The 137,373-nt window shown below is 57.8% G+C and overlaps 1 protein-coding gene across 1 annotated transcript; it reads left to right on the top strand.

The window, feature by feature from the left end:
* The first annotated feature begins 52,734 nt into the window (after positions 1–52,734).
* ZNF618 (zinc finger protein 618) lies at positions 52,735–136,730 on the top strand. Its single transcript, XM_068164196.1, is given in 15 exon segments — positions 52,735–52,764; positions 65,709–65,937; positions 65,939–65,966; positions 71,962–72,039; positions 81,127–81,165; positions 101,953–102,042; positions 104,341–104,376; positions 105,131–105,208; positions 106,159–106,248; positions 111,145–111,333; positions 116,934–117,017; positions 118,176–118,232; positions 126,199–126,276; positions 133,077–133,175; positions 134,739–136,730. Coding segments are annotated over 15 exon segments (2,700 nt in total). The 5' UTR covers positions 52,735–52,753; the 3' UTR covers positions 136,253–136,730.
* The last annotated feature ends 643 nt before the right edge of the window (positions 136,731–137,373 follow it).

The following is a 137,373-nucleotide window of genomic DNA, read 5'->3' as shown; positions in this document are numbered from 1 at the left end:
AGTGAATGAGTAACCAAACATCTCCTGGGCTCTGGAATTCAGCAGGCTCTGCCCTTTGCCCAGCTGGGGCAGTGCAGGAATTCACAAGGTACTGAATTAAAGAGGAGGAGAGGAGGAAAGAAGAGCAAGTGGCTGACTCTGGATTGGATTGGACACAGCCTCATGGAATGGTTTGGGTTGGAAGGGACCTCCAGAGCTCACCCAGTCCAACTCCCCTGCAGTCAGCAGGGACATCCTCCATCAGATCAAGCTGTGCAGAGCTTTGTTGAGCCTGACCTTAATTATCTCCAGGGCTGGGTCCCCAGCCACCTCCCTGGGCAACCTGCTGCAGTGTTCCAGCAGCCTCCTGGGGCAGAACTTGTTCCTCACCTCCAATCTCAATCTGCTCTGCTCTCACTCCAAACCATTGCCCCTGGGCCTGTCCCTGCAGGCCTTCAGGAGCAGTCCCTCTACAGCCTTCCTGTAGCTCCTTCAGGTACTGGAAGGTTGCTTTGAGGCCTTCCTGGAGCCCTCTCTTCTCCAGGCTGAACAGCCCCAACTCTTCCAGCCTGTCCCCATGGCAGAGGTGGTTCAGCTCCCTGATCATCATCGTGGCCTCCCCAGGACCTGCTCCTTTTCTGGCAGTATTTCAGCATTTCTGCTGGTTTCTGGCATTGCTCTCATGTCTGCAGCTGTGTGCTGGCTGCAGCCAGAGCAGGGTGGGCAGCAGGGCAGCAGAGGGGATTCTGCCCCTGGGCTCTGCTCTGCTCAGACCTCACCTCCAGCCCTGCCTCCAGCTCTGCTGTCCCCAGCAGCAGAAGGACACAGAGCTGCTGGAGTGAGGCCAGAGGAGGCCACAAGGATGCTGCCAGGGCTGGAGCAGCTCTGCTGGGAGCACAGGCTGAGGGAGCTGGGGCTGTGCAGCCTGCAGAGGAGAAGGCTCCAGGGGCACCTCAGAGCTGCTGCCAGGAGCTGAAGGGATCCTGCAGGAAGGCTGCAGAGAGACTTCTCCTGAGGGGGTCTGGAGCCAGGCCCAGGGGGAATGGTTTGAAGCTGAGGCAGAGCAGGGTTAGATGGAGCTGAGGAAGAAGTTCTTCAGTGTGAGGCTGGGGAGACTCTGGCACAGGCTGCCCAGGGAGGCTGTGGCTGCCTCCTGCCTGGGGGTGTTCCACGCCAGGCTGGATGAGGCCTGGAGCAGCTGAGTCTAGTTGAGAGCTGTCCCTGGGCATGGCAGGAGGTTGGAGTAGATGCTGCCCAGGGAGGTGGTGGAGTCCCCATCCGTGGAGATGTTCCAGAGGGGATTGGATGTGGCACTTGGAGCCAGGGTTTAGCTGTCAGGAGGTGCTGGGTGCCAGCTTGGACTCGATGAGCTCTGAGGTCTTTTCCAACCTGCTTGATTCTATGATGCTGTGATCTCTCAGATCCCTTCCAGACCAAACCATTCTGTGTTTCTGTGTTTAAGGAGTTAAGCAGCCCAGCTCTGCTGCCAGGACAGAGGTGTGCAGGCTGGGCAGAGCATTCCAGGGCAGTCGAGATTGGCTGCCAAGGCTTCTGTTCAGGTGCAGAGCAGCTGTGCAAGGAATGATTCCTCTCCTGCTCCCTGAGCTGCTGGTGATTGGTCACCTCCAGCCAAACACTGCAGCTGTGCTTTCCTTGGCTTGCCCCCAGCTGCTCCTCCAGGTGTGGTGGTGCTGGATATGTGCAGGCATGGGCACAGCCTGCCCGGGGAGGTGGTGCAGGCATCGTCCCCACAGGTGTGCAGGAAACTTGTGGGCATGGCACCTGGGGACAGGGCTTAGTGGCCAGGGTGCTCCTGGGCTGGTGGCTGGACTGGGGATCTGAGAGGGAGATCTGAGAGCCTGCTCTCAGAGGGTGATCCCAGAGGGTGATCTGCAAGAGTGGTCTCAGAGGGTGATCTGAGAGGGTGGTCTCAGGGGGTGGTCTCAGAGGGTGGTCTCAGTGGGGGTCTCAGAGGGTGGTATCAGTGGGTGATCCCAGAGAGTGGTCTCAGGGTGGTCTCAGAGGGTGATCCCGGAGGATGATCCCAGAGGGTGATCCCAGAGGGTGATCCCAGAGGGTAGTCTCAGAGGGTGATCTGAGAGGGTGATCCCAGAGGGTGGTCTCAGAGGGTGGTCTGAGAGGGGGGTCTCAGAGGGTGGTCTCAGAGGGTGATCCCAGAGGGTGATCTCAGAGGGTGGTCTCAGTGGGGGTCTCAGAGGGTGATCCCAGAGGGTGTTCCCAGAGGGTGGTCTCAGTGGGGGTCTCAGTGGGGGTCTCAGAGGGTGATCCCAGAGGGTGATCTCAGAGGGTGGTCTCAGTGGGCGTCTCAGTGGGGGTCTCAGAGGATGATCCCAGAGGGTGATCCCAGAGGGTGTTCCCAGAAGGCTTTTCCAATGGACACAACTGTGTGATTCTGTGAGAGGTTTGGTGTGCAGAGGTGAGAGCTGGAGCAGAAGATTCCCCCTGGAGAGAGGCTTTCCTTAGGCTCTCTTGCTTGGAGAAGCAAACCCTGCCAGGGGAGTGTGGATCAGAGGGAGGGAGAAGCAGCAGGGCAGGGAGCTCAGCCAGGCCCTGCTCCCATGGGAGGGTTGGGGCAGCCAGAGCCACCTGCACCTGCTGAGCCTCAGCTCATCCCTGCAGCTCTCAGCAGCCTGGCTGTGGGAAGGAGAAAGGAATCAGTGAGGCTCCCATTGAAGCAGGGCTGAGGGCAGCAGTGCTGGGGGCTGCTTTAGGCCAGCTGAGGGGTTGGCTTTGGCTGTAGCCTTATTCCTACACTGGGAGCCATCCCCTGGCCAGGAGGGGAGCTGGGCTGCTGCCTGGGTGCTGGGGCTGCTCTCTCTGTGCTGCTCTGCATGAGCACCAGGAGGCCTGCTGATGAGGAGCTGCCCAAGCACAGCATCCTTGGGAGGGGCAGGAGGAGCTGCCAGGTGCTGGCAGGGATCCTGCAGGTGCTGGAAGTGCCCCCAGGGGACTCAGTTCCCAAGGGCAGGGCTTGGAAAGCTCAGCCACACTGCTGCTGCCTTTGGGATCTGGGGAGAGATGGCTTCAACTTTGTTGTCTCCTTGCTCCCATGTGGCCACAGCAGGTGGCCAGGCTTTGTGTTTGGGCTGTCACTGTGGCTCCTGGAGCTCCAGCAGTGCCTTTTGGGGCTGGCTCTTGGTTTGCAGCTTGGCAATATTTTCCATGGTGTGGGAGCCACCTCCCACCTTTCTCCTGATGGCTTTTGAGTCAGTTCTGAAACATGCCTTCCTCTGCTCCAGCTGCTCAAGGAGATGACTTCCATGCTGCCTCCTCCTTTGTCCTTGCTCTCACCCTCCTCTCTCATGTTTTTAAGCTCTGAATGGAGGATGTCCAGGAGCTGAGCTGGCAGCAGTGCTGCTGATGCTGGTGCTCAGTGCCAGTGTGGCTTGAGGACTTTGTATCTGCCATGGGAGGTGATCCAGCCCCCAAATTCAGCTCATCTCTGTTTCATGGAGCAAAGGCAGTTGATGTTAGGCTACACCTGGAGTCCTGTGTCCAGTTCTGGGCTCCTCAGGTTAGGAAGGAGGTTGAGCTGCTGGAAGGTGTCCAGAGAAGGGCAAGAAAGCTGGGGAGGGGTCTGGAGCACAGCCCTGTGAGGAGAGGCTGAGGGAGCTGGGGTTGCTTAGCCTGGAGAAGAGGAGGCTCAGGGGAGACCTTCTTGCTCTCTGCAACTCCCTGCAGGGAGGTTGTAGCCAGGTGGGGGTTGGTCTCTTCTCCCAGGCAGCCAGCACCAGAACGAGGACACAGTCTCAAGCTGTGCCAGGGGAGGTTTAGGCTGGAGGGGAGGAGAAAGTTCTTCCTAGAGAGAGTTGTTGGTCACTGGAATGTGCTGCCCAGGGAGGTGGTGGAGTCCCCATCCCTGGAGGTGTTCCAGAGGGGATTGGATGTGGCACTTGGTGCCATGGTTTAGCCATGAGATCTGTGGTGCCAGGTTGGACTTGATGATCTTTGAGGTCTCTTCCAACCTTGGTGATTCTGTGACAACCTTACTGATTCTCTGATTCAGTGCTTCAGTGTGTATCAAGCAGAGCCTTGCAGCCCAGGCTCTGCTGAGTGGAGGTGCAGTGTGGTGTGTGCCCATGGGCAGCCAGCCCCAGCTTGGGTGGCTTTGGCTGTTGGCTTCCCCAGCCTTGCCTTTGGCTTTGGGAGTGTTTTGCATTCCAAGTGCTGAAGGCAGCTAGAGACCTGAAGTGACCTTAATGTCTGCCAGGCAGATGCCTGCTGCCCAGCTGAGAGCCTCAGAGTTAAAATTCATTGCAGAGTTGTGAATCAGTAGCCTGACCTTCTGGTGCACTGGGCAGCAAGGGCAGGTTCCCTTTCCCTGCCCCCCCCTGTAATCAGCCCTCTGCAATGAATCAATTACTCCTGAATTTCAGCTTGGAGCTCCAGAGGCCACTGGGATGGCTGAAGGCTCCCAGAGGGCTGAGCTTTTGCTACTCTCTGATGGAGATCTAAGATTTTCCCCCCCCCAGATCTAGGAGCCTCTAATGGGCTGCAGGAGAGGCTGCTGTGCCTTGCAGGAGGGCACAAGGGCAAGGAGGCTGGGGAGAGGCCTTGAGCACAGCCCTGTGAGGAGAGGCTGAGGGAGCTGGGGTTGCTTAGCCTGGAGAAGAGGAGGCTCAGGGGAGACCTTCTTGCTCTCTCCAACTCCCTCCAGGGAGGTTGTAGCCAGGTGGGGGTTGGGCTCCTCTCCCAGGCAGGCAGCACCAGAACAAGAGGACACAGTCTCAGGCTGTGCCAGGGGAGGTTTAGGCTGGAGGTGAGGAGAAAGTTCTTCCCAGAGAGAGTTGTTAGCCATTGGGATGTGCTGCCCAGGGAGGTGGTGGAGTCCCCATCCCTGGAGGTGTTCCAGAGGGGATTGGATGTGGCACTTGGTGCCATGATTTAGTCATGAGGTCTGTGGTGACAGCTTGGACTTGATGATCATTGAGGTCTCTTCCAACCTTGGTAATGCTGTGAGACTGTGATAGGAGCAGGTCCCTGTTTCTCCTCATGGTTGTGGTAGCACCATAGGACCCCCCAGGGCACCCTGACAGTCTTGTAGGAGCAGCCAGGGTGTAGTGAAGATTGGGTGCCAAGGCTTCTCTCCAGCTACAAAGCAGCTGGGAAAGAAATGGTTCCCCTCCTGCTCCATGGGAGCTGATTATTGGTGGTCTCCAGCTTGCAACCTGACAGCTCTGCTGTCCCTCCCTTGCTCCCAGAGGCTCCTCCAGGCTTGGTGGTGCTGGGGGTAAGCAGGAGGGTTCCTCTGCCTCCTCTTGCTTGAGACAAGAGGACTTTGAGGCCTACAAGGAACAGGCTGTGTTTCCTGCAAGGTGTCACAGACACATGGCATCCCAGCATGGTGAGGCTGGAAGGGACCCAGCTCCTGGGGTGTGCTGAGGTGACTGCAGTGTTTCTGCTTGCTGTGTGGCAGTGCTGGGTTGTGTCTCCATGGGAACACTTCAGGAAACCTCCATGGCTTTCCTGAGAGAAAGCTCTCAGCAGATCCCAGAGAGCAGAGGAGAGTTGGGGCTGTTCGGCCTGAAGGAGAGAAGGCTGCAGGGAGCCCTCAGAGCAGCCTTCCAGTACCTGAAGGGGCTCCAGGGGGGCTGGGGAGGGACTCTGGACAAGGGCTTTGAAATTGGGGACCCTCCCCTGTGGGGCCAGGCTGGGAGAGTTGGGGCTGTGCAGCCTGGAGAAGAGAAGGCTCCAGGCAGACCTCAGAGCAGCCTTCCAGGACCTGAAGGAGGATATGGGAGAGCTGGGGAGGGACTCTGGCCAAGGGCTGGGAGTGCCAGGATGAGGAACAATGGCTTTGAGCTGGGAGAGGAGAGACTGAGAGTGGAGAGGAGGAAGAAATTGTTGAGAGTGAGGCTGGGGAGACTCTGGCACAGGTTGCCCAGGGAGGCTGTGGCTGCCTCCTGCCTGGAGGTGTTTCAGGGCCAGGCTGGATGAGGCCTTGAGCAAGCTGTGCTGGGGGGAGGTGTCCCTGCCCATGGCTGGGGGTTGGAGCTGGATGAGCTTGAAGGTCCCTTCCAACCCAACCTGTTCTGTGGTTCTGTGAATCTCTGAAGCAGTTCCTGGATGATTCCCAGGTCAGAGCTGAGGCTCTCCAGCAGTCACCTCCCAGCACCTTCACTATGCTCTGCTCAGGCTGTGGGCAAACTCCTTCAGTGCTGTCACTGCTCTCTTCACTGGCTCTGGGTTTTCTTCCCAAGCAGCAATAAATCATCATACTAGAGAAGGAGAGAGGTTGCCTCTGTGCTGGCTGTGCTGCTCTGGCAGCAGCCTCTGGAGGAGTGGAGCTTTCCCCTGCCAGAAGGTCTCCATGGCTACTGTCTGTGCCCTGCTGGCTAATGCAGCCCAGCTTTGGCTTCTCCTCTGCCTTTGGCCTCTCCTCTGGCAGGCAGTGAATGGCCAACTGCTGTGTGGGCATCAGCAGAGGCAGCTTGCAGAGGGGAAGTGTTTCAGGGCTGGAGCTGCCAGCCAGGGCACTCAGCTGCAAGAGCCTGGGCAGCCCAGGAGGGAAGAGGGGGTTGTGAGAGAGAGAGGGGGAAGGAAGTAATTCACAGCTCCTTGCTGCTTCCTCTCTCTGGGTTCTGTGAGTGGCAGGCAGGATCCCCCAGAGCAGGCTCTGCAGATCTGTGGTAGGGGGATCAGATCTGCCTGGGCTTGGGCAGGAGCCCTGCTGACCAATTCAGCAAAACCAAACAGGCTCTTGGGCTGCAGTCAGCCAGGCCAGGAAGGGTGAAAGCCATGGGGCAGGCTTCAGTGTCTGTGGGGCAGTACTGTGGCTCCAGAGGATGCTCTGGCCACCTCCTGTGCACCATGGCTGGAAAGGTTTGTGGTCATCCAGCCACAGCCTCCTTCACTGCCCAAGGCAGCACCTCTGGAGTGAAACCCATGGGTCTTGTTGGGCCCAAGGTTTAGCTTCAGAGCATCACAGCAGCACAGAATGGCAGAGCTTGGAAGGGAGCTCTGGAGATCATCCACTCCTACCCCCTGCCAGAGCAGGGTCACCCAGGCACACAGCCAGGTGGGATTTGAGTGTCTCCAGAGCAGACTCCACAGCCTCTCTGGGCAGCCTGCTCCAGGCTCCAGCAGCCTCACAGGGACAAAGTTTCCCCTCCTGTTCCCCTGGCAGCTGCTCTGCTCCAGCTGCCCCCAGTGCCCCTTGTGCTGTGCTTGGCCAGCCTTGAGCAGAGCCTGGCTCCAGCCCTGCACATCTTTAGCCCCAGCACTGAGGGCAGCCCTCAGGCTGCTCTGCTCCCAGCCCCAAGCCCCAGCTGCCTCAGGCTGTGCTCACAGGGAGATGTTCCCTCCCAAGAGGTCTGTGGCCCTGGCTCAGGGCTGTGGATGTGGCAGTGGTCTGTGCCAGGTCCAGCTGTCCCTGTCCATAGGCAGCAGGGAGTGATGAGAGGCCTGCTGTGGGCTGTGTGCTGGACCTGCCTCTTTCCCATCTTGGTTGTGACTGTTCCATGCAACAAGTCCAAGTGCCAGGGGTTGCACTTTGGCCACAGCAACCCCAGGCAGAGCTACAGGCTGGGGTCAGAGTGGCTGAGAGCAGCCAGGCAGAGAGGGACCTGGGGGTGCTGAGTGACAGCTGCCTGAACATGAGCCAGCAGTGTGCCCAGGGGGCCAAGAAGGCCAAGGGCATCCTGGCCTGCAGCAGGAGCAGTGTTGTAGCCCAGCTCAGAGTGCTGCTGTCCAAGCCATTACCTGCAAGTGCTCCTTAGCTTCTCTGGCTCTGCAGGCAGGGCTGGCAAGGATTTGCTGGCTGCTGTTGGATCCCCTCAGGGCTCTCTCTCTCCTTCAAGGGCTCAGCCTGCCCTCATTGCACTCAGGTTGCAGAAGGTGTCCAGCAGGCATTTTTCAGCCCACCCAGTGCCCCTTGCCCTGACTGCTGCTCTGGGGCTGCTTCTGCTTTTGGATCAGCATCTGGTGCAGCACTGAGCCCCACAGCATCCCAAGGCTCAGCCTCAGCTACATCTCTTTCTCAACCAAAGGCAGAAGGCTTACCAGGGACTGGTGCCAGGGCAGGCTGGCAGAGCTGGGCAGGATGGCAGGGCTGGCTGGCAGGGCAGGGTGGCAGGGCTGGGCAGGCTGGCAGGGCAGGCTGGCAGGGCAGGGTGGCAGGGCTGGCAGGGCAGGGCAGGCTGGCAGGGCAGGCTGGCAGGGCTGGCAGGGCAGAGCAGGCTGGCAGGGCTGGCAGGGCAGGGCAGGCTGGCAGGGCTGGCTGGCTGGCAGGGCAGGCTGGCAGGGCTGGCAGGGCAGAGCAGGCTGGCAGGGCTGGCAGGGCAGGGCAGGCTGGCAGGGCTGGCAGGGCAGAGCAGGCTGGCAGGGCTGGCTGGCAGGGCAGGATGGCAGGGCTGGCTGGCAGGGCTGGCTGGCAGGGCTGGCTGGCAGGGCTGGTTTTCCTGCTTCCCCTGAGCAGCCTGCAGAGGCTGAACCCTTGTCAGGCCTGGGCAGAGGCTGTTCACCCCCTGCATTAGGGTTAGCTGAATCCTTTCCCCACCTTGCCCTGGCTGAGTGTTCCTGTGCCTGCCATGGGGAGAGCAGGCTCTGGGCTGGCAGCATCAGGCAGGTGCTGCCTTCTCTCATCTGTTCCAGGGCTCTTGTTGGGGAGGGCAATGTTCCCTGGGGCTCACAGACTCCCCTGGGAGCTCCTTGCAAGCTCCATCTGGGCTCAGACCTTTTGTTGTTGTCAGAGAATGGTTGTGTTGGAAGGGACCTTCAGGATCACCCAGTGCCAGCCCCCTGCCATAGGCAGGGACACCTCCCCCCAGCCCAGCTTGCTCAAGGCCTCATCCAGCCTGGCCCTCAACACCTCCAGGCAGGAGGCAGCCACAGCCTCCCTGGGCAGCCTGTGCCAGAGTCTCCCCAGCCTCACTCTCAACAATCTCTTCCTCCTCTCCACTCTCAGTCTCTCCTCTCCCAGCTCAAAGCCATTGTTCCTCATCCTGGCACTCCCAGCCCTTGGCCAGAGTCCCTCCCCAGCTCTCCTGCAGGATCCCTTCAGCTCCTGGCAGCAGCTCTGAGCTCCCCCTGGAGCCTTCTCCTCTGCAGGCTGCACAGCCCCAGCTCCCTCAGCCTGTGCTCCCAGCAGAGCTGCCCCAGCCCTTGGAGCATCCTCCTCTGGCCTCTCTCCAGCAGCTCTGTGTCCTGCTGGGGACAGCAGAGCTGGAGGCAGGATTGGAGTTGGGGTTTCAGCAGGGCAGAGCCCAGGGGCAGAATCCCCTCCTGCCCTGCTGCCTGCACTCTTGATGCAGCCCAGGCCATGGTTGCCTGCTGGGCTGCATGGGATGGTGATGTGAGGCTTCCTGCTCCAGGTGATCAGTGGTGAGAGTGGGAGAGGTCTGAAACCTCTGTCTGTGGATGCTGAAGGCCTCCCTGGTTAGTGCAGCTTGGGTGTCAAGGTTTTTGTGAGAGAGGAACCCCTGTGGTTCAGGGTGGAAGGCAAGCAAGGCCTGGCTGGGCTGCTGCAGAGCTGTTCAGCTCAGAACTCTGCCTCCTCTCTCTGCCTGTCAGCTGCTGCAGGCTCTGTCACAGGCAGGGCATCACTGCTGCTGCTGCTGCCATTCATCCCCATGCTGGCTTTCTTCTGAGGAGACACAGTCCCCAGCAGGGGACTCTGGTGATGCTTTAAAGGAGAGGGCTGGAGGGACACAACAGGAGAGGAGCCTTTGGGTCTGTGCAGGCCAAAGCAGGGCCTGCCTTGAGGAGGGACACTGTGGGCAGCCTGGGGCAGGCAGCACAGAATCCTCACTGGCAACACTTCTGTGTGGCTGTCAAGAAGGGCCAGAGGACAGATCTGTGGAGAGCAGCCTGCTGTCCCTGGAGCAGCTCTTGGCATGCTCCCTGGGACACAGCCAGGGGGATGGGCTGGATGCTGGGAGAAGAGCTTGGAGGATGCTTTACAACCAGCCTGTGAGCGTTTGCTGGGTGAGTCAGGAGGGGAAGTGCAAAAGTGGTTAGGAAAAGGGAGGCTCCAAGGGAGGGTGGTGTGGTGGGAGGCAGCAGAGGGACAGAGGCCTCTCCTGCAAAGTGCTCCAGGGGCTGCTGAGGCTCAGTGGTTCCCTGACTTGCAGATGGCATCAGCAATGGCAGAGCCTGGCAGCCTCCTGAGGGGACAGCCTGGGAGAGTTGGGGCTGTGCAGCCTGGAGGAGACAAGGCTCCAGGGAGACCTTCTGGTGGCCTGCCTGTACTTGAAGGGGGTTACAAGAAAGCTGGGGAGGGTCTTTATCAGGGTGTGTAGTGACAGGGGCAGTGGCTTTGAGCTGGGAGAGGGCAGATTGAGGCTGGAGAGGAGGAAGAAATTCTTTGCAGTGAGGCTGGGGAGACTCTGGCACAGGCTGCCCAGGGAGGCTGTGGCTGTTCCCTCCCTGGAGGTGTTTCAGGCCAGGCTGGATGAGGCCTTGAGCAAGCTGGGCTGGTGGGAGGGGTCCCTGCCCATGGCAGGGGGTTGGAGCTGGATGATCTTGAAGGTGCCTTCCAACCCAACCTGTTGTAGGATTGGATGAAACTGGGGGGCTTATCCCCTGGCAGGGGCTTGGAGCTGGGTGGCTTTGGGAGGTTCCTCCCAGCCCAAACCATTCTGTGGCTCTGTGGCCTCCTCCCCAGTGGTGGTTGAGGTCCATGCAGGTGCCAGCAGCCATGAGCAATGCTTCCCCCTGTTCAGTCTGCTTGACTCAAATGAATGTCAGAGGCTTCTTAACAGTCAGGGGAGCATAAAGCCCTCAGTGTGTCACAATTCATCATCCTGGAGAAATTGCATTGCTGTGGAGCTGTGCCCTGCTGCTGCAGTGCTGAGGGAAAGCTCTTAGTATGCAGCACCACAAATCCTGGGCTGTGGAGGGGGAGCTGCTGCCTGCAGGCTGGATGCTGCTCTTGGCTACTGCCACAGCAAACAGCCCTAGGGATTGCTTCAGAGCTGTGGGCCCAGAGCTGCTGTTGGAAGCAGCAGGGCTTCCCCCTGCTCCTGAGATGTCTCTGAGCAGGCAGCAGGGGGTTGGTCACTTTGATCCTTCAGGCCTGGGAGAAAGAGCCAGCAAAGAAACCCCCAAAAGCAATGAAATAAACCCCTGTTGGGTGCTTGCTTTCTCCTTCACATCATCAGTAAATATGCTGACGACACCAAGCTGGGGACAGGAGTTGATCTGCTAGAGGGCAGAGAGGCTCTGCAGAGGGACCTGGACAGATGGGCAGAGTCCAAGGGCAGGAGACTGAACACATCCAAGTGCCAGGAGCTGCACTTTGGCCACAACAACCCCAGGCAGAGCTACAGGCTGGGGGCAGAGTGGCTGAGAGCAGCCAGGCAGAGAGGGACCTGGGGGTACTGGTCGATGGCAGGCTGAACATGAGCCTGCAGTGTGCCCAGGCAGCCAAGAGGGCCAATGGCATCCTGGCCTGCATCAGGAACAGTGTGGCCAGCAGGAGCAGGGAGGTCATTCTGCCCCTGTACACTGCACTGGTTAGGCCACACCTTGAGTCCTGTGTCCAGTTCTGGGCCCCTCAGGTTAGGAAGGAGGTTGAGCTGCTGGAATGAGTCTAGAGAAGGGCAACAAAGTTGGTGAGGGGTCTGGAGCACAGCCCTGTGAGGAGAGGCTGAGGGAGCTGGGGTTGCTTAGCCTGGAGAAGAGGAGACTCAGGGGTGACCTTATTGCTCTCTACAACTTCCTGAAGCAAGGTTGTAGCCAGGTGGGGGTTGGTCTCTTCTCCCAGGCAAGCAGCACCAGAACAAGAGGACACAGTCTCAGGCTGCACCAGGGGAGGTTCAGGTTGGATGTTAGGAAGAAGTTCTACACAGAGAGAGTGATTGCCCTTTGGAATGTGCTGCCCAGGGAGGTGGTAGAGTCACCATCATTGGAGGTGTTCAGGAGGAGACTTGCTGGGGTGCTTGGTGCCATGGGTTAGCTGTTTGGGTGGGTTGGATTGGTTGATGGGTTGGATGTGATGATCTTGAAGGTCTCTTCCAACCTGGTTTGGTTTATTCTAAATAAATGGGTGTTTATTTATTCTCCCTTGGCTGGCAGCTTGGGCAGGACAGGGCTTGGGCTCAGCAGCAGCTGGGAGGCAGTGCTGGGGTTTGTGATAGCAGAGAGCCAGTCCTGTGGGCTGAAGGACAAGGAGGAAGCACTGGAGAATGAGATCACAGGTCACAGGCTGCTAAGGGTTGGAAGGGACCTCTGGAGATCTTGAAGACCAAGCCCCTGCCAGAGCAGGAGCAGAGAATCCAGCACAGGGCACACAAAACACATCCAGATGGGGCTGGAAAGGCTCCAGAGAAGGAGACTCCACAACCTCTCTGGGCAGCCTGCTCCAGGGCTCTGGGAGCCTCACAGTGCAGGAGTTCCTCCTCATGGTGAGGTGGAACCTCCTGTGCTGCAGTTTGTATCCATTGCCTCTTGTCCAGGGCACAAGTGAGCAGAGGTGAGGAGAAAGTTATTCCCATAAAGAGTAATTGGCCACTGGGATGTGCTGCCCAGGGAGGTGGTGGAGTCCCCATCCCTGGAGGTGTTCATAACAGGCTTGGATGTGGCACTTGGAGCCAGGGTTTAGTTGTCAGGAGGGGTTAGGTATTAGGTCATAAGTTGGACTTGATGATCCCTGAGGTCTTTTCCAACCTGCTTGGTTCTGTGATTCTGTCACCCAGATCTTAATCTTCATCAGGGAAGAGAAGTAATTGGCTCTTAATGAAAGAGGTTTTCCAGAGGGGATTGGATGTGGCACTTGGAGCCATGGTCTAGTCATGAGGTCTGTGGTGCCAGGTTGGACTTGATGATCTTTGAGGTCTCTTCCATCCTTAGTGATGCTGTGAGACTGTGATGACCATAGGAGGAAGGGCTGAGAGCTGGGTTTGTTCAGCCTGGCTTAGGAGAGACCTTACTGTCAAGGAGTCCCATGGAGAAGCCAAGGGGAGATGGGGACAAGCTCCTGCTGGGGAGAGTCCCAGTGGGCTCCAGTGGAAAATGTTTCCCCATGAGCACAGCTGGAGACTGGAATCATCTCCCAAGGGAGTCCTCTCCACTGGGCAGTTTAAGGCTCATTTAGCCAAAGTGCTGGGCCAGCTCATTTCAGCTCTGCTGTGAGCTACAAAGGTTGGAGCAGAGGACCCCTGGGGCATTCTGTGAGCCTCTGATCCTTGGTGGGCATTTCCACCTCCTCCCAGCTGACCATCTGAGGAGACACTGGCCCAAGCTTGGCATTGCTGATGGGGACAGACCTGGCTGGGCAGAAGTTTGCTTGGATTGGCATTTTGTGGATCTCTTTTGTGAGCCCTGGAGCAGGCTGCCCAGAGAGGTTGTGGAGTCTCCTGTGGAGGCTTTCAGACCCTGCCTGGATGCATTCCTGTGTGGACTACCCTGGGGGATTCTGCTCTGGCAGGGAGCTTGGGCTCACTGATCTCTGGAGGTTGTGATTGGTGATTCTGTTTTGGGCCTGAAATGGGAACAAGTCCCCCAAAGGATGAGAAGCAATGGTTTGAAATGAGAGCAGAGCAGATTGGGATTGGATGTGAGGAACAAGTTCTGCCCCAGGAGGCTGCTGGAACTCTGCAGCAGGTTGCCCAGGAGGGTGGTTGAGGCTCCAGCCCTGGAGAAACTCAGGGTCAGGCTCCACAGGGCTCTGAGCAACCTGACCTGGTGGAGATGTCCCTGCTGAGTGCAGGGGCTTGGACTGGATCAGCTGTGGAGCTCCCTTCTGGCCCAAACCCTGCTGGGGTTCCATGAGTAACATTGCTGAGGGCAGGGGACTCAGGGCACAAAGGCAGAGAAATCCACCCTGGAGGTGTCTGGAAGGGGGAGGAAAGGAAATGCTGCTTGTGTTGTGAATCAGAGAGGAAGGAGAGAGAAGGTTTGGCTGCTGGGGACCATTGCTGGTGCTGGGAGCAGCAGCAGGGCAGTGTTTGTGCTATGGAGGCCTGAGCTACCTGCCAGTGGATCAGGAGAAGCTCCCAGGCTGCTCTGTGCTTGCTGAGGAGCACTTGGGAGAGGATTTCTGAAGCACTGCTTTAACTCAGAGATGTTTCTGAGCCCAGGTGAGGAGAGAACTCCTGCCTGGATTCAAGGTGAGGCTGGAGAGGGCTCTGAGCAACCTGACCTGGTGGAGGATGTCCCTGCTGAGTGCAGAGGGCTTGGAGTAGATGACCTTTGGAGGTCCCTTCCAACCCAGCCCACTCTGAGATTTGGATGCTGGGCTGGGCACAGTTGGAGGCCTTCCCACAGCCAGGGAAGTGAGGAGGCTCTGCCAGGAAGCCCTGGCCAGGTGGAAAGCAGTTTTGAGAGCCTGCTGGGGGCAGCTTGCTCTCGGGGGACAAGGTGGGAGAGGATCTGATTGGATCTGGAGGGGGGAGTTGTTTGGGAGTGTTTGTAATCAGAGCTTTACAGCTGGCAGGGGCAGGCTCACTGCTGGGTGGTGGCCATCCCAGCCTGGAGATGTCTGCAGCTGTCTTTGCTTTGGGATCCCTTTGCTCAGAATAGAATCATAGAATCAAGCAGGTTGGAAAAGACCTCAGAGATCACCAGGTCCAACCTATCACCTAAGACCTCCTGACAGCTAAACCCTGGCTCCAAGTGCCACATCCAGTCCCCTCTTGAACACCTCCAGGGACAGGGACTCCACCACCTCCCTGGGCATCATCTATTCCAACCTCCTGCCATGCCCAGGGACAGCTCTCAACCAGACTCAGCTGACCAAGGCCTCATCCAGCCTGGCCTGGAACACCCCCAGGCAGTAGGCAGCCACAGCCTCCCTGGGCAGCCTGTGCCAGAGTCTCCCCAGCCTCACTCTGAAGAACTTCTTCCTCAGCTCCACTCTAACCCTGCTCTGCCTCAGCTCCAAACCATTCCCCCTGGCCTAGCTCCAGACCCCCTCAGGAGAAGTCTCTCTGCAGCCTTCCTGCAGGATCCCTTCAGCTCCTGGCAGCAGCTCTGAGGTGCCCCTGGAGCCTTCTCCTCTGCAGGCTGCACAGCCCCAGCTCCCTCAGCCTGTGCTCCCAGCAGAGCTGCTCCAGCCCTGGCAGCATCCTTGTGGCCTCCTCTGGCCTCACTCCAGCAGCTCAATATAGAGCCTGGCCCTCCCAGCAGTGAGGCAGTGGCATGGCTCCCTTCTGACTCAGTTTGGACATTTCAGTTATTTTGGTTGCAAAATAACTCTGCTGAATTTAGTTTTATTATTTTTGTCTTTGTTAAAACCAAGAAATAGAAAAAAAGTAATAATAAACCCCAAACCAAGGCCTTGGGAACTGAAACTCTGCATTTGGGCAAGGGCAGAGCCTCCACTTTGGGCTTTCTTCCACTGGAAGCAAAGCAGCAGGGTTGGGGATGTTGTGGTGGTTGTTACTGTTCTGATGTATGTCAAAATGTGAGAGCAGCCTGCAAAAGAAGGCCTTGGGGGTGTCAGCTGGTGACAACCTGCCCAGGAGCCAGCAGTGGTCCCTGGCAGCCCAGAGCCAGCTGAGTGCTGAGCTGCAGCCAGAGCAGGGAGAGCAGCAGCACAGGGAGGGGATTCTGCCCCTCTGCTCTGCTCTGCTCAGCCCCCACCTGCAGCACTGCCTCCAGCTCTGGGGCCCCCAGCACAAGAAGGACCTGGAGCTGCTGGAGAGGCTCCAGAGGAGGCCACAGAGATGATCAGAGGCTGCAGAACCTCCCCTGTGGGGCCAGGCTGGGAGAGTTGGGGCTGTGCAGCCTGGAGAAGAGAAGGCTCCAGGCAGACCTCAGAGCAGCCTTGCAGGACCTGAAGGGCTCCAGGAGAGCTGGGGAGGGACTCTGGCCAAGGGCTGGGAGTGCCAGGCTGAGGAACAATGGCTTTGAGCTGGGAGAGGAGAGATTGAGAGTGGAGAGGAGGAAGAAATTGTTGAGAGTGAGGCTGGGGAGACTCTGGCACAGGCTGCCCAGGGAGGCTGTGGCTGTCTCCTGCCTGGAGGTGTTGAGGGCCAGGCTGGATGAGGCCTTGGGCAGCTGAGTAGACAGGCGGATGATGGTCTCTTCTCCCAGGCAGCCAGTACCAGAACAAGAGGACACAGTCTCAAGCTGTGCCAGGGGAGGTTCAGGTTGGATATTAGGAAGAAGTTCTATACAGAAAGAGTGATTGCCCATTGGAATGGGCTGCTTTGGGAGGTGGTGGAGTCGCTGTCATTGGAGGTGTTCAGGAGGAGACTTGCTGGGGTGCTTGGTGCCATGGGTTAGCTGTTTGGGTGGGTTGGTTTGGTTGATGGGTTGGATGTGATGATCTTGAAGGTCTCTTCCAACCTGGTTTGGTTTATTCTAATTTGGATGAGGCCTTGAGCAAGCTGGGCTGGTGAGAGGTGTCCCTGCCCATGGCTGGGGGTTGGAGCTGGATGAGCTTTGAGGTCCCTTCCAATCCATTCTGTGATTCTATGAATTACTTCTCCAGAGGAGGCCACAGAGATGATCAGAGGCTGCAGACCCTCCCCTGTGGGGCCAGGCTGGGAGAGTTGGGGTTGTGCAGCCTGGAGAAGAGAAGGCTCCAGAGAGACCTCCTGGTGTCCTTGCAGTGCTTCAAGGACTGATCAGAAAGCTGGGGACAAACTTGTGACAGGACAAGGGCTGAGGGTTTGAACTCAAAGAGGGAGATTCAGACTGGAGAGAAGGGAGAAATGTTTGCCCCTGAGGGTGGTGAGAGCCTGGCCCAGGCTGCCCAGAGAGGTGAGAGCTGCCCCAGCCCTGGAGCCACTGCAGGTGAGGTGTGGAGCTGTGAGCAGCCTGCTCCAGCTGCAGCTCTCCCTGCTAACTGCAGGGATTGGCCTGGATGTCCTTTAAAGGTCTCTCCCAGCCCACCCCATTCCCTGATTCCATGAGATGCCACATTGCAGAGTCCCCCAGCATCCAGCCCAACCCAGGCCATGAGTCTGTCTGTGTGTCTCAAGGCACTGGTTGGGTTTATCCCATGGGAATAGGCTCTTGTCACTCATTTGGAGCCTCTCTGGATGCCCAGAGCTGCTGCTCTTGCTCACATGACTCTGCCCTGGGAGGCAGGTGCCTGGCACAGGTGCCCCTCAGCCTCCCTGGTTAATGATTGCCCTGAGGCTGCTCAGCAGTGGAGCTGGTGCATGCCTGCAGTGAGCACAGACCCAAACCTGAGCAGGGGACCATGTCCTGGTGCTCCTTCTGCCTCCCAGCACGGTGAGCAGTGCTTGGGCAGCAGCAGGGGGCAGGACCAGGCCATTGGAGTCTTCTCCATCTCAGTCCTAGTTGCTGTGGTGGTCCCAGTGCTCTGCTCAGATCCAGAGGCTGGGTGTGAAAAGAGTCAGGGAAATGTTCCTGCTTTCCAGAGCTGAGCCTTGGGGTGGTGGCACCTTGGATGCCACCTTGGTCCTGGGTGCTTCAGCCCTGGGCTGGAGGCAGACTCATGTGTGCCTTGACCTGTGGTGGTCAAATTCAGACAGACTTCACTCCCTGCAGGTTGTCTTCTGCAGCAGAGAGGAACTGCAGCCCAGGGGGCCAGACTGAGTCTTTTGGTTAGACAGGGTTCACAGCTTCACAGACTGCCTTGGCTTGGAAGGGACCCCCCAGGGGCATCCTGTCCAGCCCCCTGCAGGCAGCAGGGGCATCTCCAGCTAGAGCAGGCTGCCCAGGGCCACAGCAAGGTTGAGCTTGAATAGCTCAAAGAATGGGCATCAACCACCCCCTGGGCAGCCTGTGCCAGGCTCTCCCCAGCCTCGCTGTGCAGAACTTCCTCCTGATGGCCAGCCTAGCTCTGCCCTGCTCCAGTTCCAAACCATTGCCTCTCCTCCTATCACCACAGACAGTCTCTCCCCAGCCTTCCTGTGGGTCCCCTCCAGACAGTGAAGAGCAGCAGTGACTGCAGCTGCAGAGGCACTCAGCTCTGTGTCTCTTAGGAGGCTGTGCTGGGGCTCTGGGAGGTTGCAGGGGGAGCAGTGGGCCCCCAGCAGAGCTCAGCCCCTGTCCCCTGCCCAGCCCCCAGCTGTGTTGCAGAGCTGAGCCCAGCCCCACAGAGCACCCAGTGCCACCTTCAGCTGAGAGCCCCCCAAGGCCATTTGATGTGTGGTGATTTCCCACCCCCCAGGTGTCTGAGCAAGGCCTGGCTGGCACTGCTGGGCACTGCTGGCTCACAGCCTGGCTGCATGTGGCAGGGACTGGTGATTGCAGGCTGGCTGCTGGTTAAAGAGTGCCCAGCACAGGCAAGAGCCACACAGGGAGTAGCTGAGAAAAGAGGCTCTGAGGCACTGGCTGCTGGGAGCAAAACCTCTTGGCTGGGTCTGCTGCTGCACCTCGGCTTGGAAACAACCCAGCCTGGAGCAGTTGCAGCCCTGGTTTGCTCAGCAGCTGGGGGCTCCATCACCCCTCCAGAGGGGGAGAGCATCCCTTGGCCACACCCTGACCAGGGAACAGAGAAAGGGTTGGGCTGGGAGGGTCCTGCAAGGTCATCCAGTTCCAGACCCTGTCAAGGCCTCATCCAGCCTGGCCCTGAGCACCTCCAGGCAGGAGGCAGCCACAGCCTCCCTGGGCAGCCTGTGCCAGAGTCTCCCCAGCCTCACTCTCAACAATTTCTTCCTCCTCTCCACTCTCACTCTCCCCTCTCCCAGCTCAAAGCCATTGTTCCTCATCCTGGCACTCCCAGCCCTTGGCCAGAGTCCCTCCCCAGCTCTCCTGGAGCCCTTCAGGTCCTGGAAGGCTGCTCTGAGGTCTGCCTGGAGCCTTCTCTTCTCCAGGCTGCACAGCCCCAGCTCTCCCAGCCTGGCCCCACAGGGGAGGCTCTGCAGCCTCTGCTCATCTCTGTGGCCTCCTCTGGAGCCTCTCCAGCAGCTCCAGGTCCTTCTTGTGCTGGGGGCCCCAGAGCTGGAGGCAGTGCTGCAGGTGGGGGCTGAGCAGAGCAGAGCAGAGGGGCAGAATCCCCTCCCTGTGCTGCTGCTCTCCCTGCTCTGGCTGCAGCTCAGCACTCAGCTGGCTCTGGGCTGCCAGGGACCACTGCTGGCTCCTGGGCAGGTTGTCACCAGCTGACACCCCCAGGTCCTTCCCCACCCACCAGAATGAAGCCAACATAAACCCTTAAGTGATCTTTTAATCTCATTTTCTTTGCTTTTTGACTTTATGAGCTTCAGCTCTCACAGGCTCTCCCCAGCCTCAGCTGTGCTTTTGTGGGTTGGGATTTGCAGGGCCCCTGGCTGGCACTGGGATGGGCACCTCCTGGGGCAGGGGCTGGCAGTGGGGCTCTGGGCTTGCATTTCCCTCTCTTTCCTCCTTCCCCAGCCTGCCTCTCTGTGTTCTGCTGGCAGCAGCAGTGAGGAGGCCGTGGGCCAGCCTTGCTTTGCTGTCTGTTCCCTGGTTGTGGTTGGAGCAGAATTGAGCAGGAGCTGGGGGTGCCCCTGCCCGGCAGCGGGGTCTGACCTGCTCCTGCCTCACCGGCCCTGGGGTCTGCTCACTCCATCAGAAGAGGAGAAAGAAACTCTGCCAGCAGCCCTCAGAAAGCCTCCTGACCTCAGCTTGCCCAGGCAGTGCCACCTTGTGCCACTGGCTGCTTCATCCTCACACCCTCCTTCTGCCCTTTCTCCTGCAAAGGGTTGAAGTGGTTTGAAGGCAGCTCCCAGGCCTGCAGCCCCCTTTGGCTTCAGCTTCCTTTGCCCAGCTGCAGGTCAGGGCAGGAGAAGGCCTGGGCCAGGTGTGTGCAGGCTCTGGGCTGCTGCTGGCTGCCTGCTCAGGAGCTGGGAGATTGCATTGGCACTGGCTGCCTGCTGGGGCTCTGGATGCCCTTTTGGCACTGGGTGCTGCTCTGGGGGCACTGTGGTCCTGGCTGGGTGCTGGGTGCTGCTCTGGGGGCACTGTGATCCTGGCTGGGTGCTGGGTGCTGCTCTGGTGGCACTGTGATCCTGGCTGGGTGCTGGGTGCTGCTCTGGTGGCACTGTGATCCTGGCTGGGTGCTGGGTGCTGCTCTGGGGGCACTGTGATCCTGGCTGGGTGCTGGGTGCTGCTCTGGGGGCACTGTGATCCTGGCTGGGTGCTGCTCTGGGGGCACTGTGATCCTGGCTGGGTGCTGGGTGCTGCTCTGAGGGCACTGTGATCCTGGCTGGGTGCTGCTCTGGGGGCACTGTGATCCTGGCTGGGTGCTGCTCTGGTGGCACTGTGATCCTGGCTGGGTGCTGGGTGCTGCTCTGAGGGCACTGTGATCCTGGCTGGGTGCTGGGTGCTGCTCTGGGGGCACTGTGATCCTGGCTGGGTGCTGGGTGCTGCTCTGGGGGCACTGTGATCCTGGCTGGGTGCTGGGTGCTGCTCTGGGGGCACTGTGGTCCTGGCTGGGTGCTGGGTGCTGCTCTGGGGGCACTGTGGTCCTGGCTGGGTGCTGGGTGCTGCTCTGGCACCTGTCTCAGTTCTGGGTGCCTGCTGGGTCACTGCTGCAGTGCCAGCTGCCTGCTTGGGCACTGCCCTGGCATTGGGTCACTGCTGCAGTGCCAGCTGCCTGCTTGGGCACTGCCCTGGCATTGGGTCACTGCTGCAGTGCCAGCTGCCTGCTTGGGCATTGCCCTGGCCCCGGGTCGCTGCTGCAGTGCCAGCTGCCTGCTTGGGCATTGCCCTGGCACTGGATCACTGCTGCAGTGCCAGCTGCCTGCTTGGGCACTGCCCTGGCATTGGGTCACTGCTGCAGTGCCAGCTGCCTGCTTGGGCACTGCCCTGGCATTGGGTCACTGCTGCAGTGCCAGCTGCCTGCTCGGGCACTGCCCTGGCATTGGGTCACTGCTGCAGTGCCAGCTGCCTGCTTGGGCACTGCCCTGGCATTGGGTCACTGCTGCAGTGCCAGCTGCCTGCTTGGGCATTGCCCTGGCCCCGGGTCGCTGCTGCAGTGCCAGCTGCCTGCTTGGGCATTGCCCTGGCCCCGGGTCACTGCTGCAGTGCCAGCTGCCTGCTTGGGCATTGCCCTGGCATTGGGTCACTGCTGCAGTGCCAGCTGCCTGCTGGGGCATTGCCCTGGCATTGGGTCACTGCTGCAGTGCCAGCTGCCTGCTCGGGCACTGCCCTGGCATTGGGTCGCTGCTGCAGTGCCAGCTGCCTGCGTGGGCACTGCCCTGGCATTGGGTCGCTGCTGCAGTGCCAGCTGCCTGCTTGGGCACTGCCCTGGCATTGGGTCACTGCTGCAGTGCCAGCTGCCTGCTTGGGCACTGCCCTGGCATTGGGTCACTGCTGCAGTGCCAGCTGCCTGCTTGGGCACTGCCCTGGCATTGGGTCACTGCTGCAGTGCCAGCTGCCTGCTTGGGCATTGCCCTGGCCCCGGCTCACTGCTGCAGTGCCAGCTGCCTGCGTGGGCAGTGCCCTGGCCCCGGCTCGCTGCCTGCTGCCCGTTGCCCGCCCTGCCCCGGGCTGGCTGCGGGCGCTGGGTGTGCCTGGCTGTGTGAGTGTGCAATGGAAGCAGCACTTTGCTCCTCCCCAGGGGAGCCAGGCCGTGGCTGTCAGCCCTCCTGCTCCTGGTTAACAGCTGCCCTTGCTCTCCCCTGCCAGCCCTTCCCTGCCAGCCCTTCCCTGCCAGCCCTCTGCCAAACAGAGCCAACAAACCACCGCTCACCTGCAGCCCCTGCAGCGCCCCCCCGGCCCCTCCTCTGCTCCAAGGAGTCATTCATTCAGCTCAGTCATTGCTGTGTAACCTGGGGTTTAGTTTGCATCTTGCCCTTTGCCCCCCCCGGGTGTCAGTGCCACAGGCAGGGCTGGCAGCAGTGCTGCTGGGGGGCACTGCCCGGTGCCAGGGAGCCTCTGCCGGTGGGAGGTGCTGCTGCAAGCCAGGGGAATGGCCTTGGAGAGGCTGCAGCAAGCACAGCCTGGCTGATGGCTGGGGGGCAGAGGAGGAGGGGGTTACCCCTGGTGTGCCCAAGAAGTTGCCATGGGTGTGGGGGAGAGCCTTGTGCTGGACCTGGGCAAGGCTGGGGATCTGCTCCTCAGGGGTCTGCTGTCTTTGGGTGATCTTCAGGAGTCCCCTGGGCTCAGCACTGCTGAGTTCACCCCTGGAGTACTGGGGTCAGTTCAGCTCAGTTTCAGGTCACTCACTCCAAGAAGGACATTGAGGTGCTCTGGAGGTCCAGAGAAGGGCAACAAGGGGAAGGGTCTGGAGAAGAGGGCTGGGGAGGAGCAGCTGAGGGAGCTGGGGGCGTTCAGCCTGGAGAAGAGGAGGCTGAGGGAGACCTCATTGCTCTCTGCAGCTCCCTGAGAGAAGGCTGCAGCCAGGTGGGGGTTGGGCTCTGCTCCCAAGGAAGGAGGGACAGGACAAGGGCATCAAGTTGCCCCAGGGGAGGCTGAGGTTGGACATTAGAAGAAACTTCACTGAAAGGGTTCTGGAAGCCTGGCACAGGCTGCCCAGGGAGGAGGCTGAGTCCCCAGCCCTGGAGGTGTAGATGTGGTGCTGAGGGCCATGGTTGAGCACCAGGCTTGGGAGAGTTGGAGCATGGTGACACTGGGTGATCCTAAGAGGCTTCTCCTGCCAGAGGGATTCTGTGGTTCTCAGGCATTTCATGGGCTCTGAGGCCTTCCCTCCTGAGCATGGCTCAGGGGCCTGCTGGGGCAGGGCTGCTGCACTCCCTCTGAGCTGGGCTCTGGCACAGGGGGCAAAGCCTGCTGGGGAGCTGGGAGTGGAAAATGGGGAGAAATCTTTGGATGGGAGGAATGTGGCACTGGGGAAAACCAGCCTTGATCCAGCTGAATGATTAACCTGGGCAAGCACTTGAGCTGCAGATCCTGAGCCAAGTCCCACACGGTGGGGCTGAGCAGAGCATCTCTCCAGCGGCCTCTTGTCCTCACCTAGTCCAGAGAGAGCACAGCTGGGGGAGGGAAACACAAACCAAACCCCAAAGAGTTTGGAATTAGGTCTACAAAGTATGCCAAAACTTGTAACTGCAGATAGAGGAAGTCCTTGCCCTGCACCTGCAGGAGCAGGCAGCAGCTGCCCCAGCAGCACAGAGCCTGCAGGCAGCTCTCTTCCTGTGCCCTTCATTGGTGTTTTGTTCCATATCAGACTCTGTGCTGCAGGAGCTCACAGATGTGTAGAATGGCTTGGCTTGGAAGGGACCTTGAAGATCATCCAGTGCCAGCCTCCTGCCATGGGCAGGGACACCTCCCCCCAGCCCAGCTTGCTCAAGGCCTCATCCAGCCTGGCCCTCAACACCTCCAGGCAGGAGGCAGCCACAGCCTCCCTGGGCAGCCTGTGCCAGAGTCTCCCCAGCCTCACTCTCAACAACTTCTTCCTCCTCTCCACTCTCAGTCTCTCCTCTCCCAGCTCAAAGCCATTGTTCCTCATCCTGGCACTCCCAGCCCTTGGCCAGAGTCCCTCCCCAGCTCTCCTGGAGCCCTTCAGGTACTGGAAGGCTGCTCTGAGGTCTGCCTGGAGCCTTCTCTTCTCCAGGCTGCACAGCCCCAACTCTCCCAGCCTGGCCCCACAGGGGAGGGTCTGCAGCCTCTGATCATCTCTGTGGCCTCCTCTGGACCCTCTCCAGCAGCTCCAGGTCCTTCTTGTGCTGGGGCCCCAGAGCTGGAGGCAGTGCTGCAGGTTCCAGTGTGGGCTTTGAAACTGGGCTGTTTTGATGGTGCTGTTGGTTGCTCTTGGTGGTGCTGCTTGGCTGGACCCCAGTGGCTCCTCAGGAGCCTGGGGGTTGGTGCATCCCTGTTTACTTTATCTGCTAATTTCCAGTTTCTTCCACATTTCTCCTGTCAGCCTCACATCTTAATTCTGGTGCTTTATTAATCTCTCTAATTACGTGGAGTTCAAGTTGTTTGAAATCCACTTGTGTCAGTGTAGGAAGTACTTAGTGCATTAATCAAGGTGGCTGCTCCTCTGGAGTCCTTCATTTGTGCCATCCACATTTCTTCTCCTCCTTGGAATCACAGAGTCACAGAACCAAGCAGGTTGGAAAAGACCTCAGAGATCATCAAGTCCAACCTCTGACCTAACACCTAACCCCTCCTGACAGCTAAACCCTGGCTCCAAGTGCCACATCCAAGCCTTTTTTGAACACTTCCACCCCCTCCCTGGGCAGCACATCCCCAGGGCCAATTTCTCTCTCTCTGGGAAGAACTTTCTCCTCACCTCCAGCCTGAACCTCCCCTGGCACAGCTTGAGACTGTGTCCTCTTGTTCTGGTGCTGCTTGCCTGGGAGAAGAGGTTACATCAGTCTCTGGAACAGTGCAGGTAGCCTCAGGACACTGAGCTGGAGCCATTGGCAGATCTCTTCTCAGCACACACACAGCTCCTGCAGGGGTCTGATGTTCCCATGGGTGGCCACCTCAAACACCACCAGCCTGCAGAGTCCCAGCAGCAGGAGGGGTGGCTGACACCCATCAGGCTGTGCTGATGTTCAGCCAGACCTGGACAGGTGGAGACTTGGGTGGAGGGAACCTCATGAAGTGCAGCAAGGGCAAGATGAGAGTCCTGTCCCCAGGGAGGAGCAGCCTCCTGCAGCAGGGCAGGTGAGGGGGGAAGCAGCTCCATGGAGAAGACCCTGGGAGTGTTGGTGGACAGCAAATCCCCCAAGCTCCAGCAGTGTGCCCTTAGGGCCTGGAAGGCCAATGGTCCCCTGGGGGGCATTAAGAGGAGTGTGAGCAGCAGGTCCAGGGAAGCTCTCCTCCTGCTTTGCTCTGCCCTGGCAAGGCCACATCTGGAGTACCTTGTCCAGCTCTGGGCTCCCCAGTTCAGGAGGGACAGGGACCTGCTGGAGAGAGTCCAGGGGAGGCTGCAAAGCTGCTGAGGGGCCTGGAGCAGCTCTGTGAGCAAAGGCTGAGAGCCCTGGGGCTGAGGGCCTGGGGGAGAGCAGCCCCAGAGGGGAACTGAGCAATGCTCAGCAAGAGCTAAAGGGTTGGGGCCAGGAGGCTGGGGCCAGACTCTGCTCAGTGGTGCCCAGGGACAGGCCAAGGGGCACTGGGCACAAATGAGAACCCAGGAGGTTCCATCTGAGCAGGAGGAGAAACTTCTGTGGTGTGAGGCTGCTGGAGGCCTGGAGCAGGCTGCCCAGAGAGGTTGTGGAGTCTCTGTGTGTGGAGAGCTTCCACACACCCCTGGCCACTGTGCTCCTGGGCAAGCTGCTGTGGGTGCCCTGCTTTAGCAGGGCTTGGACTGGGGGAGCTCCAGAGCTCCCTTCCAGCCCCCACCCTGCTGGGATTCTGTGTTCTCTACAGGGTCTGCAAGAGGCTGAAGGGAAAGCTGCTTAGAACTTCAAGCAGTTATCTGCAGGTGTCAGAGATAACATCTGAGGAAGTCCCTGGGCAGGGAATATCTGAAAAATGGAATAGCACAAAAAGGTTTCCTAAAGGTGTGAGAATGTAGTCCAGGAAGCTGTTGGGAAGGGCAGCCAAGGAGGGGGAGCAGCCCCTGGGGGGGCTCTTGCATCTCTTTTCTGAGTGCTGCTGTGTTTCTGGGAAGACAGGAAGGGTTAGGGCTTAGACTTGATAGAATCAGAGAATGGATTGGGTTGGAAAGGACCTCCAGAGGTCTCCTAGGCCAACCCCTGCAGTCAGCAGGGTTATCCTTCAACAAATCAAACTGCTCAGAGCCCTGTCCAGCCTCACCTTGAGTATCTTCCTCAACCACCTCCCTGGGCAGCCTGCTAGAGTGTTCCAGCAGCATCCTGGTGCAGAACTTGTTCCTCACCTCCAATCTCAATCTGCTCTGCTCTAATCTCAAACCATTGTCCCTCATCCTGTTCCTGCAGGCCTTTGGGAACAGTTCCTCTGCAGCCTTCATAGTATCATAGAATCAGTCAGGGTTGGAAGGGACCACAAGGATCAGCCAGTTCCAACCCCCCTGCCATGGGCAGGGACACCCCACACTACATCAGCCTGGCCACAGCCTCATCCAGCCTGGCCTTAAACACCTCCAGGGACAGGGCCCCAACCACCTCCCTGCACAACCCATTCCAGGGCTTCACCACTCTCATGGGGAAGAACTTCCTCCTCCCCTCCAGCCTCAATCTCCCCACCTCCAGCTTCATTCCATTCCCCCTAGTCCTATCACTGCCTGAGATCCTGAGCAGTCCCTCCCCAGCCTTCCTGTAGCCCCCTTCAGATCCTGGAAGGCCACAATGAGGTCACCTGGGAGCCTTCTCTTCTCCAGACTGAACAGCCCCAACTCCTTCAGTGTGTCCTCACAGCAGAGCAGCTCCAGCCCTCTGCTCATCCTCCTGGCCCTTCTCTGGACACCTTCCAGCACCTCCAGATCCCTCTTGTCATAGGGGCTCCAGAACTGGAGGCAGGACTCCAGGTGGGGTCTCCCCAGAGCTGAGCAGAGGGGGAGAATCACCTCCCTTGCCCTGCTGGCCACACTTCTCCTGCTGCAGCCCAGGCTCTGGTTGGCTTTCTGGGCTGCAAGTGCACACTGAGAGCTCCTGGTGAGCTTCTCCTCCCCCAGCACCCCCAAGGCTCTCTCCTCAGGGCTGCTTTCCAGCCAGTCCCTGCCCAGCCTGCATTTGTGCCTGGGATTGCCTCGACCCAGCTACAGGACCCTGCCCTTGGTCTTGTTGAAGCTCCTGAGGTTGGCTTGTGCCCACCTCTCCAGCCTGTCCAGCTCCCTCTGGATGGCCTCCCTTGCTCTGAGGTCTGCCTGGAGCCTTCTCTTCTTCAGGCTGCACAGCCCCAGCTCTCCCAGCCTGGCCCCACAGGGGAGGTTCTGCAGCCCTCTGCTCATCTCTGTGGCCTTCTCTGGAGCCTCTCCAGCAGCTCCAGGTCCTTCTTGTGCTGGGGGCCCCAGAGCTGGAGGCAGTGCTGCAGGTGGGGGCTGAGCAGAGCAGAGCAGAGGGGCAGAATCCCCTCCCTGTGCTGCTGCTCTCCCTGCTCTGGCTGCAGCTCAGCACTCAGCTGGCTCTGGGCTGCCAGGGACCACTGCTGGCTCCTGGGCAGGTTGTCACCAGCTGACACCCCCAGGTCCTTCTTGGTGATATGTTTTAAGGCAGCACCTACCAGAACAAGGACCAGGCACTTAGTTTTCCCATCCCCTTGCCCTGGCTGTGCTCTGTGTGTGCTGGTGGTTTGCCTGCTGGGTGATTTGGGAGCTGGTCCTGGCAGCACTGGGCACACAGCAGGTCCCAGCTCCTCTCCTGAGCCAAAGTGTGTCACACCAATAATAGCATTAAAGTTTCCAGCTGGGGGAAAGACACTTGTGTGTGTGTGTGTGTGTGTGTGGTGCTTAATGATTAATTAGGTCAAATTCTCCAGAATTAGGCTGCTGGAGAGGGAAAAGGCCAACTCTGCAGTTGGACCAAGCCCTGTGACAGCAACTGGTGGGGGCCAGTTCCACCTCCTCCCCCCCAGCATGCTCCATCCCGTGCCTCAAACCGGTTTCTCCCCAGCAGAGCTTGGTGTTTAGAAGCTCCATGAATATCCCCATTTCCTCTCCTCCTCCCCCCCCCCCAACCTTTTCAAGTCTTGCATTAAACCCCTGTAGATTCTGCTTTAAGTAGGCAATTAAGCTAACAACATAATTATATCCCTTAATGCTCATTTTAAGGGGTTTAGAGAAGAAACAAAAGGGGAAAGCAGCCTCAGCTGGCTGGGAAGAAAAGCTGCCTTGTAAAGCTATTTCTGATGGGGAGGATCATTTGTGGGCGTCCAGGCTCTGCCCTGTAGTGGCTGCAGGGCAGCCCAGAGGTCAGGGTGGGAGCCTCCCAGGCACAGGGAGCTCTTACCCTCTGAGGGCCTTTCCTCTGAAGCCTCTTCTGGCTGTGGATTGTGAGGGATCCCAGGAGGCTCAGGACCATGTCCTCTCCATACTGCCCCAGAGTGGCTGCAGAGCTGGGGCCTGGGAGGTCTGCCCTCAGTCACCAGAGACCAGCAGCTGCAGGCTGCTGCCTCACATGGTTGGAACTACCCCAACATAAAACTGCCAGATTAGCTCAGCTGGAAAGCAAAAGGAGCTCCATGGACAAGCAAAGCTACAATCTAAATATGAAATGCAGTGAATGTGTACAGAACACACAACATTTGCATAGGTTTACCATGCAACAGGCAGCACTGTTCAGTCTGGAGGAGAGAAGGCTCTGAGGTGACCTCATTGTGGCCTTCCAGGATCTGAAGGGGGCTCCAAGAAAGCTGGGGAGGGACTGCTCAGGATCTCAGGCAGTGATAGGACTAGGGGGAATGGAATGAAGCTGGAGGTGGGGAGATTGAGGCTGGAGGGGAGGAGGAAGTTCTTCCCCATGAGAGTGGTGAAGCCCTGGAATGGGTTGTGCAGGGAGGTGGTTGGGGCCCTGTCCCTGGAGGTGTTTAAGGCCAGGCTGGATGAGGCTCTGGGCAGCCTGATCTAGTGTGGGGTGTCCCTGCCCATGGCAGGGGGGTTGGGGCTGGCTGATCCTTGTGGTCCCTTCCAACCCTGACTGATTCTATGATATCTGATTGGCAGAGGCTGCCCAGGGAGGTGGTGGAGTCCCCATGCCTGGAGGGGTTGAAGAAAGCTGTGGCTGTGGCACTTGGGGCCATGGTTTAGTGGCCATGGTGGGGTTGGGTTGATGTTGGACTGGGTAATCTTAGAGGCCTTTTCCAACCCAACCACTTCTGCCTGGAGGGGTTCAGGAAATGTGTGGCTTTGGTGCTTCAGGATCTAGTGGAGTGGTGGTGGCAGCTGAGGTGCAGTTGGACTCAGTGATCCTGAAGGCCTTTTCCCACCCTCGGTGATTCTGTGATTTACAGCCCGGTGGATGGCTCAGGGATGGTGGTTTGGGAGTGAGCAAATGGTGCATGGTGCTGGGTGCCTTCCATGCTCTTAGCAGTGCCCTGCCTGCTCTGAGGACTTGGGGCTGAGGGTGCTCAGCCTCCCCTCTGCCTTGGCCCACCTTTGGCTTGTCTCAAGCAGAGAAGCTGCTGCAGCCTTGCCATGCACCCAGGACAAGTCGTTTCACCTCCTTCCCTTATTCTCAGCTTCCTTTGTCCTCAGGATGCCGTCAGCCCCTTGCCCCCAGCCCCTGTGGGCAGCAGTTGGGCTGTTGGGGACTTTTGGTCCTTTTTCATGCAGATTCCATTGGTGGCTTTCTCTTTTTTTCACTCTTGGAGCTCTGTTTGCTTCCTCATTGATTTATTTCTGCTCTGGGAGTCGATCTGGTGATATTTATAGGCTCTGTGGTTGCCTGATGGGAATCGTTTTGCAGGCAGAGTTTGGAAGTGTTCTACTTGAGGCCTGCTTTTGTTCTCCACCTTCCTTCATTTGCCTCCTGCCTTCTTTTGGTTTTTTCTTTCTATTTTATTTGTTTTTCCTCATTTTCATTTTTCCCTTGCCTTTTCCTTTTGTTGTTGTTGCAGTTTCCTTCTGTGTGTGTTTTGTTGCTCAGTTTTGTGTTGGCTTGTTGCTGGAGGAGCCAGGCAGGCTAAACTCCTTCTGAATGTCCCCCTGTGATGTCTGCCCTTTGTTTAAGTGTGCCAATCTGAGCCAGCTCGGTGCCTTCCCCCATCCTGACTTTGGAATTGAGGTGGTTTGAGGGTTTTTTTTGGTGTTTTTTTTTCCCTGCCCTCCCTTTCCCAAGTGAAACTCCACTCCCACCCCTTCACCCCATTAAAACAGCCAAAGCTGGCAGAGGTGCTGCTGTCCTGTACTTAACCTCCCAATGGCTGAGCTTTGTTTAGCTTCATAACATCACAGCATGGCTCAGGTTGGAAGGGACCTCAGAAATCACCTGTTTCAACCTCCCTGCCAGGCCCAGGGACACCTCCCACCAGCCCAGCTGGCTCAAGGCCTCATCCAGCCTGGCCTTCAACACCCCCAGGCAGGAGGCAGCCACAGCCTCCCTGGGCAGCCTGTGCCAGAGTTTCTCCACCCTCACACTGAAGAACTTCTTCCTCAGCTCCAAACCATTCCCCCTTGGCCTGGCTCCAAACCCCCTCAGGAGAAGTCTCTCTGCAGCCTTCCTGCAGGATCCCTTCAGCTCCTGGCAGCAGCTCTGAGGTGCCCCTGGAGCCTTCTCCTCTGCAGGCTGCACAGCCCCAGCTCCCTCAGCCTGTGCTCCCAGCAGAGCTGCTCCAGCCCTGGCAGCATCCTTGTGGCCTCCTCTGGCCTCACTCCAGCAGCTCTGTGTCCTTCTGCTGCTGGGGACAGCAGAACTTCAGCCTCAGCCCTTCTCTGAGTGCCACAAGGGATTGGATTTGTAAGGATAAACTGGGCATTCTGCACATGATCAGCCTTCCACACTAACCCCAGGAAGGGATCATGGATACCAGCCTGGCAGGGGACTCTTGACCAGCACAGCACCTCCTCATGGTCCTGTTCCTGACACCTTCTCACTGCCCTGTGAGCACATTGGGTATGTTTGAATTCTAGATAGGAATTTGCTGCCTGAGTCTATCCTGGGATTGATAAATGCCCAGCACAGGAGGGATGTGCTCAGAAGAGGCAGCAGAAACAAACTGGAACCCAGCAGATTCCATCTGAATAGGGAGAAGAACATCTTTGGTGTGAGGCTGCTGGAGGCCTGGAGCAGGCTGCCCAGAGAGGTTGTGGAGTCTGCTTCTGTGCAGAGATTCAAACCCCACCTGGCTGTGTTCCTGTGTGCCCTGCCCTGGGTGCCCCTGCTCTGGCAGGGGGGTTGGACTGGATGAGCTCTGGAGGTCTCTGCCAGCCCCTGGCACTCTGTGGTGGCTCTGGGTTGCTAAAATTCTGTGATGGTAAAATCCAAACATTTGGGGCTGAGAGCCTGGGGAAGAGCAGCCCCAGAGGGGAGCTGAGCAATGCTCAGCAAGAGACAAAGGTCCATGGGGGGCAAGAGGCTGGGGCCAGACTCTGCTCAGTGGTGCCCAGGGACAGCACAAGGGGCAGTGGGCACAAAGTGGAGCCCAGGAAGTTCCACCTGAAGAGGAGGAGAAAGTTGTTTGGTGTGAGGCTGCTGGAGGCCTGGAGCAGGCTGCCCAGAGAGGTTGTGGAGTCTCCTTCTCTGGAGAGCTTCCAACCCCCCCTGGGCATTGTTCTCCTGGGCAGGCTGCTGTGGGTGCCCTGCTGGAGCAGGGGGCTGGACTGGGTGAGCTCCAGAGCTCCCTTCCAGCCCTTTCCATGCTGCATTCTGTGACCTGCAGTGGGGAAGGGCTGGACCTCTGCAGGTGGAAGGCTCCTGGTGCTCCTTGCTGGAGTATTCCATGGCTTGGGAAGCTCTCACAGCATTTCAAAGAGAGCAGCCCAGGCAGAGCCAGGAGCTGTGCCTGCTGCCCAGCCCCTGGGCAGAATGGGCTCTGTGCTCAGCCGTGGGGGATTCCCTGTCTGTTCTAACTGTTCCTCCCCTGTGCACTCCTGGCCTGTCACTCCTGTTTGTTTCATCAGCCTGGAGGGCTGCCTGGACAGGGAATTCTTTGTTTGTTTGTTTGTTTGTTTGCAAACCTGATTCCCTGTGAAATGAGAAGCCTGGAGAGAAGGGGAAGGAGGGAGGGCCCTGAAGTGCCTCCTTCTCCCTCTTTTGGGCTTTTTCCCCCCTCTCACAAGTAAAAGACAATAATCCCCTCCTCCTTCCCCCCCCAAAGCTTTCATTCCGTTGGCATTTAGTCTTTTCCAGCTGTTCCTTTGAGCTGGGGAGGCTCAGCCCAGCTGTGCACAGTGGCTGCATGCAGATGATGCTGTTTGGTTTGCCCTGGTCACTCTTATTTCCCAGCTTCTATAACAGCAGAGTGCAGGCACAATCAGCCTTGCCTCTGCTCCTCCTCACCCTCTCTGATTGGTTTTGCTTGCTAAAGCAGGCAGGAAGGAGAGTGCTGAGCACCAGGAGGTGGGAGGGGGGTGGAAATAACCTTGTGATTACTTTTGGGTTGCTTATAATCAAGGAGTAGCTCTTTAAATCCAGCATTGATTTAATTCAGCATTTTCATTTCATGACTGTGAGGGGAAAGGAGAAGAAGGAAAGGTTTGTCAGGGTGGTGGTGGCTGAAGGGAGCCACAAGCAAGCTGCAGAGGGACTTCCTACAAAGGTTTGAAGTGAGGAGGCCACAGAGATGAGCACAGGCTGCAGACCCTCCCCTGTGGGGCCAGGCTGGGAGAGTTGGGGCTGTGCAGCCTGGAGAAGAGAAGGCTCCAGGCAGACCTCAGAGCAGCTTTCCAGTACCTGAAGGGCTCCAGGAGAGCTGGGGAGGGACTCTGGCCAAGGGCTGGGAGTGCCAGGATGGGGAACAATGGCTTTGAGCTGGGAGAGGGGAGACTGAGAGTGGAGATGGGGAAGAAACTCTTTAGAGTGAGGCTGGGGAGACTCTGGCACAGGCTGCCCAGGGAGGCTGTGGCTGCCTCCTGCCTGGAGGTGTTTCAGGCCAGGCTGGATGAGGCCTTGAGCAAGCTGGGCTGGGGGGAGCTGTCCCTGCCCAGGGCAGGGTCTTGGAGCTGGATGATCCTGAAGGTCCCTTCCAACCCAATCCATTCTGTGACTGAACTCCACTCTTACCTAGCAGGGTGGGCCCAGCTGATCCTTGGGGTCCCTTCCAACTTCACATTCTGAGTTTCAGCTCCTGGCTGTGCTCTGTCACACAGCCCCTGGCAGCTCAGGGCCAAGGTTCAGCAGAGGCTCCTCCTGGCCCCTCCAGGGCACCTAGGGCCACTTGCAGCAGGGTTTCACCCCCTGAGAGATTTCCTGGGCAAGCAGCACAGAGCTCTCTCAGTGGCACAGAGGAATCCTTCATCTGTTCATCTGTTGAGAGTGAGGCTGGGGAGACTCTGGCACAGGCTGCCCAGGGAGGCTGTGGCTGCCTCCTGCCTGGAGGTGCTCAGGACCAGGCTGGATGAGGCCTTGAGCACCCTGTGCTGGTGGGAGGTGTCCCTGCCCATGGCAGGGGCTTGGAGCTGGATGAGCTTTGAGGTCCCTTCCAGCCCAACCCACTTAATGAATCTGAGTTTTCAGCACATTTGTAGTTGCAGGTTGAGTTTGTTGACTGTTGCCTTTCTTCTGCCTGCTTCTGCCACTTGATTTTCCCTGAGCTGCCAGGGGAGGAGAATTGAAATTCCAGGCACAGATTCTGCCAGCACTTTCAGCAAGTTCATAAAATTCCTCCTCTGAATATTCCCCTGACCCCATGGCCGCTGCTCACAGCCCTGAAACTCGTCTGGGAGCAGCTGATGGAGCAGGAGCCAAAGCCAGGGGCTGGTGACACAGCCTGGGACCTTCCAGGGCAGCGGGGAAGGGCTCCAGGTGGCTTCTTCAGAGGGTTTTTCACTGTCCCAATGCTCCACTCCTGGGCAGCAGAACCCAGAGTGAGCCTTTTCCAGGGGGAATTCAACCTTTGGAGTCTGAGAGTTTTCAGCAGTTTGTAATTTGGAGTTCAGGAGGCAGCTGGGGCTGGGGTGGGTGCCTGCATCACTCCCAGGTCATGAGTTTGAGTTAATAAACCAGGAAGAGAGTAAACAGCAGGTGAGGAGTGAATGCAGTGAGAGACTGAGCAGGTTGGCCCGAGGCAACCTCCTGGAGTTCAACAAGGCCAAGGGCAAGGTCCTGCACCTGGGGCAGGGCAATCCCAAGCACAGATCCAGGCTGGGTGGGGAGTGGCTGAGAGCAACCTGGGGGAGAAGGCCTTGGGGGTGTCACAGTCTCACAGTATCACCAAGGTTGGAAGAGACCTCAGAGATCATCAAGTCCAAGCTGGCACCACAGACCTCATGACTAAACCATGGCACCAAGTGCCACATCCAATCCCCTCTGGAACACCTTCAGGGATGGGGACTCCACCACCTCCCCAGGCAGCACATTCCAGTGGCTAACAACTCTCTCTGGGAAGAACTTTCTCCTCACCTCCAGCCTAAACCTCCCCTGGCACAGCTTGAGACTGTGTCCTCTTGTTCTGGGGCTGGCTGCCTGGGAGAAGAGACCAACCCCCACCTGGCTACAACCTCCCTGCAGGGAGTTGGAGAGAGCAAGAAGGTCTCCCCTGAGCCTCTTCTTCTCCAGGCTAAGCAACCCCAGCTCCCTCAGCCTCTCCTCACAGGGCTGTGCTCCAGACCCCTCCCCAGCTTTCTTGCCCTTCTCTGGACACCTTCCAGCATCTCAACATCTTTCCTAACCTGATGAGCCCAGAACTGGACACAGGATTTGAGGTGCAGCCTAACCAGTGCAGTGTACAGGGGCAGAATGACCTCCCTGCTGCTGCTGTGATGTGAGGGAGCAGCCAGGCAGGCACTGCAGCCCCTTCCCAGGGCTCGGTCGCCCCCGGGATGCTTTCTCTTGCTTCCTGTGTGCACCCTGCAGCCACTGCTCACAGGCTGGGGGCTTTCCCCATCTCGCAGAGCCCTTTCCATAAGCATGGATTTCTCAGGTCAGTTCTCCATCTGCTGGGGTTCCTCCTTTTTGACACTTGGGAGATGTTGGCTGAGGGACTTTTTGGCTGCTATTTATCTCATGAGTGAGTTTCTGCTTCCAGCTGGAGGCGCGCAGCATATGGCCGGCAGCCGCCCCCCGCTCGCCTGCCTCTGCCTGGTAGAGCTCAGGCTCAGCTTAGCCAACCTGCCTTCAGCGGCCCCAGCCTGCAGGGAAGCAGCTTTAGGGCCTCAGCTTTTGCATTGTAAATGATGGGAGGTGCCAGACTCGGGGACTAATTACCCAGCGGCTGACTGCCGGCAGGGTGCAGCGCTGCTGCTGCTGTTGCTGCTGCTGCTGCTGCTGCTGCTGCTGCTCCTCCTGCGCTGCTGCTGCTGCTGCTGCTGCTCCTGCGCTGCTGCTGCTGCTGCTGCTGCGCTGCTCCTGCTCTGCTGCTGCTCTGCTGCTGCTCTGCTGCCTTTAAATGCAGAAGTCACTGAGATAATTCCTCAATAAAGTGAGGGGTGGGCTGCAGAGATGCTCAGGGCACTGCAACAGAAGGAGAGGAGGCTCAGGGGAGACCTTCTTGCTCTCTTCAACTCCCTGAAGGGAGGCTGTAGCCAGGTGGGGGTTGGTCTCTTCTCCCAGGCACCCAGCACCAGAACAAGAGGACATAGTCTCAAGCTGTGCCAGGGGAGGTTTAGGCTGGATGCTAAAGAGTAGTTGGCCACTGGAATGTGCTGCCCAGGGAGGTGGTGGAGTCTCCACCCCTGGAGGTGTTCATGAAAGGCTTGGATGTGGCACTTGGAGCCATGGTTTAGTTGTCAGCAGGTGTTGGGTATTAGGTCATAAGTTGGACTTGATGATCTCTGAGGTCTTTTCCAACCTGCTTGATTCTATGATTCTGTGATCTCTTTGATGAGCAGGGACTGAGAGAATTGGGGGGTTTTAGTCTGGGTAAGAGGAGGCTGAGGGGGGCATCTCAGCAATGCTGGTCAGTACTTCAAGGGTGGGGGTCAAAAGCATGGGGCCAGGCTTTGTTCAGTGGTGCCAATGACAGGACAAGGGACCAAGGGGATAAACTTGACCATAAGAAGTTCTGTCTGAACATGAGGAAGAACTTCTTTAATATAAGGATGGTGGAGCCCTGGAGCAGGCTGCCCAGAGAGGCTGTGGAGTGTCCGAAACCTGCCTGGATGGGTTCCTGTGTGACCCTCTCAAGGTGACCCTCTCTGGGTGTGGGGGCTGGACTCAGTGATCTCCAGTGGTCACTTCCAACAACTACCACTCTGTGATTCGTAGATTCATGCAATCACAGAATGGTTTATGTTGGCAGGGACCTTGGCGATCACCTAGTTGAAATCTCCCTGCCAGAGCAGACTCACCCAGGGCAGGTCACACAGGACACATCCAGGCAGGTTTTGGACACTCCACAGCCTCTCTGAGCAGCCTGCTCCAGGGCTCTGTCACCCTCACAGTGACAGAGTTTCCCCTTCTGTTCCCATGGCACCTCCTCTGCTCCAGCTGCCCCCAGTGCCCCTTGTGCTGTGCTTGGCCATCCCTGAGCAGAGCCTGGCTCCAGCCCTGCACATCTTTATCCCCAGCACTGAGGGCAGCCCTCAGGCTGCTCTGCTCCAAGCTCCAAGCCCCAGCTCCCTCAGGCTGTGCTCACAGGGAGATGTTCCACTCTAGAGGTGGAAGTTGCCCAAGGTGTGATGGGTTCTTTGGGCAGCACAATGGGGGCTGGCACTGAGCTCTGCACCAAAGACACATCCACCAACTCCAGCCTGTGAGACTTGGGTGTCAAGGTTCTTTCTGAGATTTGCTTTGGGATGTGATGTGTCTGAGGAGAACTTAGAGCAGCCTTCCAGTACCTGAAGGGGCTCCAAGAGAGCTGGGGAGGGTCTTCAGATAAGGGCTGGGAGTGCCAGGATAAGGAACAATGGCTTTGAGCTGGGAGAGGAGAGACTGAGAGTGGAGAGGAGGAAGGAATTGTTGAGAGTGAGGCTGGGGAGACTCTGGCACAGGCTGCCCAGGGAGGCTGTGGCTGCCTCCTGCCTGGAGGTGTTGAAGGCCAGGCTGGATGAGGCCTTGAGCAAGCTGGGCTGGTGGAAGGTGTCCCTGCCCATGGCAGGGGGCTGGTGCTGGATGATCCTGAAGGTCTTTTCCAAGCCAGCCCATTCTGTTGGGTTGTGAGCATCGTCCTGTGGTGGCCCTGCCTGCTGAGGGACTCACACAGGTCAGCTTAGACATTGCTGGGCCATGGTGTTCATTGTGCCAGTGTGAGGGGAGCATCATGGCACTGCTCTGTGAGCACTTCCACGTGCTGTGTGTGATGGGAGGAAGTCATCCTCCTGTGCTTTGGCTGGACATGCCCTGCTCCTGGGTGGTGCAGAAGCCACTCAGCTCTGCTAACCTCCTTGCAGCCTTGGGAGAGGCTGGGGTTGGCCATGCTTGGCCCTGCACAGGTGCTCAGCCCAACAGAGCTGTTCCTGAAGGGTCTGGGACCAAGACAAATTGGTGGCACAGGGCCTTTGGCTGTTAACTGCATGCTTGGGAAGGGGAGCAGTGTGTGAAGCTGTCCTCTGGTGGCACCCCAGGTGAGGATGAGCATCCAGAAGCCTTCAGGACAGCCAGAACTGATTTCCTTCAGGCTCAGCTTGCTGTTGAGGTCTGATCCAAACTAAGGAGGCAGCCTTGGCCTTGAGGCAGCCCAGACCCAACTGTCCTGCCCATGGCCATAGGTGGTTTGGAGTTTGCCCAGCAGAGATGGCTCTTCCCCAAAAGCATCTTGGCTGGTGTGAAGCCATCCAGGCTGAGAGCTCTGAGCTCTTACAGTCCCTTTCTTCTTGTGAAATGAGGCAGCTCCCTAACCCTGGGGAGGTCATGCTCTGACACCTCCTTTGGCCTGCTCCTCCTGCATGTCTTGGCCTTTGGGCCAGGCTGCGTTCTTAGACAGAAGAGTTCAGGAACTGCTCACGGAAGGAGGTCAGAAAGCAAAACTGAAGGCAGAAAGGGGAAATCAGGCAGGAGAGTGACCCAGAATGGGGAAGGGAAGGAAGGAATGCAGCTGTGGGAAGGGGCAAGGGGTGGAGAACACTCAGGACCATGAATGAGCAGCTGGGCTGGTTGGCTGGTTGGTTGGCTGGTTGGTTGTCTGGTTGGCTGGCTGGTTGGTTGGCTGGCTGGTTGGTTGGCTGGTTGGTTGGTTGTCTGGTTGGTTGTCTGGTTGGTTGGCTGGTTGGTTGGCTGGTTGGTTGGCTGGTTGGCTGGCTGGTTGGCTGGTTGGTTGGCTGGTTGGCTGGTTGGCTGGTTGGCTGGTTGGTTGGCTGGCTGGCTGGTTGGTTGGCTGGTTGGTTGGCTGGTTGGTTGGCTGGTTGGTTGTCTGGTTGGCTGGCTGGTTGGTTGGCTGGCTGGTTGGTTGGCTGGTTGGTTGTCTGGTTGGTTGTCTGGTTGGCTGGCTGGTTGGTTGGCTGGTTGGTTGGCTGGTTGGTTGGCTGGTTGGTTGGTTGTCTGGTTGGTTGGCTGGTTGGTTGGCTGGTTGGTTGGCTGGTTGGCTGGTTGGCTGGTTGGCTGGTTGGTTGGCTGGTTGGCTGGTTGGTTGGCTGGTTGGCTGGCTGGTTGGCTGGTTGGCTGGTTGGCTGGTTGGCTGGTTGGTTGGCTGGTTGGTTGGCTGGTTGGTTGGCTGGCTGGTTGGCTGGCTGGTTGGTTGGCTGGTTGGCTGGCTGGTTGGCTGGTTGGCTGGTTGGCTGGCTGGTTGGTTGGCTGGCTGGTTGGTTGGCTGGTTGGCTGGCTGGTTGGTTGGTTGGCTGGTTGGTTGGCTGGTTGGCTGGTTGGTTGACTGGTTGGTTGGTTGGTTGGCTGGTTGGTTGGTTGGCTGGCTGGTTGGTTGGCTGGCTGGTTGGCTGGCTGGTTGGCTGGTTGGCTGGTTGGTTGGCTGGTTGGTTGGTTGGCTGGTTGGTTGGCTGGTTGGTTGGTTGGCTGGTTGGTTGGCTGGTTGGTTGGCTGGTTGGTTGGTTGGCTGGTTGGTTGGTTGGCTGGTTGGTTGGCTGGTTGGTTGGCTGGTTGGTTGGTTGGTTGGCTGGTTGGTTGGCTGGTTGGTTGGCTGGTTGGCTGGCTGGTTGGTTGGCTGGTTGGTTGGTTGGTTGGCTGGTTGGTTGGTTGGCTGGTTGGTTGGTTGGCTGGCTGGTTGGTTGGCTGGTTGGTTGGCTGGTTGGTTGGCTGGCTGGTTGGCTGGTTGGCTGGTTGGTTGGCTGGTTGGTTGGTTGGCTGGTTGGTTGGCTGGTTGGTTGGTTGGCTGGCTGGTTGGTTGGCTGGTTGGTTGGTTGTCTGGTTGGTCGTCTGGTTGGTCGTCTGGTTGTCTGGCTGGTTGGTTGGCTGGTTGGCTGGTTGGCTGGCTGGTTGGCTGGTTGGTTGGCTGGTTGGTTGGCTGGCTGGTTGGTTGGTTGGCTGGTTGGCTGGTTGGCTGGTTGGTTGGCTGGTTGGTTGGTTGGCTGGTTGGTTGGTTGGTTGGCTGGTTGGCTGGTTGGTTGGCTGGTTGGTTGGTTGGCTGGTTGGTTGGTTGGCTGGTTGGCTGGTTGGTTGGTTGGCTGGTTGGTTGGCTGGTTGGTTGGTTGGAAATCCCAGCAGGTGCAGCAGCTCACAGCTGTGTGTGACTAGGAATCAAACTGGGCAGCAGGACAGCCAAGGGCTTTGTGGTGGCAGCAGGACAACCAAGTGCTGTGGCAGCAGGACAGCCGAGTGCTTCATGGTGGCAGCAGCAGCCCTGCACAACCTCTTCCCAAAAGGATTTTCACAGATGGCATTGAGCTGGAAGGGAGCCTCAGGGGCATCTTATCCAACCCTCCTGCAGGCAGCAGGGACACCTCCAGCTGGATCAGCTGCCCAGGGACACAGCAAGTCAGCAAGTCAGGGCTTGAATGTCTCCTGCACCATCTCCCTGGGCAACCTGTTCCAGTCTCTCACCCTCACTGTGCAGAACTTCCTCTTGATATCCAACCTAACTCTGCCCTGCTCCAGTTCCAAACCATTGCCTCTCAGCCTATCCCCACAGCCCCTCCTGAACAGTCCCTCCCCAGCCTGCCCGGAGGTCCCCTGCAGATACTGCAATGCAACTCTGAGGTCTCCCTGGAGCCTTCTCTTCTCCAGGCTGAACTCTCTCAGCCTGTCCCCAGAGCAGAGGCTCTCCAGCCCTCTGATCATCTCTGTGGCCTCCTCTGGCCCTGCTCTGCAAGAGCAGAGGGGAGCTGCAGCTCAGGCTCCACATCCAGGCTCCTTTTCTCCTCTTTTTTGCTGCTCCTTTTTGTTTTGCTAACCCAGATCCAATCATCCAGAAAACTCCCTGAAGCTTTGAGCAGTCTCCCAGTTGCAGGAGCCATAAAGTTTGGGCTTCTCTTGCCTCTGTTGTGGGTTTGTGGGGGGGGTTGGGGTTTTCTTTTGGGGTCCCATTGTATAAGGATGAGAAGTCATTCATTTGTGATTGATTGCTGTGAATTGTGGCTGCTCTGACATCCTTTCTGGAGCTGAGCAGCTGTCTAACAAATGAACATATCAGTGCTCACAAAAGGCTGGAGAGCTAACAGAGGCAATTACCTTGGCAGCTCCTCCTCCCTCCTGGCTTTCCCCAGCCCAGGCAGGGAGCAAAATCTTCTTCAGAGCAATTCCTCAAGAGGCTCAGAATAATAATAATCAATAATAAATAATGTGTAAAAACACCTAATGCTCACAGGGACATTGCACAGAAGAATAAGCTTCTGCTAAAGGAATTATCATAGAATCACAGCGGGGCTCAGGCTGGAAGGGGTCTCAGAGGTCCTCTATTCCAACTCCTCTGCCATGGGCAGGGACACCTCCCACCAGCCCAGGTTGTCAAAGGTCTCATCCAGCCTGGCCTGGAACACCTCCAGGCAGGAGGCAGCCACAGCCTCCCTGGGCAGCCTGTGCCAGAGTCTCCCCAGCCTCACTCTCAACAATTTCTTCCTCATCCCCTCCCTGGGCAGCCTGTGCCAGAGTCTCACCACCCTCCCTCTAAAGAGCTTCTTCCTTAGCTCCAGTCTGACCCTGCTCACCCTCAGCTTCAAACCATTCCTCCTTCTCCTGTCTCCAGACCCTCTCAGGAGAAGTCTCTCTGCAGCCTTCCTGCAGGAGCCCTTCAGGTACTGGAAGGCTGCTCCAAGATCCCGCTTGGAGCCTGCACAGCCCCAGCTCTCTCAGCCTGTGCTCACAGCAGAGCTGCTCCAGCCCTGGCAGCATCCTTGTGGCCTCCTCTGGCCTCACTCCAGCAGCTCTGTGTCCTTCTGCTGCTGGGGACAGCAGAGCTGGAGGCAGGGTTGGAGGTGAGGTCTGAGCAGAGCAGAGCCCAGGGGCAGAATCCCCTCTGCTGCCCTGCTGCCCACCCTGCTCTGGCTGCAGCCAGCACACAGCTGCCTGAGGGCTGCAGGAGGCACTGCTGGCTCCTGGGGAGCTGCTCAGCACCCTGCACCCGCAAGGCTTTTTCTCCAGGGCTGCTCTCAGCCCCCTCTGCACCCAGCCTGGATTTGTGCCTGGGGCACCAGAACTGGGCCAGTATTGCAGGTGGGGTCTCAGCAGGGCGTAATTAGATCCTTACCTCTTCCCTTCCAGTGGATTTCTTAAACCTCCAGAAGCCAGGATGTGTTTCTGCTTTGGAGGGAATGCCTTGAAACAAAATTTCACACCAGGAAGAGAAAGAAAGAAGGACAGAAAGGGAAAAAAAAACCAACCCCAAACACCCACCCTGAACTGAAATTGGGATTTTTGGCATTCAACAACTCCAAGTGCTGAGTGCTGCACTTTGGCCATGGCAGCCACATGCAGAGCTACAGGCTGGGGTCAGAGTGGCTGAGAGCAGCCAGGCAGAGAGGAACCTGGGGGTGCTGGGTGACAGCAGCTGAACAGGAGCCAGCAGTGTGCCCAGGCAACCAAGAAGGCCAAGGGCATCTTGGCCTGCATCAGGAAGAGTGTGGCCAGCAGGAGCAGGGAAGTCCTTGTGCCCTGTGCTCAGCACTGCTGAGGCCACCCCTTGAGTCCTGTGTCCAGTTCTGGGCTCCTCAGGTCAGGAAAGAGGTTGAGCTGCTGGAAGGTGTCCAGAGAAGGGCAAGAAAGCTGGGGAGGGGTCTGGAGCACAGCCCTGTGAGGAGAGGCTGAGGGAGCTGGGGTTGCTTAGCCTGCAGAAGAGGAGGCTCAGGGGAGACCTTCTTGCTCTCTCCAACTCCCTGCAGGGAGGTTGTAGCCAGGTGGGGGTTGGTCTCTTCTCCCAGGCAACCAGCACCAGAACAAGAGGCCACAGTCTCAAGCTGTGCCAGGGGAGGTTTAGGCTGGAGGGGAGGAGTAAGTTCTTCCCAGAGAGAGTTGTTAGCCATGGGGATGTGCTGCCCAGGGAGGTGGTGGAGTCCCCATCCCTGGAGGTGTTGAAGAGGGGATTGGATGTGGCACTTGGTGCCATGGTTTAGTCATGAGGTCTGTGGTGCCAGCTTGGCCTGGATGATCTTTGAGGTCTCTTCCAACCTTGGTGATCCTGTGATCCTGTGATCCTGTGAGGCTGTGGTGCTGTGTGTGATTTTTGCAGTGGGGCAGTCGCTATTCCTTTAAGCCTGCCGAGCTGCCCCCCCTGTGACCCTCCATAACTTTTAAATGAAGCATTTATGCTGCCTGGAAATTTATGAAAGATTTTTCAGCCTGCAAGGATGGGAAAAAAAAAAAAAGAAAAAAAAGCCAAAGCCCTTTTCTCTATTTTCTTTTTTTTTTTTTATTCCCCCCTGGAGGAAAAAAAAATTGAGCAATAAATCACAGCCCTCTCCATTTACTGCCCTCCAGCCAGCCACAGAGAGAAGGGATTTTGACTTTCCTCTTTATTTCTTTTATTTTAGAGATAATTCTGGTTTTTTTCTCCTTTCCTTCAGCTTAGGAGGAAAAAAATAAAAAATATTAGAAAATATTCAATAAAAAATGAAAAAAAAGGGAAAAAAAAAAAGAGAGAGGGGGGAGAGGTGGGGGGGGAAAAAAAATGCAATCATCTAAGAGAGCTTAGCTGCCATCCTCCCACTGCCTAGAATTTTTAATTTCAGCTGTTTCTGCTTGGATTTATTTCCAATATTCCTGCCTGGCTTTTCAATTTCCTCAGTTATTAAATTTTAATTCAGTGCATTAGCATTTAAATTAAAAAAAGGGAAAAAAAAAAAAAAAGAAGGGTTTATGGTTGGTTTGGTTTTTTTTTTCTTTTGCTCCAAATCGTTGGCTGGCCCCCATCCTGCTGCGGAGGAGCTGCCTCTCCTCTCCCCTCCCCTCGTTTCTCTTCCTTCCCTCCCTCCCCAGCCCAGCCCTGCCCTGCCCAGCCCTGCCTGCCGCTCAGCAGTGCAGCTGATGCCTCTCTGCCCCCGGGGCCTCGGGGAGGCCTCTGGGCGCGGCTCAGGGGGTGAAGAAGGAGGACACCCCAGGTCCTCCCTGCTCTGCTCAGCCCCTTCCCACCGCCTGCTCCCCGGGGCGGTCAGGGGCTGATGAAGAGGGGCGCAGGACCTTCGCCTGCCTCAGCGGGAGTGCGGCGCTCAGCCCAGCTCCTCCTCAGCCTGATTGCTCCCCCCCGCCCCCCGGCAGAGCCCAGCATGGTGAGGGCTGGAAGGGACCTCTGGAGCTCACCCACTCCAAGCCCCTCCTCAGCCTGGTTGCTCTCCCCCCCCCCGCCCCGGCAGAGCCCAGCATGGTGAGGGCTGGAAGGGACCTCTGGAGCTCACCCACTCCAAGCCCCTCCTCAGCCTGGTTGCTCTCCCCCCCACCCCCCGGCAGAGCCCAGCATGGTGAGGGCTGGAAGGGACCTCTGGAGCTCACCCACTCCAAGCCCCTCCTCAGCCTGCTTGCTCTCCCCCCCGCCCCCCGGCAGAGCCCAGCATGGTGAGGGCTGGCAGGGACCTCTGGAGCTCACCCACTCCAAGCCCCTCCTCAGCCTGGTTGCTCTCCCCCCCGCCCCCCGGCAGAGCCCAGCATGGTGAGGGCTGGAAGGGACCTCTGGAGCTCACCCACTCCAAGCCCTTCCTCAGCCTGCTTGCTCTCCCCCCATCCCCGGCAGAGCCCAGCATGGTGAGGGCTGGCAGGGACCTCTGGAGCTCACCCACTCCAAGTCCCCTGCCCCAGCAGGGCACCCACAGCAGCTTGCCCGGGAGCACAATGCCCGGGGGGGGGGTTGGAAGCTCTCCACACAAGGAGACTCCACAACCTCTCTGGGCAGCCTGCTCCAGCAGCCTCACAGGGAGGGTCACAGGGGGCATTTGGGCATAGGAAGGGCCTTGGGTGAAGCACAATGAAAGAACTGGAGGCTGAGAAAGTCAGCCCTGAGCTGGGGCTAGGGCTGAAACCCTGCCTGGGCCTCCTCTGAACGTGGGGTTCAGTGCCCAGCTCCCTGGGCACCAGCCCTGTCTGTAGCTCCCAGTGGAGGCTGCCCAGGGGTGTGGGTGCAGCGTGCTGGCAGGGAGGGTTGGAGCCCATCTTGCCTTTCTTAGCCTCTAAACAGGCTTTTTGTGTTGTTCTTTGTCCCTTTAGGCCGAGGAGAGCAACAGCAGTGGGCGGAGAAGCTCCTCCAGCAGGTAGGTGACTGCTTTGCTCTGCGGGGTGGGAGGTGGTGGCAGATGCAGCTCTGCTCGGATGCTGCAGCCTGGAGATGGCTGTGGAGGGGAACTGCACCCCAGGGATGGACTGGATGCTGCTAGAGCACAGTGTCCACACACCCAGCTTGGGTTTTGCTGACCAGACAGAAGAGAGGAGGCTCCATCTGGCCCTGGGGGCTGTGAGGAGAGGCAGTCTGCACGCTGCACAGGGTGCTGTGGCCCAGTCAGCCCAGCCCTTGGCCCACTCTGTGCTGCAAGGACCAGCACAGAATGAGGTTCTTGGATGGAGGCCTTGGGCTGTGCTGCAGTGGTTGGGTGCAGATTCCCTCAGGAGGAGAGGAGGGGACTGCCCAACCACCCCAGCCCCTTCTGATGCTGCTGATGGGTGTCCACAGCACCCACTCTGATGGATGCAGGTCCCATGCAGGGGAAAGAACTTGAGGAAAGCCTTAGAGCAGTGGTGAAACCCTACTGCTGCTGCTGAAATTCTTGGCCCAATGATAGACTTCAGTGAGCAGTTGAAGCACCCTGGAGATGGGGAAGTGACCCAGATGTCTTTCTGAGGCAATGGTAATGGCATGGGGTGACAGGACAAGAGGTGGTGGCTTCACACTGGAAGAAGCTGGATTAGAGAAGATATTAGGAGGAAAGGGTGATGAGATACTTGAGCAGGTTGCCCCAAGGAGTTGTGGAGACTCCAAGCCTGGAGGTGTTGCAGGCCAGGCTGGCTGAGGCCTTGAGCAAGCTGGGCTGGGGGGAGGTGTCCCTGCCCATGGCAGGGGTCTTGAAAGTCCCTTCCAACCCAAACCACTCTGTGGCTCTGTGGCTCTATGACTGCTCCAGGTGTCCCATTTGCTGCCACCCACAGTCTGTGTGGTGGTGGCAGAGTGCCCCTGGCAGGGTTCCCAGGCCCATGGTAGCTCCCTGGCCAGCCCTGACACACAAAGAGGGGAGGGAGGTGCTGAGGTTGGGTCTGCCCTGTGCTGTGGCTTCTGTTGATGCTGTAGGGCATCACACCCTGCTGGATGTGCTGGGATGCACTACACAAGGTGCTTCTTGGTCCCTCTCTGCCTGCTGGAATCAGTTGGAGCTCCTGAGACCTCACCTTGAGTACTGCATTCAGTTCTGGGCTCCCCAGCTCAAGAGGGACAGGGGTCTGCTGGAGAGGGTCCAGCAGAGGGCTGCAAGGATGATTATGGGACTGCAGCACTGCCTGGTGAGGAGAGGCTGAGGGACCTGGGAGTGTTTAGTCTGGAGAGGAGAAGACTGAGAGGGAGCAGCAGGTGTGGAGAAGGCCAGGGCCTGGTGCTCGGCCTGCTGAGGTTTGTGCCTGCTGCTCCTCAGCCAGGCCCTCGCTTGGTGAGGCTGTGCCAAACCAACCCAGGTGCCTGCAACAGCGATCTCATCAGGCAGGGTCATCAAGTGGAAATGCAGAGAGTCACAAACCCACAGCCCTCTGGTTTTAGTTCACTTCTAAGAAAGAAGGAAAGGAAAGGAGTAAGCAGTGCTCATCACTTCAGGCTGCAGATCTGCAGCTCAGCAGCAGGGCTGAGGTCCTGCAGCCTGGTTTGCAGAGCAGTGCAGGCTCCACGGACAGACAGCGTTTTGGGCTCCCCACCTCATGAGGGACAGGGGTCTGCTGGACAGGGTCCAGCAGAGGGCTACCAGGATGATTAGGGGACTGCAGCACTGCCTGGTGAGGAGAGGCTGAGGGACCTGGGAGTGTTTAGTCTGGAGAGGAGAAGACTGAGAGGGATCTGATCAATGTTTATCGATATCTGAGGGCTGGGGGTCAGGAGGGAGGGGACAGGGACAGGCTCTGCTCACTTGCTCCCTGTGACAGGACAAGGAGCAATGGATGTAAGCTGCAACACAGGAGGTTCTACCTCAACACAAGGGGGAACTTCTTCCCTGTGAGGGTCCCAGAGCCCTGGAGCAGGCTGCCCAGAGAGGTTGTGGAGTCTCCTTCTCTGGATGTGTTCCTGTGTGATCTGAGTTAGGTTCTGTGGTCCTGCTCTGGCAGGGGGTTGGACTCAATGATCTCTTTGGGTCCCTTCCATCTCCTGGCATCCTGTGATCCTGTGTTCTTGAAGCCAAACCATTCTGTGGTTCCTTGGTTAGTGGCTGGCAGATGTTTCTCAGAGCTGTTGGTACTTGAAAGTCTCACTGGTTGTGAGTAGCAAGGAAGCTTTCAATGACTAATTTTTGTCAGGACAAAATAAAAGCAAAAGAAGGTTGAGAGGACAACTGCAGCCTCCTGCTGGGCCTTCCACTATCATGTGTTTGACTTTAGCCTGGTGACCAATGTTGGGTTGATCCTGTTGCTGTTTCTTTATTGAATCATCACAGGATGGGTTGGGAGGGACCTTCAGGATCATCTGTGTTCAAACCTTATGTTGTTGTCAGGGAATGGTTGGGTTGGAAGGGACCTTCAAGATCATCCAGTGCCAAGCCCCTGCCATGGGCAGGGACACCTCCCCCCAGCCCAGCTTGCTCAAGGCCTCATCCAGCCTGGCCTTCAACACCTCCAGGCAAGAGGCAGCCACAGCCTCCCTGGGCAGCCTGTGCCAGAGTCTCCCCAGCCTCACTCTCAACAATTTCTTCCTCATCTCTAGTCTCAGTCTCTCCTCTCCCAGCTCAAAGCCATTGTTCCTCATCCTGGCACTCCCAGCCCTTGGCCAGAGTCCCTCCCCAGCTCTCCTGGAGCCCTTCAGGTACCGAAAGGCTGCTCTGAGGTCTCCCTGTATTGAGTTGATCATTGAGTTTGTTCTCTTTCAAGCTCTGAAGGTAGAAGGTTGTTGTGATCTCAGCACCCCCAGCTCTGGTTGGCCTTCAGAGCAGCACAGCTTGGCTCCCGCAGCTGTTGGCAGCTGAAGAGTAGGTGATGGCAGAGAGCCCTCAGTGTTCTCCTACCTTACCCACCTGGGTGGGGCTCCTGCTCCTCTCTGTGTGCTTCTTCTGGGGAAATGTTAAGAAGTGAAGGGAATGATCAGAAGATAAAGCCCCTCCACTTGAGGGAGGGAGCTGGAAGGGAAGGGAAGGGAAGCTGCCTGCCTCGGAGGAGATGACATCCAAGAGACAACCTGACAAAGCTGTGCGTGTTTTTGAGCACTCCAGAAAAGGTAGATCAGAGGCTGCTTTCTTCCTGCTGCAGGGGAAAAAAAGAGACAGTCAACAAAATTAAAAGGCAGCAAATTAAAAGCCAATAAAAGCAGAATGCTGTGCTGCATGATGGGCAGCTCGCTGCTGGAGCACGTTGCCAGCCGTCAGGAGCTCGAAGGGGGCTGAGACGCAGCTCAGCTGCAAGATGGCATCAGGTGGTGACCTGGGCTGGGCATTCATAGACCCCTAGAATGGGTTGGGCTGGAAGGGATCTCAAGGATTATCCAGCTCCAGCCCCCTGCCATGGGCAGGGACACCTCCCCCCAGCCCAGCTTGCCCAAGGCCTCATCCAGCCTGGCCCTGAACACCTCCAGGCAGGAGGCAGCCACAGCCTCCCTGGGCAGCCTGTGCCAGAGTCTCCCCAGCCTCACTCTCAACAATTTCTTCCTCATCTCCACTCTCAGTCTCCTCTCTCCCAGCTCAAAGCCATTGTTCCTCATCCTGGCACTCCCAGCCCTTGGCCAGAGTCCCTCCCCAGCTCTCCTGAAGCCCTTCAGGTACTGCAAGGCTGCTCTGAGGTCTGCCTGGAGCCTTCTCTTCTCCAGGCTGCACAGCCCCACCTCTCCCAGCCTGTCCCCAAAGGGGAGGTTCTGCAGCCTCTGATCATCTCTGTGGCCTCCTCTGGCCCCTCTCCAGCAGCTCCAGGTCCTCCTTGTGTTGGGACCTCAGAGCTGGACACAGCCCTGCAGGTGATGTCTGAGCAGAACAGAGCCCTGCAGAGAGCAGAGGGATCAGTCACCCTGCTGCTGTCTGCAGGAAAGGTTCTAGAAGCTTCTGAGGCTGCACATGGGGGATCAGGTGTGGTGTCACTCACTGGTGGGAGGCTGTGTGGTGGAGCAGAGGGCAGTGTGGGAACAGTGCTGCTAGCTGCAGACCTCAGAGAATGACTGAATCATCCAGTCCAACCCCTCTGCCCGGGGCAGCTCACACAGGAACACATCCAGGAGGCTTTGGAATGTCTCCAGGGGAGGAGACTCCACAACCTCCATGGGCAGTCTGCTCCAGGGCTCCAGGACCCCCACAGTGAGGAGGTTTTTTCCTTCTACTCCTGTGGCACCTCCTCTGCTCCAGCTTGTCCCCAGTGCCCCTTGTCCTGAGTGGCTGGGAGTCTCCAGCGGGCCGTTGCAGGAGGATCTCCTTGCCAGTAATGAATGGCAGCCTTCAGCTGGTGGTCTCAGGGTCCTGACAAGAGCTGACTGAGCCTCCAAAAGTGCAACTCTGTGTGAGAGGCAGCGTGAGCTTCTCCTGCTGCCCAGCTCCTGCCGCCGCAGCCCCGTGCCGGGCAGGGCCCCGGTGCCCGTGTGCTGGTGCCCGTGTGCTGGCTGGTGGAGGCAGGAGGAGCTGCACTTCCCAGGCCTCTGCTGGCTCTTTACTTGACAGGCATTAGATTTGTTTTCAGACTTAACCACACTTTCTGTGCGAGACTCCTGCTGAATAAATGAGCCCCTGGTGGAGGAGCTGCATCTGCCGGCGCGGGGCAGCCAGCCAGCTGCAGGCTGAGCCCCGGCTGCGGCGCGGCTGGCACAGCCGGGCGGCCGCCCGCGGCACAGATGGAGCTGCTCCGCAGCGGGGACAGCCCCCAGCCCCTCCTGGGAGCTTCTCTGAGGGCACCCTGCAGGCCTCAAGGGAGGTTGTAAACAGGCAGAGGTTGCTCTCTTCTCCCAGGCAGCCAGCACCAGAACAAGAACCAGAACAAGAGGACACAGTCTCAAGCTGTGCCAGGGGAGGTTTAGGTTGGAGGTGAGGAGGAAGTTCTTCACTGAGAGAGAGATTGGCCATGGGAATGTGCTGCCTAGGGAGGTGGTGGAGTCCCCATCCCTGGAGGTGTTCAGGAGGAGACTTGATAGGGTGCTTTGGTGCCATGGGCTAGTTCATTAGGTGGTGTTGGATGATAGGTTGGACTTGATGGTCTTGAAGGTCTCTTCCAACCTGGTCTGGTCTATTCCATTCCATTCCATTCCATTCCATTCCATTCCATTCCATTCCATTCCATTCCATTCCATTCCATTCCATTCTATTCTATTCTATTCTATTCTATTCCATTCCATTCCATTCTATTCTATTCCGTTCTACTTTACTCTACTCTACTCTACTCTACTCTACTCTACTCTACTCTACTCTACTCTACTCTACTCTACTCTACTCTACTCTACTCTACTCTTCTATCCTGGACTCACAGAATGGGAGGGGATGGAAGGGACCTCTGGAGATCAATGAGGCCAAGCCACTGCCAGGGCAGGGCACACAGCAATGCACCCAGGTGGGTTGTGAATGTCTCCAGAGCAGGAGACTCCACAACCTCTCTGGGCAGCCAGCTCCAGGCCTCCAGCAGCCTCACACCAAAGGAGTTTCTCCTCAAGTTGAGGTGGAACCTCCTGGGTTGCAGTTTGTATCCATTGCCCTTTGTCCTGTCACAGGGCACCACTGCAAAGAGCCTGGCCCCATCCTGACACCCACCCCTCACATGTTTTAAACATCAATGAGATCTCCTCCCAGGCTGCTCTTCTCCAGACTAAACAGCCCCAGGGCTCTCCTCATCACAGTGACCTCTCTCATCCTCATAGCCTCCATTGGACTCTCTCCAGCAGATCCCTGTCCCTCTTGAGCTGGGGAGCCCAGAACTGCACACAACACTCAGCTGTGGTCTCACCAGGACAAAGCAGAGGGGGAGGAGAGGCTCCCTTGACCTGCTGGCCACACTCAATGCAGCCCAGGAGCCCCTTGGCCTTCCTTGCACTTTGCTGCCCATGGATAATTTCCTGTCAGCTTACTGACCCCCAGCCTCCCAGGCCCTGCCCCACAGAGCTGCTCTGCCCCTGTACTGCTGCATGCTGTTGCTCCTGCCCAGGACACCTCTGGTGTTCTTGGCCATGAGGGCACTTTGCTGTCCCATCTTTGCTGCAGCACTGTGGCAGAGGTCCTGGAGAGGGTGGGAGGTCTCTAGGAGATGGAGGTGCAGCAGAAGGGCTGTGCAGGGCTGGGCTGGAGGCAGAGCACTGCTCCCAGTGGGTTCTTTAGACTGGGCCATGGAAGTCTCCCAGCTCTGAGCAGGTGCAGGTTTCCCTGCTGGAGCACAGCAAGCTGCAGTGCTTGCCTGGCCTGGTCCTGTCAGCCTCTGCCTTAGAGCACAGGCTGAGAGAGTTGTTCAGCCTGGAGAAGAGAAGGCTCTAGGAAGCCCTTCTTGTGCCCTTCCAGTATTTGAAATGAGCTGAGGAGAGCTGGGGAGGGACTTACTACAAAGAGAGGTAGTGACAGGACAGGGGCAATGGATTCACCCTGGAAGAAGCTGGATTTAGATTGGCCACTAGCAGGAAGCAGTTCTCCCCCAGGAGGGTGGTGAGGCACTGGAACAGGCAGTCTAGAGAAGCTGTTGAGGATCCACACCTGGAGGTGTTGAAGGCCAGGCTGGATGAGGCCTTGAGCAGCCTGGGCTGGTGGGAGGGGTCCCTGCCCAGGGCAGGGGGTTGGAACTGAGTGATTTTGAAGGTCCCTCCCAAGCCAAACCATTGTGTGATCCTATGAAGTTGTGACTAACTGGCTGGGGGAGAAGGATGGAGAGCTGCTTGCAGCTATTTTGCTCCTTCTCAGTTCACCCTCCTCCAGCCTCACCTGTGGCATCTTTCCCTCTCCTCCCCACACTGCCTGCTCTGTCCTCCCTGGCAGCCCCTGTAACCCAAGGTTTGGTCTGCCCTGGCTTGGCACCAGCTCTTCTGCAGGCTCCTCTCCCACCTGCCCATTCCTTTCCTTTGTGGCAGGACAACCTCTGAGAGCTGGAAACAAGCTGCAAACGTGGCAGAGGGCTCCACACCCTGTGGAGGCAGAGGCCAAGGGCTGAGCGCTTCCAAGAAGTGAAATTGTTGAAGTTGTTTCCCAGAGGCCTGGGGGGGTCTCAGTGCCAGAGCACGAGGGGATTCATCCTGCATCAGAAGGAGAGAAAACTCTTGATGATTAGGTGAGGACCCTCACAAGTGTGGTGCTCTCTGAAGGCTTCTCCCCAGCCACCCTCAAAAAGAAGCAAACCAGCACAACCTCCCCCCCAAAAATCACCAACCCAAGTGCCCTCTGGCCAAGCTGAAGCTGAGTTCTGCACTGTGAGCAGTGCAGGAGCTGTGGGGAGCCCAGGCAGCTTTCCTTGAAACACAAAAGGGCAACAAAGAGACAGCAGCACCTGAGACACATCCCAGCTCCCATGGGACCTGCATGTTCTCTGTGTCATCCACACCAGCCTGGCAAACCCCAGAGCCTCAGAGGGCTTCAGATGGTGTGAAGTGGAGAAATGTCCCCATGGGGGGCTGAGAAACCCTGAGGAGGGGTTGGGTGGGACCTGCAGAGATCATCCAGCCCAACCCCCTGCCACAGCAGGGTACCCAGGGCAGCTCACACAGAGCACATCCACACAGGCCTTGGCAGTCTCCAGAGAAGGAGACTCCACAATGCCTTCAGCAGAGCAGAGTTACCAGGACATTGCTTTCCTTGGGTCACCTCATCTCCACTCTGCTGGCCAGCCTGGGGTTGTTCTGCTGCTGGCACAGAGCCTCATGGCTTGTTCCTGTGAAGTGTCTGTGTCAGCAGCAGGACCTCTACCACCACATGGTGGCTGCCCCCTCCCTGGAGGTGCTGAAGGCCAGGCTGGATGAGGCCTTGAGCAAGCTGGGCTGGGGGGAGGGGTCCCTGCCCATGGCAGGGGCTTGGAGCTGGATAACCTCTAAGCTCCCTTCCAAACCATTCTATGAATGTATGAATTGGTATTGTTGTCCAGCTGGGCCCCAGGTCCTGTCCTGTCTTCTGTCCATCTGTTCCCATTGCTCATTTGAACCCATTCAGACATTTTCTTAAGACTCCAGGAGAAAATGTTTCCTCATGAGAACAGAGACTGGAATCATCTCCCAGGGGAAGCAGTGGAGTCCCCCACACTGGGCACTCTGAAGGCTCAGCTTGGCTGAGTTCTGGGCCAGCTCATTTCAACTCAGCATAAGAGGGACCTGGAGATGCTGGAGGGGCTTCAGAGGAGGCCACAGGGATGAGCAGAGGCTGCAGAACCTCCCCTGTGGGGCCAGGCTGGGAGAGCTGGGGCTGTGCAGCCTGGAGAAGAGAAGGCTCCAGGCAGACCTCAGAGCAGCCTTCCAGGACCTGAAGGGCTCCAGGAGAGCTGGGGAGGGACTCTGGCCAAGGGCTGGGAGTGCCAGGATGAGGAACAATGGCTTTGAGCTGGGAGAGGGGAGACTGAGAGTGGAGAGGAGGAAGAAATTGTTGAGAGTGAGGCTGGGGAGACTCTGGCACAGGCTGCCCAGGGAGGCTGTGGCTGCCTCCTGCCTGGAGGTGTTCAGGGCCAGGCTGGCTGAGGCCTTGAGCAAGCTGGGCTGGGGGGAGTTGTCCCTGCCCATGGCAGGGGCTTGGAGCTGGATGATCCTGAAGGTCCCTTCCAACCCAAGCCATTCTGTGACTGAACTCCACTCTTACCTAGCAGGGTGGGTCCAGCTGATCCTTGGGGTCCCTTCCAACCTCACATTCTGAGTTTCAGCTCCTGGCTGTGCTCTGCCACACAGCCCCTGGCAGCTCAGGGCCAAGGTTCAGCAGAGGCTCCTCCTGGCCCCTCCAGGGCACCTAGGGCCACTTGCAGCAGGGCTTCACCCCCTGAGAGATTTCCTGGGCAAGCAGCACAGAGCTCTCTCAGTGGCACAGAGGAATCCTTCATCTGTTGCCTTTGTTTTGCCCTGAATTTCTTTTGTCTCTGTTGACATTTCCAGGCTTGCAGATTTCCAGGGGCTGGCAGTGAGTCTATTAGCAGCTGAGACTCAGCTTTCAACCTGCATCATTTGTTGCATGGTTTTGATGTGAGTGCATTCTTCAGCTGTTGGCAAGCAGCCCCTGTTTGTTTGCCTGCTGGGGAAGCCAAATCTTCTCATTTTGTGTTGCTGTTGTTTTGTTTTCCTTCTTCTGTTTGGTTAAACTTTCCTCCTCAAACCATCCTCAAGATCTTCCTAATAAGGGCTGCAGGGAATTTGTTTTGCTAATACCTTAGGAATTCTTTGTGGCTCTTGACTATTGTTCTGGTTTGGAGCTTCATGTTTCCTGTCTGGAGCAGGGGCAGCCTGGCAGGGTCCTGCAGGTTGCCTTTGCTGATGGCTCTGGAGCTGCTGAGCACCTTTGAGGAATGGGCACAGGATTGAATACATAGAATCAGAGATTGGGTTGGGTTGGAAGGAGCCTTCAAGATTACCCAGTGCCAACCCCCTGCCATGGGCAGAGACACCTCCCCCCAGCCCAGCTTGCTCAAGGCCTCAGCCAGCCTGGCCTTCAACACCTCCAGGCAGGAGACAGCCACAGCCTCCCTGGGAGGTCCTCTCCTGCTGTCTGGGGCAGTGTTTGCTGTCAGGACAGGAGTGCTGCAGTACCCCAGGATAGTTGGAAAGATGAACTCTGCTGCCTTGATTGTTTGTTTTCCCTGGATTGTAGCATTCACAGCACTGAGTGCTGGGTGCCTGACTTTGGAGCTCTTGAAAGATGTCTTCTGTGGTGATCCTATTAGAGACAGTGGCTGAGAGCAGCCTGCAGGAGAAGGCCTTGGGGGTGTCAGCTGGTGACAACCTGCCCAGGAGCCAGCAGTGGTCCCTGGCAGCCCAGAGGCAGCTGAGTGCTGAGCTGCAGCCAGAGCAGGGAGAGCAGCAGCACAGGGAGGGGATTCTGCCCCTCTGCTCTGCTCTGCTCAGCCCCCACCTGCAGCACTGCCTCCAGCTCTGGGGCCCCCAGCACAAGAAGGACCTGGAGCTGCTGGAGAGGCTCCAGAGGAGGCCACAGAGATGATCAGAGGCTGCAGACCCTCCCCTGTGGGGCCAGGCTGGGAGAGCTGGGGCTGTGCAGCCTGGAGAAGAGAAGGCTCCAGGCAGACCTCAGAGCAGCCTTGCAGGACCTGAAGGGCTCCAGGAGAGCTGGGGAGGGACTTTGGACAATGGACAAAACAAGTCCAGAGATTTGAAGGAACACTTGGCAGTGTAGCAGTGATGTCCTTGAAGCAAGAGGTTCACAGGAGCATGTTACACATGGAAGGTGCCCTGCAGCTCCAAACAGCTATTTCTGTTCAGGAAAGTCTTCCCTCCTCCACCACTGATGGAGGAAGGAGGTCCCACTCCCTCAAACTGGTGGCTGAACAGGTTTTTCCTACCAGAGGTTAAATCCACACTGCCTGGAAAATGGTTACTGTGAGGAGAACCAAACTCTCCTGATGGAACACAAGTGACCATGAACTCCTTCTACAAGTCTGGGACCCAGAGGAAACTGAGGGTTCAGAGACACATCCAGCATCTGCTGCTGGCACCACCTGTGTCACTAGGAGTGCTGGAGGCATGTTCTGTCCTGCTGGGGTACCCAGAATGGGGACAGGTGCCAAACACTCATGGAAGGAGTCAACATCTGGAGTACTGGGTCCAGGTCTGGGCTCTCCAGTTCAGGAATGAAGGGAACTGCTGGAGAGAGTCCAGGGGAGAGTCTACAGAGATGCTGAGGGGCCTGGAGCAGCTCTGGGAGCAGCAAAAGCTGAGAGCCCCTGGGGCTGAGAGCCTGGAGAAGAGCAGCCCCAGAGGGGAGCTGAGCAATGCTCAGCAAGAGCTGAAGGATGGGGAGCAAGAGGCTGGGGCCAGACTCTGCTCAGTGGTGCCCAGGGACAGGACCAGGGGCACTGGGCACAAACTGGAACCCAGGAGGTTCCATCTGAACAATAGGAGAAACTTCTTTGGTGTGAGGCTGCTGGAGGCCTGGAGCAGGCTGCCCAGAGAGGTTGTGGAGTCTCCCCTGGAGAGCTTCCAACCCCCCCTGGGCATTGTGCTCCTGGGCAGGGTGCTGTGGGTGCCCTGCTGGAGCAGGGGGCTGGACTGGGTGATTGTCAGAGGCCCCTTGCCAGCCCCTCCATGCTGGTCTCAGACTGAGAAGGCACAGCTCAGTGTCAGGAGGTGTTTGCTGTGCTTCATCCCAGAGACAGCAGAAGGGACTCTGCCCTCCCACAGAGAGGTGGTTCCTGCAGTCTCTTCTCTAGCAAAGTGAGCAGATTGTGTCTCAGTGGCTGGAGGCAGCAGTCCCTGCTTCCAGCATGGACAGAAATGCCTCAGAGCAGAGCCCCAGAGGTGTGATGCTTACATCCCAGTCAAGGCAGGCTCTGCACTGGCTCCAGCTGCAGCTGTGGTTGTGAGAGGAGTGGCTCTGTGAGCTGTGGCACAGCTTGGGTTGGATGAGGAGGTTGGTCTCTTTCAAGCCTGTGAGGGAACATCTGAAAGCTGAAGCAGGAGACATGGAAGACTGGAAGTGCTCAGCTCCTGTCTGTTCTCTTTGACCTCTGAACTCAAGAACCTTCTTGCCCAGAGAAGTCTGGGAAGGAGCTGTCCCTGATGAAGGACCTCAGGCAGCTCCTCTGCTTCCTGACCTGCTCCACCTCCATTCTGCTGGTGCAAGGCACAGTGCCCATGCAGCAAGTGAGAGCTGTGGGGAGGGAGCAGCAGGCCACCATAAATAATGCATCAGACAAGCAGATTTGGAACGAACAGCTTTCCTTCCCTGCTCTGCCTGCATCCTCTCTGTGTCAAACAGGAGTTCACTTAGTTCATTTACATCTGCTCTCTCCATTCCACTTCCCTTAGCTCCACTCAGGGCAGGAACCTTCTGGTTCTCCTGAAACCATGGCAGACATCTGGAAATGGAGCCCAGTTTCATCCTCACTCATTTCTTGTTCCCTGTCCTTCCTGACAGCTGAGGACTTTAGGTTTGCTCTGAGAAGTCAGCTGCAGCTAGGTTGCAAGAGGACAAGTTGTAACATCATAGCTGCAGTCCTGGGGTGCTCTGCAGAGCATCTTCCCTCAGCTGCCCACTGCATGGCCTTCATTCCTCTGCTCTTCTGAACCTCTTTGGTCCTGCAGACCAGAGGAGCACAGCAGGGAGCATGCAGGAGTGTGTCTCAGTGGTGTGAAGAGGCACACAGCATGCTCTGCAAGGGGGACCTGGGGATCAGAAGGGGGCACTTGGGATCACAGTGCAGGTGACACTAAACTGGTTGGGAGTTGATCTTCTGGAGGGTGGAGAGGCTCTGCAAAGAGGTCTGGCCAGGGGGGATCCATGGGCTGAGGCCAATGGGATGAGGTTCAACAAAGCTGAGCTGCTCTTGGGTCACAACAACCCCATGAATGTTGCAGGCTTGGGGCAGAGTGGCTGGAAACAGCCCAGCAGAAAAGGGCCTGGGGGGTGAACAGCTGAAGAGGAGCCAGGGGGTGCCCAGGTGGCCAAGAAGGCCACCAGCAGCCTGGCCTGGATAGGATAGGATAGGATAGGATAGGATAGGATAGGATAGGATAGGATAGGATAGGATAGGATAGAATTGAATTGACCAGGTTGGAAAAGACCTTCAGGGTGGTGTGGGCAGCAGGGGCAGGGCAGAGATTGTCCTCCTGTCCTGGGCACTGGGGAGGCCGCACCTTGAGTCCTGGGGTCAGTTTTGGGCCTATCACTCCAAGAAGGACATTGAGAGGCTGGAGCAGGTCCAGAGAAGGGCAATGAAGCTGGGGAAGGGTCTGGAGAACAGGGCTGGGGAGGAGCAGCTGAGGGAGCTGGGGGTGTTCAGCCTGGAGAAGAGGAGGCTGAGGGAGACCTTGTGGCTCTCTACAGCTCCCTGACAAGAGGCTGCAGTGAGCTGGGGGTTGGGCTCTGCTCCCTAGTCTCAGGTAACAGAAGGAGAGGAAATGGCCTGAAGTTGTGCCAGGGAAGGGTCAGGTTGGAGATGTTGAAACATTTCTTTGCTGCCAGAGTGGTCAGGGACTGGCAGAGGCTGCCAGGGAGGTGGTGGAGTCCCCATGCCTGGAGGGGTTCCAGAAACCTGTGGCTGTGGCAGTTGTGGCCATGGTTTGGTGGCCATGGTGGGGTTGGGTTGATGTTGGACTCAGTGATCTTAGGTTCCAAAGGTTCCTGCAGCAGCTTCTAGAGCAGGAGGTGGAGACTCCTCCTGCCTGCTCCTTCCAAGACTGATCCCTTCCCACTCACAGTCTCACAGCATCACCAAGGTTGGAAGAGACCTCAAAGATCATCAACCTGTCACCACAGACCTCATGACTAGACCATGGCACCAAGTGCCACATCCAATCCCCTCTTGATCAGCCAGCAGCATTCCAGCCTCCCTTCAGCAAACCCAGAGCCAGCACTGCCTGCAGAAAGCTCTGCACTGAGCCAAGCTCCCAGGAGGACACCAGGAGCACCTCCTGGCAGAGCACCTCCCAGCTGCTCTGTGAGCTTTCTAGTGCTCTGCTAGGGCTAAGGTTCCCCAGCACTAACAACCCCCCACCACCCCACCCTCCTAGCCATGGATTCCCCCAGTCCCAACCCCCCCCAATACCTTTTAGCCAAAGACAAAACCTTGGCCCTCTTGTGCATCCTTTGGCGAGGCAGAGTGTTCCCCACCAGGGAGCTGGGAAGAGTTGTGACCTAGGAGGGAGGCAGGAAGACAAACAAACAAACACTCCTCCTCCTGCTTCCAAGCCAAACACCTCTGTGATGGTGTCACTACCATTTGTGTCCTCAAGGCCCTAGGGATGTGGCTCTGGTTCTCCCAGCTCCAGGGCTGTCCATGGCAAACCCCAGGCCTGGCCGCCGGGGCGGGAGGGCTCTGTGGCTGCTGTGTCCTCCTCCCCCTTTGCTTCCTTTTGCTTTGGAGGACAAACCACAGAGGGGCTGGATACTGGAGGCTGCCTGTGCACTTTGCCCCTCCCCAGGAGCTCAGCAGGATGTGTGCTGCAGAAATAGCCTCATTAGGAGGCATCTGAGTACACATGGCAGGCAGGGAGCAGGCAGGAGGGAGCAGCCAGCAGGGCTGCTGCTGTGGCTGGCTTCAGAGAATTACATGACAAATTATTCCTAGCTGGGAGAGATGGCCTTTTATAATTGGGATTTTTTTCCCCCCCTCCCTTCTTGCAGGAGGGAGGAGAGTGTGTGTGTGTGAGTGTTTGTGTGTGTGTTTTAAGTAGCTTTTAGTCACTTTCATTATTTATGAGAATGCTGCTCCAGAGCAGAACGAGCAAACTGCAAGCACAGGTTGCTCCTGGCTGCAGCAGCTGAGGGGCCCTGTTGGCTTCCTCAGTCAGTGCAGGTTCTGCTTGGCACAGCCAGGAGGAGATGCTGTCCAGAGCTGAACGTGGCACCGTGTTGCAGGGCTTCACTTGGAGCCCTCTTCTTCTACCAGAGGAGAGCAGCTGGAATGAGAGCAGCAGCTCTGTGGGTAGAGTGGTACCCTGCAGGGCTGAGCAGTGCCAACAGGCACAGAGCGACAGAGTGGGCTGGGTTGGAAGGGACTCTCAGGATCACAGGATGACAGCTCACAGGGCTTAGAAGGGACCTCAGAAGATCAAGTCCAACCCCCTGCAATCCAGCACAGGTTGCACAGGAACACATCCAGTTGGGTCTTGAAAGTCTGCAGAGGAGACTCCACAACCTCCCTAGGCAGCCTAAGATCATCCACTTCCAGCCCACTGCCATGGGCAGGGTCACCTCCCACCAGCCCAGCTTGCTCAAGGCCTCAGCCAGCCTGCCTTTGAACAATTCCAGGCTTGGAGCCTCTACAGTTTCCCTGGGCAACCTGTCCCAGTGTCTCACCACCCTCCTGGGGAACAATTCCTCCCTAATGTCTAATCTAAATCAAGCTTCCAAGCCCCAGCCATGGGCAGTGCCATCTTCCACTGCACCAGGAATTCATTTCCTTTCTGTTCTTCCACCTAGAAGAGGATGTCCTGCATTGTCTTTTCCCTGCTCCTTGCACTGATGTCAGGGAGGCATCACCCAGGCTTCACAGCCCGAGCTGTACTGCTTGCAGGCTTATCACTCCATATTGTCTTGCTGCATCATCCATCCACCTGCAAGCCTCAGGCCTTCAGGAGCCATCACTGGGTGTAGGACCAAGGGAATCACACAGCCACAGAATGACTGAGGCTGGAACAGACCTCTGAGATCATCCAGTCCAGCTTGTGACCCAGCACCACCACATGGACCAGACCATGGCACTGAGTGCCACATCCAACCTCTCCTTAAACAGCTCCAGGGGCAGTGACTCCACCCCTCCCTGGGCAGTCCCTCCCAGTGTCCCTTTCCATCAGGAAGTGCTTCCTAACATCCAACCTAACCCTGCCCTGGCACAGTTCCAGGCCATGCCCTCTCCTCTTCTCACAAGCTGCCTGGGAGCAGAGCCCAGCCTCACCTCACTACAGCTTCCCTTCAGGTAGTTGTAGATTGTGATAAGGTCCCCCCTGAGCCTCCTCTCCAGGCTGAACTCCCCCAGCTCCCTCAGCCTCTCCTCATCAGCCTTTCCCTCCACTCCCTTCCCCAGTCTGGTCACTCTGGACCTGCTCCAGCACCTCAAGATCTTTCTGGCAGCATGGGGCACAGAGCTGCTCTGAGTCACAGTTAATGAACCAGGCTGGAGAGGACCTCTGAGACCACCCAGCCCAACCTAGCAGCCAGCACCATCCCATCAACCAGAGCATGGCACTGAGTGCCACAAAAGCACACAGCACTCCAGGCAGGCCTCACCAGTGCCCAGTGCAGGGGCAGAACCACAGCCCCAGCCCTGGCCACACCGTTCCTGACCCAGGCCAGGATGCCATTGGCCTTCTGTGCCACCTGGGCACACTGCTGGCTCAGGTCCAGCTGCTGTCACCCAGCACTGCCAGGTCCCTCTCTGCCAGGCACTCTGCAGCCACTCATCCCCCAGTCTGTAGCCTGCATGAGGCCAAAGTGCAGGGCCCTGCACTTGGCCTTGTTAAACCTCATCCCACTGACCTCAGCCCATGGGCCCAGCCTGGCCAGGGCTCCCTGCCCACCTTCTAGCAGAGCCACACTGCCCCCAGCTTGGTGTCACCTCCAGTGTGCTAATGGCAGACTCCATCCCCTCACCCAGGTCATCAATGAAGCTGTTGAATAGAATCACAGAGCTGTCAGGGCTGGAAGGGACCCCAAGGCTCAGCCAGCTCCAACCCCCTGCCATGGGCAGGGACACCTCACACCACAGCAGGTTGCTCACAGCCACCTCCAGCCTGGCTGCAAACACCTCCAGGCAGGAGGCTTCCACCACCTCCCTGGGCAGCCTGTGCCAGGCTCTCACCACCCTCATGGGGAACAACTTCTTCCTCACATCCAAACTGAGTCTCTCCACTTCTAGTTTTGCTCTATCCCTCCCTGACACCCTCAAAAGTCCCTCCCCAGCCTTCCTGCAGCCCCCTGCAGATCCTGGAAGGCCATAATGAGGTCTCCTGGGAGCCTTCTCCTCTCCAGCCTGCACAACCCCAACTCCTTCAGTCTGTCCTCACAGCAGAGCAGCTCCAGCCCTCTGCTCCTCCTCCTGGCCCTTCTCTGGACACCTTCCAGCACCCCCAGATCCTTCCTGCAATAGGAAGCTGCTCCTAAATGGGTGCAGGAACCCTTCCAGTTCCCCAGGATGAGTCTTCATCAAGGCCTTCTTAAATCTCTCCTGCCTTCACATGCCTGTGTTTGACATGAAAGTGGCCCTAGCCTGATGGGGAGATGAAAGCCTGCTGATCAAAGCAGGCAGCAGTGCTGAAATGAGCATCTGGAGATGGCAGAGCTGGTACTACAGTAATTGGCTACGTGGCCTACTTAGTCAGAGCAGGGATACAACAGCTGAGGCTTGTTTGCCTCTTTCATCTTTCCAATCCACACAGCCTGCTCTGGAAAGGGAATCAGGACCTCACCCAGAGGGGCACCAGGCCTGCCACCCAGGGCCACTGTGAGCCCTGCCTCCTCTCCTGGAGCCTCTGGCATTGCCAGGCTCCACAGCTCAGGAGAGACAGGGATCAGGCAGTGAGGGCAGGTGGTGTTCCCTGGGGCTGCTCAGAGACTTGGAGAGGCATGCAGCCTGTGGAGGGAGTGGGGGAGGGTTTAAGCCAGGTCATAGGATCACAGAATGGGTTTGGGTTGGAAGGGACCTCCAAGATCATCCATTTCCAAGCCCCTGCCATGGGCAGGGACACCTCCCACCAGCCCAGCTTGCTCAAGGCCTCCTCCAGGGAGGAGACACAGCCTCCCTGGGCAACCTGTGCCAGTGTCTCCCCAGGCTCACTGGAAAGAATTTCTTCCTAAAGAACAAGAGTGCCATCAGCACAGCCCTTCAGAGCACACCAGCAGTGAGCATGGTGGGGAAAATGCTCTCAGGTGGTCAGGGAGCAGCTTGGGGCAGGTCAAAATGGAATCCCAGGGAGGCTGTGGCTGCCTCCTGCCTGGAGGTGTTCAGGGCCAGGCTGGATGAGGCCTTGAGCAAGCTGGGCTGGTGGGAGCTGTCCCTGCCCATGGCAGGGATGTGGCAGTGGATGACCTCTGAGGTCTTTTCCAGCCTGAGCCATTCTCTGGTCTGGGGTTGGGGTTTCTGCATGTGGCTTGCACAGGCTGGGTGCTGGGGTCCTGGGTGCTGGGAGCCAGGATCTGGCTCATGCAGCAGAAGTCTGGCAGCTCAGGGTGTCCTGGGGCTGCCCTGGGACAAGGGCATCTTGCCAGAGGTGCAGGGATCAGCCCCCTTCCACGTGTGTGCACACAGACACACTGCTGGGGGGAGGGCTCTGTGTTCTGATGGAGACTGAGAAGCTGAAGAAAGGTCTTAATGCTCCTCACTTCTGCCCTCCCCTCCACCTTGCAGATCTCTCTCCCTGGGCTTGGAGTAGGACACCTGGAGATGTCTAAGAGTCATTGATCCTGCTCTGGCAGGGGGTTGGTCAGGATGGTCTTCCAAGGTCCCTTCCAGCCCCTAACATTCTGTGATTCTCTGATCTGTGATGAGGAGCTCAGGGGCATGGTCCAGCAGCTGTGTGCAGGGAGATGCCAGGTTGTGGTTGGAGTCAGTGATCTTAGTGGCTTTTCCAGCCAGCCCATTCTAGAGAGGAGAGGAGAGGAGAGGAGAGGAGAGGAGAGGAGAGGAGAGGAGAGGAGAGGAGAGGAGAGGAGAGGAGACTAGAGGAGAGGAGAGGAGAGGAGAGGAGAGGAGAGGAGAGGAGAGGAGAGGAGAGGAGAGGAGAGGAGAGGAGAGGAGAGGAGAGGAGAGGAGAGGAGAGGAGGGGAGGGGAGGGGAGGGGAGGGGAGGGGAGGGGAGGGGAGGGGAGGGGAGGGGAGGGGAGGGGAGGGGAGGGGAGGGGAGGGGAGGGGAGAGAAATAGAATTGGAATGGAATGGAATGGAATGGAATGGAATGGAATGGAATAGAATAGAATAGAATAGAATAGAATAGAATAGAATAGAATAGAATAGAATAGAATAGAATAGAATAGAATAGAATAGAATAGAATAGAATAGAATAGAATTAAATTGAATTAACCAGGTTGGAAAGGACCTTTGAGATCACCAAGTCCAACCTCTCACCCAGCACCATCTGATCAACTCAACCATGGCACCAAGGGCCTCAGCCAGGCTCTTCCTAAACACCTCCAGGGATGGGGACTCCACCACCTCCCTGGGCAGCACATTCCCATGGCCAATCTCTCTTGCTGTCAAGAATTTCTTCCTCACCTCCAGCCTAAACCTCCCCTGGCACAGCTTGAGACTGTGTCCTCTTGTTCTGGTGCTGGCTGCCTGGGAGAAGAGACCAACCCCCACCTGGCTACAACCTCCCTGCAGGGAGTTGGAGAGAGCAAGAAGGTCTCCCCTGAGCCTCCTCTTCTCCAGGTGGGTTGGTTCTGGTTGGACTCACTGATCTCAGAGTCCTTGCCAGCCCATCCCATGGTGCTGTGACTGTCTCTGCTGGGTCAGGAGCACTGCACATGGTGCCAGGCTGCTCAGTGGGGAGCAGTGCAGGGCTGTGGGCTCTCCTGCCTGGCACACACAGGGGGTACATCTGTACCCCTTCTGGAACCAGCTCCCTCTGCTGACTGCAGCTGGCTTCTCTCCTAGAAAGCTTCCCAAGGCAGACAACTGTTTGTTGTCAGATGGTTGTTAGGGTCCAGCAGGGCTCTGGGGTTTGTGCCTTTGCAGGCTCCTCTCAGGGCTTCTGTCCTACAAAGTCATGCAGAAGACTCCTGCCAAAATATTTGGGGCCAGTTTCCTTCTGTACTCTGAGTACCTGCTCAGGCTTAGGGCATCTGGGGCAGTGTAGGAGGAATTGTGTTGCCCTCAAGTAACCTTTGCAGGTTTAGGTCCCAGCAAAGAGCAGATGGCCTAGCTGGGAACTTTGCTCCTTGGCAGAGATGGATCCAGAAGGTCAGGCAGTGTGAAGAGCAAAGCTGTTGAGGGTCAGTTGGTTCTCATCACTGAGACATTGCTACAGCTCCAGATCACCAAGTGACAGAATCAGAGAATGGGCTGGGCTGGAAGGGAGCTCCAAAGCTCCTCCACTCCAAGCCCCTCTGCACTCAGCAGGGACATCCTCCACTAGGTCAGGTGGCCCAGAGCCCTGCTGAGCCTGACCTTGAATATCTCCAGGGATGAGGCCTCAACCTGGGCAGCCTGCTGCAGTGTTCCAGCAGCCTCCTGGGGCAGAGCTTGTTCCTCACATCCAATCCCAATCTGCTCTGCTCTCATTCCAAACCATTGCCCCTGGTCCTGTGCCTTCAGGCCTTTGGGAACAGTCTCTCTGCAGCCTTCTTGTAGCTCCTTCAGGTTCTGGGAGGCTGCTCTGAGGTCTCCCTGGAGCCTTCTCTTCTCCAGGCTCAACAGCCCCAGCTCTCCCAGCCTGTCCCCATGGCAGAGGCTCTCCAGCATCTTTGTAGCCTCCTCTGGACCCTCTCCATCAGTTCCATGTCCCTCTTGTGTTGAGGGCTCCAGAGTGGACAGAGTGCTGCAGGTGAGCAGCCTGGCCTGTACTGAGCCCTGTGCCCCAGGGCCAGCCAGTTGTGGGTGCTGTGGATTTGAGCACTTGGAGAGATTTGCTGTCCCTGAGCACATCTTTGGCTGGATCCAGGGGGGCACCACCCCCCTGCCTTGTTTCAGCTGGTTCCAGCATCCAGGGCTGAGCCCCTGCCAAGCTGAGGACAGGCAGGATTTGCTCCCCATGAAGATGATAATGTGCTGCAGTGTGGTCACCTCACAGCCTTCCTTTTGGCATGACACACAGGCTGAAGCTGTTTGGGCTCACAGGGTCATCAACTCTCTTCTCCCAGTCTCAAACCACTTCAGTGTCTCTTTTTTGGACCATCTCCAGCTTTTCTAATCACCTTTCAAACCCAAGAGCTCTCTGGGGGACTGCTGCACACTGGAATTGGCTTCACTGTGGCTGTGGACAGGGAGCAGATGATCTCCTTGCCCAGCCTGGAGCCTACCTAGCTGAGCCTTGGGTTAGTCCTCAAGGTCAGACTAGGCTGTGTGGGCTGCAGCATGACCTTGCCTGCTGGAATCACAGCTGAGCATGGGGCTGCTGTTTCTGGGTGCTGCTCATGGGTGCACCCAGGCTCCTGGGCATGTCTGACTACACTGCAGCTGCTCATCTTACAATCATTACATGACCCTGGGAGCACTTAGGCTGGAAACCCCCAGAGCCTTCTCTTCTCCAGGCTGAACAGCCCCAACTCTCCCAGCCTGGCCCCACAGGGGAGGGTCTGCAGCCTCTGATCATCTCTGTGGCCTCCTCTGGAGCCTCTCCAGCAGCTCCAGGTCCTTCTTGTGCTGGGGGCCCCAGAGCTGGAGGCAGTGCTGCAGGTGGGGTCTGAGCAGAGCAGAGCAGAGGGGCAGAATCCCCTCCCTGTGCTGCTGCTCTCCCTGCTCTGGCTGCAGCTCAGCACAAGGTCATTTTCTGCAGCAGAAGATGGATTTGGTGCTTTGATCTGATTCCATTTTAATAACCACATGGCAGCCACAGCCCTGCCCATGCTGAGTGCCTAACCAGAGGGCATCGAGTTAGGGCCTAGGGGTGGCAAAATGGGCCTGGAGGTGAACCTTCTGTCCTGAGGTGGAGCACAGATCTCTCAATCCCATGGATCTGAGAGCTTCCCTGCTGCCTGTGCTCAGCACTGCTTAGGCCACACCTTGAGTCCTGTGTCCAGTTCTGGGCTCCTCAGTTCAAGAAGGACATTGAGAGACTTGAAGGTGTCCAGAGAAGGGCAAGAAAGCTGGGGAGGGGTCTGGAGCACAGCCCTGTGAGGAGAGGCTGAGGGAGCTGGGGTTGCTTAGCCTGGAGAAGAGGAGGCTCAGGGGAGACCTTCTTGCTCTCTCCAACTCCCTGCAGGGAGGTTGGAGCCAGGTGGGGGTTGGTCTCTTCTCCCAGGCAGCCAGCACCAGAACAAGAGGACACAGTCTCAGGCTGTGCCAGGGGAGGTTTAGGCTGGAGATGAAGAGAAAGTTCTTCCCAGAGAGAGTTGTTAGCCACTGGAATGTGCTGCCCAGGGAGGTGGTGGAGTCCCCATCCCTGGAGGTGTTCCAGAGGGGATTGGATGTGGCACTTGGTGCCATGGTTTAGTCATGAGGTCTGTGGTGACAGCTTGGACTTGGTGATCTTTGAGGTCTCTTCCAACCTTGGTGAGACTGTGAGACTGTGAAAATGAGCCTGGAGGTGGCAAAGGGGAACTGGAGGTGGCAATGTGGGCCTAGGGGTGGCAGAAAGGGCCTGGAGGTGGCAAAGTGGGCTTAGGGGTGGCAAAGTGGGCCTAAGGGTGGCAAAAAGGGCCTGGAGGTGGCAAAAAGGGCCTGGAGATGGCAAAGTGGGCTTAGGGGTGGCAAAGGGGGCCTGGAGGTGGCAAAGGGGAACTGGAGGTGGCAAAGTGGGCCTGGAGGTGGCAATGGGGGTGTTTGACAGCCGGGGCTCATCTCTCCTCCTCTCTTCCCCCGTTCAGGGAGTGTCTGAAGCGGAGCCCCCAGAGCCCGAAGGCGGAGGGCTCGGAGTCGGTGACGTCTCAGTCGTCCCCCAGTGAAGAGGCTGGCGTGATGACCGAGGTGAAAGTGAAAACAGAGGTACCAGATGACTACATTGAAGAGGTGATCTGGCAGGATGAGACCAAAGATTCCAAGAAGAGCATCAAGGACGGGCAGGGAGATGTGCCGGCGGAGATCTGCGTGGTCATAGGGGGGGGTGCGCAGCCAGCAGACCCTCGGTAAGCCACCCCCAGGGCCAGCCCGGCTCTGCTGAGAGCTGCTGGGCCTTGCTCTGCTGCAGGGGCCAGAGCCAAGGGGGAGATCAAGGCTCCTAGTTCCTGAAAGGGGCTTCAGGAGAGCTGGGGAGGGGCTTTGGACAAGGGCTGGGAGTGCCAGGCTGAGGAACAATGGCTTTGAGCTGGGAGAGGGGAGACTGAGAGTGGAGAGGAGGAAGAAATCCTTGAGAGTGAGGCTGGGGAGACTCTGGCACAGGCTGCCCAGGGAGGCTGTGGCTGCCTCCTGCCTGGAGGTGTTGAAGGCCAGGCTGGCTGAGGCCTTGAGCAAGCTGGGCTGGGGGGAGTTGTCCCTGCCCATGGCAGGGGGGTGGAGCTGGATGAGCTTTAAGGTCCCTTCCAACCCAAAGCATTCTATGATCAGTCTCAGGGTCCTGGCTCAGGATTCCTGACCACCTCTAACTTTCATTGTCTGTTTGAATCTGGTCACCCCTGAAGACAAAACCAAGGTCAGGGTAGCTGTAAGAAAAAGCTTAATGTCTTGAGGAGTTGTCCCTCAGCCCAGGGCTGGTGCACCTCCTGACAGCTAAACCATGGCTCCAAGTGCCCTCTTGAACAATCCCCTCTTGAACACCTCCAGGGATGGGGACTCCACCACCTCCCTGGGCAGCACATCCCAATGGCTAACAACTCTCTCTGGGAAGAACTTTCTCCTCATGTGCTGGGCATGCCTGAGGAGGAGAGCCTGAGGAAGAGCTGCAGGGTTGTGAGGAGGGTGACTGCTTCCTGTCCATGAGCAGAGCTGGCTCAGAGCCAGGGGGTTGAGGCTGCTGATTGGTTTTGTGATCAGCAGTGAGGTTATGAGAATCACTCTGCCTGCTGCCTGTGCTGTGCCACTTCCAACAGAGCACTTCCCACCCTCACCTCAGGCTGTGATGAGACGCTCTTTCTCCTTCTCTCTGAACATCAGAGTGTGCTAGCCCCCTGCAGACCCTGGGAAGGAGCCACTCCTGCTAAAGGGACTCCTCTCCAGGCTCCAGCATGGAGCAGCTCCCAGCAGTGGCTCAGAGAGGCAAAGGAAGCTGCTGATAGAAAGAGCAGCTGGATCCTTTTCCTTCTGAGGGAGCCAGGAGAAGAGGAATTTGAGCTGCCCAGCGCTGCTGTTGGGGTTGGTTTGTGTTGGAGAGGAGAGAAAAAAGGAAGAGTTCCTCCTGCTTTTGGCTTGGTCACTGCCCACAGTGCTGTACAGGATCCCTGGAGGCTGTCAGCAGCTGGAGGCTGTGTTGGGAGCAGGGGGTTGGGACTGGATAACCCTTGAGATCCCTTCCAACCCAACCCATTCTGTGATTCTCTGATGCAGGATCAAGTGGTGAAGCTGAAGGAAATGAATCCTTCCCCTTCCCATGGAAATGTTGAGCCCCAGACTGTCTCCTGTCATGGTGTGCTGGGGATGCTCATCAACTGGGGGCTGTGCTGTCTGAGCTGGGGCTGTGGTGCTGCAGGCTTCATGGCCCAGCTGGCTCCAGGGGCAGCAGCTTTCCTGCCAGGCTCAGCAGCTTTCCTGCCAGGCTCAGCTTTGGGCTTGGCTGGAGCTGGCAGCAGGGGCAGGCTGTGTGTGCCCTGCAGCAGCCTCTGTGCCTGTCTGCAGCTGGACTTGGAGCACTTTGTGCAGGGCTGCCCAGCTCAGTTGCTGCTCTTCACTTGTGAGGTTTCTATCAGCTTTCTATGACATTCACATCTTCCCCCCTGCACTCTGCTCTCCTCCAGACTCTGTTCCCATCCCCCTGGAGCAGCCCCAAAGCCCAGGATGGCTGGGAGGGGCTGCAGTGAGGCAGGGTGGCTGATGGCAGGGGCTGCAGTGAGGCAGGGTGGCTGGTGGCAGGGGCTGCAGTGAGGCAGGGTGGCTGGTGGCAGGGGCTGCAGTGAGGCAGGGTGGTTGGTGGCAGGGGCTGCAGTCCCCCAGCAGAAGCAGTGGTGCTGGGCCCTGTGGCTTTGGACCATTTCCCTTTCCTCTGCTTCTCCACAGAAGTCTTGCAGGCCCCATGGGGTCCCCCTTCTGCCATCCAAGCACAAGAAGCCAACAGGACGTTGGCTGTGTCCCTGTGTCAGGCTGGCACTGCTGCTGCAGTTCCCCCTGCCTCCCCTCCCTGCCCCTCCTCTCCCTGCTCCTGTCCTCCTCTCCACTCCCCTCCCTTCCCCATCCCCTGACCTGTAAGCCCCCACAGCACCCCCAGGCCTCCCAGCCTCATGGGTGCTGTGTTCCTTCCTGACCCTGCACAGCTCAGAGGGGTAACATTTCCTCCTCTTCTCTTCTTTCTGCTTGCTAGCTTCACGTGCTGGCCTTGGGCCAGGGTCATTTGAAGAGGTCCAACTGTTTCCAGAGGCCTGCAGGGCCAGGCCCAGGGGCAGTGGTTTGAAATGAGAGCAGAGCAGACTGAGATTGGATGTGAGGAACAAGTTCTGCCCCAGGAGGCTGCTGGAGCACTGCAGCAGGTTGCCCAGGGAGGTGGCTGAGGCTCCAGCCCTGGAGAAACTCAGGGTCAGGCTCCACAGGGCTCTGAGCAACCTGACCTGGTGGAGATGTCCCTGCTGAGTGCAGGGGCTTGGACTGGATCAGCTGTGGAGCTCCCTTCTGGCCCAAGCCCTGCTAGGATTCCATGAGTAACATTGCTGAGGGCAGGGGACTCAGGGCACAAAGGCAGAGAAGTCCACCCTGGAGCTGTCTGGAAGGGGGAGGAAAGGAAATGCTGCTTGTGTTGTGATTCAGAGAGGAAGGAGAGAGAAGGTTTGGCTGCTGGGGACCATTGCTGGTGCTGGGAGCAGCAGCAGGGCAGTGTTTGTGCTATGGAGGCCTGAGCTACCTGCCAGTGGATCAGGAGAAGCTCCCAGGCTGCTCTGTGCTTGCTGAGGAGCACTTGGGAGAGGATTTTTGAAGCACTGCTTTAACTCAGAGATGTTTCTGAGCCCAGGTGAGGAGAGGACTCCTGCCTGGAGCCCAGCAGTCAGACACACACAGGCCTGAGGCATGCCCTGATGCTGAGCTCTCAGCTGCTGAGCTGCTTGGTGGGCATCATCCAGGAGCTCTCTGGATTTCCTCTCATGAGACCAAGTGAAGCTGTGCTGCAGAAGCCTTTGTGTGACCACAGAGAGGCCACAGGGAGAGATGGAGCAGGCTCCAGCCATGGACTCTTGAAGTGCATCCACTGCCCTCCTGGCACAGTGTAGGTGGCAGAGCAGTGGAACTTGGCTCTCCTGTGGCACAGGCAGCAAAGGGCTCTTAGGGAGCTGAGGTTTGGCCATGCATTGAGACACACATCTGGGATGGGCTGCAGGGGCTGCAGCCTCACCAGGCAGCAGGCAGCAAGGGGAATCTCTGCATGCATCACCTGCATCCCCCACACTGCAGCTGCAAGGCTCAGGAGAGGCCTGGCAGGGCTGACTGCCCCCCTGGCACTGACTGCCCCCCTGGCAGTGCTGACTGCACCCCTGGCACTGACTGCCCCCCTGGCAGTGCTGACTGCACCCCTGGCAGCACTGACTGCACCCCTGGCATCATTGACTGCACCCCTGGCATCATTGAATGCACCCCTGGCACTGACTGCACCCCTGGCATCATTGAATGCACCCCTGGCACTGACTGTACCCCTGGCAGCACTGACTGCACCCCTGGCACTGACTGCACCCCTGGCATCATTGACTGCACCCCTGGCAGGACTGACTGCATCCCTGGCACTGACTGCACCCCTGGCACTGACTGCACCCCTGGCAGTGCTGACTGCACCCCTGGCACTGACTGCACCCCTGGCACTGACTGCACCCCTGGCAGCACTGACTGCACCCCTGGCAGTGCTGACTGCACCCCTGGCACTGACTGCATCCCTGGCACTGACTGCACCTCTGGCATCACTGACTGCACCCCTGGCATCATTGCATCTCTGGCACTGACTGCACCCCTGGCATCACTGACTGCACCCCTGGCATCATTGAATGCACCCCTGGCAGTGCTGACTGCACCCCTGGCAGTGCTGACTGCACCCCTGGCACTGACTGCACCCCTGGCATCATTGACTGCACCCCTGGCAGTGCTGACTGCACCCCTGGCAGTGCTGACTGCACCCCTGGCACTGACTGCACCCCTGGCATCATTGACTGCACCCCTGGCAGCACTGACTGCACCCCTGGCAGCACTGACTGCACCCCTGGCAGTGCTGACTGCACCCCTGGCATCATTGACTGCACCCCTGGCACTGACTGCACCCCTGGCACTGACTGCACCTCTGGCATCACTGACTGCACCCCTGGCATAATTGCATGCACCCTTGGCAGCACTGTCTGCACCCCTGACTGTGCCAACTAACCAACCCCCTGCTCACCTCCCCTCCTACCACAGGCAGCTTTGCCCTGCATGGCAGATCCTGGTGTGGGCAGAGCCTAACGCACAGTGGCAGTGGCCAGGGCACCATGGGCTTGCACTTAGCACTTACCACAGAGAGCAACCCCAGCTCCCTCAGCCTCTCCTCACAGGGCTGTGCTCCAGACCCCTCCCCAGCTTTCTTGCCCTTCTCTGGACACCTTCAAGTCTCTCAATGTCCTTCTTAAGCTGAGGAGCCCAGAACTGGGCACAGGCCTCCAGGTGTGGCCTAGCCAGGGAGGCTGCTGTGCTCCTGTGCTTTTCCTGCCACAGAGGTCAGAAGTGCTGTTTCCATCTGCCTGCTTTCCTCTGGGTGGACATTGCCCAAATCTCTGTGGGGCTCTGGAGAAATCTTTGGGCATTGAGAAATTCTAGAGCCTCTTGGCCTCAAGATAACTTTTTAACCAGTTGAAAGCTGCTTCTTTCCTCTTATTTCCTCCCACCCCCCCCCCCTCCATCTACTAAGAGCTTCCTGTGACAAAAACCACCCCCAAAAAAAGCAGTGCCAGGTTATTTCTGTCCCTAGGAAATCTCAGCCATTACTAGAGAGTTCCAACTCAGGCTCCCTTGGAGAGTGACTCTTTCCATGTGAGTCAAGTGAAAAAGATGTCCTGAAGCTGGGCACTCTGCCAAGGAGGCTGAAAATAAGGCTGAAAAAACCAGAGAATTGAGTCTGGGAGAGAGAATTCTCTGCCCTCAGCCTTGCAAAAAGGACTCAGCTGCAAACTGCACTCTCTGGTGCCAGCCTGCTGGAGAATCACAGAATCAACCAGGTTGGAAAAGACCTCAGAGCTCAGCAAGTCCAAGCTGGCACCCAGCACCTCCTGACAGCTAAACCATGGCTCCAAGTGCCACATCCAGTCCCCTCTGGAACACCTCCAGGGATGGGGACTCCACCACCTCCCTGGAGAGCGCATCCCAATGGCTAACAACTCTCTCAGGGAAGAACTTTCTCCTCACCTCCAGCCTAAACCTCCCCTGGCACAGCTTGAGACTGTGTCCTCTTGTTCTGGTGCTGGGTGCCTGGGAGAAGAGACCAACCCCCACCTGGCTACAACCTCCCTGCAGGGAGTTGGAGAGAGCAAGAAGGTCTCCCCTGAGCCTCCTCTTCTCCAGGCTAAGCAACCCCAGCTCCCTCAGCCTCTCCTCACAGGGCTGTGCTCCAGACCCCTCCCCAGCTCTGTTGCCCTTCTCTGGACACCTTCAAGTCTCTCAATGTCCTTCTTAAACTGAGGAGCCCAGAACTGGACACAGGACTCAAGGTGTGGCCTAACCAAAGCAGAGTACAGGGGCACTATGACCTCCCTGCTCCTGCTGGCCACACTGTTCCTGATGCAGGCCAGGATGCCCTTGGCCTTCCTGGTCACCTGGGCACACTGCTGGCTCATATTCAGGCAGCTGTCACCCAGCACCCCCAGGTCCCTCTCTGCCTGGCTGCTCTCAGCCACTCTGCCCCCAGCCTGTAGCACTGCCTGGGGTTGTTGTGGCCAAAGTGCAGCCCCTGGCACTTGGATTTGTTGAATGTGTTTGTGGTGAGGCTGTTTCTCCTGGGCCAACGTGGTGATCTCTCTTCTCTCTCTTCTTTTCCAGGGTCTTATGAGTGTGGAATCTGTGGGAAGAAGTACAAGTACTACAACTGCTTCCAGACCCACGTGCGGGCACACCGAGGTACCTCAGGCCTGGGACGGCTGGGGGGGCAGCCAGGGGCAGGGGCTGTGCTCAAGAAGCTCTTCAAGATGCCTCACTGCTGCTCTCTTCATCAGAAAAGCTCCTTTTGGGTGGCCCAGTCACAGGATAAACTTCAGGGCTGTCTTGGCTCTGTGGCCCTCATGGGAGAGAGGGATGTGGGCAGGCTGCAGAGCTGGGCCCAAGGCAACCTCATGAGTTCAAGAAGGCCAAGGGCAAGGTCCTGCAGCTGGGGCAGGGCAATCCCAAGCACAGATCCAGGCTGGGTGAGGAGTGGCTCCAGAGCAGCCTGCAGGAGAAGGCCCTGGGGGTGTCAGCTGGTGACAAACTGCCCAGGAGCCAGCAGTGGTCCCTGGCAGCCCAGAGCCAGCTGAGTGCTGAGCTGCAGCCAGAGCAGGGAGAGCAGCAGCACAGGGAGGGGATTCTGCCCCTCTGCTCTGCTCTGCTCAGCCCCCACCTGCAGCACTGCCTCCAGCTCTGGGGCCCCCAGCACAAGAAGGACCTGGAGCTGCTGGAGAGGCTCCAGAGGAGGCCACAGAGATGATCAGAGGCTGCAGACCCTCCCCTGTGGGGCCAGGCTGGGAGAGCTGGGGCTGTGCAGCCTGGAGAAGAGAAGGCTCCAGGCAGACCTCAGAGCAGCCTTCCAGTAGGTCATCTGTGAGACATCACAGACCATAGAATGGGTTGGGTTGGAAGGGACCTTCAGGATCATCCAGTTCCAACCCCCTGCCATGGGCAGGGACAGCTCCCACCAGCCCAGCTTGCTCAAGGCCTCATCCAGCCTGGCCTTCAACACCTCCAGGCAGGAGGCAGCCACAGCCTCCCTGGGCAGCCTGTGCCAGAGTCTCCCCAGCCTCACTCTCAACAATTTCTTCCTCCTCTCCACTCTCAGTCTCTCCTCTCCCAGCTCAAAGCCATTGTTCCTCAGCCTGGCACTCCCAGCCCTTGGCCAAAGTCCCTCCCCAGCTCTCCTGGAGCCCTTCAGGTACTGGCAGGCTGCTCCTACTTCCTAAAGATATTTTGAATGTGCTACAAAAGAAGCTTCACTCTGCAGCTTAAGGCAAAAAGGATCCCTACAGTCATAGTGAGCAGCAGCAATTTGCTGACCTGCAGAATGCTTCCCTCTTGCATCACAGCAGTGCAAGAGTTTTGCAATAGTAATTTCAGGATTTGGAGTTGGCTCACTGATTGCTTCTATTTTACTTCTGTCCCCTGAGCACTAAAGGCTTCTTCATTCAGATGCCATTTTGGGAGCTCTGTTAGCCTGAGGTGACCTCTAGTGTGTGAGCTGATTGCTAGGGTGCATAGAAACATCCTTGGGATCAGCACAGGCTGGGGGTGAAGGGCTGGAGAGCAGCCCTGGGGAGAAGGCCTTGGGGGTGCTGGGGGTGCAGAGCTGGGCAGGAGCCAGCAGCCAGCACTGCCAGCCCAGCCCCAGCCTGGCCTGGGCTGAGCCCCAGCAGTGTGGGCAGCAGGGGCAGGGAGGGGATTCTGCCCCTCTGCTGTGCTCTGCTGAGACCTCCCTGCAGTGCTGGGGCAGCTCTGGAGCCCTCAGCACAGCACAGCCAGGGACCTGCTGGAGCAGGGCAGGGGAGGCCACAGCAGTGCTGGCAGGGCTGGAAGCCCTCTGCTGGGAGGCCAGGCTGAGAGAGTTGGGGTTGTGCAGCCTGGAGAAGGCTTCAGGGAAACCTTAGAGCAGCCTTCCAGTACCTGAAGGGGGCTGCAGGAGAGCTGGGGAGGGACTTTTGAGAAGGGTTGGATGAGGCCTTGAGCAAGCTGGGCTGGTGGGAGGTGTCCCTGCCCACGGCAGAGGGGTTGGAGTAGATGATCTTCGAGGTCCCTTCCAACCTGAGCCAGGCTGTGATGCTATGAAGCTAAACAAACCTCAGCCATTGGGAGGTTAAGTACAGGACATGGTTTGAAGCTGAGGCAGAGCAGGGTTAGACTGGAGCTTAGTTCCTCAATGTGAGGCTGGTGAGACTCTGGAATAAGCTGCCCTGGGAGGCTGTGGATGCCCTTTGCCTGGAGATGTTAAAGGCCAGGCTGGATGAGGCCTTGAGCATCCAAGTCTAGCTGAGAGGTGTCCCTGCCCATGGCAGGGTGGTTGCAGTAGGTGATCTGTAATGCCCCTTCCAACCTGAGCCATCCTGTGGTTCTGTGATGACAGGAGTTTGGAGGTGTCCAGTTGTCCTTGCTTTGAGCTGGGTTCTCTCTAAGCTCTTTTTGGTACAGCTTGGTGTCCATTTTGGAGCTGCAGCAGGGGAGCCTGGGGTTAGCATCTTGTGGGCAGCACAGGGTGGAGGTCTGTTGGCCTCTCTGCTCTTGCAGTTGGTCCTTGTCCACTTCTGCCCTGTGCAAAGCTTCAGTTTCTTCTCATCCTTGGAGCTGTTCTGTCCTACCTGAGGGCTCTGGCACTGCCCACATCCTGGTTTGCTGTGTAGGGATCCTGCTGGAGAGAGCTTTCCTGCATGTTGTGCCTGCCCCTGCCTTGTCCCTAGGTCATCTCCATGGTGGAGAAGCTGTGTTGGAGCTCACCTGTGTTCTTTAGGATGGTATTTCAATGTCTGCCTTGAGGAATGGGTGGGTCCTTAGGGGAAAACTGGGCACTTTCTTAGCTTCTTGAGATCCCCTGGGGTGCTTGGCACTGGCTGGAGAATTCCAGGGAGCAATTGATGTACCTGAGGAGCAAGGAGGGGCTCAGCCTCTGCTCCTTGGTGGCAAGGGACAGGAGCAGGGGAAATGGTTCCAAGCTGCCCCAGGGGAGGCTCAGGCTGGAGCTCTACTGCAAAGGTTCTCAGCCACTGGAATGTTCTGCCCAGGGCAGTGCTGCAGTGCCCATCCCTGGGGGTGTTCCAGCAGCTGTGGAGCTGGGGCTTGGGGCCAGGGTTTGGTGCTGAGCCTGCAGTGCTGGGTCAAGGGTTGGACTGGATGAGCCTGGAGGTCTCTTCCAAGCAAAGATACTCTGTGACTCTGTGATCTCCTGGCAGTTTGCAAGTGCTCTAGCTCAGATGTGCTGCCTGCCGGGGCGAGCTGCTCTCTGCTGCTCTGACTGCCAAGATGCAGGCACAGAGGACCCCAGGCAGGGAGCTCAGCAAAGGCTCAGCAGGGTGGGTGAGGAACTGTCCCACTGCGCCTGGCCAGGGCAGGGCTGCGAAGGCTGCCTTCTGTCCCCACGACACCCAGACAGTAAAGCAAGCCAAGCCAAAGCTAAGGGATGGTGTGGAGCTGAAAGGCTCTTTTGTGAGCTGCTCTGCAGCCCTGCAGGCCGACGGCTCCTTCCCCCTGCCGGGCCGCTGGAGTGCGGCCGGAGCAGCAGGGCTCTGCCTTCCCAGCGGCCGGGGCAGGGGCTGGGGGGCGTCGCTGCCTCGCCTCCAGCCCAGCCCCTTCAAGCTGGTGTGCTTGCAGGGCTTTTGTTGAGCTGCCCGGGGGCTTTGCAAGTCATTAAAGGGTTTGGGTTGCCTGCAGGAGGTAGTCAGCTAGAAAGCTGGGGGTGGCAGGGTTGGGGCACACCGAAGCGACACCAGCAGCGACGCCGGTCGGCGTGGTTGGAGTCAGGGAAATTCTCTCACTTGTAGAGGAGGCCAAAAAAAGGCTGAAATGACTTTGTTAGACTTGCAAACTGTGCATTTAAAATCGTCTGGGCTGAGGCCAAGCAAAGGGAGAGTTTTGCCCAGAGGAGAAGGCATCTGAAAGCAAAGGAAAGAACTAAGGCTCAGGTTTAACCCTCGCAGGTACCTCCCTGCTGCCCCCATCACGGCTGGAAGTCCTCTGGGGCCAGAGAAGATTTTCTGGGCTCAAGGAGGATTTTCCTGATCATTTATTTAGATCATTTACTTTCTACATTGCCCTCTGAAGCAATCATCTCTCTGCTACCCTCCCAATGGCTGTGCCAGCTGAGGAGCTGAGCTGTCATCAGAATAGGTGCTGAGCACGCTGGAGTAGGAGCTTCAAGATCCAGCTCCAACCCCCTGCCATGGGCAGTGACACCTCCCCCCAGCCCAGCTTGCTCAAGGCCTCATCCAGCCTGGCCTTCAACACCTCCAGGCAGGAGGCAGCCACAGCCTCCCTGGGCAGCCTGTGCCAGAGTCTCCCCAGCCTCACTTGAGAGAATTTCCTTCTCTTCACTCTCAGTCTCCCCTCTCCCAGCTCAAAGCCATTGTTCCTCATCCTGGCACTCCCAGCCCTTGGCCAGAGTCCCTCCCCAGCTCTCCTGGAGCCCTTCAGGTCCTGGAAGGCTGCTCTGAGGTCTACCTGGAGCCTTCTCTTCTCCAGGCTGCACAGCCCCAGCTCTCCCAGCCTTGCCCCACAGGGGAGGTTCTGCAGCCTCTGCTCATCTCTGTGGCCTCCTCTGGAGCCTCTCCAGCAGCTCCAGGTCCTTCTTGTGCTGGGGCCCCAGAGCTGGAGGCAGTGCTGCAGGTGGGGGCTGAGCAGAGCAGAGCAGAGCAGAGGGGCAGAATCCCCTCCCTGTGCTGCTGCTCTCCCTGCTCTGGCTGCAGCTCAGCACTCAGCTGGCTCTGGGCTGCCAGGGACCACTGCTGTGAATTGTTTCCTTCAGCTGAAGTTTTTGGTTTAACCAACTGTTCAGAAACTTCTCCAAGTTTATCAAGTTTCAGAGGAAGGTTTTCCAAGAATGGGCTCTGCTCAAGAGCAAAAATCTGCCCAGGGAAAGGATTTGTTGGAATCAAGGCTGTGGGAAATGTGGGTTTGCAGAGTGCACAGTGCTGGAGTCTGAGTTGAAGCAGTTCAGTGCCTGAAACCATTCTGAGGTGAGAGGTTGAAAATGAAGAGTGAAATAATCCTGCTGAGGAGAGCTGCTGCTCCTGAGCTGCAAAACAGTTTGGTTTCATCTGCATCATTATCTGCTGCTGAAACCTCACAGCATTGGCAATCCAAGGGTTTCTCATAAGGATTTTCATTACAAAAGACTTCTGTGGTGTGAGGCTGCTGGAGGCCTGGAGCAGGCTGCCCAGAGAGGTTGTGGAGTCTGCTTCTGTGGGGAGCTTCCAACCCCCCCTGGCCATTGTGCTCCTGGGCAAGCTGCTGTGGGTGCCCTGCTGGAGCAGGGGGCTGGTCTGGGTGATCTCCAGAGGCCCCTTCCAATCTCCACCAGGCTGGGATTCCATGACTGCCCATTGCCAGAGGTGGAGAGAGAGGATCCTGCCCCTCTGCTCTGGGGACACCTCACCTGTAGGGCTGTGGCCAGCTCTGGGACTCCAACACAGCAAGGACCTGGACCTGCTGGAGAGGCTCCAGAGGAGGCCACCAAGATGACCAGAGGCTGGAGACCCTCCCCTTTGGGGACAGGCTGGGAGAGTTGGGGCTGTTCAGCCTGGAGAAGAGAAGGCTCCAGGGAGACCTTAGAGCTGCATTTCAATATCTGAAAGGGACCTAGAGGTAGGAAGACAGAAGGAAGGATTTGATGGAGGAAAGCCTCCTGAGGTCTGATGCAGTGAGAACTGTCCCCAGAAGTGTCCCAGGAACAGTGCTGGGAACAGGATGAGTCTGCAGGCCTGAAGGCTGTTCCTGGCAGGTCCATCTGAGATGTGCTGCAGAAGTGGTTGGTACTGCACCACCACCACCCCTGGGCTGGCCTGGTGGTTACAGGGAGCAGCACAGGCTGGGAGCTGACCTGCTGGAGAGCAGCTCTGGGGAGGAGGACCTGGGAGTCCAGAGGCCCCTTCCAATCTCCCCCAGGCTGGGATTCCATGACTGGGAGGATCCTTTGCCCTCTGCATCCCAAGCCTCTGTTTTGTCCTGTGGAAGTTTCCCAGCCTGCAGCAGATTTTTCCAGGAGCTGCAGAAGCCACTTGAGGCCCAGGAGTGGACTTGCCTGTGTCCCAGCTCTCCTGCAGGCCTCCCCACGCTCACAGCCCTCACAAAGCTGTGATTGCTTGGTCTCAGCCCAGAGGTGATTTGGAGTGGGTTGAGAGGGGATTTTCAGGGGGCTTTTAGTTTGTGGAGATTCCAGTCTGCCCTTATGACTAAGGGTAACAACATCTCCTAGCAGTTGAGACAGGGCTGCTCCTTCCAGCTGTGTGCTGCTGTATTCTCCTGCAGTTTGACTGAAGCACTCCTTGGAGCTGTTCAGATCACAGATGTGGCCTGGTGCATGCATGGTGCAGATCTGTGATGGTTTATTGATGCTGCTGTCTGGAAAGGGTCCAGAGGAGGTCATGAAGATGATCACAGAGGGCTGGAGGCTGAGGCTGGGGAAAGCCTTTAATAGCTGAAGCTCATAAAGTAAAAAAAAAACCAAAATATGAGATTAAAACATTACTTAAGGTTTTATATTGGCTTTATTCTGGTGGGTGGGGAAGGACCTGGGGGGGTCAGCTGGTGACAAACTGCCCAGGAGCCAGCAGTGGTCCCTGGCAGCCCAGAGCCAGCTGAGTGCTGAGCTGCAGCCAGAGCAGGGAGAGCAGCAGCACAGGGAGGGGATTCTGCCCCTCTGCTCTGCTCTGCTCAGCCCCCACCTGCAGCACTGCCTCCAGCTCTGGGGCCCCCAGCACAAGAAGGACCTGGAGCTGCTGGAGAGGCTCCAGAGGAGGCCACAGAGATGAGCAGAGGCTGCAGAACCTCCCCTGTGGGAGAGTTGGGGCTGTTCAGCCTGGAGAAGAGAAGGCTCCAGGGATACCTCAGAGCAGCCTTCCAGGACCTGAAGGGCTCCAGGAGAGCTGGGGAGGGACTCTGGCCAAGGGCTGGGAGTGCCAGGCTGAGGAACAATGGCTTTGAGCTGGGAGAGGGGAGACTGAGAGTGGAGAGGAGGAAGAAATCCTTGAGAGTGAGGCTGGGGAGGCTCTGGCACAGGCTGCCCAGGGAGGCTGTGGCTGCCTCCTGCCTGGAGGTGTTTCATGCCAGGCTGGATGAGCAAACCTCCCCTCTCCTCCCCCCCCAAAGCAGGGGGCTGGAACTGGATGACCTTCAAGGTTCCTTCCAACCCATTCTGTGGATCTGTGAAGGGCAGGAGAGCATTTTGCAGAGCTGCAGTGTGCCATAGCTGGCTTTTCCCACGAGGGCTGGGTGAGCCTTCTGAGGAGCAGCAGGTGTGGAGAAGGCCAGGGCCTGGTGCTCAGCCTGCTGAGGTTTGTGCCTGCTGCTCCTCAGCCAGGCCCTCGCTTGGTGAGGCTGTGCCAAACCAACCCAGGTGCCTGCAACAGCGATCTCATCAGGCAGGGTCATCAAGTGGAAATGCAGAGAGTCACAAACCCACAGCCCTCTGGTTTTATTTCACTTCTAAGAAAGAAGGAAAGGAAAGGAGTAAGCAGTGCTCATCACTTCAGGTTGCAGATCTGCAGCTCAGCAGCAGGGCTGAGGTCCTGCAGCCTGGTTTGCAGAGCAGTGCAGGCTCCACGGACAGACAGCGTTTTGGGCTCCCCAGCTCTGGGCTCCCCAGCTCAAGAGGGACAGGGGTCTGCTGGAGAGGGTCCAGCAGAGGGCTACCAGGATGATTAGGGGACTGCAGCGCTGCCTGGTGAGGAGAGGCTGAGGGACCTGGGAGTGTTTAGTCTGGAGAGGAGAAGACTGAGAGGGGATTTAATCAATGTTTATCAATAACTGGGGGCTGGGGGTCAGGAGGGAGGGCACAGGGACAGGCTCTGCTCACTTGCTCCCTGTGACAGGACAAGGAGCAATGGATGTAAGCTGCAGCACAGGAGGTTCTACCTCAACACAAGGGGGAACTTCTTTACTGTGAGGCTCCCAGAGCCCTGGAGCAGGCTGCCCAGAGAGGTTGTGGAGTCTCCTTCTCTCAAGGCCTGTCTGGATGTGTTCCTGTGTGACCTGAGCTGGGTTGTATGGTCCTGCTCTGGCAGGGGGGCTGGACTGGGTGATCTCTTTGGGTCTTTTCCAACCCTTGACATCCTGTGAATGTCTTGAGCTAGAGTTGGGCTATTAGCTAGTGTGGGATCAGATACAGGCAGTTCAGGATGCCTACAGAACACTTCCAAGTGGCTCATCACCTGTGATCCTTGACTTGGAACTCTGCTTTTTGGCAGCCAGCTTGCAGCTATGCCCAGTGCATTCACCCAGGGCTTGAATGTGATGAAATGTGTGGCCCTGGCCCTTTGGGACATGGTTCAACAGCCATGGTGGTGTTGGGTTGGTGGTTGGACTCCATCATCCTAGAGGCCTTTTCCAATTGAGACTACTCTGTCCTTCCATGATCTTTGCTGTGTTCTTTGCACATGTGACAGCAGGGGAGACTTTTCCTTCCATCTTTTCTCACTGCCTTCAGTAAGACCAGGACAGAACAGCTTTTGGAGGGGGCAATTCTCCTGGCCTATCTTCAGTAAGAGTAGGATGGAATAGGCCTGAGGGGGACTCTTGGGCCATCTTCTGTAAGAGCAGGATGGTAGCCCCGGGGGGATTCTCATGAGCTGTCTGGTGGAGGCTCCGTGGTGGCTGTGCTGTCTCCCGTGGGAGGCTGAGCTGGGGGCACTCTGCTGCTTGCTTTCCTGAGCTGACAGCACTTGCCCAGCAATTCTCCCAGGAGTGGCTTTAGCCTGCAGCAGGCATCATGAAACTGGTGCTCCTGAGCTCGTTAGTGGCAGTGGGCTTGTCGGGATGTGTCAGCCCAGCCTGGCAGCCCCCATGCACCGGGCTGAGGCTGGGGGTGCTGGGGGCTTCCCCGGGCACAGCCGAAGGACAGCAGGAGAGGAAACTGCCCCTCGCAGCCTGCACCAACCCACCGCCCTCTCAGGGTCCCTGAAGCTCCTAGGAGCAGGGCCAGGGGAGGGGTGCCCCTGCCAGCCCCGTTTTGGGTGCTGGCCCCGGTGCCAACGTGGGAAACCAGCGCCCGGCGGGGAGGCTCTTCCCGAGCCCCGCGGGCAGCTGCCTTGTGACAGCAGCCCCGGAGGGGGCCGGGTTCGGCCCCACGGCCCCGGTACGGGCGGGCCGCAGGCCTTTGCCCAGCAGCACCTGTGGGCTGGGGTCGCCGTGGCGGCGCCGGGGCTGAGCCGCGGGGCAGAGCCGCGGCCGCAGCGCAGGGAGCCAGCGAGGGCCGGGCACGGCCGCGGCGCAGCCCGGGCTGAGCCGGCGGTCAGATCTAAGTGCAGCTCTTTCTCTTTGCAGACACGGAAGCTGCCTCAGGGGAAGGAGCCTCACAAGGCAGTAAGTACCGACGGCGCCGTGGCTGCGTAAGGGGGGACCGGCGTGTGGCAGCACCGCGGCCGCGCAGGGCAGCGCAGGGCACTTCGGCGGGCGCTGCCCCTCGGAGGTTTGGTAGCCGCAGCATCCCCTCGCCCCCTGCCGAGATGCGGCGGGGCGGGGAGCCGGGAGAGAGGACGGCGGCAGCCGAGGCAGCAGGCGGAGCGGCAGGGGCAGGAGCTGCGGCTCAGCGGCAGCCGAGGCAGCAGGCGGAGGGCAGGGGCAGGGGCAGGAGCTGCGGCTCAGCGGCAGCCGAGGCAGCAGGCGGAGGGGCAGGGGCAGGAGCTGCGGCTCAGCGGCAGCCGAGGCAGCAGGCGGAGGGGCAGGGGCAGGGTCAGGAGCTGCGGCGCAGTGGCAGCCGAGGCAGCAGGCGGAGGGGCAGGGGCAGGAGCTGCGGCGCAGCGGCAGCCGAGGCAGCAGGCGGAGGGGCAGGGGCAGGAGCGGAGGGGCAGGGGCAGGAGCTGAGGCGCAGCGGCAGCCGAGGCAGCAGGCGGAGGGCAGGGGCAGGGGCTGCGGCACGGCGGCAGCCGAGGCGGCAGGGGCAGGGGCAGGAGCTGCGGCGCAGCGGCAGCCGAGGCAGCAGGCGGAGGGGCAGGGGCAGGAGCTGCGGCGGTGTGGCACCCGAGGCAGCAGGCGGAGGGCAGGGGCAGGAGCTGCGGCGCAGTGGCAGCCGAGGCAGCAGGGGCAGGGGCTGCGGCGCTGTGGCAGCCGAGGCAGCAGGCGGAGGGGCAGGGGCAGGAGCTGCGGCACGGCGGCAGCCGAGGCAGCAGGCGGAGGGGCAGGGGCAGGAGCTGCGGCACGGCGGCAGCGCGGCCGGCAGGGGGCGCCCCGGGGCGCGCAGGTGCGGCGGCAGAGGGAGCGCAGCGGCAGAGGGAGCGCGGCGGAGCCCGCAGCCGGGGGGCTCGGGCAGCTGGGCAGCAGAGGAGGCAGACCGCGGCCGTGAGCAGCGGTGCTCGGTGCCGCCAGCCCCTGCGGTGTGATCGAGGCCCGGAGCAGTTCTAAATCTTCAGTCTGGGGGGGAGGGCTGCCCCTGCCCGAGGCAGGTCGCTGGTGAACCCCAGGGTTCCGCACAGGCTCCTCTGCCCCAGCTCACCTCGGCAGCCCAGGGGAGAGCAGGGGTCCTGGGGGCAGGACCCCTGTGAGGGGATGGTTGGATAGATGGAGCCAGGCAGTGCATGGTGGCAGGACAAGGAGAGATAATGAGGATGGAGTGGAAAGGGGAGAGGCTGAGGCTGTGCTGGAGGAGAAGCTCTTCCCCATGCTGTGGGCAGGTTGTCCAGAGAGGTTGTGCCATCTGCAGCCCTGGGGGTTGTGAGAGCAGCCTGGATCAAGTTGTGAATAAGCTGGGCTGAGCCCAGACCCTGCTTTGAGCGGGAGGTCAGACAGAGACCTGCTGAGGTCTCTGCCAGCCTGGATTTTGCTATGGTCATGTTAGGTCAGAGCTACCTTTTGCCGTGGAAAGGTAAGTTGCCGACCTTGCTGGTTGCAGAGGGCAGCCTGGAAGCACCAAATTTACCCTGGGTGGTTATAAAAACGTTAAATAGCCAAGAAAAAGAATAATTAAACAGTAGAGCAATGCTCCCTTTTTTGGACTGCTGTTTTTTCAGGCCCCTTCTGTGCCAGGTGAAAAGTTGGGGTTAGCCTGGGAGAGTCTTGGCTTTATGTGTGTGCAGAAGGAAGCAGGACTGACTTCACTGAAAGTGCTCAGCCCTGAGCTGAAACCTGTCAGTAGCAACCAACCATCACACAGTGTCAGCCCTCTGCTGGAGCCCACTGCAGGGGAGATGGATGGGCTCTGCAGCCTCGCTGACATGGGGATGGAGAGCCTTGCCCAGGCTCCTGTCACCTCCTTTTGTCTCTTTTCCTGTGGGTGTTCTGCTCCCTGCCAGTGTTTCAATCTTTCCAAACTCCTCTTGTGGGCCCCTCCTTGCTCTTGAGTTTTGACAGTGAGCCCTGTGGTGTTCTGGGCTGGGCTGTGTGAGTGCTGGGTTTGTTACTTGGGTATTGAACATGGTATCTTTTTTTTTGCCAGAGCTTGGGAACCACTTAGTGCAACGAGATTCTCTCTCTCAGCTTTAACCCTTCTACCCATCACAGGAATTTGTGTTGGCTAAGAAAGACAGGGCAGGGTGAGGTGTGGAGAGTAAGGGCTCCTGGGCAAACCCCATGTCATGGGAGCCATGGGAGGGGTTCTGTGGCCACAGCTGCTGCTTCTGTGCTGGCTGGATCTTGGGAGTGGAAAGGCACAGGCAGAAGAAGTCTCTGAGGCAGAAGAGGGATGAGGAGCTGCTCTCTGCACAGCCTGCAGGGGACCTGCCCTGGGAGCAGCAGGAGGGGCAGGGCCTGCTGCCATCCTCACACAGGGCTGTGCAGATCTGACCCTCCCCAGGGCAGGGATTGCTGAACCCCCTTGCTACCTGCCATGCTCACTGCTCTCCCAGAACAGTCTCACCCCGCTGAAGGAGCTGGAGGCACAACCAAGCCACCAGAGCAGATGGTGTAGGGGCTGGGGGAAGAGGATCCACCGCAGCCACCCACCCTGCTGAGGAACACTCTGTGCATGTCACCTGTCCTGCAGAGTGAACCTGGAGCTGCTCAGCCACTGCTGCTCTTCCCAAGTGCAGCTGGTTGGCATTTCCTGACAGAGTCCTCTTCCCCTTCCCCTCCTCACAGCTGCACAGGAGCTGCTCAGCTGCCTTCTTCCCTCCCTGTGCCCAGCCCCTGCAGCTGGATCCAATCCCTGGGCTGCCCTGCTTGCCTCCTCACAGCTCTTCTGCTTCCTCCACTCAATGGCCTGCTTGTTCCCTTGGCAGTCCCTTTGCTCCTCATGTATTTTAGGCACTTTTTATTGATCTTTCCTTTCCTGCTATTTTTGTTTGGCCTGCTGCTCCAGTGCTATTCCTCTGTGGCCTGATTTGGCTGCTCACAGCCTCTCTCTTCCAGATGTCTGCATTGTTCCACTCTTCCCCTGCTATTTCTGTCTCATTGAGAACCTCCAGGCTCATGGGCACTGCAGGGATGGTTTGTTGCCTTCTTCCAGAGCTTCTCAGTGTTTAAAGGATCCAGCAAGACCTTGCTTTCTGTCAGGTGCTTCTCTCTGGGGCATCAATTACAGCAGTGTGAGCAAGCAGCACAGGGAGGGGATTCTGCCCCCTCTGCTCTGCTCTGCTCAGACCCCACCTGCAGCACTGCCTCCAGCTCTGGGGCCCCCAGCATAAGAAGGACCTGGAGATGATGGAGAGGCTCCAGAGGAGGCCACCAACATGATCAGAGGCTGCAGACCCTCCCCTGTGGGAGAATTGGGACTGTTCAGCCTGGAGAAGAGAAGGCTCCAGGCAGACCTCAGAGCAGCCTTCCAGGACCTGAAGGGCTCCAGGAGAGCTGGGGAGGGACTCTGGCCAAGGGCTGGGAGTGCCAGGATGAGGAACAATGGCTTTGAGCTGGGAGAGGGGAGACTGAGAGTGAAGAGGAGAAGGAAATTCTCTCAAGTGAGGCTGGGGAGGCTCTGGCACAGGCTGCCCAGGAAGGCTGTGGCTGCCTCCTGCCTGGAGGTGTTTCATGCCAGGCTGGATGAGCAAACCTCCCCTCTCCTCCCACCCAAAGCAGGGGGCTGGAACTGGATGACCTTCAAGGTTCCTTCCAACCCATTCTGTGGATCTGTGAAGGGCAGGAGAGCATTTTGCAGAGCTGCAGTGTGCCATAGATGGCTTTTCCCACGAGGGCTGGGTGAGCCTTCCAAGGAGCAGCAGGTGTGGAGAAGGCCAGGGCCTGGTGCTCAGCCTGCTGAGGTTTGTGCCTGCTGCTCCTCAGCCAGGCCCTCGCTTGGTGAGGCTGTGCCAAACCAACCCAGGTGCCTGCAACAGCGATCTCATCAGGCAGGGTCATCAAGTGGAAATGCAGAGGGAGGTCTCAGAGCAGCCTTCCAATGCCTGAAGGGCTCCAGGAGGGCTGGGGAGGGACTTTGGACAAGGGCTGAGAGCATCAGGACAAGGGACAATGGCTTTGAGCTGGGAGAGGGGAGACTGAGAGTGGAGATGAGGGAGAAATTCTCTGGAATGAGGCTGGGGAGGCTCTGGCACAGGTTGCCCAGGGAGGCTGTGGCTGCCTCCTGCCTGGAGGTGTTGAAGGCCAGGCTGGATGAGGCCTTGAGCAAGCTGAGCTGGTGGGAGGTGTCCCTGCCCATGGCAGGGGGCTGGAGCTGGATGAGCTTTAATATCCCTTCCAACCCAACCCGTTCTGTGAATCTAGGAATCCCAAACTCCTGTGGGTGAGGAGCTCCCTGGAGCAGCACTGTGTCCTTGGCATCAGTTCAGAGCAGCAGAGCTGCAGGTTTGGAGGAGCTGTTGAGGTTTTCTCCACAGTGACTTTCTGGAGGCAGCTGCAGCAGGCACCTGCAAAGTGTTCAGGAAGGCAACCTTGTGTGCCAAGTGAGGAGGCACCTCAGCTGCAGAGCACAGCAAGGGTGCCTTGGCCTGGCCCCAGAGCAGCTTTGGGGGCAGCTGGCTGTGCCCTGGGGGCATGAAGGTGTCTGTTCTTGGGAGGCAAAGTCTGCAGCCTCCATGCTGGGGCTGGGAGCGACTCATGCCTGGCTGGTCAGGAGGATGAGTTACTGCCTGGTGGGTGAAGCTGTGCTGTAATGTGGTCTGAAGGCCTGTGGGAAGAAGGGGCTGCTGCTGCCTGGCCTTGGGTCCCTGGGGAGAAGGGAGACAGGGGGCAAGCTGTGGCCAGTTGGTGGTTTGCTGCCTGCCTAGAGAGGAGGCAGTGGTGCTGAGGCTTGCCAGCCAGGGAGGCACTTTGGAGACTCCCTTGAGGAAATCTGTGGTATTTTCAGCCCTTAATCTCTAGTTGATGTCTCTGGGACTCCCTTTTGTCTGGGACCCACTCTTAGACTGCATGGCTTTGGGAGCTGCCTTTCCAGCCTTGGCTCAGGGTCCAAGGCCAGAATTCCCCCATGGAGAGAGAGGACAACTGAGCAGCCCACAGTGCTAATGTGCTAATAGAAAGGCCTCTGCAGCTGCTACCAACTCTGGCTGGCAGAGCAGAAGGGGAGGGGGCAGGCTTGGGAAAAGCTTTCTGCTTGCTGCTTTCCCTTGGGCAGGGCTGGGCAGTCTGACATGGAGGTCACAAACTCCCTGGGCAAGAGGCTGACAGTCTGGGCCAGGACACTTGGGCACCTCTGGGCTTTGCTCCAGGCTTTTGGTGGTCCTTGGGAAGAAGCTCTTTGGGCCAGGCCTGCACCATCATTCCCCATGGGAATTGCAGGCATGTTTAGGGGAGTTACAGACCTTGTGAAAACATCTCCCTGCTGCTGACATTCCGCAGGAGAAGCTTGGCAGCCCGAAGCCACCACGAGCTGGGGTCCTCACTCCCTGCCCCAGCATGCCAGAGGCTGCCCTGGGGAGCATCCTCCCTGCCCTGCACAGGTTTGGCACTGTGCTGGGGCACAGAGCAGGCTGTGGGCAGTGCACAGGCACAGTCTGGGGGCAATAGTTGTGAGAGCTGGGCTGGCACTGGTGTTGGGTCAGCAGGCCTGGTCCTGAGAGCTGTGCTTGGCTTGGGAAGAGAACCCACAATGGTCTCATTGCTCTCTGCTCTCCCTGCTGACTGGTTGGGTTTGGGCCCATCCCCAGGAGGTGAAGGGGAGGAGGATCTTCCACCAGCCAGCCATGGACTGTGGTAACCTTCTCTGTGTCCAGATCTGTAGCTCTGCTACACATAGTCCCTTCAGGACTTCCCTCCAGGGGAGTGGTTGTCCCCCTGCATTCTGCACTGCTGAGGCCACTCCTGGAGTGCTGTTTAGTTTCAGGGCCCTCACTCCAAGAGGGACCTTGAGGTGCTGAGGTGAGCAATGGAGAAGCTGATGAAGGGCCTGGAGACCAGGGCTGGGGAGGAGCAGCTGAGGGAACTGGGGTTGTTTAGACTGGAGACAAGGAGGCTCAGAGGAGACCTTCTGGCTCTCTACAGCTCCCTGGAAGGAGGCTGGAGCCAGGTGGGGGTTGGGCTCTGCTCCCTAGGATCAGGTATAGACTGAGAGGAAATGGCCTCAGCATGCACCACAGAAGCTTGAGGTTGGACATCAGAAGAGAATTCACTGAAAGTGTTCTCCAAGCCTGGCACAGGCTGCCCAGGGAGGTGGTTGAATCCCCAGCCCTGAGGTGTGTAGAGCTGCAGAGCTGTGGTGCTGGGGGCCATGCTTCAGCCCCAGCCTTGGCAGAGTTAGAGAGTGGCTGGAGGGGATGAGCTCCAAGAGCTTTCCCTAGCAGGGTGTTTGTGTGGTCATGGGTTGTGACTTTGGAGTTGGTCTTTTCTGTACACAAGAGGAACTTGGGTACAAGAACAGCTGCAGAATAACCAGCACTGGCCTGCAGGGCTCAAAGGTAAACTGAGTCTGGTGGTTGCCTGTGAAGCCTGAAGCATCCTGGGGTTCATAGGCACCTAAGCTTTTGTCCACATCCTGCTTCTCATGGTGCCTCTGCCTCCTTAGACCACCTTGGGACACAAGGCCAGGCTGGGTGAGGCCTTGAGCAAGCTGGGCTGGTGGGAAGTGTCCCTGCTCATGGCAGGGGGCTTACAACCAGATGATCTTGAAGGTCCCTTCCCACCCAGAGCATTCTGTGGTTCTGTCATGTGGCCCTTGCTCATTTCAGTAGTATCACAGTGTCACAGGATCACCAAGGTTGGAAGAGACCTCGAGGATCATCGAGTCCAAGCTGTCAACACAGACCTCAGGACTAAACCATGGCACCAAGTGCCACATCCAATCCCCTCTGGAACACCTCCAGGGATGGGGACTCCACCACCTCCCTGGGCAGCACATCCCAATGGCCAACAACTCTCTCTGGGAAGAATTTTCTCCTCCCCTCTAGCCTAAACCTCCCCTGGCACAGCTTAAGACTGTGTCCTCTTGTTCTGGTGCTGGGGGCCTGGGAGAAGAGCCCAACCCCCACCTGGCTACAACCTCCCTGCAGGGAGTTGCAGAGAGCAAGAAGGTCTCCCCTGAGCCTCCTCTTCTCCAGGCTAAGCAACCCCAGCTCCCTCAGCCTCTCCTCACAGGGCTGTGCTCCAGACCCCTCCCCAGCTTTCTTGCCCTTCTCTGGACACCTTCCAGCAGCTCAACCTCCTTCCTAACCTGAGGAGCCCAGAACTGGACACAGGACTCAAGGTGTGGCCTAACCAGTGCAGTGTACAGGGGCAGAATGACCTCCCTGCTCCTGCTGGCCACACTGTTCCTGATGCAGGCCAGGATGCCATTGGCCCTCTTGGCTGCCTGGGCACACTGCAGCCTCATGTTCAGCCTACCATCAACCAGCACCCCCAGGTCCCTCTCTGCCTGGCTGCTCTCAGCCACTCTGCCCCCAGCCTGTAGTACTGCCTGGGGTTGCTGTGGCCAAAGTGCAGCACCTGGCACTTGGATGTGTTCAATCTCCTGCCCTTGGCCTCTGCCCCTCTGTCCAGCCTGGCAAGGTCCTTCTGCAGAGCCTCTCTACCCTCCAGCAGATCAACTCCTGCCCCCAGCTTGCTGTCATCTGCACATTTACTGCTGATGGACTCAATGCCTTCATCCAGATCATCAGTGAAGATGTTAAAGAGTACAGGGCCCAGCACTGCTCCCTGGGGCACAGCACTGGTGCCTGGCTGCCAGCTGGCTGTGGCACCATTCACCACCACTCTCTGGGCTCAGCCTCCAGCCAGTTCCTAACCCAGCTCAGAGAGCTGCTGTCCCAGCCAGGGGCTGACAGCTTGGCCAGGAGTTTGCTGTGGGGGATGGTGGCAAAGGCCTTGCTGAGGTCCAGGCAGACCACATCCACAGCCTGCCCCACATCCAGCAGGCATCACCTGGGCATGGAAGGAGCTCAGGTTGGTGAGGCAGGACCTGCCCTTCCTAACTCCATGCTGGCTGGGCCTGAGCCCTTGGCCTCCAGAGTGACTCTTTCACAACCCCAGGATATCAGAACTGCTTGGCCTGAGCTTTGATGAGACATTTCCCTTTGGGCTCTGCCTAAGCATGGGAAAGTTCAGCCTGGGAGGGGACTGGCTTGACAAAAGCAGGGAAAGGTTGGGAGTGAGGATGTGGTCTGGAGTGGGCCTTGCAGCTTCCTGTGTTGGGGGCATGGTGCTGATGGCCCTGCATGTGCACCACGTCCTGAGGGCTGTGAATGCCAGCCCCTGGCATCCAAACCTTCCAAAGCAAGGTTCTCTTGCCCACACCTGACAGATCCAGGGTCTGAGGGCTTTGATGCTCTGACTGAGGGGGTAAGAGACCTGGAAGTGGTTGTGCTGCTGTTAATTTAAGGTTAATGAAGAACTTTTAGCATCTTTGCTGCACCAGGGGAGGTTCAGGCTGGAGGTGAGGAAGAAATTCTTCCCAGCAAGAGAGATTGGCCATGGGAATGTGCTGCCCAGGGAGGTGGTGGAGTCCCCATCCCTGGAGGTGTTTAGGAAGAGCCTGGATGAGGCCCTTGGTGCCATGGTTGAGTTGACCAGATGGTGCTGGGTGATAGGTTGGACTGGATGATCTTGAAGGCCTTTTCCAACCTGGTTAATTCTCCCCTCCCCTCCCCTCCCCTCCCCTCCCCTCCCCTCCCCTCCCCTCCCCTCCCCTCCCCTCCCCTCCCCTCCCCTCCCCTCCCCTCCCCTCCCCTCCCCTCCCCTTCCCTCCCCTCCCCTCCCCTTCCCTCCCCTCCCCTCCCCTCCCCTCCCCTCCCCTCCCCTCCCCTCCCCTCCCCTCCCCTCCCCTCCCCTCCCCTCCCCTCCCCTCCCCTCCCCCTCCCCTTCCCTCCCCTTCCCTCCCCTTCCCTCCCCTTCCCTCCCCTTCCCTCCCCTTCCCTCCCCTTCCCTCCCCTTCCCTCCCCTTCCCTCCCCTTCCCTCCCCTTCCCTCCCCTTCCCTCCCCTCCCCTCCCCTTCCCTTCCCTTCCCCTCCCTTCCCCTCCCCTCCCCTCCCCTCCCCTTCTGTTTCATTCCATTCCATTTCTTGATTACTTTTGCTCATTCAGATTTGAGGCCACAGCTTGAGTGCTGGGTTCAGCTCTGGGTGCTACAGAGCAAGAAAGACCTTGAGGTGCTGGAGGGTGTCCAGAAAAGAGCAACAAGGCTGGGGAGAGGTTTGGAGGGCATCACATGAGGAGCAGCTGAGGGAGCTGCTATTGTTTAGTCTGAAGAAGAGGAGGCTCAGGGCAGGCCTCATTGCTCTCTGCAGCTCCCTGGAAGGAGGTTGCAGTGGGGGCGTGGGGTTGGGCTCTTCTCCCAAGTATCTCACTGGTGATAGGACCTGAAATTGTGCCAGGGGAGGCTTAGGTTGGAGGTGAGGAAAAATGTGTGCTCCAAGAGTGAAGGGATCCATCCAGAGGGAGCTGGACAGGCTGGAGAGGTGGGCACAAGCCAACCTCAGGAGCTTCAACAAGACCAAGGGCAGGGTCCTGCAGCTGGGTGGAGGCAATCCCAGGCACAAATCCAGGCTGGGCAGGGACTGGCTGGAAAGCAGCCCTGAGGAGAGAGCCTTGGGGGTGCTGGGGGAGGAGAAGCTCACCAGGAGCTCTCAGTGTGCACTTGCAGCCCAGAAAGCCAACCAGAGCCTGGGCTGCAGCAGGAGAAGTGTGGCCAGCAGGGCAAGGGAGGTGATTCTCCCCCTCTGCTCAGCTCTGGGGAGACCCCACCTGGAGTCCTGCCTTCAGCTCTGGAGCCCCTATGGCAAGAGGGATTGTGGAGGTGCTGGAAGGTGTCCAGAGCAGGGCCAGGAGGATGAGCAGAGGGCTGGAGCTGCTCTGCTGTGAGGACAGACTGAAGGAGTTGGGGCTGTTCAGTCTGGAGAAGAGAAGGCTCCCAGGTGACCTCATTGTGGCCTTCCAGGATCTGAAGGGGGCTCCAGGAAGGCTGGGGAGGGACTGCTCAGGATCTCAGGCAGTGATAGGACTAGGGGGAATGGAATGAAGCTGGAGGTGGGGAGATTGAGGCTGGAGGGGAGGAGGAAGTTCTTCCCCATGAGAGTGGTGAAGCCCTGGAATGGGTTGTGCAGGGAGGTGGTCGAGGCCCCAGCCCTGGAGGTGTTTAAGGCCAGGCTGGCTGAGGCTGTGGCCAGGCTGATGTAGTGTGGGGTGTCCCTGCCCATGGCAGGGGGGTTGGAACTGGATGATCCTTGTGGTCCTTTCCAACCCTGACTGATTCTATGATACTATGATTGGCAGAGGCTGCCCAGGGAGGTGATGGAGTCCCCATGCCTGGAGGGGTTGAAGAAAGCTGTGGCTGTGGCACTTGGGGCCATGGTTTAGTGGCCATGGTGGGGTTGGGTTGATGTTGGACTGGGTGATCTTAGAGGCCTTTTCCAACCCAACCACTTCTGCCTGGAGGGGTTCAGGAAATGTGTGGCTTTGGTGCTTCAGGATCTAGTGGAGTGGTGGTGGCAGCTGAGGTGCAGTTGGACTCAGTGACCTTGAAGGCCTTTTCCCACCCTCAGTGATTCTGTGCTTTACAAACCCAGTATCTCCTGGAAGTAAACATTAGCCTTTTTAGTTCCTTGTACTTTTGGGGGGCTAACAGAGCACAGGATGATAGATTCATGGAGTGCTTTGGGTTGGAGGGGACCCTCGAGATCATCCAGACACCTGCCCCCAGCCCAGGTTGCTCAGGGCCTCGTCCAGCCTGGCTTTGAACACTTCCAGACTTGGAGCCTGCTCCAGTGTCTCACCACCCTCATGGGGAAGAATTGCTTCCTGTTGTCTAACCCCAATGCTGCAGCTTCCAGCTCAAGGCCTGGTTCTCCCAGCCCTTGTCCAGAGTCCCTCCCCAGCTCTCCTGGAGCCCTTCAGGTCCTGCAAGGCTGCTCTGAGGTCTGCCTGGAGCCTTCTCTTCTCCAGGCTGAGCAGCCCCACAAAGGAAGGTTCTCTGCTGAGCTGGGCAGAGCTCAGGACCCCCTTGCAGTGTTCATTGTGAGGCTGTGTCCAGCCCCCCCAGATCCATTTACAGCTTGGGGATTCCTTTTTCAGTGTTGTTATTTCATGGCTCTGCTCCCTGGGCAGAGCTCTAGAAATGGAGGTTCTTATCGTCAGGTGTTTGCATCTTAGGTAGCTGAAGTCTCTTTGGAGTGCCCTTTGCCTGCCAGCCAGGTGAATAGGTTCATCTCCCAGTTGAAACAGCCAGTGGGCTGAGACCAAGATGAAAAAGGAGGGCAGTAAGAAATCAATAAAGGAACTCAGTGCTGGGCTCTGCAGTGTGGAGAAATCTTCACAGAACAATTGCTTTGGTTGAAACCAGCACTCTGATACCATCCACTCCAACCATTCTCTAACTGCCAAGGCTGGGGCTGAGCCATGGCCTCAGCACCACAGCTCTGCCTCTGGGAAACACCTCCAGGGGTGGGGATTCAGCCTCCTCCCTGGGCAGCCTGTGCCAGGCTTTGAGAAGCCTTGCAGGGAAGAAGTTTCTTCTAATGTCCAGCTTAAACCTCCCCTGGGGCAGCCTGAGGCTGCTTCCTCTTGTCCTGTTTGTTGTTACAAGGGAGCAGAGCCCAAGCCCCAGCTGGCTCCAGCCTCCTCTCAGGGAGCTGCAGAGAGCAATGAGGTCTCCCTCAGCCTCCTCTTCTCCAGCCTGAACACCCCCAGCTCCCTCAGCTGCTCCTCCCCAGCCCTGTTCTCCAGACCCTTCCCCAGCTTGGTTGCCCTTCTCTGGACCTGCTCCAGCCTCTCAATGTCCTTCTTGGAGTAAGGAGTCCAAACCTCTGCTATGGACACAAACCCCTACCATGCAGAGTCCTACCATGCTCCAGTCCTCAGTTTCCTTGGAGTGAGAGGCCCAAAACTGAACCCAAGACTCAAGCTGTGGCCTCCCCAGTGCCCACCACAGGAGGGCAATCCCTGCCCTGCTCCTGCTGCCACACCATTGCTGCTCCAGGCCAAGCTGCTGGTGGCCTTCTTGGCCACTGGGCACCCCCTGGCTCATCCCCAGCCACTGTCACCCAGCACCCCCAGGCCTTTCTCTGCTGGGCACTTTCCAGCCCCTCCCCTCCCAGCTTGGAGCACTGCAGGAGGTTGTTGTGACCCAAGTGCAGGACCAGCCTCTGGCCTTCTGGATTTCCAAGAAGGTTTCTGTATCCTTCCTGCCTTTCCTCAGTGCAGGTTTGTTCTTTGTGAAGTTTCATGGAGTCAGGATCTCTTCTGCAGTGCTGCAGAGTCATTCACCTCTCCCTTTTCCTTCCCACTTGGGACACTAGACAGTGGGCTAGGAATTGGCTGGAGGGCCGGGCCCAGAGAGTGGTGGTGAATGGTGCCACAGCCAGCTGGCAGCCAGGCACCAGTGGTGTGCCCCAGGGATCAGTGCTGGGCCCTGTGCTCTTTAACATCTTCATTGATGATCTGGATGAGGGCATTGAGTCAGTCATCAGCAAGTTTGCAGCTGACACCAAGTTAGGAGCAGATGTTGGTCAGTTAGAGGGCAGAAAGGCTCTGCAGAGGGACCTTGCCAGGCTGGACAGATGGGCAGAGGCCAACAGGATGGCATTCAACAAGTCCAAGTGCCAGGGGTTGCACTTTGGCTACGGCAACCCCATGCAGAGCTACAGGCTGGGGGCAGAGTGGCTGAGAGCTGCCAAACAGAGAGGGACCTGGGGGTGCTGATTGACAGCTGCCTGAACATGAGCCAGCAGTGTGCCCAGGGGGCCAAGAGGGCCAATGGCATCCTGGCCTGCATCAGGAAGAGTGGCCAGCAGGAGCAGGGAGGTCATTGTGCCCCTGTACTCTGCTTTGGTTAGGCCACACCTGGAGTCCTGTGTCCAGTTCTGGGCTCCTCAGTTTAAGAAGGACGTTGAGAGACTTGAAGGTGTCCAGAGAAGGGCAACAAGGCTGGGGAGGGGTCTGGAGCACAGCCCTGTGAGGAGAGGCTGAGGGAGCTGGGGTTGCTTAGCCTGGAGAAGAGGAGGCTCAGGGGTGACCTCATTGCCCTCTACAACTCCCTCAGGGGTGGTTGTGGCCAGGAAGGGGTTGGTCTCTACTCCCAGGCAGCCAGCACCAGAACAAGAGGACACAGTCTCAAGCTGTGCCAGGGGAGGTTTAGACTCGAGGTGAGGAGAAAGTTCTTCACTGACAGAGTCATTGGTCATTGGGATGTGCTGCCCAGGGAGGTGGTGGAGTCCCCATCCCTGGAAGTGTTCCAGAGGGGATTGGATGTGGCACTTGGTGCCATGGTTTAGTCATGGGGTCTGTGTTGATAGGTTGGACTCGATGATCCTCGAGGTCCTTTCCAACCTAAGTTATACTGTGAGACTGTGAGACTGTGTATTCCATCTGAATTCCCATCTGGAAATCACAGCAGGGACAGAGTTGACAGTGGTGGACAGATGAGTAGGGAAAAGTCAGGATGAGCTTTGCTTTTCCTTTCTGAACCTCTCAGTGCTCCCTCATCTCCCCTCAGCAGCTGTGTTAACAGCCAGCAGCATCTTCCCAGCCAGCTGGGCTGCAAAAGGAGGGTCAAAGAAAGCAGCCTGGGCTGGGTGCTGTGCATGACCCCACAGCAAGGCTGAGCTGAGCTTTTCACTTCAGACAGACATCAGCATCCTTCTTGAGAGAGGAGAGAAGGCTTCCTGCATCAGCAGCTTCATCATGGACAAGGGACAAGGGTCAGGGCTGGGCTGGTCACCAGCCAGAGGCTCTCTGTGAACTCCTCTGCTTCCCAGACAGAAGGGAAAGGGAAGGAGGGAGAGAGACTGATGGGGTGGGAAAGAGACTGAGCCAGCTGGGATGGGAATGGGAGCAATCCAATGGAGCAGAGGCAGACACAAACCAATGTGGAGCCCAACCCCTGCTGGCAGTGATGGCATCATTGGCACCACTGATGCTGGGGGCAGGCACTGGGAAGTGCCAGACTGGACTCAGCAGCAGCTGGGAACTGGATTCAGGATCAGAGGCAGAACAGAGCCCTCCTGGGACACTGGGCAGTGAAGAAGAGGTTTGACCCTGGTGATCCCTCAGCTTCTCCTGCAGATGCCCTCCATGGGCTGCAATCCCTTGCTGGGCAGCTGAGGGTCACCTAGAATCACAGAATCATAGAATCAATAAGGTTGGAAAAGACCTCAGAGATGATCAAGTCCAACCTGTCACCCAAGACCTCCTGACTACTAGACCATGGCACCAAGTGCCACATCCAATCCCCTCTTGAACACCTCCCCAGATCATTCTTTTGCTATATAAATATCCCTGCTTGAAATCACCAAATCATTGTTTTCCTGTAAATATCCCTGCCTGAAATCACCAACTCCATTCTTTTGCTATAAATAATCTCAGGACCCTGCTGCAGGAGGTGGTGACACAGCAAGAGGTGGTGGCCCTTGGCCAAGGGGCTTCACTCAGGGCGGTGGTGACGGAGCAGGGGTGCTGAAGGGGGTCTGTGCCCCGGCTGGGGGTTCGTGCCCCGTGCCTGTGTCCCAGCTGGGCTCTTCCCCACCCAGCTGGGCTGCTGGTGGAAACCAAAGCTGAGGACACCTCAAATCAGTGGGCATTGCAGGGCCCTTCCCTGGGAGCTGGATATCCTAATTGGGCTCTAATGAATCCTGTGCTCTGGCTCCGTTCCGCAGCGCAGCTCCCCATCGTCACCTCCCTGCGCTGGGAGGGAGCTGGGTCTCTCCTCCCCGTCAGGAGGGGATGGGATCTTGCCTCGGAAACTCGGGAGCCTGCCCTGATGGGGCGGATCTGGGGGGTGGGAAACTGAGGCAGGAGGCTGAGTCTGAACTGGGAACGGGGCCTGGAGCCAGGGCGTGGGGTTGGTTGGGAAACCTCAACTGGGATGGCAGCTTCCAGCCCCGTGGAGCAGATCCCGTCTGGGATCTGAGCTCTGCGTGGATCTCCTGGGCTTGAGAACCACAGAATGGGTTGGGCTGTAAGGGACCTTCAAAGGTCACCTTGTCCAGCCTCCCTGTAGTGAGCAGAGACATCTTCAAGTTGAGGGTCTGAGGGTCTCAGCTCCTGGTAGCCAATAACTGAACCCCAAACTGCTCTTTGACCTGGGAGCAAAGAGCCAGGTCAGAGAACAACCTCTGTCCCTGTCCTGTCCTCTCCTCCCTGCAGATGCCACCTCTGCCTTCCTGCACCCCAGGGTGGGGCACGAGCTGTGGCAGTGCCCTTGGTCCCAGGCAGAGCCTTTCTGCAGCCCAGCCCTGGGCAGGAGCTCTCCTCACCAGCTTCTGCCTGCCAGGAGCAGCTCCTGGCTGTGCCAACCTGCCCTGAGCTGCAGAAAATGCCTCAGGGAGCAGAGCCTGAGCTGGGCAAGGACAGCACTGAGCAGGATCAGTTCTGGTCTGGCTCAGACCAGCACAAGAAGTTAACCATGCAAGGCTGAGGCTGCCCGTGGGTAAGCTGCTGGTAGCAGCACCTCAGCCTGCTCTGCCCAGCAGCCTTTAGGTTCCCTTTACAGTTTGACTAACAGAGAAGCCAGCAGTGCCCTGAAGTGACAGAGAGTGAAGAGGTGTGGAAGTGATCTGCTGCTGGGCATTGTGTTGTCTGCTGTGGCTGAGCTGTGCTGTAGAGCCTGCCTGGCCTGGGTCTTGACAGGGCCAAGATGATCAGCTGGGAGGTGATGAGAGCAGCACTGCAGAGAAGGACTTGGGGGTGCTGGGGGGGAGAAGCCAGACAGGAGCCAGCAATGGGCACTGGCAGCACAGAAGGCCAAGGGCAGCCTTGGGCTGCCCTTGGCCTTCTGTGCTGCCAGTGCCCATTGCCAGAGATGGAGAGAGAGGATCCTGCCCCTCTGCTCTGCTCTGGGGAGACCTCACCTGCAGGGCAGGGTCCAGCTCTGGGACCCCCAGCACAGGAAGGACCTGGACCTGCTGGAGAGGGTCCAGAGGAGGCCACTGAAATGACCTGGACCTGCTGGAGAGGGTCCAGAGGAGGCTGCAGAACCTCTGCTGTGGGGCCAGGCTGGGAGAGCTGGGGCTGTGCAGCCTGGAGAAGAGAAGGCTCCAGGGAGACCTTAGAGCTGCATCTCAGTATCTGCAGGGGGGCTGCAGGCAGGCTGGGGAGGGACTGTTCAGAAGGGGCTGTGGGGATAGGAGGAGAGGCAATGGTTTGAAAGTGGAGCAGGGCAGAGTTAGGTTGGACATCAGGAGGAAGTTCTGCACAGTGAGGCTGGGGAGAGCCTGGCACAGGCTGCCCAGGGGGGTGATTGAGGCTCTGTCCCTGCAGACATTCAAGCTCAGACTTGGGCAGCCTCATCTGGTTGGAAGTGTCCCTGCTGCCTGCAGGGGGGTTGGCCAGGATGACCTTTGAGGCTCCCTTCCACCCTAGGGCAATGTGTGGCTCTGTGGTGATGCTCATGTTGGGTTGTTTCCACTTCACATTGCTGATATCTGCTGCCTCTGTGGGTGTTAGCTGTGGGAGAAGGAAACTGCCTGGTGTGTAACATCCTGCAGACACCTGGGGACTCTCTTCTCTCTCATCATCCAGTGAGCAGCACCCAAAACACCTTCTCCCAGCAGTGTGTTACTGACAGTGGCCCAGAGTGGCCATCAGCCTGCTCTGAGCAAGAGCAATGCATCTGAAAGATCCAGTTAGGATGTTCCCCCTCTGGAGGGAATTCCCTGCTAGTCTGGCATCAGGTTTGCAAACTGGAGGGATCACATCCAGCCCTGCTGTTCAGTCCCCAGCCTGCTGATGTGTTCAGCTGATGTGGTTTGGATGAGGGATCACAGACTTAGAGCCTTCCCTGGCCAGCTCTTGAGAGCAGCTTAACCAAGGCTGCAGGCTGAAGCCAGCCCTGGAGCTACTGAGTGCATCTGCAGCAGCTCTTCCTAGGAGCTGAGCTCTGAAATGCTTCTGGGAGAAACCCAGCAAGAGCCTGTGGCTCCCTGGCCTCACCTGTCACAGCCTCTGCTCACTGGAAGGACAAGGGAGGGGATTCTGCCCCTCTGCTCTGCTCAGCCCCCACCTGCAGCACTGCCTCCAGCTCTGGGGCCCCCAGCACAAGAAGGACCTGGAGCTGCTGGAGAGGCTCCAGAGGAGGCCACAGAGATGATCAGAGGGCTGCAGACCCTCCCCTGTGGGGCCAGGCTGGGAGAGTTGGGGCTGTGCAGCCTGGAGAAGAGAAGGCTCCAGGCAGACCTCAGAGCAGCCTTGCAGGACCTGAAGGGCTCCAGGAGAGCTGGGGAGGGACTCTGGCCAAGGGCTGGGAGTGCCAGGCTGAGGAACAATGGCTTTGAGCTGGGAGAGGAGAGACTGAGAGTGGAGAGGAGGAAGAAATTGTTGAGAGTGAGGCTGGGGAGACTCTGGCACAGGCTGCCCAGGGAGGCTGTGGCTGCCTCCTGCCTGGGGGTGTTGAAGGCCAGGCTGGATGAGGCCTTGAGCAAGCTGGGCTGGTGGGAGGTATCCCTGCCCATGGCAGGGGGTTGGCACTGGGTGATCTTGAAGGTCCCTTCCAACCCAAGCCACGGGAGGGTGCTGTGAGGGTGAGCTGGGCCCAGCATGTTTGGCTGCTTTGGATGGGGTTGTGCGATGACCTCGCTCTTGGCAGCTTGCAGCCTCAGGTCCCTCCTTTGCCAAGCATGGAAGGCTTCATTCTGGGTTCAGCCAGTGTGTGCCTGTGTGTCTCCTGTGGTCCTGACAGAGGCCCAGTGCCTGTGGGGAGGAAGAGCCTGCCCTGAGGGAAGGCATTTCCCTAAGGCTGGGTTAGGAGCTGGCCTGTGCTGCTGTGTGAGGCCTCCTCTCCTTTCCAGATGTCTGCATTTTATTGTTATTTAATCCTTGCTAATGTAACTCTGGATCCTTTAATCCCCTTAAGGGGTTGCTGCTGACTTTGGGCTCAGTCCTGCTCCCTTTGCAAGGAGTTTTGCCATTTGACACCTTGAGGTTGAGCTCCGATGGAGACTGCAGCTGGTTGTGCTGGCAGCTCTCTGCCTGGCTGTGAGATGCAGCTGTAAAGCTCCTGACTCTGAGACCACACTTGAAGTGAGCAGTGTCTGCACAGCTGCATTCTGCCTCTCTCCAAGTGCCAGGCCAGCATCTAGAAGGCAGCTGCTGGAGGTGCCAGCGGGCTTGGCCGAGGGAGCTGTCCTGGGCGGGGGTGTCCTGCAGCTTAGGAAGCCATAAACATCTTCCTTTCCATCTAGGTGCCCCTCTGGCTGCGGGAAGGGAGAAGAAGCCTCTCTCCAGAGCTGTCTTTGTGCTGCCCTGGGTGGAAACCACAGAAGCAAGTGAGGGTCCCAGATGTTTTTACTCCCTGCTGTGCCGTAAGGAAGCAGGAGCCGCACTGTGAAGCCTCTGGGGAGGCTGCTCAGGATCTGTGCTCTGGACACAAAGGTGTTTGCCAGTGGCAAGCAGCACATACCTCAGACCATGCCAGCCTGTGCTCCTCCTTGGCCCCAGCTGGTTTAGTCGTGGTGGCTGTGGCTCTTCCTGAATGCTGGAGCTGCTGGTGGCTCCTTCCAGTGAGGCAGAGAGGCCAGGGAGGACGCTGCTGTCCTCCTGTGCTGCTCCACAGCCACTCACCAGCTCCAGACCCCTGCTTGTCACCTGCAGCACTCCAGACCTGCCAGCAGGGTTTCAGGAAGCAGCTGAGGGATGTGAAACTGAGCAGCAGAGCGTCTCATGAGCTGTCCTGAGATCCCCTGGCTGTGGCTGGAGGGGTGATGCTGATGCTTGGCTGTCACATGAGCCTCACTCAGCCTGTTTGGGGACAGCAATGTCACAGGCTCAGAGCAGTGACAGACTCTTGTGTTGCAGTGGCCTTAAGATATCCATCCCTTGCCCTTCCAGAGGTGCTGCTGGGCTTTATGAGCTGTTTGGGGAACCCTGGTACCCCGAGGTGAGGCAGGAATGTGCAGTTCCTGGAGTCTGGTGCTTCCTTTGCCATCCTCCAGCCTTGTGGTGTGCCTGTGCCAACCTGAGCAGGGAGCAGGCCAAGCAGTGCTGCCCTCTCTGCCTTCACTTTTCTTGATGGGGACCTGGTACACTGCTGGATTTCAGGAACAGCTCAGCAGGCTGTGGCAGTCTGTCTGCATTCAGCAGTTGTAGCCTTCCATGTATGGAGGCTGCCCCTGCTAGGCTCTGCTTCTGCAGTGCTCTCCCAGAGCATCTCTTGGGATTCAAGGGTACCTGCAGAGTGCCCAGCTGCTGTGAGAGCTTCTCTACTGAGCAGCTTCTGGGGCTTCTTCTCTTTAAGAGGTCAGTCTGGATTCTGGGTCACAGTGGGAATTGTTCTTCACCTTGGAGAAGTCCTTAAGAAGCCCCCAGAGCCTGCTCTGGAGCCCCCAGCGTGCTGGCCCCTTGGTGGGATCTGCTGCCTGCTGCACACAGCTCTGCAGCCTGGAGGGAACTCCTTTGCACCCAGGTCTTGTGGGCTCAGATTGCTGCAGTTAGGAAGGTAGGAAAAGTGATCTGGATTCCTAGCTGGGGAGAGAGAATTCCTGACCCTGCAACACATTCCTCAGTGCTGCCCTTCCCTGCTTGGGTTTCTAGAGCAGGAGCCACTGGGGCCCTAAGGAAAGCAGCTGCTGCTGCCTGCCACTGCTGGGAACATGTTCTCAGATTCACAGATGCCCTTGGGTTGGAAGGGACCTCAGAGAGCATCCAGTGCCACCCCCCTGCCATGGGCAGGGACCCCTCCCACCAGCCCAGCTTGCTCAAGGCCTCAGCCAGCCTGGCCTGAAACACCTCCAGGCAGGAGGCAGCCACAGCCTCCCTGGGCAGCCTGTGCCAGAGCCTCCCCAGCCTCACTCTCAACAACCTCTTCCTCCTCTCCACTCTCAGTCTCTCCTCTCCCAGCTCAAAGCCATTGTTCCTCAGCCTGGCACTCCCAGCCCTTGTCCAGAGTCCCTCCCCAGCTCTCCTGGAGCCCTTCAGGTACTGGCAGGCTGCTCTGAGGTCTCTTTTTCTCTTGTATATAAGGTCTGATTTCCTCTTCTGGATCATCCCATCCTCTGCCCTCATTCTGCCAGGCAGAACAAAGGGATCCTTCCTTCAGTGCTGTTCTGTGCTCAGCTGACAGGGGCAGTGCTGCAGGCTGCAGTGGGGCCTGCTTACAGAGGTCCATCTGCACCCCAAGGTGTCTGTTAGCAGAAGATGGTAGCCCCAGCAAGCTGACAAGTGATTGATTTTCCTCTTGCTTTGCTGTGAACCAAAGACATTCCTTGTCCCCAGCTGGACCTGGACAAACTCAGAAGCATCCTAAGCTCTTTGCAGCATCTGTCTGTCCTCCCCCCATAGCTGTGCTGAAGAGGGGCTGTTGTCACTGGGATGAGGAGAGGGGGTCTGGGGTATGTGGAACCAGGCTCCATCAGCCCTCAGCTCATTGAGCACCTTGTGTCCTGCCTGCTTTGGGTTGTTGGTTCTCTTTGGGCTTGTTGTAAGGTGGCCATAGGGGATGTGGGGTGCAGGTAAGCAGCAGCAGTGGGAGCCAAGAGAGGGTGAGCAGGGAGGCACATCCAGGCCCTGCTGTAGTTGGCACACTAAGAATCTAATGTGTTGGCTCTGTGTCAGCATCCTGACCAGTCCTTGCTGTAGCCCTGAACTTCCACAGGGGATTTCAGCAGGGCCTGCTGCTCCTTGCTGGCAGCTCTGCTGGAGGCTGTGCTGCAGAGCTGCCTGCACAGGTAATAAGAGCTCAGAACATGCCCCAAGCCATGCAGAGAGGGGCAGGCAGGGCTCTCTGAGAAGCAGGGGGTGCCTCTGTGCCTCAGAGCCCTGCCAGAGCAGGGGGGGTGAGTGTAAGTGCAGGAGGTGTCTGCCTGAGCAGGCTGTGCCTCAGGGTTTCTAACCTGGCCTCTCTTCTTCTCCCTGCAGACAATTTTAGGTACACCTGTGACATTTGTGGGAAAAAATATAAGTATTATAGCTGTTTCCAAGAGCACAGAGACCTGCATGCCGTGGATGGTGAGTACTGCTTTGACACCCAGACACCCAGACCAGAGGGAGGAGTCTCTGGGGAAGGCAGAATGTGGCCCCTCTGCTCCTGCAGAACCCTGTCCTGCCTTCCCCAACCGCTTGGTGTCCAGGGCATGGCACAGCGCAGCTGGCTCCCCTCTGCCGGTGGAGGCAGAGTCCACAGCACTGCAGGAAGGAGCTTCCTGGGCTTGATTCTCTTTGTGTGCATCAGAAGAACCTCTCTGTGCAGGGCCCTGGCAGTGCTGGCTGTGTGCAGGTCCATGGCTAGGCTGGAGCTGAGCACCTCGAGGCCATCTGGCTGCTCGCTGGGCAAGGGTTGGTTGCCTTTTGCTTTCTGACTTCCCAGGCTTGTTGTCCTCTGTGATGGATTATGCCCATGCTGAAAGCAGGGGGGAGGGAGGGCTTGTGAGAGCTTTGCCCTCCCTGGAGGGGGATGTCCCCCTGGGAAACTAAGTCAGTCTGCTCCACTCCCCCTCCCTGTCCAGCAAGCCTACGAAAAGGAGGTCCCAGGTAAGGCTCAAACCACCACAACCTTTGGCGCCCAACGTGGGGCTCGAACCCACGACCCTGGGATGAAGAAGAGTCTCCTGCTCTGCCACCAAAAACTGTGGTGGTTGGAGCCTTAACTGGGACTCAAGAGCTCAGATGGGGGCAAGGCTGAGAATCCCTCCCCTGCTCCCTCCTCCTCTTTCCCAATAGGGAGGCAAAGAAAGGGAAGGAGCAAATCCACCAGGAAATGATTTGGGGTCAGCTTGGAAGCAGAGAGGTAAAGAGCCTTCTTTACCCAGCATATACATCCATGTATGTGTAACAATAGCAGGAAGGGTTCACAGGGGTAAGAAAGGAGGATGGGTGGATGGATGGATGGATGGATGGATGGATGGATGGATGGGGGGAAACTATGAGATACAAAAGCAGCCCTTTGCAAGGGCAGAGATGGAGCGGGGAGGAGCATGTGGCAGAGGAGCAGGGAGCCAGCAGCAGTCCTCATCCAGGCAAAGGCAGAGGCCAAGAGAGCCACTGGCTGCAGTGTCCTCCTTTGCTGGACAGGGAGGGGGAGTGGAACAGCCTGACTCATTTTCCCAGGGGGAAAACCCCCTGCAGGGAGGGCAAAGCTCTCACAAGCCTTCCCCCCCTGCTTCTAGGATGGGCATCACCCATCAGAGCAGCATGCTCCTCTGTGAGGAACCACACTGCAGGGCTGGGAAATGCTGTTTCATTTGTGCTGCTCAGAGGCAGGGCTGCACTTGTCAGTGGGCACCGAGACCCTGGGGCAGGAGCAGACAGCTTCCTCCAGAGGCACTGCTGCTTGTGGGGAGAAACAGGAGCACTAACACAGTGGCTTTGGTTGCCCCTCTTCTGCTTCCTGGGCCTCTAAAGCTCCTCAGCCCAGAGCCCACAGGTGCTCCAAACCCTCACTGTGTGTGCCACAACCTTTGAGTGCTTCTGGGCCGAGGAGGGAGGCCTGGCAGAGCTCTAGAAAGAGGCTGCTTGGAAAGCAGGAGGGTTGGAAGGGACTGGCTCAGGAAAGTGCTTTTGGCAGTAGGTGGTGTCTAAAAATATTGCTGGTTTCAAGTGGAGCCTGGGGACTTCTGAACCCTGGAAGTTCCACCTCAGCATGAGGAAACACTTGTCTGGTGTGAGGCTGCTGGAGGCCTGGAGCAGGCTGCCCAGAGAGGTTGTGGGGTCTCCTCTGGAGAGCTTCCAAACCCACCTGGCTGTGTTCCTGTGTGAGCTGCCCTGGGTGCCCCTGCTCTGGCAGGGGGCTGGACTGGATGATCTCTGGAGGTCCCTTCCAACCCCTGACCTTCTGTGATTCGGTGGCCATGCTGCAAGAACAGGCAGTGTTCTCTTGCTGGCTGCCCATGGGGAGCTGAAATCACCTTCCTGGGGCTGTGAGACCCCCGGGGGGACCTCTCTGCTTCTGCCACGGAGGTGTCTGCAGCCCTGTGCTCCAGGGAGCTCTGCCTAGGCTCCTGGCATGGCTTTGGGAACAGCTGCCACCTGAGCCTTGCCTACACACTGCTTGTCTGACGCTGCCAGGGGCTGGCTGTGTTTTAGCAGAGACCAGGTGAGGCAGCTGTGCCTCTGCACCTGTGGTCCTTGAGGACCTGCGGGCTGGGCACTCCCAGCCAGTGCTGTGTGGGTGCTGCTGGGAAGAGCAGGGCCTGGGGCACAGAGCCTGCTGCCCTCTGGGGGGTGTGGAATGCAGGAGGACAGCCAGGCCATCTGAGAGGACTTAATTGCTGTTTTGTCTCTTCCCCTCCTTCTTCTATTCTGTGTTAGTTGTTAGTGTGGAAGGGGCCCCAGCAAACCAGGCAGGTAAGCAGAGATCCTTCTTGGGCTTGATTTCACAAACCTTTCCCAGCAGTCAGCAGCTCAGGGCACAGCAGGGCTGCTGCTCCACGTGGACAAGCCAGGGCAGTTGTGTCACTGCCTGCAGCTGCAGGGGGGCTGGCCCCTGGCCCTCCTCCAGTCTCTGCAGCCAGAAGGTCAATGCCCAGCCCTAGCAGCTCCCAGGCTGTTGTTGTGCCTCCAGTCCCTCAGGCTTCTGAAAATCAACAAGCAGGTGTCTCATGGCTTTGGTGGCTGAGGGAATTGTCCAAGGCATGAATGAAAGGACTTCAGCCAGTGGGCTGGGTCTGGTTTGTTGCTGGCTGTGCTGTGGGATGGCAGAAGATCACTGGGCACTGTTGGTTAGCTCACTTGCTTGCAGACTGCACCCCCTGTGCCCACAGCAGACAGCCAGAGAGATGCCCTGGAGGACAACCAGAAAACAGGCATCAGGCTGTGCAGTGGCTTTGGTCAGGCTCTCTCTGGAGTTTTTGAACATGATACAGCTACAAAATGTGTCACTGGGCAGTCCTGGGGCAGCTGAGGAGGAGGAGGAGAGGAGACTCAGGTCAGACAGAGGGGTCGTTGGGTTGCCCTTGGTGGATCTTTGCACACAGAAGGTGTGTTTGTGTTCCTGGGCTGGCACTTGCTGCAGAGGGAGCTGTCAGTGCAGTGCCATGCAGCTGTGGAAGCAAATCCTGAGGCTGTGCTCAGCTCTCTTGCTGGTTGTGTTCTCTTGCAGACCCCTATGACCAGGCTGTCATAGCAGCAGACGAGGTGAAGGAGGAGGAGCCGGAGCCCTTCCAGAAGATTGGGCCAAGTATGAGACATGGAACAGCTTCACACGGGGCAGAGAGAGCACAAGGCTTCAGTCTGGCAGCAGCTGGAGCACCTCTAGGGAAACCAGGCAGCCCTGCCACACACAGGGCTGTTGGCTCCTTATTGGTGCTGAAAGCTAGGGTTAGGTTCACTGAACATCAACCACGGCAGCCCTGGCCCTGGGAGGTGCAGCTTTGTGCTGTTCTCTGCTCAAGAGCTCTGGGAAGAGAAGAGGTCCAGGAGGCAAACAGTCTGGCAGCCCCTGGAGAGGCTCTTGAGGTGTATTGACAGAGGAGCAAGTGTCTTGGTGGTGGTTCATCAGACAGGTCACAGTCAAACCAAGAGCAGATGTTGCCAAGCATGTCTCTGAAGCCTCCCCTGTGGCTAGCCCTGGGTTGTCCTGTGGCTTGCAGCCTGCTGCCAGCTCTGCACTCCCAGCCCTGGCACTGGTGTGTTATTGGAGGTGCCCTCAAAGCAGGGCTGAGCACAGGCAGTGCAGAGAAGCCCCTCCTGCAGGAGAGCCCTGCAGCCCCAACAGAAAGGCTCTGCAGTTCAGGCTTCAACCTGAGCTCTTGATTCCTGCCTTGGCTGCTCCTGGTGCCCACACCTCAGGCTGGCTGTAGCCAGAGACAAAAGTGTGCCAGCTGTGACACAGACCTCAGCAGTGGATTCTCTTCTTTGCTGTCACACCTGCTGTGATGTGGGGACAGCCTCCTGCAGCTGGTTCAGTTCTCCTGCACCTTTTCTGCACAGTCCATCACTCTGGACTCTGGCTCCAAGGGTTTCCTTTGCAGGGGAGGAGGCTGTGTGAATGAGGGGGCAGACACTTCCCAGGAGCATGAGGAACCTGCTCTACTTTTGTCAGCTGGCCAGTTTCTAGGCAGCTAGGCAGGGAGGGGAGGCTGTGGGAGGGTGCTGCAGTGCTTGCTGATCTTTGTTTCATCCTCACAGAAACTGGCAACTACACCTGTGAGTTCTGTGGCAAGCAGTACAAGTACTACACTCCCTACCAAGAGCATGTGGCACTGCATGCACCTATCAGTGAGTATCCTGCTGGAGAGCCAGCTCCTCACAGGCTGATTGGCAGTGGGTGGTGGGAACCAGGAGGGCTGCAGGATCCTTGTGGATGCTTCCACTGGACCTGTGGGGTGGCAGTGGGCAGGATGGAGAGGGTGTGTTGGAATCTCCTCTCAGAGGGACAGTGGGACTGGAGGTCTGGCAAGTCAGTGAACCCCTGCCAAAGGCACTCTGCCCCTGTCCCCTGGGGCTTTGATACTTTATTTGAACTGAAGGGATTTAGAAGGATCCATGCCAGGGAGGAAGCATCTTCCTTAGGAGCTTCTGAGGAAGGATTTCAGGCAGTGCATTAAAAGTGGTGTTCAGACTCCTGTGTGTTCCCTTGGCAGCTTGCTGCTGAATCACAGGCAATCCAATCCTTGTTCCAGGCAGCTCTCAGCACACTGCAGGACACTGCCATCTGCACTCTGGAGGGACCCTGCTCTGCACTCCCCAGACTAAGGGGAGCTTTTAGTGAGCAATTCAGTGCAAAATGTTAGTAAAAGGGTTGAGGACAGGCTGGGAGAGTTGGGGCTGTTCAGCCTGCAGAAGAGAAGGCTCCAGGGAGACCTTAGAGCAACCTTCCAGTACCTGAAGGGGGCTACAAGCAGGCTGCAGAGGGACTGCTCCCAAAGGCCTGCAGGGCCAGGCCCAGGGGCAATGGTTTGAAATGAGAGCAGAGCAGATTGAGATTGGATGTGAGGAACAAGTTCTGCCCCAGGAGGCTGCTGGAACACTGCAGCAGGGAGGTGGCTGAGGCCCCATCCTGGAGATACTCAAGGTGAGGCTGGACAGGGCTCTGGGCAACCTGATCCAGTGGAGGATGTCCCTGCTGGCTGCAGGGGTTGGACTGGGTGAGCTCTGGAGCTCCCTTCCGACCCAGAGCATTCTGTGACTCTGCACACTGGTTTGGGTGCTTTGAGAGGATGCAGAGAAGCTCTTTACAGCTGAACTTCTTTCCTGCCATTGCCCTGTGCTCCCCTGGGGAGGTCAGTCCCGGGTCTGCCCTGCTGCCAGTGTTCTGGCTGCTGCTGAGGATGAGCTCAGGAGCTTGGTAGGTTTCTTCAGGTGCTGCTCTGCAGCCAGCAGAGGGAGTGCACAGTCGTTGCTCCCCAGATCCAGCTTCCCTCAGGCCTTCCAGTTGTTATCAAAAGCAGCTTTGCATTTAGGCTCAGACAGAAATAAATGAGGAGCACAGTCCACAGCTAAGGTGAGTCAAGGCTTGGTGGCTCCTGACAGCTCCCAGGCAGCTTCTCTGGAGGATGGAGATGGAGCAAGGTCTTGGCAGAAGGTGTAGGGCATCAAATCCCTCTGCTGCCAGCATCACAGAGTTAGTCTCATCATCTCCCAACAGGTGTTCCTAGACATCCCTGCACCCCCAAGCTCCACCTCTTAGTTCAGGGGTTTTGGGGTCCTCAGAGGAGCCCTTGGTGGTGATGAGCAGCAGGTCAACCTCTGGTGTAGGCAGGCCCTCAGGCTCCAAGGCTTTGGTGTCTGTGGTGTAGCCCTGTGCAGAGAGCTGAGGAGCAGAGTGCTGGAAGGACTGGGCCTTAGCACATTGGTGTCTTCCTCTACTTCCTTCTCCAAGGGGATTTGTGGCTCTGGATCTCTCTCCATCCTCCCAACCATCTGCAGCAACAGGCTGCAGCTGCTGGTTCCAGTCCAGGCTCTCCAGCACAAGAGAAACACTCAACTGCTCTTCCTTCAGGGGTGGCTGCCCTCAGTGGGCCTGCAGTGGTGCACAGGCACTGCCCACCTGGCTGGGCTGCTGGGGCCTGCACTCTGGCTGCCAGGGGCCATGCTGGGAGGAGAGGGCACATTGTTCAGCATGCAGGGGGGGAAGCCATTCTTGCAGCTGCAGAGCAGGGCAGCAGTGGCTGAGATGTGCAGCTGTCTGTCCAGTTCTGCCAGCCAGGGCCAGTGGCCATGAGCCCAGCTGAGCTCAGGCCAGGGTTACATTCTCAGCAGGTCCTAACTCCCTCCCCACAAACTTCTCTTTTTCCTTTTTTTTTCAACCTCTTTTCCCCTCTCCCAGTTCCCTGCCCAGTAGGAGTCCTGACTGCCAGTGACAGAGCACTAACCCTGATCAGCAGCCAGGAGAGGGCAGGGTTAGCCCCCAGGGCAGGCTGGCATCCTCCCAGCCTTCAGCTGCTCAGGCTTTGTTCTTCCTGTAACCCCAGGGTGCTGTCAGCAGCTGTAGACACAGGACTTGTGACAGCCACAGCTGACCTTCCTCAGGCCCTGGCAGGCAGAAGTAGAGCAAAGCTGAGACTGTGTGTCTTTACCTCTGCTTGTCAGGCACATGCTGGAAAGAGAACCCTGGTGGGAGTGGGGGAGGAAACCACTTCAGCACGATCAAGTCCCCTGCCTGGGTGCAAGCTTCCCTTCTGCAGCCTGGCTGTCTGCTGCTCTGTCATCATGGACACAAATTCATTGCAAATGAGCTAAAAACAAGGACCCATCCTGCAGGGCCAGGGGGGTGACCTTGGTGAGGGCTGCAGGATGCCTGCTGCCTGGACAAGAGCTCCCTGGGGGCTTCCCAGGAGTTGTTAATGCCAAATGCCTCCTGCAGAAGCTCCCTGTTGGTAGTGGTGAGCAGAGGCTCTTCACATCCTCACAGCTGGGTTATTCCTCTTAAAACACCCTCTGCTCTGCTCTGCTCTGCTCAGCCCCCACCTGCAGCACTGCCTCCAGCTCTGGGGCCCCCAGCACAAGAAGGACCTGGAGCTGCTGGAGAGGCTCCAGAGGAGGACACAGAGATGAGCAGAGGCTGCAGACCCTCCCCTGTGGGGCCAGGCTGGGAGAGCTGGGGCTGTGCAGCCTGGAGAAGAGAAGGCTCCAGGCAGAGCTCAGAGCAGCCTTCCAGGACCTGAAGGGCTCCAGGGGGGCTGAGAGTGACAGGACAAGGGACAAGGGCTTTGACAGTGGAGCAGGGGACATTTAAGTTGTGGCTGCCTCCTGCCTGGAGGTGTTTCAGGCCAGGCTGGATGAGGCCTTGAGCAAGCTGGGCTGGGGGGAGGTGTCCCTGCCCATGGCAGGGGGTTGGCACTGGATAATCTTCAAGGTCCCTTCCACCCCAACCATTCTGTGAGTCTCTCAGTCTGTTGTGCTGTTTCTCTTGGGCTGTTCACTCTCTCCAAGCAGTGTCAGAGGCTTCCCACACACAGGGAGCTGGAGGCACATTTGTTGTCCTAGTTCTAGAAATGTCTCTGAACAGAGGGGCACAGGGGGAGGGTTCAGAGCTGTTCTCCTGTCCTCCTTCAGGCTCTGTCTGCTCTGGAAGGTGCAGCTCACACTTGCAGGGCTGTTGGGCTGCTCTTGGGTGATGTATTTAGAGCCCAGAGAAATCCAGAGGATGTGGAATGTGGATGAGCTACAAAAGCCACCAAGTGTGGGTTTCAGCTGGGTAAGTCCAGGCCCAGGAGTGTGCTCTCACCACATCTTCCTCTGGTAACTGCAGACAGCCTTGCCCAGATCCACCAGAGTCCCTGGCAGGTGGTGGGAGTGGGAGCCATGGCCCCCTTTGCATGGAAGCAGCTGCTGAGTGTTGCCTTCTTGCTCCATTCTTGTAGCTGCTGGTTCAATCCCTGTGGCCTAGACAAAGTCTGTCCTCCTGGAGGCCCTTCAGGTGACTTTTGGCATTGAAAACTCCTGGTGGTCCTCACTGTGCATGGCAGAGACACTCAGAGAGCCAGGAACTGCAGGATTTCCCCCCATGGCACAGAACCTGTCTGGAGTCAGGGACCAAAGGGCCTCTCCTGACTTGCAGGATGGGAACTCTGCCTCCTCATTCCCTCCATTACCAGCAGCCTCCTTTCCTTTGTGTTTGGTTAGCAAGACAAAGGATGTAGCTGGAGCAGGTACCACAGGGCTACCAAGCCCCTCCTCAGAGCTCTGAGTGTCACATCAGTAACCTGCTCACAAGCTCTTGGGTGCACAGGAGCAGAGGACAGCCATGCAGGTGACGCAGCCAGGCCATGGCAGTGCTCCTGGTGGGGGGGTGACACTGCTGGAGTAGGCTCAGGTACCACAGGGCTACCAAGCCCCTCCTCAGAGCTCTGAGTGTCACATCAGTGACCTGCTCACAAGCTCTTGGGTGCACAGGAGCAGAGGACAACCATGCAGGTGACCCAGACAGGCCATGGCAGTCAAACAGTGCTCCTGGCTGGGTGGGCTGATGCTGCTGGAGTAGGCTCAGGTACCACAGGGCTACCAAGCCCCTCCTCAGAGCTCTGAGTAGCACATCAGTGACCTGCTCACAAGCTCTTGGGTGCCCAGGAGCCATGCAGGTGACGCAGCCAGGCCATGGCAGTGCTCCTGGCTGGGTGGACTGGTGCTGCTGGAGTAGGCTCAGGTACCACAGGGCTACCAAGCCCCTCCTCAGAGCTCTGAGTGTCACATCAGTGACCTGCTCACAAGCTCTTGGGTGCACAGGAGCCATGCAGGTGACGCAGCCAGGCCATGGCAGTGCTCCTGGCTGGGTGGACTGATGCTGTTAGAGTAGGCTCAGGTACCACAGGGCTACCAACCCCCTCCTCAGAGCTCTGAGTGTCACATCAGTGACCTGCTCACAAGCTCTTGGGTGCACAGGAGCCATGCAGGTGACCCAGCCAGGCCATGGCAGTGCTCCTGGCTGCGGGGCTGACGCTGCTGGAGGAGGACTGGCTCGGTCAGGAGGCAGTCAAGGGTGTGGAAGGGAACCAAGAGGCTCCAGGAGCCTGTCCCTGGGGCGAGCAGGCAGAGCAGGTCGGTGCCATGGGCTCGGCGCAGCCGCCGCAAGGGCCTGGAGCGTGGCTGTGTTAGAGAGCAACCCTCCCAGCAGGCACAGGGCCTGGGGGCTGGCTGACTGTCCAGGCACTAGTTCTGAGTGTTCACATCCAGAGTTCTCTCGATCTCCACTCTTCGTGGCAGTGAAGACCCAGGGGAGCCAGTCCAGCAAGAAGCCTCCGGCCGCCATCAACCGCTGCTCGGCGCTGCTGCACCGCGGCCCCGCCGCCGGCCCCCCTGCCTCCCAGGCACAGATGTTCCGCGCCCCCAACTCCGCCTCCCCCGGGAGCAAGGCCATCACAGGTACCCGATGCCTTTCTGCCATCAGCCTCCTCGCCTGCCTGCCGGCCAGGCCTGCCCCGGCCTGGCTTCTGCCCCCTCCTGGCCTCGCTCTGCTCCGGCGGGGCGTCAGGAAAGCTGCCCCCGGGAGCTGCCCCAGAGCCATTGACACATGGCAGGTGCAGGGCTGCGAGCCCTGGGGCTGGGGAGTCTGGAGAAGGGCGAGAGGGGAACCTTAGCAATGTCTATGAAGGTCTGAGGGGTGGGTGTCAAGGGCCAGGCTCCTTTTGGTGCTGGTGCTTTTGGCCAGGGAACAGCAGGTAAGAGCTGGAACCCAGGAGGCTCCACCTCAACAGGAGGAGAAAATGTTTGGTGTGAGGCTGCTGGAGGCCTGGAGCAGGCTGCCCAGAGAGCTTGTGGAGTCTCCTTCTCTGGAGGGCTTCCAACCCCCCCTGGATGTGTTCCTGTGTGAGCTGCCCTGGGTGCCCCTGCTCTGGCAGGGGGCTTGGACTGGATGAGCTCTGGAGGTCCCTTCCTACCCCTGGCACTGGGTGATTGTATAGAGCTGTCCCTCAGCAGCAGTGTTTGTGACCTCTTCCCAGTGGCAAGTTGGTTGGGTTTGAGCATCATGCTAACCATGAGGTACAGCACACCCTGGTTCAAATCCTGGTGTCACAAACTGGAGAGAGCTTCCTGACAGGACTGGCATAGTCTGGGGGGGGGTTCCTCTGGCATTTAGAGTTTGTTTCCCTCAAGGTGCTATGTGCAGAGCTGTGCCTGAGGAAGTCAGTTGGAGTGCTGGGGAGTGTCCCACTCTCCACAGGAGCAACCAAGAGAGAAGCTGGGCTGCAGCAGCAAGATTAATGCTACAGAACCATTACAGAAGCATTGCAAGACTCAAGTTAAGATTGATCCTCCTTGGTTCCTCCTGGTTCCTCCTTCCACACGAGCCTAAAAACCTTAAACAAAAAGGAGGAAAGCAAATAATAATCCCAAAACCAAACAAGAAAGCAAAGAGCAGTGAAAAATAACTGTTCATAGCTAGGGTGAGAGCTGTGGAGCTGATGTGTCACAGAATCAGTAAGGTTGGAAAAGGCCTCAGAGCTCATCAAGTCCAAGCTGTCACCCAGCACCTCCTGACAACTAAACCATGGCTCCAAGTGCCACATCCAAGCCCCTCTTGAGCACCTCCAGGGATGGGGACTCCACCACCTCCCTGGGCAGCACATTCCAGTGGCCTGCAGGGAGTTGGAGAGAGCAAGAAGGTCTCCCCTGAGCCTCCTCTTCTCCAGGCTAAGCAACCCCAGCTCCCTCAGCCTCTCCTCACAGGGCTGTGCTCCAGACCTCTCCCCAGCTTTCTTGCCCTTCTCTGGACACCTTCAAGTCTCTCAATGTCCTTCTTGACCTGAGGAGCCCAGAACTGGACACAGGACTCCAGGTGTGGCCTAAGCAGTGCTGAGCACAGGCAGCAGGGAAGCTCTCAGATCCATGGGATTGAGAGCTCTGTGCTCCACCTCAGGACAGAAGAAGGTTCATCAGCTGGTGTTTAAGCCCCCCTCAGGTGCCTGGCATGGATTGATGCCCAGCAGCAGCAGTGGCTGTGGTGGGAGAGGCTGCAGCAGTAAGGAAGCTTTCTATCAGGTGTCACCAAGCCCCAGCTGCCAGTGCTGCAGAGCAGGGCCTGGCTTCCCCAAGCTGCTGAGCCCTGGCCTTCCATGCTCCTGCTGCACTCCTCAGCCATTTGTGTCAGTTTGTTGCTAACCTGAGGTCCACCCAGTTCAACCCAGCTGGGAGTTCAGGCTGAGAAACCTTCAGCTTGCAGCAGCTCCTTCCAGGTTCCTGTCTCCCCCAGAAGTGGGGAAGCTGGGAGCCTCTGCTCAGAGCCTCTGCTCAGAGGCCAGATCCATCTCAGCAACAGTGGGAGATGCTTTCCTGAAGGCACTTTCCCTCCCCCCACCCTGGCTTACCAAAAAGTGTCAGCAGCATTGGGTGAAAACTTGGAGCTCTTCTCTGTGTGCATGGAGGAAGGAATCACATCATGCTTGAGCCTGGCAGATTGATCTTCTAGCCTGGAGATCCCCTCCTGCCTCTCTGCTGGCATCATTTCCATGGTGGCTTTCAAAGCAGTGTCTTGAACAGAGCACTCTGAGCAGCTCCTTAAGGTTGTGGTGGAAAGGCACTGACCATAGCCCAGCCTCCAGGAGGGGCTCTCCCAAGAGACCTTCCACAGGGAGCTGGATGGTCCCAGAGGCAGTGAAGCTGAGAGCCCTGGGAGTGCTCAGTCTGGAGAGGAGAAGACTGAGAGGGGATTTAATCAATGTTTATCAATATCTGAGGGCTGGGGGGCAGGAGGGAGGGGACAGGGACAGGCTCTGCTCAGTTGTGCCCTGGGACAGGACAAGAGGCAATGGATGGAAACTGCAGCACAGGAGGCTCCACCTCACCATGAGGAGGAACTTCTTCACTGTGAGGCTCCCAGAGCCCTGGAGCAGGCTGCCCAGAGAGGTTGTGGAGTCTCCTCCTCTGGAGCCTTCCCAGCCCTGTCTGGATGTGTTCCTGTGTGACCTGTGCTGGATTCTGTGCTCCTGCTCTGGCAGGGGCTCGGGCTTGATGATCTCCAGAGGTCCCTTCCAGCCCCTAACCTGCTGTGAGCTGTGACCTCTCCCCTGGCAGTGTTTGCACAGCCACTGCCTGAGTGGCAGCTCCTTGGTCTGTGCAGATAACTCTGCTTTGCAAAAGGGTCAGGGTCAAGGAGAGAGGGAAGGAAACACCCTGTGCCACTGCCTTCTCCTCTGTGGGGAGGACTCAGTAGGACCAAGCAGGTGAATTAGATAACTTTTACCTCATGGCCAGACATGGTTGGGAAAAAAACAATCAGAAAGCAGGATGCAAATTTATTCCAAACCTCTTGGGAGCCCTGAGCTCCCTCCCACTTGTGACACAAGCCATGATTTGAACCTGGGGCTCTTGCATCCATGCTGTTGTGCTGCCTGTTTCCCCTCTCTGCCATCTGATTTTAGCTGCTGAAGGGATCCTGCAGGAAGGCTGCAGAGAGACTTCTCCTGAGGGGGTCTGGAGCCAGGCCAAGGGGGAATGGTTTGGAGCTGAGGCAGAGCAGGGTTAGAGTGGAGCTGAGGAAGAAGTCACAGTCTCACAGTCTCACAGTATCACTGAGGTTGGAAGAGACCTCAGGGATCATCGAGTCCGAGCTGGCACCACAGACCTCATGGCTAAACCATGGCTCCAAGTGCCACATCCAATCCCCTCTGGAACACCTCCAGGGATGGGGACTCCACCACCTCCCTGGGCAGCACATCCCAATGGCCAACAACTCTCTCAGTGAAGAACTTTCTCCTCACCTCCAGCCTAAACCTCCCCTGGCACAGCTTGAGACTGTGTCCTCTTGTTCTGGTGCTGGGTGCCTGAGAGAAGAGCCCAACCCCCACCTGGCTACAACCTCCCTGCAGGGAGTTGGAGAGAGCAAGAAGGTCTCCCCTGAGCCTCCTCTTCTCCAGGCTAAGCAACCCCAGCTCCCTCAGCCTCTCCTCACAGGGCTGTGCTCCAGACCCCTCCCCAGCTTTCTTGCCCTTCTGGACACCTTCAAGTCTCTCAGTGTCCTTCTTGAACTGAGGGGCCCAGAACTGGACACAGGACTCCAGGTGTGGCCTAAGCAGTGCTGAGCACAGGGCACAAGGACTTCCCTGCTCCTGCTGGCCACACTCTTCCTGATGCAGGCCAGGATGCCCTTGGCCTTCCTGGCCCCCTGAGCACACTGCTGGCTCATGTTCAGGCAGCTGTCAATCAGCACCCCCAGGTCCCTCTCTGCCTGGCTGCTCTCAGCCACTCTGCCCCCAGCCTGTAGCACTGCCTGGGGTTGTTGTGGCCAAAGTGCAGCCCCTGGCACTTGGACTTGTTGAATGCCATAAAGTTCTTCAGTGTGAGGGCAGTGAGACTCTGGCACAGGCTGCCCAGGGAGGCTGTGGCTGCCTCCTGCCTGGAGGTGTTCCAGGCCAGGCTGGATGAGGCCTTGGGCAGCTGAATCTAGTTGAGAGCTGTCCCTGGGCATGGGGGGTTGGAGCAGATGCCCTCTGAGCTCTTTTCCAACCTGAGCCATGCTGTGATTTTCTGGTGACTTAAGGCCTCTCCCTGCAGTTATTCCTCTGGCAAGGGCAGGGGACTGGGTGATGCCTCCAGTGCCTTCTCAGGCCTCTTTCATGTGACTCTGTTTTAGCTGGCTTTGGTTACAGTTTTCCTGCTCTCCTGCATTATTAAGAGTCAGGACTGTAGGAGATTGGGAATTTGAGCAGCCTGCTTAGGACTTGGAAGGATCCACTAGGGCCTGGCTGGACAAATCTGATGATCTTCCTGCAGTTCAGGTCTCTCCTAGCCATAAGACACAGAACCAGTGTGTCTGAGCCACACCAGCACAGGGAGGATGTGAGGCTGCAGGGAGCTGAGGCCTCTGCATGGGAGTCCTGGCAGCAGTGCTGGCCCCACCAGGGTCTGCAGACACAGTGAAACAACAACCTGACAGCAAAGCTCAGCAGTCCCTGGCACCCCTGGAAGGAAGGGATCCTGCCCTGCACCTCCATCCCTGTACAGCCTGCATGGGCTGAGCCCAGCACAGCCTTCCAGAGCTGTGCTCAGGTGAACCCAGTGGGTGCCTGTGGGCTCCATGAGTGAGTCCCTTGTGTAGGAGGAGTCTCTAGCATGAAGCACAGGCCATGCCCACTGCTCTGGCCAGGTCTCCCTTCATTTATTTACCTCTAGGTTACCCTTTGAGCCACCACAGTACACCCCCCTGCCCAGCAGAGCTAGCTGAAGGGATGAGAACTCACCCTGAGCTGTTGATCTTGTGCTGAGGGACACCAGCTTGAGAAGGCTGGGGGGCACCTCAGCTCTGCTGGGGCCTTTCAGGTCACTGCAGCTGCTGCCAGGACCAGAAGCCACAGCTGCAGGCTGGAGGAGCTACTGGGCAACTGCCCTGCACTGTGTGGGCAGCAAGTGAAGTGCCAAGGGCAGGGGCTGGCAGCTGAGTGCAGGGGATCAGAGCTCCCTGCTCAGCCTGGGGAAGGCTGCAGTGGGAAGCCACTGCTGGCAAGCACAGAGGATGTAGCAGAGCTGCTCCAGACAGCCTGGGCAGGCTCTGAGACAGCCTTCAGGCTTCTGCTGGCACCTGGCAGGGAGGGTGGGTAGGAAGGGAATGCAGATTACTGGGAAGCAGAGGGAGGGCTGGCCCAGTGCTTCTGTGGGTGACACACTGGGTGTTGTGATAGGGCCCAGACCTGCTCACCTGCCAGAGGCTTTGAGGGCTGCTTATTGCCTTGAGGAAGAGTAAGGTAAGGGTTGGGGTTTTAGGCAGGGGAGGAAGCCATCACCCTTCTGGTGCAGTCAGGCTCCCTAAGAGCCAATCCAGGGCACCTCAGCCAGAAGGCTCTCAGGAAAAATCCCTTCCTCTTACCTCCTCAGTGAAGCTGGCCCTGTTGCCTCCACAAGGAGGTGTTTGGCCTTCCTGCTGTGTCCAGGGGCTGCAGTTCCATGGAGGAGCCTTGCCTTGCCTCCTGTCTGCATGGCCCTGCATCCAGCATTGACCAGTCACCATCCCTGCTCTTTTCTCCACCCAGCAGAAAGTGCTTTCAGCAGGAGAGTGGAAGGCAAAGTGCAAAACAACTTTGAAGAAGCCAACAGCAATTCTCAGAACTCCAGTGGTAAGTGTGGTCCCTGCCTGCTGCTGCTGCTCACCACCTCCCTCCCCTCAGCAGGGCTCAGCTGCCAGCAGGCACTGGGCAGATGTTTGGGGAATCTTCTGCAGGCTTGCAGCTGCCCCTCCTGGGGCAGGGTCCTTTCCTCACTCCTCCCTGGGGTTCCTGGCACTCCAAGCCTGCAAGGGAGGTGGTGGGAGGGATCCTGCTCCCAGGGTTTTCCAGTGGGGAGCAGAGATGCAGAGAAAGAGGAGCACAGGGGGAGACCCAGCAGTACTTTGTGCTTTGGTCTGTGCATCCTGGTGGAGCAGAGCTGTTTGCAACAGGCAAGGGAAGGTTAAGGACTGGGAACAAAACAGGAGGCTGCACATCACAGGGATGCTCAGCCTGGCAATTGGTTTGCACCTCTGTGTAAGCAGAGTCCCTGCTGCTTGTGAGCTCACTGCCTGAAGGGTCACAGCATGCTTAGAGATGGGACCAAAATCCACCTGCTAGAAGGAAGGAGGATTTCCTCCACTTCTGGAGCTCACCTGAAGGCCAAGTGGGAGTAACTAACCAACCACTGGCCTAGACACATTGATCTGGTTCAGCATTTGCTCTGGTTCAAATGTTTCTGAGCCTAGACACTTTTGATCTGGTTCAGCATTTGCTCTGGTTCAAATGTTTCTGAGCCTAGACACTTTTGATCTGGTTCAGCACTTACAGACTTCTCCTGGGATGTTCTTTGTCCTGCCTCTGTGTCCTGCCTGCCTGCCTGCCAGTGGGCCATGGCCATTCTCTGGTGTTCCCTACGTGGAGCTCAGCAGCTGGAGCCTGGGGAATGGGATTTTGGCAGCCTGCTGCAGAGATAAATGACACAGCAGCAGGAGAGGCTGGCTCACTCCATTCCACAGCCACTCAGGAGATGCACAACGTGGTGCTGGCCAGGCCTGGGCTGGAGAGGGAAGGGATTGCTCCCTGGAGCAGGTTACACAGCAGCTGCTGGGGGGGTGGTGGCTGCCTCTGAAGCAAGCAAAGGGCTTCCTGGAAGGAGCCCTGTTAAAAATGAATGAAGTGGTGTGGGGAAACCCCACAGGTGGGTGAGAGGGCCTGGGGGAAGTGGTCCCTTTGTGTCCTGGGCAGCAATCCTGTACTAACCTGAGCATTCTAACCCCACAATTGCAGCTGCTCACTCGGGGACAGAAAAGCCTAAAGAAAAGAGGTGTAAGCAGAACCCAGCAGGTGAGCTTGTCTCTGTGTTTCAGGCCCTTGTTCTCTTCAGTTCTCTTCCACTTGGTGAGGAGGCCTTAGGGGCTGGGCAGGTGTGTCTGAGGGAGCCCAGCCAGGCTGGTGGACACCACACAGAGCAGCTGAGAGCTGCTGGCCTGACTCGCTGCTCTGACACTTGCCTCTCAGCAGCCCTGCTCCTCCTGGCCTCCCTTCTGTGGGGGGTGTGAGTGGTTTGCCAGAAGGGTTTCAAAGCCTTCAAGTGCAGATCTTCAAATGCCAAGCTGCCATTTGGGTCCCTGACTCCTCTGGGGCCCTTGGAAAGCAGCAGCCTCGGATTGCTCCTCTTTGCCTCCCATCAAGCCCTGGGTAGCCTGCAGAGGAAGGACAGAGTTCTCCTTCAGATCAAGCAGCCCAGGGAGCTGCACTGGCAAACCTCCTGGCTGCAAACCTCTGGTGGAGTTCTGCAGGAGGGGCAATGAACCTGTAGGCTGGGAGGGGCTCCAGGAAGCACTGCCAGGAAGCAGACCCAGAGTGGCTGCACTGAACAGTCCAAGAGTTCAGCTCTGTCTGCACTGCTGTGAAGCTCTGCCCCACTGTGCTGTGCCCCATCTCAGCCTCTCCCTGCCATCTCCTCCTGCCACCTCACTTCACACTCATCCATCTGAATCCCTTTCTGTCTGAACTGCAGCATTGGAAGCAGAGAGGTAAAAGCCCACAGGAAAATGCAAACCAAGGCAGACATTCTTACAACTGGAGTGGTGAGCTTGATGGGATTTTGCTCCTCTTAGTTCACTGCAGGAAGTACTTCTGTCTGCACCCTGTGCACAGCTTGGCTTGGTGGCTTAGTCCAGAGCCTGGCAGGCTGCAGGGGAGGTGCAAGGTGCTCACCTAGATGTGGAGCCAGAAAGCCTGAGCTTCTCTGGAGGGGGTTCAGGGGAGTTGGGCTCTGGTTGGAAGCAGCTGACACACTCCTGAAAGCCAGACTGGGCCAGGAGGATGCATAAACATCTTCCCTTTTCCCCCTCCTGCCCCCTCCTTTCTTCCCCAGCCCTTTTTTCCCCCTTGACTCCATCTTTGCTCTTGCACCAAGCCATTTCTTTTTGCCCTCAGGAGCCAGGATCAGTGTTCTCACTGCCAGCAGCCTGAGCAAGCCTCAGCAGGTCAGGCTGTGACTGGCAGTGGTGGTGAGAGGCCGTGGAGGCTCTGCAGGCATCTGTGTGTTTGGGTGTCCAGGCAGAGCTCTCAGTAACATCTTTCAGAGGAGCTGGCACGTCCTCACCTCCCTGTTTCCCTTCTTTGCAGGGCTGTGTTGCATTAGGAGGGACAGACTGTTCAGCTAAGTGTTCACATGTGTGATAAAAACTCTGGGGAGTAATTCTGGCCTTGTTGGCTTCTGCTGTGCTCCAGCCAGCAGCTTGTGCACAGGCAGGGAGGCAGCTGGTGCTAATGTGCTGGAGAATGACAGAAGGATGGGCACATCATCCTCCCCACTCCCATCTGCTGCTTGGCACCACGCTCCTGCTGCTGCAAAGAATAATCCCCAGGTTGGGGAGGTGAATGTAGGTCCCAGCTGAGCAGGGTGGGAGCTGTGGCTTGGCCTCAGTGCCCTGAGCCACCTGCTCTGTGTGGAGCTGAGCTGTGTGCACAGGCTTGGTGGCAGAGGCAGCAGAGCAGCAGGGTTCCAGGCCACCCAGCTGGGGACACTGTGCCCCTTTGCTCTGTCCCCATCCTGAACTGCAGCTGGGAGGGGGGAGGAGGACAAGCAGATCAAGGTCAGCAAGTGAAGCCACCTGAGATGGACTTGAATGCAGTGCTGTGGGGAGTCCTGAGTGGGGACTGGACAACTGGAATGGAGGATGCTGGATTCCAGATGCCTGTGCCCTTGTCTCAGTGAGTTCCTGGTGTCCTTACTGGGTAACCTGGCACCTTACTGCCCAGACCAGCAGCTCCTGTTCTGCATGGTGAGCCCTACCTTGTGCTTGTGTTGCCATCTCCTAGCAGGAGGTCCATCTCCCAGCAGGGCATGGTGGAGCCACAGAGTGGGTGGAGAAGAACTCTCCTGTCATCCACCTGATGCCTGGGAGAGTGTCCTTCCTCTTCATGGGCAGGAGTCTCCACAGCCCCTTAAACCTGCTCCTGGCTGAGGCCTGGAAGTGTTGTGGTGCTTTAAAAAGAAGAATCTGCTGAAATGTGCAGGGGGCTTCCTCTGCTGCCTCTGGGCCACAGGCAGCCAGCACAGGTTTCAGCTCTCCTGCAGCTTCACTGATGAATGAAGCAAGGTTCAGAAAACAAAGACCTGAGCTGATCCTGCAGGCTGGAACTGGCTCCTTTCAGTGCTGTTAACCATCTTGGTGGTGGTCATTGCACTCAGCCTTGACTCAGGGAGAGGGTTCCTGTGCCAAGCAGGAGCTGAAGGCCAGCTTGCAAAAGCTGAGCATGGCAAGGAGACAGCCCCAGAAAGAGGCACATCCAGGTGTGGTGCTCAGTGGTGAGGGTTCTCTGCCCTCCTCCTCCAGCAGGCACAGCTGGGGTCTGCAGGCCTGGCCCTGCAGCAGTGTGGTCTGCAAGCACCCTTGGCCCAAGCACTCAGCTTCTCAGTGCTGAGCAAGAGCTGAAGGGCCAGAAAAGAAAGCTGGCTGCACCATGCAGGTTAGCATGGAGCCAGCTGGGTGTGGAGCAACCCCTGGGCTCTTCCTGCTCTCTTGCTGGCTCTTTGCAGCCCTGTGACCACAGAGCCCACCTGCCTGGATTGCTGCTGGGAAGATCTGACCTTTAGGCTGGGGTGTTGGTGGGTGAGTGCAGCTCTGATGTGCAGGGCATAACACTTCTTGATTATGTGGGGATCTTCCCAGGGCTGATCAATATCTAATGAGTAGCCTCAAGGGCATGGGGCCAGACTCTGCTCAGTGGTGCCCAGGGACAAGGGGCACTGGGCACAAACTGGAACCCAGGAGATTCCATCTGGACAGGAGGAGAAACTTCTTTGGTGTGAGGCTGCTGGAGGCCTGGAGCAGGCTGCCCAGAGAGGTTGTGGAGTCTCCTTCTGTGCAGAGCTTCCAACCCCCCCTGGGCACTGTGCTCCTGGGCAAGCTGCTGTGGGTGCCCTGCTGGAGCAGGGCTTGGACTGGGTGAGCTCCAGAGGACCCTCCCAGTCCCCACCACGCTGGGGTTCTGTTAGTTCCCAGGCTTTTGGATCTCTCTGTTGTCCCACTTTTGTCTGACTTCAGAAAGCCTCAGGCACAGCACCACCCATCCCTAACCCAGTTCTTTAGTTCTTTAGTTGAGAGCAGCCCTGGAGAAAAAGCCTTGGGGATGCTGGGTGCTGAGCAGCTCCCCAGGAGCCAGCAGTGCCTCCTGCAGCCCTCAGGCAGCTGTGTGCTGGCTGCAGCCAGAGCAGGGTGGGCAGCAGGGCAGCAGAGGGGATTCTGCCCCTGGGCTCTGCTCTGCTCAGACCTCACCTCCAACCCTGCCTCCAGCTCTGCTGTCCCCAGCAGCAGAAGGACACAGAGCTGCTGGAGTGAGGCCAGAGGAGGCCACAAGGATGCTGCCAGGGCTGGAGCAGCTCTGCTGGGAGCACAGGCTGAGGGAGCTGGGGCTGTGCAGCCTGCAGAGGAGAAGGCTCCAGGGGGACCTCAGAGCTGCTGCCAGGAGCTGAAGGGATCCTGCAGGAAGGCTGCAGAGAGACTTCTCCTGAGGGGGTCTGGAGCCAGGCCAAGGGGGAATGGTTTGGAGCTGAGGCAGAGCAGGGTTAGAGTGGAGCTGAGGAAGAAGTTCCTTGGTATGGAGGGTGGTGAGACTCTGGCCCAGGCTGCCCAGGGAGGCTGTGGCTGCCTCCTGCCTGGGGGTGTTGAAGGCCAGGCTGGATGAGGCCTTGAGCACCCTGGGCTGGTGGAAGGTGTCAGTCCCTACAGCAGGGGGTTGGAACTGGATGATCTTTGAGGTCCTTTCCAACCCAACCATTCTGTGATTCTGTGCCTGCTGCTGTTTCCAGCACTTTGTTCCATGGCTCTGTGGCAGAGGTGCAGAAGATGCAGTTCCCCTGCAGTTCCTCTGTGATTCCAGCTCCAGCCACTGGAAGCACTGGGGGAGAGCTCTCAGATGTTTCCCTTGCAGCTCTTCTGCATTTGTTTTTCATCAGGCTGTGGGCAGAAGTGTTGAAATGTGGCTCTGTGCTGGTGAGCAGAGAGCTGCCTGGGGGCCTGCTCCCTGCACAGCTGAGCTGGCTGCTGCCTTTCACTGCAGCACCAGCAGCTCAGGCTGCTTGCTCTTCAGACTCCCTGGAAAAAGCTCTCAGCTCATATTCACTCCTGGCCTCAAAACAGGCTCTGCTGTTTTCTCTGGCTTAGATGTGGCAAAGAGAGTTAACATGGGAATTGGAGTGATTTATTTAACCTAAGCTCAAGGGCTGGTGTCTGCTCTGCCTTGGCTTCTGCAGGCTGCTGCCTTGCTCTGCAGCCTTGTTCACTGGCTGTGTCTGAAGCACTCACAGAAGCCTCTGAGAGCCCTGGGGAAGCAGGTCTGAAATGGTAGAACCACCTCTGAGTCTTAGCTCTGTGTGGCTGAGGAGATGGAAGAGGCTTCAGCACCTGCTGGTGCTTTAGGTTTCACAGATTCACAGAGTGGTTGGGTTGGAAGGGACCTCAAAGCTCATCCAGTCCCAACCCCCTGCCATGGGCAGGGACAGCTCCCACCAGCCCAGCTTGCCCAGGGCCTCCTCCAGCCTGGCCTGGAACTCCTCCAGGGAGGGGGCAGCCACAGCCTCCCTGGGCAGCCTGTGCCAGAGTCTCCCCACTCTCAAGGATTTCTTCCCAATCTCCAGTCTCAGTCTCCCCTCTCCCAGCTTCAATCCATCCCCTCTCATCCTATCACTCCAAGCCTTTGTGTACAGTCCCTGCTCAGCTGGCTTGTCAGTCCCTGTCTGTAAAGGTGTCTGCAGGGAGAACCTGGGCAGGCAGTGAGGTGAGGTGGTGGCAGAGAGGGCCATGGCCCACTAGGGGTTGGGTTTTCTGGGCAAGGGTGGCTCTGGGGAGCAGGAGGGGTTCTGGCACCCAGTGCACCACAGACATGGCTCTTCTGGGGAGGAAAGCTCTTTGGTGCTGCCAGGAGATTGAAATGCCCCTGCCTGGGGATGCTGCAGTGCTTGGGGCTCAGGCAGCTTGCAGGAGGCTGTTGGCAGTGCCCTGGGGTGGGTGTTGCAGCTCCAGTGGTCCTGAGTGCTTGCAGTGGATTTTCCTGTGCCTCCACTAAGCAGCCCCTCTGTTGTGGGAGAACTTGGGGAAGGAGTCAGAGTGCTCTGAGCTCAGCTGGCTGCAGTGCAGCCCCTCTCTGCTGGCAGGCAGAACATCTTCAGTGATCTCCTCCTCCTCCTTCCAAGCTTCCCAATCTTCTGTCTCCAAAGAGCTGATCAGCACCAGGGTCCTGGCTCAGCACAGTGTGATGCTGAAGCCTCTGGAGGGAGCACTGCAGCTTCAGAGAGGAGCAGCTCTGAGCGTGGGGTCTGCTGCTCTGCATGGCTGGCAGTGGCAGGAGTGGGAAGCACAGCAGCAGCTGGCATGGCTCCAGAGGAACCTCTGACAAGTGGTGTCCCTTAGGGGTCCAAGCTGGCACCAGTGCTGCTCAGAGGTACAGACAGTGAGGCTGAGGCACTCTCAGCACGTCTGCAGATGACCCCAAGCTGAGTGGGGTGCTTGGTGAGAGTGAAGGAGGGGATGGGAGCTGTGCAGAGGGACTGGAGGGGTGGCCTGAACCCAGGGGAGGTGCTTGGTGAGAGTGAAGGAGGGGATGGGAGCTGTGCAGAGGGACTGGAGGGGTGGCCTGAGCCCAGGGGAGGTGCTTGGTGAGAGTGAAGGAGGGGATGGGAGCTGTGCAGAGGGACTGGAGGGGTGGCCTGAGCCCAGGGGGGGTCTTCTCTCTGATAATTGCAACAGAAATCTAAACCATTCTCACCTCTTGTTCATTTTACCACAGCCATTTCCCCACTGAGCTGCCAGTCCACCTTAGTTGCCCTGGTCCTGAAGTTCCTCCTGTGTCTCTCAGCTGCCCAAGTCTTCCTTCTTTTTTCCACAGGCACAGCTACTTAAGTAGGGTATTCCCTAACCTCCTCACTGCAGGCAAAACACAGAGCAGCAGCACAAGCCAGTGCAGCAAGCTGCATGAAGCACTGGGTCCTGCTCCTCCAGGTGGAGCTGGCTCCATCACTGCAGAGCAGAGGTGCAGAGTGGTTCACCTCACAGCCTGGAAGGGAAGGAGGAGAGGAACTGGCCTGAAATTGAGCCAGGGGAGGCTCAGATGGGAGAGGAGGAAAAGGTTTTTTTGCTGCAAGAGTGGTCAGGGACTGGCAGAGGCTGCCCAGGGAGTCCCCATGCCTGGAGGTGCTCCACAAACCTGGGGCCATGGCACCTGGGGCCATGGGTTTAGGTTGGACATCAGGGGAAGTTCTTCACAATGAGGGTGGGGAGGCACTGGCACAGGCTGCCCAGGGAGGTGGTTGAGGTCCCATCCCTGGAGTCATTCAAGCTCAGCCTTGCTGTGGCCCTGGGCAGGCTGATCCAGTTGGAGATGCCCCTGCTGCCTGCAGGGGAGCTGGACAGGATGCCCCTGGGGGGTCCCTTCCAGCCTGCTGCACTCTGTGAATGGTGCAGTGGCCATGGTGGTGTTGGGTTGATGGTTGGACTGGATGATCTTTGGCTTTTCCAACCCAACCAATTCCCTGAGTCTCTGTCTGGAGCTCACATGAACCATTCCTGGTCTCTTTCTGTGTTTCTCCTTGCAAGCTTCTTGTAGCCATGTGCTGACTTCTGGGGTTTGCTACCTGAGATGGACCTCTCCCAGCTTGCAGCCAAGTCAGGCTTGTGCTCCCCTGTGGCTGGGTTCCTCCATCCTGGCTGCTGCTGCTGGTGCTTGTTCAGTGGTCCAGGTAGCTGCAGGCTGCTGAGCCACTGTAGCAGCAGACCTTGCCCTCTGTGTGCCAGGCATTGTGTGCAGAGTTGTTCATGTGCCACAGGCTTGCATTTGTCTGTTCTGCTCTTAGGAGACAAATTGCCACAGAGGAGGTGGTGGCAGTGATCTGTCCAGAGTCATAGGAGACATCTGCAGTGCTGATGTGTTTCAGCCCCTCTAGCTTGATCCTGCATCTGTCACCTGAGGCACTCCACTGATGCTGTTTGAACCAGGCAACTGCAGACATTTGCTGCTAGGTGAATCCAGTGGAAGAAAGCACTTTCAACTTCCTTGTCAGGAGAGAACTGAAAGTTCTCTTCCAGCTCAGGAGGGAGCTCTGCACCCAGCTCTTGCCTGGCTCCAGCTCATCCACATTACTCTGGCAGCATAGCTTCCTGCTCTGCTCTCAGCCTTCTGGCTCAGCTCTGATTCCTGGGCTTCTCCCCCTCCAACTCTGCTTACCCAAGCAGCTTTCTGCCACCAAGCCCAGCAGCACTCAGCAGCCTCCAGTCTCACTGCACCTGCTGACTGTCACAGCCCCACACACCCTGAGCACCCTGTGGCACTTCTCCATGCCCTGCTGAGCAGCAGGATTCTGCACAGCCCAGTGCTCCTTGTCTTGCTCAGGAGAGGCAGCAGAGTCTGGAACTGGGCAGGACTGGATATGGAATGAGCTCAGCCTGCTTTGCTGTCAGGCTTAGCCAGAGCAAGGCTGTGCTTCGAGCAGCCTGCAGTCAGCTAGGTCAGCCTGCAGCCCCCCACGCCCTGCTGCAGGAGCTGCCCCTCTGCCCTCCAAGGGCAGCAAAGTGACAGTGTGAGGCCCAGCCCAGGAAGCAGTGATGTGCCCTAAGGCCTGCCCAAGTCACAGCCCAAGCCCCCTGGGCTCAGTGCCAAGGAGCTGCCGTGCCAGGCACAGGAGGGCTGAGGTGAGGCCCCGGCCCTGAGGCACAGCCCCGCTGCCGTACAGACTGAAGCATGCACTTGTGCTGCTGCCCTGCATACTCTGTGTAATTCTTCTGAACTGATCTCTCCCAAACAGAGCCTTACACCTGTGGAGCTTGTGGAATCCAGTTCCAGTTTTATAACAATCTCCTGGAGCACATGCAGTCCCACGCAGGTAAGCTGGGCGCCTCGCCTCGCCTCCAGCTCAGCTTCTGTGCTGCTGCTGCTGCTGCCTCACCTTGCCCCTGGTGTCTGTCAGTCCAGCTTTCTGTGCTCACCCTTCCCAAAGCCCCACTGCTGCCAGCTGCAGAGGCTGGGGCACACAGCAGTGGCTGCAGCAACAGGAGGCTCAGAGGATCCCATAAGCAGCGCTCCTGTCCCTAGGGAGAGAGGAATGGTGCCCTGCCAGCAGCAAGCACACCAGAGTGCCCACACCAGACTGCACACTGCCCTTGCCCACGGGGACCAAGGGCCTGCTCCTGGCATAGCCATCCATGGGGCACTCCTGGAGCAGATGAAATCCCTGCTGCAAGAGGGGCAGTTCTCACTGGAGCAAATGAAGCAAAGCTGCTTGCAGGGCAGCAGAGCCTCAGCCCATGCCTGTTGCTCAGTCTTGTCCTGTGCTTGTGGCTCCTGGAGTTCTCCACTGGACTGAGATGAGTTCTCAGAAGAAGAATTTGATATTTCAGCAGCTGTGTTCCTTCCCCTCTCAGCTCTCTTCAGAAGAACAACCCAAGGAGTTGCTCCACTGCTCTGTTTCCAAGCCACCTATTTTGTTTTCCAGCACAGAAGAGGCAATTTTACCTTTGCAGAGCCCAGGCAGTTCCAAAGGCAGCAGCCAGAGGATTCCAAAGTGTAGACCCAGGATTAGTTTTATTATCTTCTTTTTTTCCCCCCTCCTCTTAAATGAAGATTGGAGTGATTGAACCCAGCTTTCCAAACCAGTTCACCTTTGCCAGTGTGGCACTTTCAACCCACCACAGCCAGCCCTGTGTTCTCTGGCAGGCAGCTGCTCTCCTGAGACACAGGCTGAGGACTTGTGTTTGCCCTCCCTTCATTGGCAGGCCTGAGTGGCACTACAGGACACCTGGCTGGAGGAAAAGCCTCTCACAGTGAGTCATAGATTCAGAGAATGTGTTGGGTTGGAAAGGACCTTCAGAATCATCCAGTTCCAACCCCCCTGCTGTGGGCAGGGACACCTCCCACCAGCCCAGCTTGCTCAAGGCCTCATCCAGCCTGGCCTGAAACACCCCCAGGCAGGAGGCAGCCACAGCCTCCCTGGGCAGCCTGTGCCAGAGTCTCCCCAGCCTCACTCTCAACAATTCCTTCCTCATCTCCACTCTCACTTTCCCCTCTCCCAGCTCAAAGCCATTGTTCCTCATCCTGGCACTCCCAGCCCTTGGCCAGAGTCCCTCCCCAGCTCTCCTGGAGCCCTTCAGGTACTGGCAGGCTGCTCTGAGGTCTCTTTTTCTCTTGTATATAAGGTCTGGTTTCCTCTTCTGGATCATCCCATCCTCTGCTTTCATTCTGCCAGGCAGAACAAAGGGCACACAAAGCCTTCTCTTCTCCAGGCTGAACAACCCCAACTCTCCCAGCCTGGCCCCACAGGGGAGGGTCTCCAGCCTCTGATCATCCTGGGGCCTCGGGACCCTCTCCAGCAGTTCTTGTGCTGGGGGCACCAGAACTGGAGGCAGTGCTGCAGGTGGGGTCTCAGCAGAGGAAAGGGGGAGGATCTCCTCCCTCATGCTGCTGGTCTCCCTGCTTTGGATGCATCCCAGTTCTCCCCAGAGCTCCAGCTGCAGTTCCCAGCTTGCGGTGCAGTTGTAGCCCTGACGCTGCGGGGTGTCCCTCGAGCTCCCCGGCTGTGCAGCTCCGTGCCTCCAGCCCAGGTCTCCCTGGGCAGTCTCTCTGCAGGCCTGGTGGTTGTCCAGCAGCCACTTCATTGATCACCTCTGCAGTGTGAGGAGGAGACATGTCAGGTGTTGGGTTTGAGGTGGGGGGAGTTTGGGGGATGGTGCTTTCAGCCTGCTTGGTGTGGAGCGATTGGCCCTCGCGAGGCTCCGCGGCGCGGGGAGGCTGCGCCCGGGGCAGTGGCTGCCATCCCTCTGGGGGCTTGGGATCTCTTCCTGGTGCTTGTTGGTGGCAGTCTCTGCTTGCCTCCAGCTGCATCCTGACCATCCTGTTCCTTGCTCCGGTCCCTGGTGCTGAAATGCTGCACTTTGAGTTGTAACTCTTGGTGATAGTAGAGGAGCTGCAAAGGCAGGGCCAAGGCTGAGGTGCCCAGGTGGGGAGTGGCAGTTCCCTGCCAGCTGTGAGCTCTTGAAACTTCCAAGCTAGTGCTGGCTGCAGTCCCTTCTCTCCTCCTTACAAATGAGCCATGGCCTCTGGCCTTGCCCATGTGGGTTACCTTGGACACAGAGCAGGGCTGGAGGGGGCAGGTATTGGTGATCTGACTCGTGTCATGTCGGCAGAGATCCATGCCCAGGTGAATTTCCTCTCCTCAAGCCAGGATTGCCCCTGTTGAACTCTGTTTCCTCATCCCTCCCTGCTCTGTTTGTAAGTCACTGTCTCCTGCTTGGCTGCTTCCTCCAAGCTGTCTCTCTGACAGCAGTCTTATCCAGGTCTTATTTAAGTGCCTTCTCCAGGCCTCACCTGCTGTGGCATCCCCGTGCCTGGTGTTTGCCTGGCTGTGCTCCTTCCTCTGGAGCAGCAGCAGCCTTTCCTCCAGGGCTGTGCAGCTGGGGGTGACCATTGTGATGTTTGCTGCTGTGTGCTGAGGGCAAAACAAACTGAGAGGTGGGAAACCTACAGAGAGCTTTGGTGGATGGCTGCTTCTGGGTGTTCAATTTAGGGAGAGCAGCAGTGGAGATGACACAGAGCCTGCAGCTCCTCTGGTCACTGTTTAGCCTGTCAGAGCCTGGGGATTTCCATGTCCCAGAACCAGCATCAACACAACCTCTCTGAAGTGTGGGGCTGCAGAGACCTTGCAGTAGTCAGCAGAACTGCTGGCACAGGATCCACACACTGGGAACTCTGCATGGTAGGGGTTTGTGTCCATAGCAGAGGTTTGGACTCCTTACTCCAAGAAGGACATTGAGAGGCTGGAGCAGGTCCAGAGAAGGGCAACCAAGCTGGGGAAGGGTCTGGAGAACAGGGCTGGGGAGGAGCAGCTGAGGGAGCTGGGGGTGTTCAGCCTGGAGAAGAGGAGGCTGAGGGAGACCTCATTGCTCTCTGCAGCTCCCTGCAGTGAGCTGAGGGTTGGGCTCTTCTCCCTAGTCTCAGGTTATGGAACAAGAGCAAATGGCTGAAGTTGTGCCAGGGGAGGCTTAGATTGGAGATGTTGAAAGATTTGTTTGCTGCCAGAGTGGTCAGGGACTGGCAGAGGCTGCCCAGGGAGGTGGTGGAGTCCCCACCCCTGGAGGTGAAACCTGTGGCCATGGCACCTGGGTTGGTGGCCATGGTGGGCTTGGGTTGCTGGTTGGAGTTTGCCAGCTGCAGCAAGTCTCCGATTCATGTGCCTGGCTCAAGGAGTGTTTCATTATGGGGATGCAGAGATGAATGAGGCCACCTGAGCCAAATCCTCCCTCAGTTGATGTGTTCAGGAGTCCAGTTTGGGTTACCATGACTGATGCCAAGGGCTCATCTCTTCCAACTAAGTGTGGTGCATCCACTCCCACAAGTGACTGAAGATAGGAGCCTGCTGCTGGCCTCCAGGAGCCAAAGCAGGGACATCCTGGCTCTTGAGTCACTCAGAGGGCTGTGCCTGCAGGCTGGGAGGTAATAAGGAGAGATTATAGCTCCATAAAGCAGCTCCACAATGAGAAGCAGCAATTAGCATGTAAATTGAGTGCTGGAAGGCAGAAAGAGAACAGCAGAACACCAGGCAGAGGAATTTGTTCTGTAATTACAGTGTACAATGTGCAGCCTGGGCTCCCTTTGGAGCACTTTGTTCAGGCTGAGCGCTGCCACATAAAGCCCTTCCTACAGTCTGAGCTGCAAAATGAGAGGGTGGCTGGGCTGAACCTGGACTAAGGGATGGGAGGCATGAAGAGAAATGAAAGAGCCATGAGCTGTGCAGCTCACAGGCTGCCTGAGTAGGAAGGTGAGGTCGAAGTGCACAAACCTCATCGGTGCCACATGGAATGGCAGCAGATACCTGGGCACAGGGAATCCCCCATGCTGATGAAATGGGTAAAGAGCTGGGGAGAGGAAGCACAGAGGGGTTCTTCCCACACCTCAGCCAGGCAAGGAAGGGTCTGAACAAAGTCAGTAGGCACTGTCCAGCAGTTCCCTTTGCCTGCCCACAGGTGTTTGGAGCTGAGGACGCTGGTGGCATGAGCCCAGGAGCCCCAGGCAGGTGCTGGGGCAGAGGGGAGGTGCTGGACCTGGGCACTGCCATTCACTGGAGCACCTCCTGCTCCTCACCTCTGCCACACCTGCAAAGCCCTGCCCTGTGCTGCAGCCCTGGGCACACCTGCAGGCAGTCCCTGACTCTGCCTGCTTCTCTCATATCCTGGCTTGCTCTTAGGTACTGATCCAGCCTGTGGGCAGTGCAGTGCCCAGACCTAAAGCTGGCCAGGCTGTGGCTGTCCATCAGCAAGGTTTGTGAGTGCCCCTGCAGTTCATGTGCAGAGCTGTTCTGCTTTGAGTGGACTTGCCTCTTAAGTAGGAGGGCACTGGAGTTTCATCACATCATCTGTAGCTCCTTGCTGGTCTCCCTTCTGCCCCAGGCCATTGCCACACATGAAGGAGAGCAGCTCAGTCCTCTCCTGTTTGTTCTGAGGGGCAGCCCCCAGCGGTGCCCAGCAGCAGCTCAGCCTGGGCTGCAGAGCAAAGCTCTGTCTGTGCCTTAGTGAGGCATTCCTGTAGTTTCTGCTGGGTGCTTTTCCCTGCATGCAGTGTGCCCAGGCCATAGATACTGCCACCTGAGAACCTGGATGCCTTTGTAGTCAGTGGAGATGAAGTCATTGACTCTGCTGCAAGAGGCATCTGGTTCTGCCTGCAGAATGAATTCCACTCTTGAGGCAGTTTTCCACCACTGAGTGTAAAAGGAGCTCTGAAGGCCACTTCTGGAGGTGTGTCTGACAGAGATGTTAGAGAAGGGCCACGAGGATGGGCTGAGGGCTGGAGAACAGGCTGAGAGGCTTGGGTTTGTGCAGTCTGGAGAGGAGAAGGCTCCCAGGAGACCTTCTTGTGGCCTTCCAGTATCCAAAGGGTAGGAAGGCTGGGAAGGGACTTCTTGGGGTGTCAGAGAGTGATAGGACTGGGGGGCATGGACCCAAGCTAGAGGAGGGGAGACTCAGATTGGATGTTAGGAAGAAGTTCTTACCCATGAGGGTGGTGAGAGCCTGGCACAGGTTGCCCAGGGAGGTGGTGGAAGCCTCCTGCCTGGAGGTGTTTGCAGCCAGGCTGGATGTGGCTGTGAGCAACCTGCTGCAGTGTGAGATGTCCCTGCCCATGGCAGGGGGGTTGGAACTGGCTGAGCCTTGAGGTCCCTTCCAACCCTGACAGCTCTGTGATGCTCTGATATCCAAACTGAGGTGAGCTGAGTCCATGTGTGGTCAGTAAAGGGCCTGTTCAGCCTTCTTTGGTTTTAATTCCATCCTTCTGTTCAGTCTTTTCATCAGCCTCTCCATCCTCATTCATCTCCCACCTCTGTTCATTGTGCTCTTCCTTGTTGCTTCACAGCCTGTTGCAGAGCAGAGTTTCATAGTGAAGCAAACCAAGAACTAGAAAATTCCCTCGGGGGGTGGGGAGATTCTTGGAGCACAGGAGAGGAGAGAACAGGGATACAATGCAGAATTCACTGCTGCTGCCTGCAAGTGCCTCACAGATCCATCAGGCTGAGCCCAGTGACCTGCACAGCAATGGGAGTATGAACATAAAGACAGTCACAGACTGCATCAGGTTGGAAGGAACCCTCAAAAGTCATCTTGTCCAACTCCCCTGCAGGCAGCAGGGACACCTCCAACTAGAGCAGGCTGCCCAGGGCCACATCAGGTTTGACCTTGAATGTCTGCAGGGACAGGGCCTCAACCACCTCCTCCCTGGGCAGCCTGTGCCAGGCTCTCCCCAGCCTCACTGTGCAGAACTTCCTCCTGATGTCCAACCTAACTCTGCCCTGCTCCACTTTCAAACCATTGCTTCTTATCCTGTCCCCACAGCCCTTCTGAACAGTCCCTCCCCAGCCTGCCTGTAATCCCCTTCAGATATTGAAATGAAGCTCTGAGGTCTCCCCTGAGCCTTCTCTACCCTGAGCAGCCCCAACTCTCCCAGCCTGTCATTGTGCTTCAGCCCTGTGGCTGTTTCATGTCCCTGCTCTGGCCCTGTCCCAGCAGGTCCAAGCCCTCTGGGCAGCTGTATCTTTGCAGCCATAGGAAGGAGCAATCTTTGGTCACAGCCCAGAAGCTTGAGTATTTTCTTACCTGTTTGCAGGCTGAGGCAGCAGTGAGTGACCCCAGAGGGGATTGCTGCTGTCCCTGGAAGCTGTGCATGGAGGCTGCAGTAAATCCTTAGCTACAGAGGAGTTGAGCATAGCTTGAAAGACAAAGTGCTGAACTGCGAAGAACAGGGAGGCCACCAGCAGTGTAGGAAGAGGCAGGGAGGCTGAAGAAGCGTCGAAGTTGGTTACCTTCCTTTGGGTCTGACATGAAGGCAAAGTGCACAGGCCAGGCTGCACAAGGACCTGCAGCTGGTGGGGAGACACTTCTCCAGGTGTGCTGCTGGCTGCAGTGTCACTGCTGCACAGAACAAGCCATTGGCATCTCAGCCAGAGGCTGGGAGGTGATGGCTTACAAGTCCAAAGCCACTCTGGAGGTTTCTGAGGGTGCTCTGCTGTCTTACTGCAGAGTAGAGGTTGCTGTCACTTAGGGGAGCCAGGAGGAGAGGCTAAGCAGATGGGTCCTGATCCCTTTCTTTGTGCTCTGAGTGTTCTCTTCTTGTGCTTCTAACACCTCCTGTCTCTTAACCCCACAGCTGACAACGAGAACAACATTGCCTCTAGCCAGCCCAGGTCACCTCTAGCTGTTGAAGAGAAGTGGAAACCTCAGCTCCAAAGAAACAACACCAGCAACAGTACGTAGCAGAGCTTCCTTCCCCCAGGCCTGCTGAGCCTCTGGCTGCCAGAGAGGCTGCAGCAGGGATGGGCATTGCCCAAGGGCCTTGGCCTCACCCAGCTGCACTTGATTTCACCCAGAGCTCCTGTGCTGCCCTGCAGAGCTGAACAGGGCTCCCACTATGGCAGCACTCCTGTGCAGAACCCACTGGGAGCCCTGGGGAGGTGATTGGAAAGCCTTGGGAGGAAGATTCATAGATTCAGAGAATGGTTGGGGTTGAAGGAGCCTTCCAGATCATCCATTCCAACCCCCTGCCATGGGCAGGGACACCTCCAACCAGCCCAGCTTGCTCAAGGCCTCATCCAGCCTGGCCTTCAACACCTCCAGAGAGGGGGCAGCCACAGCCTCCCTGGGCAACCTGTACCAATGTCTCTCTCCAAATGCATTTGGGAACTCCTGGAAAAGGTTGCTGATCCCAGATCAGACTTCCCAGACTGGGGTTAAAACACCAATCCATGGTGAGACATGGCATGACTCCCTGTGCTGGCAGGCAGCATCTGGCCTTAGCCCCAGCTTGCCCTGTGAGCTTGTTCCTCATCATGTGGAGAGGACTACCCTGTGGGCAGTCAGTGCCAGAGCTGGGCAGCCTGGGGCATGGGGCAGCCTGGGGGGTGGGTGTAGTGCTGTTGTGTCATGGTGTGGCCAGGGGAGAAATTCAGGTTGCCCAAAAATCAGCCACAGAAAGTGGGGTTGCTGGAGTTCAGAGGGAGCACCTAAAGGGGGGCTCCAAGAAAGCTGGGAAGGGACTCTGGCCAAGGGCTGGGAGTGCCAGGATGAGGATCAATGGCTTTGAGCTGGGAGAGGAGAGACTGAGAGTGGAGAGGAGGAAGAAATTGTTGAGAGTGAGGCTGGGGAGACTCTGGCACAGGCTGCCCAGGGAGGCTGTGGCTGCCCATCCCTGAAGGTGTTCAAGGATGAGGCCTTGAGCAAGCTGGGCTGGTGGGAGGTGTCCCTGCCCATGGCAGGGGGTTGGGACTGGGTGATCTTGAAGGTCCCTTCCAACTCCAACCATTCTCTGAATCCATAAAGCTTGGTCCTCAGCAGTGTTTGAGATGGTGGAGGAGGTTGTGTGCTTTGCTGAAGCATCTCCTCTCAAAATGCCTGTCCCAAAGCAGAGGCTGCAGGCACAGCAATGGGAAGCTGTGCACCCCTCCAGCTGGGTGGGCTGGGTGTGGGCAGTGGACTGTCTGTGTGAATCTAACTTCCTCAGCTTGTTCCTCAGTGAACACCATGGAGAGGCCACTGGTTGGAGGCATCTCTGGCAGCTGTGAAGGCACACAGGGAACAGATGGCATTGCTCTGTCTCAGTCCCCACAGCAGGCAGACCGCACAGATGAGGTCCCTTGCTGCTCTAAGCAACAGCAAGACCTGGAGGTTCCTCTTCCAGAAGGCCTTGAGGGAAGCAATCCAGGGCTGGGGATGCCTCTTGCACCGTGTGGGCTCGTTCCACCTGGCGGGTTTGTGCCGCCGCGGAGTGGTGCTGACAGGCTGCTCTCTGTCCCCCCCCTGTGTCCCGCTGCAGCGCCGCCGAGCGGCTCGGTGGGGAACAGCACGATCCCGGAGAAGGAGAGGCAGAACATCGCCGAGAGGCTGCTCCGGGTGATGTGCACCGACCTGGGGGCCCTCAGCGTGGTGAGCGGCAAGGAGTTCATCAAGCTGGCGCAGACGCTGGTGGACAGCGGCGCTCGCTACGGAGCCTTCTCCGTCACCGAGATCCTGGGCAACTTCAACACGCTGGCGCTCAAGCACCTGCCCAGGATGTACAACCAGGTGAAGGTGAAGGTCACCTGCGCCCTGGGCAGCAACGCCTGCCTGGGCATCGGCGTCACCTGCCACTCGCAGAGCGTGGGGCCCGACTCCTGCTACATCCTGACGGCCTACCAGGTGGAGGGCAACCACATCAAGAGCTACGTGCTGGGCATCAAGGGCGTGGAGCTGCGGGAGAGCGGCGACTTCATCCCGCACTGGGTGCAGAACGTGCTCTCGGAGTTCGTCATGTCGGAGATCAGGACGGTCTACGTCACGGACTGCAGGGTCAACGCCTCGGCCTTCTCCAAGGCGGGCATGTGCCTGCGCTGCTCCGCCTGCGCCCTCAACGCCGTGGTGCAGAGCGTGCTCAACAAGAGGACGCTGCAGGCCCGCAACATGCTGGAGGTGATCGAGCTGCTGAACGTCTGCGAGGACCTGGCGGGGTCCACGGGCCTCTCCAAGGAGACCTTCGGCTCCCTGGAGGAGACCTCCCCCCCGCCCTGCTGGAACTCGGTCACCGACTCCCTGCTGCTGGTCCACGAGCGCTACGAGCAGATCTGCGAGTTCTACAGCAGGGCCAAGAAGATGAACCTCATCCAGAACCTGAACAAGCACCTGCTCAGCAACCTGGCGGCCATCCTGGCGCCGGTGAAGCAGGCGGTGATCGAGCTGAGCAACGAGAGCCGGCCCACCCTGCAGCTGGTGCTGCCCACCTACGTCAAGCTGGAGAAGCTCTTCACCTCCAAGGCCAACGACGCCGGCGTGGTCAGCAAGCTCTGCCACCTCTTCTTGGAGGCGCTGAAGGAGAACTTCAAGGTGCACTCGGCGCACAAGGTGGCCATGATCCTGGACCCCCAGCAGAAGCTGCGGCCCGTGCCGCCCTACCAGCACGAGGAGATCATCGGCAAGGTCTGCGAGCTGATCAACGAGGTGAAGGAGTCCTGGGTGGAAGAGACGGAGTTCGAGCCTTCGACCAAGAAGCCTCGGGGGGCAGGGGAGGCCACGGCAGCTCAGGAGGAAGACTGGTTCGGGAAAAACGAAGTCTACGACTACTTGCAGGAACCTCTCTTCCAGGCCACCCCTGACCTCTTCCAGTACTGGTCGTGTGTGACCCAGAAGCACACGAAACTCGCCAAGCTGGCCTTCTGGCTCCTGGCGGTGCCCGCCGTGGGGGCCAGAAGCGAGTGTGTAAATATGTGCGAGCAGGCTCTCTTGATCAAGAGGAGAAGGCTACTCAGCCCGGAAGACATGAACAAACTCATGTTTTTGAAGTCCAACATGCTTTAACTTTAGACTTCTTTTCTTTTTGGGATAACAATAATAAAACACCACACAAAAACCCAACACACACACACACAGAGAGAGAGAGAGAGAGAGAGAAAAAACAAGCAACTTTGCAAACACTGTTCCAAAACAAAGAGAGAGAGAGAGAGAGAGAAAAACAAAAGAAAGGATTTTAAGTTCTAAACACTGTGGACCTCATTATGAATGCCCCCCTGGAAACAAACCAAGTGCTTTTTTATATATATATATATATATATAAAATATAAATATATCTAAAGATTAAGTTGGAAAGGAAAAGCTGAGCACAGGGAAGAGAGAGAGAGAGATAAAGAGAGAGAGAGAGAGACAGCCCTCTGCCAGGCCTGTGCTGCTTTCCCGACCTTAGTGTGTGGACTTGACAGACTCTCTGATGTTTTCAAGTGGGCAGACAAATGGGAGGCTGATGTTCTAAAGTCTTCAGGCAGCTGAGATCTAAAAGTGACTTGAAGTTTCTGGGTTTTATTTTGTTTGTTTCTCCTCCCCCCCCCCCCCCCAACTCCTACCCTTTCCTCTCGTTCCCCCCCCCCAGCCCCGGGGGCCGTCTTGCTGTGGATAATCAGAGGACAGCCAACACCACCACCACCCCCCCCCAGTTCTGCGCTGGACTTGGCTCCTTTGGCTTCACTCTGCACCTTGAGGGCGTTTGTCTGCAGCCTTCTCGCCGCACCAGCAGGGCAGCTGTGGTTTTAGCAGCAGCAGCAGCTGGAGGAATTAGGAAGGGAGACCTTAAGGCTGTGTTTTTAGTCCATTTTTAGCATCTGAGACCCCCAAGAGCTCTTCCTCTGCGTCGGCTCCCAGGCCAGAGCTGCCCCTGTTAGCCAGTGCTGGTCAGTCAGGTTTCAAGCCCAGAGCAGTGGTTCCTGGCAGAAAGTGTCTGACACTGGTTACATTTCTTGGGCTTGTTGTTGGGTGTTTATTTTTTACAGCACAGCTTCCTCCCTGAATTCCCAGTGCAGATTCTCTCCTCTGTCCATCAGAGCTTCTCCAACTTCTAGAGCAGCCCATTGGTGATTAAACACCAACCTCCAACCTCACAGGAACCACGGCAGCTAGAAACCAGGAAGAGCAAGCAAGTGGTGGCAGCT

This window comes from Melanerpes formicivorus, unplaced genomic scaffold (genome assembly GCF_026170545.1).
Source record: "Melanerpes formicivorus ecotype bairdi unplaced genomic scaffold, bMelFor1.0.p_v2 SCAF_77, whole genome shotgun sequence".
NCBI lineage: Eukaryota > Metazoa > Chordata > Aves > Piciformes > Picidae > Melanerpes > Melanerpes formicivorus.
Note: the sequence above shows the minus strand (reverse complement) of the source record. Positions and strands in the feature narration are given on the sequence as shown.